The sequence below is a fragment of the Fringilla coelebs genome (genome assembly GCF_963513975.1).
Source record: "Fringilla coelebs genome assembly, chromosome: 5".
In the NCBI taxonomy this organism is placed as follows: domain Eukaryota; kingdom Metazoa; phylum Chordata; class Aves; order Passeriformes; family Fringillidae; genus Fringilla; species Fringilla coelebs.
The window spans coordinates 15,525,721-15,669,899 of NC_140033.1; the positions used below are offsets into that span (position 1 = coordinate 15,525,721).

Sequence of the window (144,179 nt, forward strand, 5' to 3'; positions counted from 1 at the left end):
GCGGCGCGGGATCCTGCTGCTGGGCTGGAAAGGCTCCTTTGTTCTGAGCTCTCCGAGCCAAAGGAGCTCGGGCTCACCCCTGCTAAGTGCCCAGTGACTGCTGGCACACCCCACTGAGACAGCCTTTGTTAGCCACCATCAGCTGCAGCGTGGTGTCTCGGGCCTTCCACGGGGGGATGAATTCTGATTTTATGCTTTTGCTCTACTGTGGATTTTCCACTTCAAGCTGCAGTTGTTTGGCTCTGACCCAGGGCCAGAGTGCAAGTCAGCATGGGAGCAGCGTGGGCTTAGTGTGAGTACAGTGGATGGAGCATTTGCAGGGTGTTTGTGGAAGAGATGGGAGGATCCTGCCTCTCTGAAGTCAATACTCAGATGTGACTTTTTGTTACCTTGATGACAGGAGAAATTAGTTGTGAGATACATGTTCATCCCAAAAAAAGCAACCTCCCAACAAAGCAACCATCTTCATCTCAACATGCTCAGGCAGCCCTTACTGTTGTAGGCCTCCCACTTTGCTGTAACTTAGTCATGCCTCAGAAAGCTTTGTGCAAGGGCAGGTTTTATTGGGAGGGAGCAGCTCAATAGCCTGTTTCCATCTGTGCCTGCAAGACCAGGCTTCCTTGAACCCCTTGAATACTATGGCAATCCAAACAAACCAGAAGCCTACCAAAAAAAAAAAAAAGTTTCAATACCCTCACATTTCCTTCGCTTTAGTGAAATTCAGTGTGGTGCACTTATGTTCCTTCCTTTTTTGTTTTTTACTTCCAGGCAAAGATTGGACACTGGGTGCTTGTATCAGCTGCACTCGTAGCTCTCCCATCCAGAGTGAGATTTTCAGAGGCAGGCATTGTATTCACCAGAATGTGTTGAGTCCATGGGGCAGACTAGGTCAGGAACATCTCCTGTTTATTTGAAAAGTTGTGCTGGACATTTTGCTGAGTCTTGGCAAATAGGGCTGTACTTTGTGTAAAGAATGCTTTCCACACCTGATTAGGAGGAGGTTCAATGGCCCATGAATGTGAGCGGTGCCCAGAAGATGAGAAAGTTTTCTGCCCTGAGGCTGGATGTACCCTAAAGATTGATGAGCAGCCCCAGTGCAGCAAACTGATCACAAATCCCTATAGGAGGGTGACTTTGTCTCCTCATTGGCAGACAGTTATTTTACAGCAGCAGCACCCTCATGAGATGGCTGTATCCAAGCTGTCTGACCAGCACACAGGCTATGTGTGCCCAACTTTGCAGTTGCTTTGAGCATGAGGGATGATGCCCTCATGTCTGCATCACATTTCCTGTGTTGCTCATGAATTGGTGACATGTGCTGGCTCTGGATGTGCCTTTTGTACCTTTTCTGGTACCAGCTACACTGCCCATCCTGCTCCAACCCTGGGAGTTACCAGGATTCTCTCCCTGTCCTTCATTTCCTGTCTCCAGACAGCAGCACACTGTGTGTGCTGGCATCGTGGTAAGCTCCTCAGAGAGTTCTCACCAGCATCTGTCAATCTTGCAGCAGTCACTCACAGCCTCCTGCCTTTGGTCCCTTCTCGTGCCTCACACCCATTGCCATTCCCTTCTCATTCCTACCAACCTTCCCATTGCTATTACTACTGCAATATTCTTCTTTTTCTAGAAGACAGTTAAATCTGTAAGAATTTTTTTTCTGAATGAATTTCTGTAAGAGACTTTTTGTTACCGGGGATGGAATTAGCATTATGGACATTTAAAGGCAGGAAATGGTGTGTTGTTTTTTTTTTTTAATCAACTGCTTCAAGGGAGAAAATAAGAAATGTTTTTGAGAACAGCTTTCCATTATATGAGAAAGCAGAAGCTCCATTCCTCATTCTCACAACATCTGTGTTTATTAACCCTAACTATTTTAGAAACAAAACATCTCTTACATCTTTCATGCAAGCCAGGTAACAGAATCCACATAACCATCAAAGCAAGTGCAGGAGCCACACAGAAAATCGAGGTAAAAAACTTTCTTTCATGCTTAGATCTAAGCTCCATAACCCTAAGAAAACTGCCTGAAACTCTTCACAGTTCATGTGTGTACAGACCAGCCCTCTGGTGCATCCAACCCAAAATCCTGTTTCCAGCTGTGGCTGTGACAGAACAGGCAAGAAAGACTGTGGGACTAGGACAGACACATACACCCTCTTCCTTTCTTTATTCTCTCAGCCTATAATATTTTTCAGCACAGTTAATGTGTTTAGCAAGACTTAAAGATTTTTTTCTCCCAGTAGTTTGTCCTTGAGCCAATCCTATCATCTTCAGCAGCCATTGGCAAAGGCTCTACAGGTGGACTACTCATTGCATGAAGGGCTGCTCCTCTTAATTCAAACCTCATCCTCTCACCATTGCTTTTCATGTTCCTGAGTTCTTCTACTTGGTTCTGCCAACATTCATCTGGCACCTGAGTCCTCTTAATGATCTTTGAATAACCAGTCAGTAATTATTAGATAATAACTGGATAATTAAAAAAAAAGTTATCTCCCAACATCCTGGAGAAGCATGACCATAGAGTTACGCTCTACCTTTTATAACCTGGTTTGGGTCTTTGTGATACCTTGTTCTGTTTTGAAAGTGCACTGTGGATGTGTCTCTGGAAAGGAGTATGAAAATGGAAATCAGTACAAGTAGCAAAATTTATTTCCTTGGAAATAAATACTCAGATCAGCTAGTTATAGGTTGGAATTTTTTTCTCTAAATACTGATTTTTTCCCAATTATGTTAAGCTTGTATTTCTTTAGAGACACTAGAAACATTTTTAGCTCTGATTTCTGTTAAATGCCATATCTGTTTTCCAGCAGACAGTGTCCAGCATGGCACATACATTTCCCACTCCAGTGAATGCATTATGATGCTGATGTCCAGCAGGTAAGTGCTTCACTGGAGCATATTTACCAATCATTCTTTAAAGGGAAGATCCTTTTTCTTTCTGGTGTTTTCAGATGCTACATCTCATCCTGTGGCTGTTGCCTATAAACTTCTCAGAGGCCAAGAAAAGATGTTTCTAGTGTTAGCAGTTGTTAATTCAGATAACAGAAATTCTAAATGTGCATAAAACACTTCTTCAGCCACAGAATCTGACACTGTTCAGTCCAAACTGTTCCTGCTTGGGGGTGAATGATGGGTGCTAGGCAGAGCACACCCCAAGCAGGAGTGTGGCGAGGACAGATGGCAGCCTCAGCTCTGCCTGGGACAAGATCATTGGAAGGGCTTGAGAAAAACAGATGTTTATGTTGCACTCATGTTCGGGTTGAGTGACACCCCATGAGGACTCCAGTGGCAGCCTGTGATATCCCTTCAGTGAGGGGCTCCTCTGGTTTTTGATTGACCCTCTGTCAGGATCAGCTGTGCTCCATCTCTGCTGGAAGAGTGGTTGCTGTCACCCCAGGTGTGGAAGAAATATGGACAAAGAGAATTGCAGGGCTTGGGGAACACTAGTGATAAGGCAGAAGCAAAGACACCTCAACAGCTGGCTACCATTGACTTCCAACAGGTTGGAAGTTACATTTTATTTAGACACTTAACAGAAAGCAGGTAATTAGCACTAAGGTCATAACCCAGCAGCAGTTTAACATGGATCATACTTGATGTAACACTTATTGCCAGAAAAACTCTGTGTACACAAGCCCAAGAGATACCATGCATGGAGTAAGCATGAAAGATTGCTCCCCAGGTGGTGGTCCCAGGAAACTCTCCTAATTCTGTCACTAAGTGATTTTTATTATTCAGTTCCCATTCTTCCTTTGCCTGTAAACAATCTGGTCTGGATGTGAACCAACAGGAAATGCTGTGGTGGAACAGACGCTCAGGGCTATGCAGAGGCCATGCCAAACTCTACTCCGGGGGTGGCAGGACTTGGGGCTACCCACAGGGCTGCCTCTCACCAGAGTGAAGGGTGCACAGGCCACACAACTCCACTGGGCAGGACTCTTCAGTGTCCCTTTGTGGGGCACACAGCTGTGTCCAGGACAGGCACTCACCCTCCATGCTGGTTCTTGCTCGTTTTCCCCACGCTTGACTAAAAACCTGTGTGTCCTGAGCAGGAGCAAGCCTCCATGCAGGGGACACAGCTCCCCTGTAGGTTGAACTCTGCTGTGAAAGGCAGATGGACTTTAGGCCCTTCTGGGGAAGCAGGGTGGAAAATCAGAAAATCTACAGCAGCTTGTTTTCTCTTTGAAATTGTACATAAAAACAAATAACAAATAACAAATACAGTGATACCCTTGGGGTTAATATGAGGTTAGTATCAAGGCTGTATTACCTTTTTCATCTTCCTTTCCAACTTTCAATCTGTAGTTGAGTTACTTTAATTGGCAAAACACAGGCATGGCACAGAGATGCTTTTGGGACTGCAGAGGGGATTGGGTAGGGACAGTGGGGCTTGGTATATTATCTTCAGTTTTAAAACATTTTCTCAATTCCAGAGCTGGAAATATGTATTCATTAAAAGCACTGATCCTGAAGTGCAGAGTCCATCTTCTGCAGCAAACCTCCTTACCAGAAAACTGTGAAGTATGTCACACCTCAGATTACTTAGAGGACAATCAATCCTTGAACTTTTAGACCACCTTCTCTTGCCTCTAATATTAAGGCTCAGCCCAAGCTTATCACATTCAAACTAATTCCCATTTAACTGCTGTGGATGGTGTCCTGTACATTAACTTCCCAAATGCTTTCTGGGTCAGTCCTAGCTTATACCAGCCTTTCCGGGATCATCCCTTCCCTCTGCTGGCACAAATGTCTGTACAACAGAGCAGCCACCAGAATAGGGTTAAAACAAAACTTGAAAGAAAGGAAAAAAATAAAAAAGGTTTAACACAGATCAGTTCCTCAATCCTGTGCTTCACATTGCCAGGAGTGAGTGAAAAAATCATACAAATGGACAGTGAAGAGCAAATGATGCATAGAAAGACAACCTAAACTATAAATGCATGGACATGATCAGTCTCAGTCACTTGGCTTTAGACAGTATAAAAATCTTTTTTAAGCCTTCAAATATTTTTGTAGCTTTAAATCACTGGTTCTCCTTTCTCTGAAACAATCTCCAAAAATGGAGAATGACAACAGTGACAGAAGAAAATGGGACCAGTACTCTGAATATGAGTATGGAGTAAGCAGCTCCCATCTGAGTGCCCAGCTCATTCCTGGCTCCCTGAGCTGCCCAGGAGACCCTCAATGAGGCCAATACCTCACTTTATTTTCCTGGTTTCTTGCAGCCTGTGGAGACTCAAGTGGACTCTGCTCAAAAGAGTGAGAGTTTAGAGGCTGTGCCAGGTGATCCTGGGAGATGTGTGTCCTGGCTCAAACACGCTGCTTGGACTGGAGAGGCTTCATTCCACTCTGAATTCCTGCCTTCAAGAGAGCTCCCCACAGGGATGGATCTGACCTGCAGCTCACAGGGACAGAAGAGGAAAGCTCCAGCAAGGCCATCCAGCCCTTCACTCCCAGCAGCCCCCCGATGCACCATCCACTGCCTGGGCTTCTTGTGGCACAGGTGTCAAGGATGGTGGCTCTAGGCTCACCACAGGTACATGTTCATCTTTGGTATCTGATTTGGACTATTTGATTGGAAACAAAAGGAAGTACTCAGCTGTCACCTGCAAAGTGTCCTGGCCAAGAGGCCCAGGTTACCAATGCCACTGACACTGAATACAGGTGCTGCTGCAGGGAGCTGCTCCTTGTGGGTGCTGGCACCCAGGGAGCTGGGTTTTGCTCTTTCTGAGAGCTGTCAGCAGGGATTCCTGCTGGCACCAGGCTGTGAGACACAGCTGTGTGTTAACAGAGAGCAGAGTGTGGGAGGAAAGCCCCCTCTCAAGTGTGGGGTGCTCACACCCAAAGCAGGGGTGTGTGAGCAGCCCAGAAACAAACTGACCTTCATTCTTGCACAGAGACCACATGAGACCCCAGCTGTTCTCAGGCTTCTGAGCAGGGCTATGCCTCAGACCAACTGGAAAAATGACTGCAATGCAAATCTTCTGGAGCTGCAGAGTCCTACAGCTCCAAAAGCAACATAAATTTGCCAAAGGTCCCAATCACTCTCGAAGTGTAAAGAAAGAGGATAAAGGCAGGAGAAAGCCATGTACTGCATGGCTATTATTTTGGGATATGAATTTACCTTTTAGTTAAAAATAAGGTCCTGAAGATTAGGGAGAATCTGCACTTAGTTCTGGATCCTATCTCTTTGCTGCTCCTTTTATTTACAGAGTAAGTTGCAGAAAGCTGTTGTTATTTTAGACATGAATATTTTTTATCTGAGTGTTACTGCCTACCAGAGGCTTTGATTTTTTTTAATGTTGGCTAATTTTGTGGTTTGAGTAGGAAGCTTCAACTTCACACCAGTTCTACACAGGCCCTTCTGCTACCCAGCAGTCTGGGCAAGATAAACCTGTAACCAAGACATTCCTCCCTTAACCTCTATGGCTTTATCATGATTTTATTATTGCTCACCTTGCTGTGGACTTTGAAAAGATATGGGGAGTATCTGAAGTAGTTTAAAACTATTTAACCTTTTAAATATCTGGGATTCAGGCAAGTGTCCCTATATATCCACCCAGCCCCAAATTCTGCTTTTGCTTTCTAACTGCTGAATGAATTAGGGAGGGCAGGGCCAGGCGAGCTGCCTGCAGTGATCTCTGTGGGGAGCAAGCTTCCTCCCACCCCTCAAAATGCACTAACCACCCATGCTCCCACACCAGATGCCTTCCCACATCCTCAGTCCCTGCCCAAAACATCTGTGCTGTTCGTCCTGCACCACCCTATTGCTCACAGGAGAGGGGACCCCCACGGGCACCACCCCATCTTGCCCACACTTATGGTGGAGGGAACACCCAGGCAGCATCAAGGCAGGAAAAGTCTCTGAAAAGCAGCAGAATTAGCAATGTCTTGCATGCCAAAGCAAGTCCTAAGGCAGGCAAAGCAGCAGCCAGGAAAGACAGAGACCCACTCCCAACATCCCACCTTGTCCATCCCTCCACCTCAGCACAAGGTGGGAGGCAGTGGGCAGCTCAGCACCCTCATCTTGCTCCATGGCTCACCCATCAGGAGCAAGGAGGAGGATTAGCGCTTGGTACCAACGTGGGCATCTGCCTGCCTGCCAGGCTTGCTCTTTAAAACAGGCTGTCAAGCACAGATAGCTGTTGAATCAATATGTGCCTGGTAGCTGTTGATGCCACTTCTGCCAGCACGGGGTGGGCTGAGGCACTGCACACCAGGAGGGATTCAGGCTCTGAGAGAGAGGATGCAGCGCTGACTCTTCAGTACCCACATCAGATGACTGTGAGAAAGCAGTCAAACAGGAAGACTTCAGTGATGGTGTCTCTGCGTTACCGCTGCCAGTCCCCCCTCCCAGTGCCAAGCACGAATGTTTGCCAAGCACAGAGGAGGCTGGATATACCATGGCTGGTCAGTTCTTTGAATGAGATGTAAAAGCAGGGGCCTCCACTACCAGCCTCGGCAAATCCTTCCCACACCCTGAACAGATGATGAAAATCAGCTGACGTCCAGATCGCTGTCTCCTCTTCCTCTGGGCAGCTTCTCGTGCCCATCCCCAGGCTGCAGATTGCTGTGGATAATAGCTGTGACCGTTCACCCAGACCATGGCTGCCTACCTGCGCTGGCGTGGAGGGCCCTGTGCTCCATGGTCCCGCTGCAGAGGGGACACCCAGCTATTTGGAGCTGGTGTACTTGGTGACAGCCTTGGTGCCCTCGGACACGGCGTGCTTGGCCAGCTCTCCGGGCAGCAGCAGGCGCACGGCCGTCTGGATCTCCCGCGAGGTGATGGTGGAGCGCTTGTTGTAGTGGGCCAGGCGGGAGGCTTCCCCCGCAATGCGCTCAAAGATGTCATTGACGAAGGAGTTCATGATGCCCATGGCCTTGGAGGAGATGCCCGTGTCGGGATGGACCTGCTTCAGCACCTTGTAGACGTAGATGGAGTAGCTCTCTTTCCTGCTTTTGTGACGCTTCTTATCACCCTTCTTCTGGGTCTTTGTCACGGCTTTCTTGGAGCCCTTTTTGGGGGCTGAGGTTGACTTTGCTGGCTCTGGCATCCTGACAGCTCTTTTCCTGCGTCTTGGAGCTGCTTGGAGAGAACATAAAAAAAATCTAATTCTTTTTTGACCTTCTACAGAATAATTGTACTGCAAGATGAGAGAGTCTGAGTTGGAGGCAAGTAACAGCTCAGAATCTGGGACAAACACCCCATGCATGACCCTGCAAGAGCATTTCTGAACTGCCAGCAAGAATTTGTGGTTTGTGTACGGCTTTTTGTTGTTTTCTGTTTAAATACCTACAACACTGGCCTTGTCAACATCTCTGAACACAAGCCTAATTGGCATCTACTCAGTAAATATGAGATGGAGCCTGAACATCTTTCTGAGAAGAACACTGCAGTTCCAAAGAAAACACTAACTGCAGCATGGATTAAATCAAATCTTGCTGGAATGGGCCCAAGACTGTTGCAAGGTATCACTGCAGGCACATGAGACTGGTCAAAATTATTTTACGTGGTTTAGAATCTCCAATAAACCCTTTTTATTTGCATGTAGACAGAAGTTTACTTTGAGAGTGCTTGCATTTCTGTGGCTATTGTTTGACACCATGTTTTCCAGTGAAATATAAAAAATAATACAGTTTTAAGCTAGCTGGCTGAGCTACAGGAATATATCAGTGTTCACATTGGCTATCAAAAATACCATAGAGTAGAAAAGCTTAGAGGAGGTGGCAGGAATGACCTGGCCAAGAAACAGAAATGTGGACAGGAATCAAAAAGCAAAGTGCTTTCAGGCTACATGTTGATGGAAAAAATGCTTTCCTGTTATTTGATACTTTTTGCTTTCAAGAGAGCAAGCCTTTGCTGGACAGTTTACACCAAAGATGCCAGATCCTCCCTCTGAGTTTTTCTTCATTAGGTCACAACGTGCAGAGCCATGACCTGCAGCTGACTGTTCTCATCCAGAAGCACAGTAACAAAAACCCAGTATGTAAACCTGTGAAAAAACTGTGTGCCTCCCCCGCACTACAAATTTACATGTGCTTTATTTCATGGGCCAGGGGAATAACTTGCTGCAACCTGGTAAATGGTTTTGTGTTTCAGAGAACACTTCAAATGCCCCCTTGAAAGACAAGGCTCCTCCAGGTTTTGCTAGAGGATGAGCTTACAGCATCACCCCAGGGCTTGGGATTTACTGCTCTGCATCTCCTTTGAAGATGGCCTAGGAGTTACAGACTGCTGGCCAAGAGAGACAAGTAGAGAAAAAAGAGCTTCAGGGCTGATGGCACATGGGAAAAAGGATAGAAGTAAACAGAAGAGAGAAAGCTGGGATGTAACATATGGTCTGCACACTCTTGAGTATCAGAGAAGGACCTAAACAGTGCCTGTGCCAAGGCAATGGCTGCATGCTCAGCCCTGCCTCTCCTCCTTGGGAGAGAGTGAGTGAGATGTCTGATTTCTCCATCTGCAGTCACAGCCAGATGCAGCAGCACTGCTGCAAACAAGCCCATGCGAAGTTCCCAGCTGCTCCCTGTGGGAGGAGACACCTTTGATCCTGAGGCTGGATTTATGTGCCCACCCACACCTCAGTGGGAAGCTCCTGCTTCCAAATCTCCTCCATGGCTCCAGATCAGCCCGTGTGATGCTGCCTCCCACCTGCAGCGAGCACCAGGGCTGGGCAAGGGCCAACCTGGGCACTTCAGGTAGAGCTGTGCCCACCTGCAAGGGCAGGCTGGCATGGCTTGGGATGCTGTGCAGTGGGGAGGTCTCCACCACAGCCCTCCCAAACACCCTCCTGTGTGGAAGCTGAAGTCAGCACTAGCGTCCTTAGAGCTGGGTTTCTGCTCCAGAAAAGCAGGTTCTTCTCCAAAGACATGATTTTCATGTGATAAGTTTTTGACTCTGCCACCTCATGTCCTTTCTTAATTTTTTCTGGCATTCTTCCTGGTGGTGGCATTTGGAATGGCAAGTGCTGGACTGCCCCAAAAGTTCTGGACATCTTTCAAATCTGACACCTGCCCACTTAAACACAACATTTTCTTCCTCTGGTGAAATCACATGTTTTCTTCATTTTTTTCTCTATTTAGGAAGTAGTCCTGGGAAAAGAAATCCCCTACTGCTCTGTTTGCAGACTTGAAAACATGCCTTTTCAATGGAAAATTATTTTTCTACAGGAAGAAATAACTGTGCACTTGCTCCTTTTTCTTTTGAGCTAATTTCCTCACTGAAAACACCACAACTGAAAAATGCAAATGGATAATTCTTAAGCATTTTGAAAAGTATGTCCTTCTAAAAAAAGTATTAATTCTTAAGTGCACTTCTACTGCAGCTCTAAAAAAATGAATAGAGAGCCCAAAAGGCACCAGAGCGATTTCACAGGGCTCCAGAAGAGATCACATCTACAGGACATCTCCATTTGATCAGCCAACGCCCTTGGGTAGCACAGCCCAGATCTCACTCCCCTCCCAGGTATGGCTGCAGTGGGGGAAGCAATGATACTGAAGTTCAGAGATCAGCACAAAAGCTTGTGCTTCCCTCCACCCATTTCTTTGCAGCTGACTGTTTAACAGGTAAATAACACCTCTGAAAACAGGCTGTGTTCTTTGTGGTTTATTTGGGCAGTGCCTAGCAGGCAGAGCCTGAGTGCATTTGCCAGGTGCTAAATAAATAATGATAATAATGGTCAACAGTATCACCAATCCTTCTGTCAACAGTGCAATGCAACCCACAGCAGGTGCTGCTCTGGTACAAAGACAGAACTAGTGGGATTATTCCCAAAGTGTCCTTGTGGAGAGTTTGCTGAGGAAAACAAAAAAGTGACCTTTAAAAGAATGGCTTCTTTTTATAAAAATAGTAGCATATCTTTGTTTCCTTAAGGAAAAGAAAAAAAAAATGAAGAGAGAGAGTTGGAGAGAGAACCTGAAGAGGTTAAAAATGATTGCTTTTTATTTTGGAAGTGTTGCCAGCATGACTGACTTCTCTACTGTGAGGTAGACCAAGCATTGGGTACAGGTTGCTCAGAGAGGTTGTAGGACCTCCATCCTTGGAGATACTCAAAATCTACCTGGACCCAGCTCTGGGAAACCCACAGTGGCTGACCCTGCTCTGAGCATGCACTAGATACCTGCCAGAGGCACCTCCAACCTGATCCATTCTGTGACTTTTGGAGACTGAGACTGGGTAGAACCTTATGAACACTTTATGAGCTGTGTTCCCTTGACTGACATCTCCCATGGGATACTGCAGCCCCAGATTCCCACACAGACTCCTCAGAAGAGATGGTGTTCATCTCCAGGTCCAGGCCACTCAGGTCCCTGGGATGCAGGGTATGGTCATGCAAGAGAAGGCTCTTTCAAGAAGCACATTTGGAAAGTTTCAGGTTTTTGAGAAAAATCTCTGGGAACATTATTTTCCTGATGTCTTTGTATGCTCTGAGATAAATCAGTTATCAGTGCTGGCAGTTTTTTCCTTCCTCAGAAAACCAACAACAAAACCAACCACAGCAGTTTTTCCAGCCAGCTCCAAGCAGCAGCCTGACTGCTGCCAGAAAACAGAGCAGTGCCGAGTGACAGATACATCTTCCTTTGTGCTGACACTCCTTTCTTCAGCATCATTAAAGGGAAAGTGAACGGAAAAACATATTCAAAGATACAAATCACCACAGTTTCTCAGATCTGAAATGGGAGAGGAGCCCTGCTGAGAAATCCCACATGGCACCTGATGCTGTCTCTTATCCCCAGGCTTGATATACCAATGGAGAGACACAAGCAGGGAAGCTCCTGCAAGATTTTTGTTCATTTTTGGCCTTGCTGCTGAGTCTTTAGTGCCAGTGCCAAGCTGCTGCCAGCAGTGTGCATGGGTAACCGTGGGTGGACTGTCAGCTGGCCTTTTGGACCTCTCCTCATGCAGGGCTAGAAACAGCACTTAGATTTTTTAAATTTTTTTTTTTTTTGAAAGCTGTCCTTGCTATGATGAGCTCTGGGGCATCCACTGTATACACCCATGCCCTTCCTGTAATTTCCTATTCAACCATAAAAGTTACATTTCTAGAATCAGCATTTTGTTCTTAGGAGGTTTTGGTGACAAATTAAGTATTTCTAGGAAAAAACTCAAGCTCTCATCTTTTGGAAATTTGAAATTCTGTTATTTATAAATCTTCTGATGTTCCACTTTAATCCTTCCTAGAGCAAATGTGAACCAACAGACACCTGCTGATAATTCTGCCCCTTAAATAAGACTGTTCTGTCCATTCTGTCCAATTATTGCCCCTTTCCTCATTTTCTACTACTCCTATTAAAAGAGAAGATACTTGGCTTTATTCCTGCATGCCAAGAAACACTAAATGAAAATTGCTGCCGCTTTTTGTTTAATTTTCTTTGAAACACAAAGAATAAAAAATTAGGGAATGTTTCCACCAAAAGGAAAAGGCTTTCTAACGGATTCACCTGCTCTGAAATGCTTGTGAGATCTGGTAAATATAGTTTACAAATTACAATGTGTCAACAAATGACTGTTATTGGAAAAGAGAATTCCTGCAAACTGCAAATCCTCTTCCTTTTGTTATGCACGGCCATCTACTATTATACAAGAACTTGTTCATCTGTCAGGTGTCATTATATAGTCATAGTTGAGAAAACAAACAATATTTGTGATTATTTGGTAGCAAGCTCTGCCTCAGGTATAAAGCAGATCAGAAGCATGATGAGTCATTGTGAGACATTGGTGATGTTGCCTCGTGCAAAAACTGATAGTTGTATTTTGGTCTGAAAAGAATTTTTCCCTTGGTATGTTGTCTAGCATGTGATGATGAGGTAATATTTGCTTTGAAGTAAGGAGGCGGAGAATTTCCTAGAATAAGGTAAACTAATCTGAAATGCCTGATTTCTTCCAATGGTGGAGGGGTGCAGAAAACAGTTTTGAGATCCTAGGTTTCCTCCCAAGTAATCCAGAAACAGCACTAAGACCCCATCCTCAGTTCCACATGCTCTGCTGCACTTTTTATCTCTGTTCCTGTAAGGGTTTCATTTAAATGGCTCCCTTTCAAAGTTGGATATACACATGCAGTTTTCTAGTGAACAGAGGACTGTGACTCCAGGTTAAAATTGAATATGACCTCTATTCACTGACAAAGAAATGCTATAAACTCAGTCCCTGACACGACGCTCACGTAGATTTTCATATTTCTTTAGAACAAATACAAGCAGAACAGAGCACTGTGTCCAAGCTCTTTGACTGATACTTATCTTGCTTGTGTTAACCCATTGCTTGGGAGTTCTCTACAGAATACTACAGGAATCTTTTCTGTTCTTTTCTATAATTTCAATTTAAGATTTTTAGAAAGCACATCTTTAATCACCAGTAACAGGTGTAATTTCTTGTGCTACTTCTGCCCAAGTTGTAAGTACTTCTCAGGGCTGCAGGGGTATCAATCAGAGATTTTGAATTATTACCTACAAAGTAAGGAGCAGGGCCCTACATCAGAGTTCTCTGCAGAGAAGATACCTTGAAATTTTACAGAAAATAAAATCTTACCCGTGAGTCAAGAAGAGCAATAGAGAGACAATGTTGCAAGAAGAATGACTGTCAGGAGACTAAATACTGCAGTCCTTATGCTGATTTAAAGAGTGTCTGAAGTCAATGGGGATTTAACACAGGTCTGAAAACACATGTGAAATGTTTAGAGATGCTTAGCACCAACAGCTGACATTGATTTCCACTGGAATCCAAAAGGTTCATTACTTCACAAAAATCAGACCTCATATTTTATCAAGGTTTTGTTACTGTTAATAAAGGAGTAGTTAAAAAAGCTTTATTACCTGCTCTTTGTAAGAGTACTCATTGTATACCTGTTTTGGGATAGCTCTGATCCACATGCTTGAGCAAGAATCCAATAAATACAAAAAGGAGAATGATGTTTTCTGTATATCCATACCTGTTAAATGTATGTGAGGTACACCCAGTGCCAGCACCTGCTACAATTACACTCCAGTCAGAGAAACCTGTAGGAGTTAGAGTTGGTGATCCTTGTGGGTCCCTTCCAACTTGGACCATTCAGTGATTCTGTATTATCACATCCATCCTCAGGAAGCCCAACAGAGGACACAAGCAGGCTCTTTTCCTTCCTGATATTTTATCAATAACTCAAAACCTCACACATAAAATACAGCATGAGCTTCCTCTCCAAGTTTTAGAATCATCAGGATTTTCTGCTTCTGCCATGAATCCTTTCTTCAAGCAACAGCCCTTCCTTTCCCTTCATATCCCACTTCAACTCAACTGGACCCTCTGGGAGCAGCAACCCCATGTCCAATTGCAGCGTTTAGCTCCCATCCTCAGACTAACTCAGCAAAATTGCTCTGGAGGTAGGGAGAGGTCAGAGCCTGCTAACCGAGTAAGGGCAGCTGATGTCCAGCTGACCTGGGACAATCCTGCTGGGCAGAAGGAGCAAGACATCACAGCAACTCCACTGCTCACAAGCACCACAAGCTCCACATGTCTTTTTGGTGGTTTGCAAAGTACAGACTAGTGGAGATTGGTGTGAGAACCAAATTCATAGATGACTGGGGTCTGTAATACCAATGGAAGAAAGGTGCTTTACTTATCCCATGACACCCTATGCTATTGAAAATAAAAACTCCAGATTTGAAACAAATGGCTCTGTGCTGTATCAAAAATGAAAATCACTTGCTCTTTTTCCACATAATTTCAATTTCTCTGGAAAAGGAGGAGAGCAAAACCTCACTAAGGCTGCAATATCTAAATAACTCCTTCAGTGGAACCATGGTCTCTAAACTAGTAATAACACAAGCTAAAGAACTGCTATCACATTTAAGCAAACTATTTTTATGCATTTTATGGAGTAATGGAGAATTATCAAAATTCTAGACTATTTCCATAAATGCTGAAAAAGGCATCCATTAAAAATGTGCTAATTCAGCCATTCAGCCAAAAATAGGAGAGAAGCTACAGCCCAACACCTGCAGGCCGTAGGGAGAGAGTGGGTGGAAGAGGGAGAAGAAGCTTCACCAAGAAATGAGAGCTGCTCTGAGTTAAGGTAGGAGTTAGGTGGGAAGCAATGCAGACACATGCAGCACCTCTTCCTCCCACACACCCCACACCCAGGCTTTAGCAGGCTCCTGTAACCCTCTTCCAGCACCATGGATAATTGGTGTAGCAAAAAGAAACAAAAGCTGGGATTGTACCCCAAAATGTGTACTTTGGCCAAACCATACTGACTGAGACTGAGAATTTGGACATAAACCCATGCTGAAATGGAAAGCTATGTGCCCATATTAGGCTGAATACCAGACCAAGGTCATTAGGGGTTTTATGAGTGATGTGATAGGTACATCACAATGTAATGATGGACCTATGTAGTTACCACTTATTCTCAATGCCATGGATAAAATAAACCCAGCAAAACCTTTTAACAACCTTCAAGGTGTCTATATGGGTCTAAGGCATGTATGCCCAACAGACCTGGACCTCACCACCACCAAGTCTCCCCCTGCATGGGGAGAAATGTCAGGCAAGGGCATGATGTGTGCAGCTGTAATCAATCATGACCAACATTCCTTCTAAATGAGTCTCTCTCTTCAATCAGCCCTTCCCAGCTACATTATTTCAGCAAGTCCTGAAAATGGTTTCAGAAAAAATAGCAGAAAGCATGCAATCAAAAAAGCCAGGGATATGTGAAAGCTGCTTTATAGTGGTGGTAAAGCCTGGGAACACAGACTATAAACACAGAAGGTGGGGTGCCAGACAGGTATATCCACAAGAATTGCATGCCATGCCACAAGCTAAAGGACAGCAAGTGGCACAGCATCTGATTTCATTTCTACAGGATACTGAAAATACTGTAATGTGTGTATTAATAATTAATTTGGCATGGTAAAAGCAATTTTACTGTAAAACAGAGATGTGTGACTATTACTGGAGCCTGTAGGGAAACAAAGATAAATGTCCTTCCCCAGCTCTCGCATCATTCAATAACCGGATTGGGAACACGAGCCAAGACTACTGACACTTTTTTCTGCTGTTGCCACCAGATCACATTACCACAGGCAGAGAGTCCTCTGAGCATTAGAGGTCATCTTCTGTAGGAAACAGGAAAATGGAGAGTCTGTTAGATGGAAGGAGAGAAGCAGGCCTGGGACAGCCAGGTGTGGCAAAGCTCCCCTGAAGAGGCAAGCTGGCTTTTCTCCAGAAACAGATAGGGGCAAGCACTAAAGACACAAGAGTTACTGAAGGCAAAAGTAAACTCTGAAACAAGAACTGACAATAAACAGTTTTATAATGTTCATGAATAAATTTACACTGGAGATGGATGGGAACCTCACTTACATCCTTATTTGGAACTGGGAGGATAAAGGCAAGGGAGGAGGGGAGAAAGACAAAGAAATCAATTCCTGCCATATTTCAAAGACAAAACTTGATATTGTAAAAATTCTAGGAAATGGCTCCAGCATAGCAAGTAACTGCTCTACATTAATCAGGCAACATTTTTCTATGGTGCTGTGCTACTGAAAATTGTTATCAGAATGCACAGATGTCCTTCACTTTGTACTTCTCTTTCCTTTATTCTTTTATTTATTGTTCCTTCCTTCTTTTTCTCACATCCATTACAAGTGCCAGAAGGTTCAAAGCTCCAGCAGGTCTGCTGCCACTTGGTCCTGTCTCCCATGTGGTATTTGTACAGGGACTAACACAGTACTTTGAACAGCCACAGGGTTGAAAAACTGGCAGCTCTCCAGAAACTTTAAAAGAAATGGTTGTCAAGTTAGCCCATGCCCAAATTCCACACTGTACAAATTGCTTGTGAATAGTGTTTTGATATACCTCTAATTTGTGATAGCATCATTATTGCATGAATTTAGTGTGCTAGTCATTATGCTGATGCAAGCTAAAAAACACCATCCCCCTTCCAGAGAAGTCAAGGTATAACTGGAGATACATCAATATTTCCATCAGGCAAGGACACAAAGAGCAATATGCTGAAGACTTGGTTGCAACCACTAGACCAGCAGTGAAGAAAATGGGGCCTGCTGGACAAAATGACAGTGGTCCTGGATGGTCAGTAGCAATTGGAACAATTAAATGTAAAGCATACTTTTCAAAACTCAGAAAGGCAGCAGGTTTAAAATGCCAGTGGAGTGCCATATCAGCTGTACAAGACTGTTATTTTTAACCATCCTTGGCTCCATCCTCCCACATTCACTTTCCTCCTGAGCTTTCCATGCCCTTAGTTTCCCCAGTGCTTTAGTCCAACAGTCTCCCAAGCTGTTTCTTCCTCACCCTTTGCTCTTCTCCCTCCCTGCTGGTGCCTGTCCCAGCACACTCCCTCCACAGAGCTCAGTGGTGCCTCTTCTTCCAGAAGCACATCTTTGCAGGTGACTGCTAAGTCCTTTTCTTGAGTTGTGTCCCAGCTATCAGGCAGCTGCAGTGGATAAGGAGGATGACTGGAGCTGGGCTGAGGACCCACAGTGCAGGAGAGGAGATAATATGGGGTTAATTCTCTGGCATGCAAGAAAGAGGAGGGTGGTACTGGAAGGTCCAGACAGCTCCAGCCTCCATATCTTCAGGGCAGAGCTGCTGCACTTGCAGTGCATTTTAAGACAAACACATCAAGAATAAAAACAGTCTATATTTATATTAGTTACGTCAGACAGCTCCTTCCTAACAGGATGTTCTCTGTCTCCCATCCTGTAGAACCCCACTTGTCACTCAGTCAATTTCCAGGTCCCCCAGAGGACCCAAAGAGGACTTCTGCCTTTCTGTCAACATGGAAGCAGCTTCCCTTCCCTACGCTTCCTTCTTTGATATTTACCAATGGTTCACTTCAGTCCTTTCAATTTTCCCCTTTCCTTCCTGTTCCTTGATTCTACCTGCCTTTGTGACAGAGAAATGAGGAGACTCTTACCAAATGCTTTCCCTGGCCTCTCTTCACACTAGATTTTATCTTTAAGTGCTGAGTTCCAGAATACCTTCCCTTCTGCCCTTCCCCTATGTCATTTCAAGAATTACTTCAGAAAAAAATGTCACATGCTTTCTGCCTCAGCTTTCTAATGTAATTTCATGTCCTCTTGGTAACTCCCAACAACCTGGGGTGGTTCTGTCCTCCTACCCCTTCTTCCATTGCCTCCTGTACACACTACCTATTGCACTGCCATCCCTGTTCTGTTTTCATTTCTACCTTGCAGTCTTCTCTCATGCAGTATTTTCTGCTTGACAAATATCAGTCTATGTCATTTGATCTCTCTCCCCACTAGACACAGTTGCAGAGGTTATACAAACAGGTTATAAGGAACAGGTTGTAAGGAGAGATATGATGTGCCCAAAGACATGTCTGTCTTTCCTGACTCTAATACAGGCACTGTCTCTGACAAACTTTGCCCAGTCACATCCTTGACCATTGTGGCTAAGAGCCCACAGCTCCCCCTCAGCACACACCACCTGCAGTGATTACCTGGGGGATGGTCCTCTACCTTCAGTTGATGGGTTTCAACTCTCCAGGTGACACATCTTGTGTCACAGATATGTCCTCAGGAAATGGAAACTCTCTCTTCCATGGTCCTCAGGTAAAGGTTATCTTTTAAAAAATAACACAGAAAACCTTGCTGCATTGGACCACCTATGTACTTACACCAAATTCAGGAAAAAACCCTCACCCTATCTTTATAGGAAGTTTTAAGGCTGGTTTGAAAGGTAAAGAATTCCTACTCCAAGAAGGTCGATAAAATAATATGACAAGGGTGGTGATTAAGTCTCACCACAAAGGAAAATGTTGAGCTGATGTAGGCGGCATATAAAACCCCCCACTCTCTTTATGAGTCAGGTAAGCTGCCAGAAAGCGGAGGTGGAATCTGTGGGATGGAGCTGTTTTCATTCCAGCCAGTTAGTAGTAAGCTCTTTGAACAACAAAAAAAAGTAGTTTAAATAATAAATTATATTTTTAAAAACTCTTATCTAAATAGCAAAATCTAACAATTGCCCTTAATCCTCAATGATGGGGTTTGTAGTCAGTGACAGTCAAGGGAAAAAATTATTAAACAACTCTTCCCCCCACCCTCTGAGGTTAATGTAGCATTTTTGGATTATGCATCTATTCTTCCATCTCCCACCCAATGCATATGATCCTGCAGTCACAGCTTTCTTTCCTCTCCCTCTGGCTCCAGAAAAAAGGGAAGCTCACAAGCTGAAATCCCAGTCTCACCCCACACAGAACCCTTTTCAGAGGAAGAGCTTAGCTCTGCTGAGGAGAAAGCATTTCTCCACCTTTTGCATTTGTTAAGCCACTTTTGTGCAGCTATTTCTTCCAATAGCTGCACCAAATTGGCTTAACAAATGCATAAAACAAAACAATTGGAGGGAAGAAAGAAAAACATTTTGTGAGGTCTTATTTTGGGTCAGTCCAACATCCAAGGGATATTTCAAAGATATGACAGTGTCCCTCACTTAAAATTTAAGTCTTTTTCTTTACAAAAAAAAAAAAACCCCAAACAATCAAACCCTGACATTGAGAAACGTAAAAGAATGTCATTAGGTTCTTGAGTTCAAGGGGCTTAAAGTCCTCCTCTGGTACTGTCAGTGGGAGCACAACATCTGCTCTGTTCACAGTGCAGCCTGGAGCAAGATGCTTTCTCAAGTACCTATCTGAATTTAGGAACATTTCCCACATACTTAATTCTTTAGTCTACCCAATACATGTGCTTGAGGATGGGCAGGAGCAGTGCATTAAGAGGTGCTAAGAAAGGGATGAAATAGGATCAGACTGTTAGCATGAGTAATTTCTTGTTTTCAGATGAAAAGTGAAAGGAAATATATGTACACATATATATATACATAATAATAAAGTAAAATATATGTAAATGTAAGGGAGGAAAAGGACAATGACCAAAGGAACAGCTTGGAGAAGAAATGTCAAGAGGAAGGTAGAGTTAGGCAGTGGACAAAAGTGAGATGTCAGAAAGGAGAAAGAGAATGAGAGGGTTTAAAAAGAATGACACAGAGAGGAAAAAAAGAGATCTAAGAAGAAGATATATGAAAGGGAACAAAAATGAGAGAAAAGACATGAGTAGACAAAAAAACAGAGGATAAAGTAATGAGCACAATGTTTGGTAAGGCAGAAATACTTAAGTATAAATAAGACACAGAAAAGAGAGACTCATAAGATGGGCCACAAGAAGAAAAAAAGGCCTTGCACAGCAGAGATGGAGAATGAGCAGCAGGGAAAAAAAAATTCACCTGCTAGCACAGCACTTTTCAGAGTCAGAGGTGAGAGGTGCTGCTGTCCCAACAAGGGACAGAGGCAAACCCTAGGAAGTGACTGGCCAAACTCAAGGAGAACAAAGGAGGACACTGGGACAAGATAATGATACCCTTGTACTAGGTTGCTGCCTTTGTCTGAAACAGAAATCACAAAGGTCATTGAAATTGCTGCTTAAATCTAACATCTGAGAGTTGAAAAAAACCTCTTTCCCAATACAATCATTCTTCCTTCTCTCTCAACGCTGGATTAATTACAGTTTTACCTCCTTGCTGGGGAGGTAAACCTCAGACACCATTCTGCTCAAAGTAGACCTTTGTCTCTGGCTCCTTTTGCCTATAGAGGCTTCTGGAGCAATCTTTCAGTAGACAAAGGTAAATTTCCTGCAGCTCCAAAATCACCATGCTGGATTTGGCTATCTTTAGTAAAATGAGGAAAGAAAGAGGAAGGAAAGAGGGCCAAGCACTCAGGAAAAAAAGCTTCTTTTTTTTTTTTTTTTGTTATTATAATTAGGAAATTTACACAGTAGAGAGGGAAAGAATTTGCTGCCTGTAAATAAACTGTCACTCCTTTGAACATCAAATAATAGGAACAAGAAGGAGTGCGTGGGAAGTACATTCATATTATCCAATTCTTTCTGTTATTAACCTGTTCAGTATAATGAAAACATAATCAGGAAAATAACATATTGTAACACAAATACTATGGAGGCTATAGAGAAAAAACGCCAGGAAGATCAGTGTTCCCAGGGCAGCTCCAGTCTGAGAAACCAGAGCTTTATTAGTAGTAACAGGAGCAACATATGGAGATGAATGAAACCATGTTTGTAAATGTGATATGCAATTGCACACTCTCATTTGGTTTTCCTTTTTCACGATCTGACTCAGCCTCCACACTCCCCCACCTTTTGATTCATAAATTCTTGATATCAAAAAATGAAAGAGTTACAAAGGCAGCATGCAAAGGGCATGAGATGACGCGAAATACGAGGATGCTGGTGAGCACAGAACGTGCCATCAATCACCACCCTGCAAAGGGACAAATGTGCTGGAGATAAGCAGTGGAGACAGGGCCACCCTCTCCAGGGGCTCGCTGGAGAACGCCGCGCAGCAAACCCCAGCTCATCTCCACTGCGCTAGAGGCGCATGCTGAGGTAGACAAATCTATAACAAAATTGTATAATATTGCTTATGCTGCACAGCAGCCACTCGGTTAGGCAGCCCCTGCATCACCAAACCCGTGAGACTGGAGGTGAGAGGAATGAGAAATAAAAGGGTTTCCAATGGCATATACTCCCTGCATTTTTTAAGCTATGGAAGAAAGATCAGGGTTAACCACAAGCAACACAAAACACAACAAACAGTGCATGAGCAACGGTTTACAGCCCTACACGCTCACTAAATAATTAACAACCTCACAGAGTGTTGACACAGTGGGGGTCTGTACACAGGATAATCCCTTCCTTCCCCGGTGGCCCGGGCTCCTCAGCATGTGTGCGGTCAGGCTGCCCGTGGGCACCGCCGGCCCACCGCAGGCAGCGCCCGCCTGCGGCCCTCAGCCCGGGCCGTGCCCCGGCCCAGGCTTCGCCATGAGCCCCCGGTTAACCGGAGCGCACTGAGCTCCGGCGATACGATTCCCACCATCGCAGCAAAGCACTGGCAAGGCTGACACCGTTTCGGTGCACTCGCCAAGCCCGGAGAACGACGAAGCCCCGACTCTGCGGGGCTCAGGGTCGAGCACAAGGCAGGGCAGGGCAGGGCAGGGCTGGCCGCGGTACGGCGGTGCGGCAGCCCGCACGCCCGGGCAGCGCAGCCCCGCTGCGGACACTGCGGCGTGCGGTGCCCACCGCTGCCGCACCGCAGGCAGCCAGCGCAGGGGAGGGTCTTGCCTGCTGGGCGTCTGGACTCCTCCGCAGGCGAGCTCCAGGCGCCGGCGTGGCGCGGGGCAGGTGCGGGCGGCGGGGCTGGGGGGCTGCTCGCTGCCGCTCCGCGCAGATCCGCCGGCCGGGTGGGCCGCGGGACCGGGACCCGCCTCCGGTCCCGACCAGGCTGCGACCGGCGGGGCGCCTCGCTGTGCGCCGCTGCCGCTGCGGCCCGGGCCGTGCCGCACCGCCCATAGCCCGCCCGCCGGCTCCGCCCGCCCCCGCCTCTGCGGGCTCCCGCCGCGGGGCCGCCGGGGGCGGAGCGGGCGCGCAGCGCGGCCCCGGCGAGCGGCTCGGGCGCTGCGGTGGCGGCGGCGGCGGCTGCGCGGGGCGCTCGGCACGGCCGCGGCGGCGGACGGGCACCTGCTGCCGCCTCGCCCGCAGCAGCGCCGCGCTTTGTCCGGGCTGAGCGGGCGCGCTCGGCCCCGGCCGCGCCCGGCCCCGCTCAGCACAGCGGGCGGCGGCTCCCGGGGCGTCGCCTGGCTCCGGCGGCCTGGGCACGGCGGGGAGCGTGAATGAGAGTTTGCTCCGATTTCCGAGCAGGGTGAGTGCCTCGCTGGCCGTCTCGGAGGAATAATAATAATAATAATAATAATAATAATAATAATAATAATAATAATAATAATAATAATAATAATAATAATAATTTTTTTTTGGGGGGTGTCCATACCTTTACCTACTAGCCCGGCGCCACCTCCCTGGGGCAGGGTCGCGCGCGGGGCGCGGTGTCTCTCGCCACCCCCGGACGGGGACCCTTGGGAGGGCGTTGGTGTCCTTTGGTCCCTCCGTTCTCTTTTGTTCCGCTCTCCCGGGGCTGGAGGGAAGGGGCGGACCGGGAGGTTGCGGGGGAGCCAACGGAGGTCTCGGCCGGTGGCCCGGCTGTCCGGGCGGTTGCGGCACGGCTGTCCCCGTGCGCGCAGGGGGTGTCCGCCTGCTCCTTCCCCGCTTCCCGGGCGGAGCAGTGGCCCTCGTCTCCTCCCCGCGCCCCTCCGGCACGGAGGAGCCGCCCTGGGCTGCGGGGACAGGCGGTGGCATCGCCGCCACCCGCCAGAAGGTACCGGCTGTAGTAAACACAGCGCATGGGGCGGCGGTGAACCCGGTAAAGGTCACATCCTTGTGTGCACACGCAGCCCGAGCTATCTGGGCTCCCCAGCTGCTGTCTTGGGGCCGGTGTGGTGGCTGCCGGTGGCTGTCGCTGGCAGAGCCGCGCTCCCGGCCCTTGGCTGGGCTCGGCGGTGTTCCCCCGCTGCGTGCAGGGATCTCCCTTGGCGAGGGAGCAGCAGCGAGAGCTGCGTCACACCCTGCTTTGCCTCCTCCCGCCCCCGGCCGGGGTGGCAGCTGGGTGCCATCCGATTTAGCAATAAGAGCTGGGAATGCAGGTTCTGCTGTGAGGTTTGATTGCCGAGCGGTAGCTGTCCCTAGCCGAGTTCAGGGCTAGGCACGCGTTCCTGTTAAACAGCAGCCAGCAATGTGCTGATTCCTCAGAGCATGCAGTGTCTGGATGCATCTTGGTGTGGAGCAGTGAGGCACGGGAGTGTTGGAGCAGTAGAAGCGGAGGAATGCTGCTGGAGAGCTTACTCGGGAGGAGATGGAGAGGATGGCATGGTAAATGGCTGTTTTGCAATTCAGGCTGTCAGCCTGGACTCCTGCAGACAGGTCAATAGGTATGCGTGGATTTTGTGGCCTTCTGTGTGCTCCTGTGGGTCATCGCTGGGCTTGTGTGCGCAATTGCGGCAATGGGAAATGACGGCTTTTTGTCATGTTTTTGTGTCTTGCCTTGTTGCTGCAGCTCAGGAGTTTTAGATTAGTAGATGGGGTACTGTTAAGCTTGTGTGATTATGGAATGAATGATGGACAAGTTCTCGGTATCACATTTCCAGTGGTGGTTGAGATGTGGGTGGGGAGAGGAAATATTTAATAAAGTAGGGCTCTCAGGTCCCTGTGCTTTGCCTTATCTGGCAGTATCCTGCCTTTACTTTTAACTTGTGATAGTTTCATTCCACACAATTAGAAGTGTGAGCTTAACTGCTTCTTTTAATGCCATGTTTAGTTATCGAATACCACATCTAGTTGTTCAGAAAGGGAAGGCTTTTTTAGTCCTAGTCTGTGTTCTTCAGAAGCTGACAGTTAAGCTGCTAGCTCTGAAACTGATAAAGTACAAAATTGATGTTGTTATGGCACTGAATTGTGCAAAATTCCATGAAAGCCTGAGTTATGTTTCACTATTTTTCATATGGTTGCCACAAGAATGTTTGGCTCATCTCTCTGCCCTAATAAAGGTGGTTTTGGGCTGAGATGCCAGACTGAACTGAAATGAGCCATGTCGTGCATCCTGCTCTGCAGGTAAGCTCTCGGAGCTGGTTTCAGATGGGGGTAGGTGGGACTAACCTGAGTTCAAGGATCAGACTGATAGGTTTGGTTTTGTTTTCTTTTCTCATTTAACTGTGGCACTGTTGAGATGTGATCTGCTCAGCATGTCCTTGTTCAGGGGGTGGCTCTCAAGCAGCCTGGGTTGGCTGCTGCTGTTTGGATGTGTGTGTGCCACTCCTTGGCACGGCACAGCTTCTGCTCTGGGCGAAGGCACCACCCAGGCTTCAACCTCCTGCCTGATGCCTTGCCAGCATCTCTGTGTCCTGCTGACCTGACATCAGTACCTGGAGGAGGGGGGTGTGGAAAAGCCTGTCCTGGCCCTGCTTTTCATGGGACCCGGTTTCAAAGAGACTGGTGGAAGGGAGATCCCAAATGAGGAGGTACAATCAGGGGCCTGACTGGCAGCCCTGCTGTCTTTCCAGCTGGAAATGAATTCCCAGTGATTTACAGCAGAAACTGTTCCCTACCCTTTCTCTTGCTGCGAGTGATATTGAAAGGTTATAGGAGTAGAAGTTCATTATACAAATTAATGGCTGGAGGAGTATTATGTGGCAAAGAGATTCAGTGTTGTTTGAGACCTGGGGGGAAAAACTCCAGATGGAAGACTTTGTTTTGGCAAAGGAACCCTTTCAGTGTCTGAAAAGTGATTAGTGCTGCTGTTAAAGATCAGGTATAGATACTGGGTGTGAAACATTGTCTGTGGGTACATACGAAGTACATACATGTGGTACTACGTATATGTGGTATGTCTTCAGCATCATTTTGGTACTTGAGTATTCAATCCTTAATACAGAGACTTCAGAACCAGGGAGAGGCATTAGCTGTTTAACCCCCAAAGTGATGATGATCTGTTGGAAGAATAACAAAGATCCCATTTCTCCTTATTGTGTCTGCTGAAAATTCACATTTTATTTTTTGACTGTATCACCACCAAATGTAGAGGGGCTCTTGAACACCAGTCTGTGTTTTGTGTAACATATGGTCCCACTAACATTTTATAGTGAATAATTTTTTATTTAAAGAGTAATAGATCACATTTCCTGATGTTTTGTTTCCTGATGTTATAGGTCTGGGTAATAAATGTTGTTCAGGAACGTTTGAGTCAAGGGCAACATATACCTCGCTGATTTTTTTGGGGTAAAGTTAGGTAGCTATTCAATGGTTTCTTGTGGTCTCTTCCTCCCTCTCTTACCCCCAGTATTTATCAGGCTTAATGATGATCTCTGACTTCAAAGTCTTGAAAGCCCTGGTTGTAACTAAATACTCCATTATTACGTTCAGAGAATTCTGTCATCTTGAATTGGAGGCTCTCTTGTCCAATCCTCTGTCAGGCCCAAATAAAGTACACAATTTTCTTGCTTTATCCTGTAACACTGGTTCTGTTTCTTTCCTACACAGACTTTGGCAGCTAAAGAATATCTGCATGGCAGCATCCATGCTAGGAGGAGAGATCACTTTCTCTAATGTGTTATTTTTATGACACACAGTTTGATCAGAGGGAAAGCTTTCGACAGTAAGTGCTTAATCAGAGTTTTCAAAACAGATTTTCTCTCTGCCCACTGCCCTTAACCTGGCAGGTTAATCCATGTAATAATCTGTGCACAGAAATACAGACAACAAATGCAGTTCTTCAGTTGTAATGTTGGGTGCTTTGAGGTTTTTGTCTGTTTTGGTCTTTGAAGTTTCTAAACATGCAAGTTTCCTCTTTGCACCTTGTGTTCCTTGCTGTTGCTATAGGACACACACTCCCAAACCAAAGAAATTAGACCTTTTCCTAGAGGTTAGAATTTACTAAGAGAGTTATAGTTTAGTTGTGAACTCCCCTTAAAATTTAATGACTTAGTGCTGCTTTTTGTTATGACATAAGAAAAATGAAGTAAAGAGTCTTTGAAGCTACTTCAGACTTCATAAATATTAACAGGCTCTGCAGTCTTCAGAGAGAGTAGGTTCTGGATGTTTTTCTTCACCTTAATAGTATGGTTTCATTTGCACTGTAAATCTTCTTGTCTTGACTAAACTGAAAGAGCAGTTATCAGATGCAAATCAGAAATACTGTATTTGTGGGTGGGAGCACTCTTGCTGTGTTTCCCCTTCTCTCTTGAACACCCAATTGTTTCTCCTGGTGTATGCTCTGGGAGCAGAAAATTGAATTCCACGGCCCACAAGACCAGACTGTTAGAGGTGCTGAAATGATTGAAAAAGCAGGTTTTTTTGCTTCTGAGGATGATGGAAAGTAAAGATTCACAACTTGCATTGAAAAAACCCTTTCTGTTTGCATGCTGGGCCACTATATATGTTTAATATTTGCCTGTGTTAATGAGGAAAAAAAGCCCACAGGACGTGTTCTCTAAACATGCTTTGAGTATACTCAAAATTGTCTCTAAGTTTAAAAACTAACTTGCATTTTAATAAAAACTGAAATTCTGTTTGATTGTAGCTTCCTATAAACCCCTGGTTAATGCAGAAAGCTTTCTGTGGTTCCATAAAGAACACTTCACCTTCAGATACACTTTAGAGGAAGTTTGATGTATTCCTTTAAAACATGCTCTAGGTGTCTCATCAGTGATTGAAGAGAATTGGTCTTTTTATTTTGCAGCATCATGGAATGACTGAGGTTAGAGGGGACCTCTGGGGATACCTGATCCAACCCTTGGCTCAAGCAGAGCCAGCTAAAGCAGGTTGCTCAGGGAAAAGTCCAGATGGCTTTTGAGTATGTCCAAGGATGGAGACCCCACAACCTTCCTGGGCAGCCTGTGCAAATTCTGTCACCCCCACAGTAAAAAAAGTGTTCCCTGATGTTCAGAGAGAACTTCCTTTCTTTCAGTTTGTGGCCCTTAGATGTGCTTCTGTCACAGCACCACTGAGCAGAGCCCAGCTCTGTCACCTCTACACCCTCCCTTCAGCTTTTTATCTGCATTTATAAAATCCTCCCCATGAGCCTTTTCTTCTTCAAGCTGAACAGTCCCAGCTCTCCCAGCCTCTCCTCACAGGAGAGATGCTCCAGTCCCCTTTGCTGGACTATCTCCAGAACTGGGCACAGTACTACAGCTGTGGCCTCATGTTTCCCAGTATGCTTTAAAAATAAGAAACTTCTAAAGTAAATTGTGCATTTTTTTTTTTGGATGCAGGTCTAAGAGGTCACTTTGGTGCTGTAAATCACTGATGATTTACACTCTGAGTACACTCTAAGTACTTCTGCCCTTCCATAGGAGCTAATGTTCCTTGTTTAAAACACTTCAGCATTTTCCTGATCCCATCAGTGCAGGCTTTGACAACTCTTTTGACCTGTGATTAAGGGATTTATGACCGGGTTTGCTGGCTGCACATGCCTAATAAGCGTAACCATTGGATGCTGAGTCACATGGGGACATGTGTTTTTGGGGTGTGTTGATGCAGACTCCTGTCTGAAACAGAGCTCATTGCAGCTTATAATGAAAGTGTGCTTACATTTGTGAGGGCACATTCCTGCTGTGGGCTGGTTTGGCTCTCCAGCAGTTGTACTCTGTTGGGGCTGACCTGCCCAGCCCTGGGCACCCCTGCCTAGCTGCATCTGCCCGGAGATGAGCCTGGAGGGGAGCAGCTGTCTGTAGTCTGAACCCAGGCGAGTTTGGATGCTGTGTGCGGATATGGGTGATTCTGTAGTTGATGTTAAGTCCAGAATTTGTAAACAGGGCCTTTATTTTTAGGTCAACAGGGCTTCTATTTTTAGGTGAATATTTCTAGGTGGTGAATAAAGATGTTGGTGTAATGCTGCTAACGCTGGTCATGGACAGGAGGGAGAAAAAAGAACAAGAAAAAGGCATAAAGCACAAAATATCACTTTATCCTTGGGTTTGGCATCAAACTCCTCATGAGGGGATGCTAATTTCTTTACCGTTAAGTAAATTTAATGGTTTACATTATACTTGCATCTTATTAATGTTAGTATGTGTGGTTGGTTAGAATTTTTTGAAGGTTCTTAAAGAATATAGCAAAGTCATGTGGAAAAAGCAGTTGGCAGTTGCTTGCCCTCTCTGTGTCCAAATACAATGGTTAATAGGCACCTTTCAAATTTTCTTAGTATCCCCCCAAAAGTAACTTCACAACATGAGAAGTCTGTACTTACCTTAATTGGAAAGAACAAAACCATGCACTTCATGCTGGCCTGGTGCATGCAATTAATGACTGAGTGCTGTTAGTTTCCAGCTGCTAAAACTGTCTTACCCGATCTCTTGACAGGGCTATCAGCAGTTTGTATTGGTATCTAGCATTACTAATGCTTGGCATTTTGCCATGTTGTAAAAGCCACTTGTTCCTTCAATATTCATGTCAGGTATCAGGGTTACTGACATAGGGAATGTATCAAATTCACTGGTTTGGAAACTGACCAATATTCAGAGATCAAAAATTAGTATGAGGTTTTTCAGTGAGGGATACACAAGCATCGTTAGATGCTCTCAAGGCAGGGTTTAATTCATAAACTAAAATTTATCATTAACCTAAATTTTGAAACTGTCTTCTTAAGTTAGAAATGTGTATGAAAAAGCTGACTTCCTAAGAGAATTTTAGCTTTAGAGGTACCTTCAGAAAAAACTCCTCAGGCCTCTCACTATGTATTTTACTACCTGAGGCTCCACATTCCTTCTGCATTTGGAAAATGGTTTACATGTTTTTCTTTCTTTCTCTCTGTATCTCTTCTCTGCATTCCCAGGTGTGCACAGTAACTGCTTTAAAATACCTTGCTGCACTTCTCAAGGTCAGAAGTGTGTTGTAATTCCTGGGGAAGTGTCACAGGGCTACAGAGAGGTGGGCAGATTTCTAGCTGTCAGCAGTTTTTCAGGAGTGTCGCAGCCATAGGGGTGGGGAGACATGAGGTGTCTGGAGAAGGATCTCTTAAAATGTTGGCATTTTTTGGACTTCACCTTGAGTAGTCCCTGCTGCTGTGTTAAAACCCTGATGAGGATATCTTTTTTTTCCCCTGTTGTTTTTTAGTGCCAGGTGATGTCTGTAGCTGTACAGCTTCAGGGACCCACCTTACATTAGGACTGATGAAGGTGTCTAAACCCTGTAATTTACTGTAATTTGCTCCAGATCAGAATCCAGGGATCGTATGATTGTGTGCTTTGGGTAAAGGTGCTTCCCATGACACTTCTGTAGTAGTGGGACCACTACCAGTGTCAGATTTTGTTCCAGGGATAACCCAGAAAATGGGTGAGTTTATGCTTTCTGTGTTGTCTGGAGGGAATGGGATGTCCAATTTGAGTCTTAGAGATCTCAGTAGTAGAGCCCAGTCTGAAAATACCTATAACCCCATTCTGGGAGGGCAGGGAAAAATGGCCTGGGCTCTTGAGTGTTTTTTGAAATGCACAGGTATTGCAACAAGATACCAGGTTGGAACAGGAAAAAGCAATAGCTTTTTAAGCACCCCAAAGATGAAATGCTGTGTACCTTCAATGTGATATTCCTTGCAGTTACAAGGCCCCTGATGAACATGACCTTTACCTGATGGAAATTAAGTGCAAGATGATATGTAATCCACAATCCTATCTCTGAACTCATTTTTGTGTTAAGTGCTTTCTTCACCTTCTCTCTTGCTCACCTTTTCCCTTGTGAGACAGGGAGTAAAGCCAAAGCAGTGCCTTCGTGTGCCTTGCTGTCTTCAGCTGAGATGTTTGATTCCCAGCAGCTGGCATCCTGTTTGTGTGGAGCAAAGATAGCTGTGAAGTGTGGAACTTGGGAACAGCAAAACATCCAAAGCATCCTCATGGGACTTACACTAGGGTTTCTTGGGACTGCTGGTATCATCAGACAATAGTAAAAACCATCTCTGAAGATTACTAAGTCTTGCATCTCCCTGCAAGGATTATGTCATTGGAAGGAGTAGGAAAAAGAGCAATCTGTCAGAATGTATTCTTTATGTAGTCTGACTTTTCAAAGCATTAAACCACTTGCAGGTGTTATTACAGTTAGATTAAGTTTATAGTTCTTTGCACTTCTGCAGTGCTTTTATCCAATATCTCACACTCCTTTAAAAGCTAATCTACAAAGTAACCCACAGGACACCTCCAAGTGTCTGAGATCCCTGTTTGTACCAGAATGTGGTGTGACTTGGGTTTGTGTAAAACCCTGCGTGGTCTCAGCAGCTCTGTGGGATCGCAGTGGTTGTGCAGGGGGGAATGAATGCCCTTCCCAGCAGGCTGTGAGCAGTGTGGTTGAGCACGGTGATCCTTTAAGAGAACTGCCAGCTGCTGCAAGGTGCTGGGCTTGCAAGATTTTCCTCAGATGTAAGAGCTTCCTGGAAACTTGCAGTAAATAAAACTAATGTCAAGAGTATTCCAAACACTGCAGAAATGAGAACTCTGTTCTCTTCCAGATTATCTGGAATAATAAGCAAGCCCTTTTCTATTTAGAAGAAATGTTCTGAAGACAGAACATTTCTGTTCTGACCCTTTTGATACTTAAGAAGGGTCTCGGCCTATTTTGAGAAACTTTGTCTTCCCTCCCTGGCAGAGTTGCTTATGGGACTGATGATTGTACATGCATTCAACAGCCCTTTTTACTTTCAGCCATGGGAATAACCAGCCAAAGTGGGATAGTTCCGATTTCCCCAGAAAACGATATTAGGCAATATTTTTACAGCAAGTACACATTTTGTAAAGCTACTTCTGTTTCTTCCAGTAGCAAATCTTCCCCAGTTTGAGGGCTCTGCCAACAAGGATTCCCTCTAACACTGGATCACTTATCCGTCTTGAAAATAAATGAAGCACAAATACCATTTCTTGGAATATTTTACAGGAAGAACATGGAGCTTACTTTGTTAGCAGTTTGAATTTGCTTGGTGAAGCTCTCTGGCCCTTGCAGCCCTTTGTTAAAGGAGAGCAAGGACAGTATATGCTTTTTGAGTACGAAACAATGGCTGGCATTTTCAGTCTGGTTTTCCTGGTGCAGTGCAAGCCTGGCTGTGTCCAGTGTCCACTCTGAGTTTCACTTGGGTGGTTACAGCTAACCTGGTTTGAGACACTACAGGGATCTATTCAAAACTCATGTGTTTTGTTGTGTTTTATTGTTCATACTTTGAAAATGCATAAATTTTTTTTTCTTTAGCAATAAGCTCTAAGTATTAAGCTCAGTATTAAGCTGTTGTCTGTGACTCATTAGTCTGTTGTTGGTGACTGTTAAATCATGGAAAATCCTTCCATGCAGTTTGTATTCCTTATTGTCTGAAGCAAACTACAGCTGTTTGTTTTACCCTGAAGGAGGCTTTCTTTTCATCTGGCTAAAAGTTCATAATAACATCTGAGAGCTAATATGAAAGTACAGCAGACCTCATTCATTGAACAAAATATTTCTTGTGCATATTTAACTGTTGAACATTTGTGTTAGATGAGTTTTGAAAACACTGCATAGACTGACACAAAACCTAATGTCTGTTACCTTGGGTTTTTTTACTTCTTCTCATTTCAAAAGCTCCAGCAGAACTAAGCATATGGAAACATCACAGAGTGATGTTTTCTAGAACATTTTTAATCAGTAGTTTAGTTGCTAGGGGTTAATACTGCTTTCTTAGAAAAGTCAGTTGAAGACCCGTACACTTACTGGAAATGCTATGAAGGGGTTTGACCTTGAAGATGACTGAAGGACCACAGATTGCTCATTGTGTGAAATGAGACATGGGAAACTGTGTTTAGGAAACAGATGCATTGCTGATGGTTCTGAACCACAGAGGAAGCACCAGACACGAGCTCTTGAGGTAGATCAGCTACAAGCGTGCAAGTTTTCCTTCTTACGAGTTGATAATTGGAATAGCTTAATTTTATTTTTAAATAAGGACTTAGTAGTAGATTCAACTTTTGCTTTAAAAGTTGTTTTGAAAAATGTAGTCATAACTAGCAATGTGATTGTAGTCCATTATGTACCCTTGTGTAAGAATGCCAGTGTGAAGGGGTTTTACCTCTTTGTATGTTTGTTAACTATATACCAAATCCAAAGACTTTTTTTTCTGTACATATGTGAGCTCTTGGTCAAAGTTCTTAATGCTGGCTGTGTACAAATCAGACCCAGCTTTCTGATCCCAGTGTCAGTTGAGATTCCTGGGCACTCAGAAACCTTCACACTTACTAAGAAAGCCTAGTTTGGAAAAACTTGCTTTCATGTCTCTGGGTTGTGTGTCTCCCTCTTCTGAAGGAAGGGTTTTAGTAAGGAGAGGTTTTTATTTTGCTTTTTGCAATACATTTTTCGAAAAGCCTGATGCCCCTGGTATGCTGTGCAGCAGTTAAAAGCTAGAACAGTCCCTGATTACTGCTGTTTGGTTTCTGAAGCTTTTGTACTATCCAACAAATAGAATGGTTTGGCAGAGGTATCCATAGGAGATGAACTATCCCTTAATTGTGTATTTACAGCTTTTCTTTTCACCCTAAAGACAGCCAGTCCTTGTTACTCATCAACACTTCTTCCAAGACTAAGGTGTTGTTTAGAGCAGACTCCCATTTCCAGCCATCCAAGTCCCTGCTCAAGTTTGGTCTGTCTGCCTAGATCCTGCAGCTGGATGGAAGCAAAGAAATCCAAAGATATGATCTTTCTTTTCCTTTTTCTTCCCCTTCACCAAATTTGATGTTTCGTAATTTGCTTTTGGGCATATTTTGCTCTGGAGAACCCCAGTGTATTCAAGAATAATATGGTGTAGCTTTCACTTTTTTTTTTTTTTTTTTTTTTTAAACTTTCATGCCAATCATGTAAGCAAGTCAGAGGCTAGAGGGAGTTCAGTACTAGCTGGTGGTTCCATCATATTCTGCATCTTGAGTATACTTCTGACATGAATGCAAAAAGTCTCAGAATTCCAAGTTTCCATGACTTTGAGAGACTGTATCTGTTAAAACATTTGTGTAGTATAAACAAAAGGCTTGATATTCCTATACTGGAATTTGAGCCTGACTTGTAATTGAACTTTTGGGATCCTTCTTGAAAAGTGAAATCTATGGCTTAGGTTTTAAAATTCCAAGATTTAAATACGTGAATATTATTTAAGTAATTGGGAATAAGTTAGAGCTGTAACAAATCCCAGTTAAGAAACTGACAGAAAAGTACCAAAAATGTTTCTCTCTGCCTTCATTTGTATCCTTCCCCACATTCTTTAGAGAATTTTCATGAGCTCTTTGGAGGTCTGTGGGTGGTCTCTGGGCTTCAGCTGGTGAGGTGGCCTCTCAGTTTTAAAATGAGGCACCACTGGCTTCTCTCTGGCTTTGACTTGGAAAAACACGCTATTTTGTAGGAGTGGTTGGACGAAGAAAGGTGGGATCTCTCCAGAAATCTCCTTTGTGGACTGAGCAAGCTCTGAAATGGGCGCAGCTGGAGTGGTTTTGTGGTGGCAGGTGGGTGGCTGTGAGGGCTGTGGCTCCCTGCTCCTTGCTCCCCCACTCCGGACAGACTGCTTGGAAGGACGCACGGTGCGTACGTGGCTCTCTGCCTCGGGGGACTTTGACCTTTGGACCTCTGTGGTTGCCAACTGAAGTGTCAGCATGGCATAAATAAGTCAGATCAAGGAGTGTAATTCTGGCCCTCGTCCCAGCCTTAGAGGCAGACGTAAATGCCATCCTCTAGCTGGCTTTTAACTTGTTTGGGCTGATTGAAATGATGACTGATATAATCTTATTTCTTTTCCCTTGGTTTCTTCGCTTTGTTACTAAACTCTCTCCTGCTATCTTTGTGTTAATTTAAATCTATTTTGAGTCTGGAGGCTCAACATGTGCCAGGTTGCTATTTGCTGTCGTTGGCTTTGAATTATTTTAGCAGCCTGACAGGCTTTGTGTTGTAGCTGTGACATTTTGAGACAAGAAAGTACTGGGGGTTTTTTTAATAATAGAGCATGCAAAAAGTATGGTAATTTAGAGTGCCTTTACAGACTTGGTTAATAAACCAAAAAGCTGATCCATGAAGTGCAGACACCATTGGATTCATCTGTTACCCCATGCTTGGGATCAAACGGACCCATCTGGCAGAGATTTTTTTTTCCTTTTCCATGTGTTCAGTACGTATCATATGGAAACCTTGTGGAAAACTTTCTAGTACTGCTGTTTCAAGAGAGGAGCTGGTTCTCTTGGGAGAAATGCCACTTAGCCTGTGTGTATACTTTGGTGGTGATGCTAACAGCAGGTTCCCCCTTTGCAGGGAAGTGGAGCTGGTTTGTTGACATGCCCTGCTTTATTTAAAGACTTGCTCTAAGATAATCTTGTTCCAGTTGTTTCAAGCAGCTTCAGAAATGTAGTTGTTAACTCCTGTGCATAACTTTTTGTCATCTGCAGTTATGAGGCGGTAGAATATAAGAGGCACCATTAAAACGTTAATTTTTTACAAATATGACCAAATTAGTATGAACTGGGCAAGCTTATGGTAATTACCTCGGCTGTTTGGTTTATTGTTAGGAAATGGTTTTGTATCTTCCTTACAGACTTACATAAAGCATAATTTCTGTGTTTCCTTGAAATTATGGAATTTTTTCTTTAGTCTTCCTTGGCTCTTTTCTTGCTTTAAGGGGGCCTCAAAATTGCTCATAGAATGTGGCCGCATATCTCCATGTTCTGTTGCTGTTCCTGTGGCAGCCTGTGTGTGCTCCAGGCTGCTGGAGGTGGGGAGCTGAGCTCCCCTGTGTGTGTGTGTGAGAAGATGAGTGCATTAGGATTGCTGGCTGGAGCTCGTTTCCAGCAGTGTTGAGTGTCTTGAGTGACGAGTTATTTTGGTTTTGTTTGCAAAATGAAATAGGTTTTGTCAACTAACAAAATTTGTGAGAAAACACAAGATTGTATGGGAAACTTGGGTAATGTCTTTTTTTTTTTTTCCTTCCCTCCCTGACTTCTCCATCATTCTTTCCAAGGTTATTCTACTTCCTCATAGGCTGCGGTCCCCATCTGTGACTGTTGGTGGGGTGAGGGGATGTACTTTGCTCAGCCTCACCTTCATCCTTCTCCATCAGTTGCATGTTTAACTCTCCCTACTGCTGAGCGTGTATGGCAGCCTTTGCCTGGGCTGGACTGGTGTCTGTCTTCAATCCTCTTCTTAGAGCAGTTAGTGGTATCACCCAAATTGGCTTTTTTGACAGCAGTTGATATTACAGGCAGAGGTTGTTGGGAAAGAGTGTGGAGGAGATGCCCTGACAGCCGCTGCTTCTTGGAAGAATCTGATTTAATAGCAAAGATTTCTACTGAGTTTTGCTGTGCAGAGCATGTTAAAATCAGCATGTGAAATGAAAGATCTGCAGTCATGGCAGAAGACCCGAGCAGTTTACTGAACAAAAGGGTTAACTTGCAAGATTGTGGTTCTATTCCGTAGTGATCTGGTTTCTCCCAGGACTGTACCCTCTGCTCCCTGGTATGGCTACACTAGCTGGGGGTTTGGTTTCTTTAAAAATTTAGCATTTCTACTGTAAGCATGGGGACAAAGAGCAGATATTCTGGCTGCTGGGGGAATGATGTAGTTTGAAATGTGAGAGAATAGAGGTTTGCTCCTGTAAGGGAAGATTACCTTGAGCAGCAGGGCTTTTCAATCTGGAGCCTGCCATTTCACTAGGTTAATTATTTAAACAAGTAATTGCAGTTCAGATGTCAAGCCCGTATTTCGGGTACAGTGATTTCTTTCTTTTCCCAGCAAATGTAACAGCAGTGCAGTTGGACTTACATAAAGGGTTGCAGTCAGGAGAAATGCAGGAGGGGTCTGAGATAACTAGAGACCAGATTCGGTGCTTTCCTTTGTCGCACAACTTCCTCTGCTATTTCCTAACTCTTCTACATGAGTAAAATATCTCTCTCATCTTTTGACAAGCTGTGTGGGTGGAATGAAGGAGGCCCTTTTCCAGAGTGCTGCTTTCCAGCATAGCTGCTGTCAGTCTGGTGGGAACTTGACCTTGACTTTTTTACTCTGTGGTAAGATTTCAAGGAATAGTTTACATGGCTGATACAAGTGGCTCTGTAGTACAGACAGTGCCAGAAATTAAGCTGATACCTGAAGCCAGAGTTACTGTATAAAACTTGGTCTTTCTGAGTTACTTCTTTGTGTGTTGTGCCTGTCCTTTTAGACATTATTTATGCAAGTTTTTCCACAATATATTATGCCCCTTCATTTAGAGGTTGACATGATGAGTAATTATAGTACTGCAAACCTGTGTAATCCATGGTGTATTTTAACTTTTTTCCCCCCTTCCCTCTCTTGTGTACTGGTAGCACCAACTTCAGAAGCATTTTCAGATTTTTATTGGGAGAAAGTGACAAATAATAGAATGAGCAGCAGCTCTGCTTCTTGCATGGAAATGTCTGTGATTTGGAGATTATACACATTCTTTGTAAGCTCAGAGCCAGTAGGAAAGAAAAGATGCTGAATTATAGTCGTGGTTGTAATTGGCATGTTCTACCTATATCTTTATAGTTCTTAATGGAATTGCAATGTTATATTTAGCCACAAGGGGAGAAGTTAAAAGTGTTTAATGCATTAACATTATTTTTATAACCACATGGCAGTTATAAATATATATATGTATACATATACACTACTGATGTTTGGTAAAATGCTCAGTTCTTTTCCTCAGCCATGTCTGTCTTTTGCTTTTTGTACTTGGCATAACTGAAATGCTTGATTTTTTTGCAACATTGACATTTCAGAAGGTTAATGAATTCTCAGATAGTTAAAACTTGGAGAAACAAACAAGTTACAAAGTGTTGTACATAAAATTACTGCGTCTTGGGAATCTTTCACTGAATATTTTCATCTGGATGGTTTCATGTTAACTGGATACTCTAAAAGTTCTTGTGTTGGCTTGTACTGAATTGGGGGAACACCCCCCAAACAGACCATCTTGCTGTACTCTAGCCCTTATTCTTGTTCTCAGTGAGGTGCCCTGATAGGTATGTGATTTGGGAAATATGAATCTGGGCCTGTGGTTTCTTAGTGTCAGAAGGGTTGGGGGTTTTATCCCTGCATGTGTAACACAGCAGTTGCAGCCTGTGGTCTTTTGCCTATTAACTTGAGTACTTCCTTCTGTATGGCCTTGCCATAAGTGAAATAGCAGTGTGCAGGAGGCTTGGCAGTGTGGCTCAGGGAAGTGTTTCTCACATGTGAGAGGTGCAGAGTTTGGTGAGGGCTGGGGCAGGCTTGCTGTACGTGCACAGCAGAGGTTGGTCAGGCTGTGCTCGTTAGATGTATAAACATCTTTGTTTATACACACAGCAAACAAAAGGAATGCACGGACATTCTTCAAAACCAGACAGTGCTGTGTACCTCTGCTCTGTTTTCATAGGTTGCTGAGTGGGCTATGATCAGACACCCTGAGCTGATGAGATACTTGCTTCTGAGAGTCCTCTCAAAGAAACACCTGCTAGGACTAAGCCAGTCTGTGTAGGACACCGTTCTCAAAGAATCTTTTTTTAAGCTTGGATTGCAGCTCATTTCTACAGTGTCTTTTTTGCTTAGCGGTACCTTCATTCCCTGATTTATCTGTAGTTACCCTCTGAAGATGAACATGTAGTTGAGATGATGAAAAACTTGGCATCAAAGAGGTGTCAATAACTTGCTCTTTTTTACCTTGAAGAGATGTAATCAAAATTCTTCAAGGCTGGCAGGGCTCACAGTTTTTATAAACAGTCAGTGATTACCTTCTTAATAAACTTATTAGTTTGCATAAGATGCTCCTGCCAGGATATATACTTCCAACTTTAAATATTTATTTTAAAGTAGGTTGCAAAAGACCAACATTATTCTGAGTGTTGTGTCAAGTTAGACTTCTTACAGTTTCCATTTGAAGAGTGGCAGAGGAGATAAACGCAGTGACGACTTAATCTTACCCTGTGTAGGTTGTGTCCTGTCCTTCTGCCCTGTTTGTCACCCCCGTGGCTCTGTTTTTATAGGCAGAAGCTGTGCTTGCTGAGGGCAGTGCTGGTCATGTGCCCCAGCTCTTACCTGCTGCAAGCCCATCCAGTTCTCTATGCAGAGGCTCTTGCTAACTGGTGATGCACATCTTCCTGTCTTCACCCTCAGCTCTGCCCTGACTAGTAGACAAAATTCAGAGCAAGGAAGCAGAAGAAAGCCTTTTGTCAATGCCAAGCTATGACAAGTTCTTCCCTGTCCTTCAGAGTAGGGAATGAAGCTCTTTGGTCCCATTTCTGAGATGTGCCTTGTGGCAGCTTCATAAACACTGTCTTTAGGGTGAAGCTTTGCAGCTGTTTGACCTCATTTAAGTGCAGGTGGCTCCTGTAAAAGGATGCTTTCTCCCTCTGCCCACCACCACCACCAAATTTTTCTGTGTGGGAGTAGCAGAATCTCCAATAGTCTGTGCTATAGAGTGAGACTGTATCCCTGTCTGCTCTGATTAAACTGACCTTGCCAGAAAACAAACACAAAAATTAGTTGCTCAGCAATGGGCTGATGAACTGCATGAGTGATCAAATGACATAAAGGCTGTGGCAGAAATTACTGGGGTTGCTCCCTTTGGTGTCAGCCTATGATCTAGTGGGCTTCAGGCTTGGCTGGGCTCCTCTGGGATTGGGATGGGAGCACAGCAGGGGAGAAAGGAGGACCCAGTGTGTAACCTGAAGGGAGAATTTCATGTCAGCAGTAGCCTTTATCATGCCATGCTGCCCCTTTCACAGGCTATCTGCCATGGCTGGGACTGGCGGCTCCTCCGGTCCATGCATGCTGCTGGAGATCCTCTCTGCAGGCAAAGTCTTCCTGCGAGGTGTTTTTGTGCAGCTCTTCTGGTGGCATAACCAGTGTCTCACTTTTATTGTCTCCCACACAGGTGTCCTGAGGAAGAACGAGTTTCATCTTCCTGTTCAGGAGTTAAAATTCTCAATTTACAGACAAATTAATTTAACAAAGCATGTTAATTTTGGGTTTCACAATGAGAGACAGAGGTTTCACTATGACAGACAGAAGAAGCTGTATGGTGGCTCTCTGTTAGCAGAAATGTGTCAGGGTAAGTTGGGAGTTAAAGTACAGCTCCCACAGATGCTTAGTGGAAACAGTTACTGCCTTTTGTTCCTTGGCACACTGGGGTTTGTGGATTGCTACATGTGTGTGGTTTGGGATTTTTTTTTTTTTTGTGAACTGGTCCACCCACAAATTTCCAGTGGTGGTCAAGTCAAGGGCCCCATTTTCAGCTGTCTTGGACATGGAGCAGCAGCTCCCCCTCCATCCTTCTGTGGAGGGTCCCTGGTGCTGCTGACTGAAGGGCTGGTCCCCAGGTGCTTGAGGGTCTGCAACTCTGCAGGAACCGGGCAGCTCATTTTGGGAATGTCTGCCTTAACATTTTTGCCAAATATGTGTGAAGTACTGTCTGAGGAAGGTACAGAAGAGCCCTACAGCCCCAAGCCACCATGTTCTGTGTCTCCCCTCTCCCCCCAGCCCTTTCGTTTGCAGCAGTCAAGCTGAAGGTTTTGAAGACAAGTCACTTTTACTGTGCAGTCCTGATTTGTCTCCCAGGGAGCTTCATGTTGTGAGCTGAATGACATGTTACTCCCTTTTGGGGAAAAAATGATAGATTTTGCCATAATGCATATTCATGAAGCTGCGTTATGGTTGCTGTGACAACCTCACCACTGGTAGTCGAGATCTGTACGTTGAACTTCATCTCCAGTCCCTGTATTGAACCGTAGAACATGTTACACAGCTTTCCACTCTTTTCTTCCTCCCCTCCTCCTCCTGGTGGACAATATAAATTGAGTTGATGCTTAATTAATAGCTGCATCTGTTTAAGTCTGCAACACCAAAGCCCAACTTCCTGTTGGTGTCCAAAGTGTGTTAACTGAGTGTTGCTTCTGCTGGGAGTGTGTAATACAGAGGACGTGATTCTGGTGGGATTTTTTTTGTTTGGCTCCCTTCAAACTTTCAGGCATAAAAATCCTGAGTTACTAAGCATAATGTTTCTTCAAAGGTAGCCTGATAACTTCATCTATTATGAAGAGAAACTGCCCACCAGAGTCTATCCCCCTAGTCTAGTCTGTTCCTAGAATTTTAAGGCCTCCTGCTCCTGAAAGGAGCTTTTAATGGATGTTACTCAAAACCAGAAAGGAGTTTGTTCTGGGTATGTTATAGCCCTGAAGCCAAGGGTGATGTAATTCAAGGAAGACTTGACCAGACTGTGACGCTGAGGCAGTGAGTATTATTTCAGGATGAACCTGTTGTGATGAGCGTGGGGAGGGCTCAGTTGGAGGATTTGTTTGCGTGTTTGTTGATGTCAGAAATTGAGGGCACTTGCACAATGCTTGTAATTTTCAGAGAGCGTAAGCTGCTCTTGGCCAATCCAACTGGATGTTTGGCCCATAGTATTGCAGTCTTGGTTTCCAATGACGAGTGATGACATCCTGTACTGAGAACCTAAAATATTGTATTGTCCTGGATGAGCTCAATCTCATGTTGGGGCTGTTCATGAAAGGCTGGGTTGAGTGTGAGTTAAATGTCTGTGTGCTGAATGTCTTTGGTGAGTCGAGCTTAATGCAAAGTTTTCTTGAAAGGTGCCAACTTCACCTTTACAAAATCACTCCCTGTTGTTCAAGAAGAACTGTGGGTAAAGTTTGGCTTTCTTCACAGTTGTGAGCCTTCTGGAGAGTAGTTTGGGAGAAGTCTGTGCACAGGGGGAAGAAAAGTGTCCTTTTCTTTCATCCTGTGCTCCGGGATGACTCTGCTTGAGTAGGGAGGTTGGACCAGATGACCCACTGTGGTTCCTTCCAGTCTGACCCATTCTAATTCTGTGAAAGGCTGAGCAGACAAGGAGCTCTCTAGTACAATTGATCTTTCTCTGGTTAGTTTCTTAAATATTAATAAGTACAAAATGTTCGGAAAGTGACTTGAAATGAGATTCCATTCATTAAAATGAAAAAATGGGGGGGAAAATCATGTAGCAGGAGGGAACTTTTTGCACAGGACATTATACAGAGGACTCTGAATCTGTATTAGGCTTAGATATACTTGCTGTTCCTTCCAGTTTTAGTTAAACACATCTAGAAAAGAATACACCAAGCTTAATTTTCAGTGAATGTGGATGGATTGAGTTTGTCTTGTGTTACTGCTCTCCTATCAACTCTAAGGATATTATTAAGGAGCATTTCAATGCAGAAGTAATGAATACCAAACACAGTCTTGATACTTTCTACTCCCTCACTTCGCACATCTCTTCCTTATTATAAGACCAGAATGTCCTGGTGCTGACAGCAATGTCTGTATTTGTTCATCCACACACACCCTGGCTTTTCTTGAATGCCAGGGCTCTGACAGTGGACCTCTGCAGAAATATATTTTGAGAATGAAAGGACAATATGAATGAGATGGAATTTAAAGATAAGAACGTGGGGTATGCTAGATTTGCAGGTCATCTTCAGCTTTCTGAAAAGCTTTTTTTCTAGCAAAAGGAACATGGGTGCTTTGAAGGTTACTGTACTGCATCGTAGTCTTGTGGGGCCTTTTTGACCTGGAATGAAATCCATCCATGATGTTTTAAGTGCTTGGTTTGTTTTCCCTCAGGCTCCAGACTAACACTTGCGGATGCAATGCTGTTTGACTTTGTGTAGCAGGTTTGTGTGCTGTTAACAGCTAAGGAAAACTGACTGAACCCTCTGCTGTGCAGCAGAGCCCTTTCTCTGAGAAGTGCACGTGAAGATTTAGCTGTTCAATCCCTGCTGGGTCTACCAGGCCACAGATTGTACTTGTGTAAAAACTAAATGCAGCAACAGAAAACCAAAACCTGTGAGCTGCTTGTGGGAGACTCTGGGGTGAGTTAAGGCAGGTGTCAGACTTTTGGGTACTTCACTTCCCTGAGTTCCCTCTGCATCCCAACCTCTTCGACCCTCATGCAGGAGTAGAATATTCCTGCAATATTCAGATATTGCAATATTCCTGCACATATTCAATATTCCCTGGAACTGGTTGTCTGCTTACAGAAGCGTCTCTATAAACATAGGCTGAAAAATTTCTTGTAGATCTTACGATTTTCATGTGTAAGTTTGGGAAAACTTGATTTTTCTGTTCTCAATATAAATTTGGAATGTGAGTGTATGTTGGTTTTGGTGTTTGGGTCTTGATATATTCATTTGAAATAATGGTCTGACAGTTGTTTGAGGGTTTTATATATTAGGTCAAAATAAAGGCACCTCTTCCCTGGCCCTCTCTAAAAGGAATAAAGCTTCCGGCTTGAAGGATTTGTGTTAGCTGGTAGATATTAATGGCAATTAAAAGAAAATCTTTAAAGATTATTTTAGCTAGGAGGTTTTTTTAGGCATGGAAAAATAGACCCTTTTCGCTTGATTATTGTGTATGACAGTGTTGGGAAGTGCCTGTTTGGCAGCGTTTAAAATGCATGGAGTTAAAATACTTGTATTTTTATTAGAGTGTTATGATATTTGTTAATAGTTAGTTTGAAAGCAGACTGAAATGTGGGTCTGCCTTTGCACTCTGAGCTCCTCATGTGCAGAGTTGCATTGTGGTTTTGATGTAGTGAATATGGGGAGTTAGTAGAAAGAGCCAGAAACTCTGAGCTGAACCAGCTGGGCTCAGGATGGGTGTTTGGGTAGGGGTGGGTCCAGGATAGGTAGTTGGGAGAAGGTGAGGGATGAAGTGAAGCAATTATTTTGATATTTAGTTGCTGTATTTTACAGTAAATCTAATTCTAGACCAGATTCTGGTCTTTCATTTTACAAAAGCTTCCCCAAGCTTGTCTAAATTTGACTCAAGTCAGTTGGAATACAGAATCTCCAAGAATCTTTTTTCCTAGTGAAACTGCTGAAATGTCAGCACAAAAAAAATAGTTGCTGGTTGCAGGAACAGGCTGCTGACATAAAAAGCCTGTCTTAGATCCAGCATTTGGCTAGAGGCCAGATAATGAGTTTTCATAGGAGCTTGTTGGCAAGCTTACATTTCTGCTTAGGTTAATGTAATGTAACTGTAAGTAATTTGGGAACCTGGTACATGCAAAACAATTTTTAGACAAAATGATCTTATTATTTTTAAATTTTAACTGAGAAGATATTTTTATAAACCAGCTTCTTGTACTTCAAGCACTTCAGAAATGCCTTGGAGTGTGGTTCTTTACTATGTCCTCTTTTAATGATTAACCTACTGAATAATCCTTTAAAAATATTCACCCTCATGACATACCTGTCAAATCAGAATTTATGCTGACTTCATTCATTGGAGTGATTTAAAGAAAGGTTTGCATTTTTAAAAGGCTAGGTGGTAACATACATAGGGGTAAGTCATGAGTTTTGTGACTAAAAAAATACCACAAACGTGTTCATGGGTAACCTGTTGGCCAGGTTATTCTGTGACCTTGGGCTGAAATGCGTGAACCATCCTAGGATGAGAAAGGAGCTCGATTTCCCAAACTGATGCCCATCCCTGGCAGTTATGCCAATGGGCCTTTCCATTGTCCTTGTGGCTTTTTTCAGTCTTCATTCGAAGGGTTGGAGATTTCGTTGTCTCAAGATGTTTTTGATGCTTCTCATTTCTTACATGTGCAAATGAATGTGAATTTATGCTAAGGGGAAAGAAAGCTGAATTCTGAATTTGAGCCATCTGCGAAAGTACTGGATATCCCAGGCTTTAAAAGCTGTCCAGATCCAGCCCTGTCCTTTGAGGAACAGTGGATAAATGTGGTTTTAACAGGGGAATGCTGAGGACTCCTGTTTCTGTCCAGGGCAGCAATGCTCATCTGCAGTAACTGCTCCATCTCTAAGAGGGATAGAGAAGGCATGGGATGCATGCTTGTCCTCCATCGTTATGGGCTGCCAGCCACTCCAGGAAAGGAACATCTCTCCCATGCTTTATTATTTTCTTGCACTGCCGTAGCAGCAGCAGTGACAGCGGGGATGATGGGCAGACAGGATTTGGTTTACAGCTGCTTTGCTGTAGGTCTTGTGCATGGTGTGTAAATCTGGTTGAACATAGATGGAGATCGTCGTGATGGGAGGGAGAACAATACAATTGTGCTGGTGCTTATCAGAAGTTTAAACTTCCCTCATACCATTTGTTCCCTAGTTGCTATTAATAGTAGGGCCTAGAGATATTTCTGGATGTGATAGCTGACAAGTTTCTTCATCAAATAGTCAATGAATGAGCAAGAAGTGTTTCTATTTTAAACATAGCTCAGACAAGTAAAAGAACTTCAAAGAAAAGCTGCTCTTAGAAAATAACCTTGGTGTGAGTTACCACAAGTGTTTCTCTATAAGTGATAGATTAAACACAGGGTTGAAACTTTAAGCATCTCTGATAAAGGAGGAATTTTGTGGGGTTTTTTTGCCAGCTGTACTGTAAGGGGTTTATATTGGTTTAAAACTTCTGTGTTTAATTGAAAGATGCTGACAAACTTTGGCAGAGGTGCAAACTAAGACATACTTGAAGGGAATGATCTAGTTTGAGCTTGGTGTGAATAGTCAATGCCCAAGTGTTAGGGTAAGTGGAGAATCCATAGGGAAAGTTGAAGAGCTCTGTTGAAAAGAGGTTTGTCCTAGGAGGTGAGAATTGCCTTAAGTACAAAGACTATGGTAGTAAAAGGTTTTTCTATTTTGCTCTTTATTTTTACTCCTTAAGAAACACGTCTGAATTTACCTTTGTACTTCCATCTCACACCAGTGTCTGGGATGATGTGCCATCAAGCTAACCATGACTTCTAATGAAGAGGATGGTAGTGCTGACCATAGAGGACAAAAGGGTAGTACCAGGAACAAGTGCCTCAAACAGATTTTTAAAAATCCATTTGCTAGAGCATGGCATCGTCCTCCAGATGAATATCTGTGTGCTGAGATAACTGTGGCTGTTTTGTTATAAACTGACAGAGCAGGAGCTTGCTGGAGTGACAGGATCAAGGAACTAACTGTTGGGTTTGGCTTTTTTTTTTTAAAGATGGAGCTTGGCACCTTTGGTACAGAGTGTGATTCCTTGAATGGGACCAGTTTGGCAAGTCTGGATTAAATCGGAAATGATACACTGCAGTGTCTTGAAAAGCTGCCATTACAATGAGTTTACACACAAAAATTAAGCTTTCTTCTGTTGTCTTTTAAAAAGCAAAAAGCTTCTTCTAGTATAATTTCAGGGGTATACAGGATTGTCAGTTGTGGTAATTTTAAGGATTTTGGCAGTGTGTTTGAATGTGAGTTTTGGTCTGTTTCAACTGTCTTAATTTTTCATGAAATCTTCTGCATGGATCTGTCTGTGGCTTTTTTCAGTAAACCCTTGGTACTTTCTGTTTTGTTAACCTGAGGTCATAGTGAGATATGATAGCATCCTTACTCTTTTGCTCTAGTTTGTCTGGGAATTTAAAACTTGGTTGTGAAGCTTGGTGTATTTTCCTGTCTTTGATTAGAAGTATCACAAATTGAAGAATATTGACTTACAAGCTAAACCTTTTTTTTTTTCTTTCAAATAACCTGTTAGGGGCTGACTTCCTAATCTTTCTTTGGAGTGCAGATTGTTGCTTTCTGCCTATTCTGACTTGCTTTAAAAACTGCCAGGAGAGAGGGGCCATGATAGTCTGGGAAGAAGGTAAATGATCAAATACTGCTAAGTGAACTATGCATCTGTTACACTGTGGAAAAAACTTCTGTTAAGAAGCTAAGCATGTTTTTCCTCAAGTGGCAGGAAGGCACTTGAAAGATGGGAGTAGTGAGTGATAAGAACGTGTGTATTTAGATTTATTACAAGCTTTCTAAAATACTCTTGATTTCTTGATCTTGCAGAGACTCCAACCGTCATGTTAAGGTAAAGCAGAAAAGTGCAGTGCTGAACATGCTAAAGAAGTTGGACAAAATAAGGTTCAGAGGTCACAAGAGAGATGAGTTCCTTGATTTAGCAGAGTCTCCAAATGCTTCAGACACTGAATGTGGAGATGAAATCCCGGTGAAGATACCTCGAACGTCAGCTCGAGACAATGAAGAGTTGAGAGACCCTGTAAGTACACAAATTAGGTATCATTATGTCATTTAGTTTTCAGGCAGAAAAATAACAGAAATTACTAATTCTTTATCCTTATATTATGGTTGTAAAACTTGAAGATTGTGGGCTAGGAAGTAACTTTTCAGTAATAAGCCTTCATTTTGTGGAAAGATCGAATAATTTCTCAATATTAGAGTTCCCTGTCCCTACTTCTAATTGTAGATATTGTGAGTTGGATATGCTTGTGAATGCTCTCTGGTTTTTATTTGTTTTGTTGTATTACTAATGAACATGTGAAAGAGAAAAGGCAACTTTTCAGCCTGAGGAGCTCAGATCTGCTCAAATGACACTGTCCAGGGATCTAATCCAGTCTAATCCAAGGATTAGATTTCTGGTTGCTTCATTAGTGTTAGAGGGTCACAGCAGCTCCCTCTCTGCTGCAGTGCTGTAACCAGTGGTGCTTCCGTGCAATTGGAGCTGGTTTAAACCTGTGAAGGCAGTGCTAAAACGTTTTGGTGCTTATGAGCAGGAATGCCAAAGCACACCTACCTTTTTCAAAGACATTGCTTCAGGAAAAGTTAAATAGTTGTTAAAAAAGTAAAATAAAATCCTTCTTTAAGTGTTAAAAAATGGTTGTGGATCCATGAGCTTGGAGTGCTACTGTATTCGTTTAGATTTGTCTATATAATTGTATTGTGGAAGTGACTTGGAATTCAGAACTTCTATCACCCTATGAAAACTTGCTGTGCAGTTTTTATCCCCAAAATGTAATCAGACTGTTGTCTGAAGGCTCATTTCTAGGAGCTCGGGGCTTGCTCACAGGAAGCTGCAAACTAAAAGCTTTTAAACTGTATATGCCTATGCATCTCCTTTGGGGTTGGCAGCTTGTATCTAGTTCTGTAGCTAGTAGCTTTATTAAATTTAACTGGCTTTCATGGTCCTACATACTGCTTACAGAGAGCTTTTTTGCCAGAATGTTTTTCCTATGATCATGGAACAAACAGGTGGTAATGACAGAGCATGTTTTGGTCACAAAAAGTCTGTTATATGTAAATCCTCAAGCTTCTCAGACAAGGAAGTCTGTTAAATGCTATTCTTTTGCTCTTGTTCTACTGAAGACATTTGTCGTTTGTTAAGATGTAAGTATTGTGCATACTGGGACTAATCTCTGATGCTGTCCTTCCAGCATGGTATTTTGTGAATTTTTTATAGGTAAATACTGTCTTATTTTCATTAAACTTCAGGCTTTATGTTTGGTGTTGGTGTGTATATGCCTTTTGTACTTAATCAGAAGTATCTGGATGGCAGAGCTAGAGGCTACAGAAAGATCTGTCTTAAACTTTAGGTACCATTTTCTGTATTTCTTCAGTGGAATAGTAGCTCCTGGGTGGTATGGAGGGTAGCTGAGGGCACAGCAAGGTAAACTTGTTGTTTTGAGTAGTAATAAAGTCTTAACAGCTGCACATCTGCAGTGAGGGTCTGTTTTCTCAAAATACTGACCTCTGTGTGCTGAGAAGGGAACTTGGAGAAGCATTTTCTTTCTGGCTGATTGCATCCTGCACTAGGCTGTTGTGATTTAAGTCCTTGGATACAGTTGAGGGCAGCTGTTTAAAACCAGGGAGAAAGAAAGAGAGGAAATCAGAAATGGCATCAAACTTGTTTTGCTCCGCTCCTGATGTTTGGGAGCTCCAAAGCCAGGGTGATGCTGGAGCAGCCTAAGAGCAGTGGCTGTGTTACAGATATGAGCAAAATAAGCAAATTGGTATGAGGAGAAAGGTCTGATGTGTAAGGGATAAATTTCAGATGGGAATTTTGAGAGATTAACAGTTGGCCCTCACAGGCATCTGTGCACTCAGCTCTGCTGCCCATCCCTCAATTCAAGGGAGAAGAAATAATCCCCTGTGCTGTAGAGGTGCCAAGAGTAAAGAAAGCAATGCTTACATATTTAAATCAATATTTAACTAGTGGTGTCTGAGGTTGTGTGAACAGTGCAATTCTGAATTATTTGTCTGTTTCTTATTGAGATTATATAGTTGAGTTGTGCCTGTGTCTAAAACTCATAACTTAAATTGCTTTTACAGGGTGTTTTTCTTTTATAGACTCTGTAAGCAACTTAGTATTATACTATACACTGATCACGGGAAAATCAAGTCTTATTGGTTTCTTCCTGTTTAATACCTTTGGGAAACGGTTGAAAGCACACAAAAACCAATGCAAGTCTTCTGTGTAAATGGAAGTTAGGCTACATGTCTTCGTGTCTTTTCAGATAGATGTGAGCTGTACTGTGCTTCCACTTCTGTTCCTTCATTTTTTCTATTGAAATCTGGGTATAGAACTCAGGGTCTTGAAAGAGCAAGGTTGATGGCTTGGAACTGAACATAGGCACCCAAAATTAGGGTCCTAGTCCCCTTATCTGCATCTGCACTGTCAGCCATTCCCTAGACAAAGACTTCATCTCTGCCCCTCTCTGCTTCCCTCTCCCTGCCCCTGTCTGGTGTATTAATCATTATGGAGGCATTAAGGAAAGATCTCTGTCTATGAATGAAGAACCCTTCTGTGCTTCATGGGCTTACAGTGCTCTGAAAAATGTGCCTCTTCTTTAGGTATGTGGCTGAACTTGACAAACAAGTGCAAAAGTTTGATACAAATGGAGGTTGCAGAGTAAAAAGCCTTGTCATAAAAGCTTGATTGCAGAGCCCTGACCATCTGCCAGGAGGAGCATCATCCTCTGTTGCGCTTCTTGCAAATGAAGTGAATGCTCAGTCCCAGGCCACAGATTGCTCAGTGGCACTTAGTCCCAACGCTTCACATGCCTTACTGAAGTCACACATGTAAAATTCATACCCTGTGAAAAGGCTGGCCCAGAAAGGATGGCCAGATAAGGCCATTTCCTATTCTTTATCTTTAAACTGAGCTTTACCTATTTAGGTCAATAACAAACATCCTAACCTGTGTTTGGGTAAAGCACCCAGCTAGCTCCTGGTTCGAGGACTCTGGAGCTGGAAGGATTTATATTTTCCTTTGAATTCTCAGTGGTTTCTGAGAGTTTTTGTTCAAAAGGTGTCTTTATTTCAACTAGCTTGGATTCAGCTTACAGGCTGGCTGCTTGCTTGTGTGGGTTTCCCCCTCCCATGTAGGTGCCCTAGCTACCAGCTATGCCTTGAATAGGAGGTACTTTCTTAGGTCCCTGTGGGTGTTTGGACGCTGTGATCAGATCATTGCCAAGACAGAAGTACTGCTTAACAAATTTAACTCTGCTAAGCATCTCTTTCAATTCCTGAATGGCTTCCTAGATGTCTTCCTTCATTCTCTCTTTTCCATAGCTGGTTGTTTGGTTTTTTTTGAGGCAGGGGTATTAGACACTCCACGCAGCACTGCTCTTTCTACATTGTTTTGTAAAATCACCACAACTGCAGAATAGGTAGAGGGAGGAACCTGGTCCATTCCAAATCAATTAGCGTGTGATTTATTGTGACATTAGAAACTGAGGCAATGTTGCTTGCTCAGTAATTAAAGTCCCCTTTATTCAGTACTACCCTTCCTGTTTGTACAGAAGGGGAGACAAGATCCAGTTCTGCATGCAGGTGTGTGAATGAACGTGTTGCAGACAGATCACATCCCCCTCACAGAGCAGAGAAAGAACAAACTGTGTTTAAACCTGTAGAGGCTGGCACTAACCTGGCAGTGAGAATTACTAGTAAAGCTCTCTTGTATCTGGCATATTGTACTGAAAGCAGCCTAATCTACTTATGCAAGTTCCCTGCCAGTGTGCTAGGATTAAATCTGAGTTATTGTGGTACAGAAAACATTACTTTAATTGCTCTTGCAGTATAGCTTGGTTTTCCCTGACACATGTCAATTAAAACCTCAAATGCTGCTCTGTTGGTCATCTCATTTACAGTGATTGGAATGTATAAAGCATGATGCAAACATTGCAGTTAAGAAGGTAAAGTCTCTAAACCTGGCTAGCACTAGATTTTAAAAAATTTATGTAGAATATAGCTGTGGTTTAGGAGCATGCCAGTATGGGGATGCTTCCATGAATAGCTACTAAGGATTAACTATTCATGCAGATGCTTTCATTCTTAAGCAATGTTGTTGAGTTTTTCCTTTTCTTACAGCAGGTAATTGCAGCATTCATACACCTTTCATAATTTGAAGTAAGAAAATGCACATGAAATGTCAGATGAAAAGCTCAGGAGGCTAGAACTTCACGAGACAAGCTGTGTAGTTTGTTGTATTGCTGAAGACTTCCCCCCTCCTCTTTTTTCCTCAAATGAATGCAAATTAAAAATTTCTATTTTAAACTACCTCTTCCCTGTGTTGTGTCCCAGCCACTTTCTGGGCTCTGAGGAGTGACTTGAGTGGATGATTCCTCCCCTGGCACTGGTGTGTTGTGTCCTCACTGCTCCCCATCCTTTGTGTTTGAGAACTGCTCCTCTCCAAGTTAGTGACAAACTTGGAAATTAGACCTTTTGTGAGATATTCCTAGGCAAAAATTGTCCACATGCATATGATGTTGTGGAAGGAAATTAGAAGCATAGAGTTGGGCAGTTGTGTTTCTGTGTGGTACTGAAGAGGTGCTGTGCTGCAGGTGGAGAGGACAGATCCACATCTGCTTAGCTGGGAAGTGACTGGGACCCTCTCTGTGGCTGTTCAGCAGCAGTGGCAGCGCACAAACAAAACCCCAGGGCTCGCAGGATGGAGGGATTTTGGAGAGGGAGGGCAGAGAAGTCTTGGGTTGGGAAGTGCTGCTATGAAAAGCCTGAACTGCAGATAGCTTGAAAAACGCATTTGTGGGGAGACGGGGGTTTTGGGTCTGGAGCTGGATGTGGCTTGGACCCTGAGCTCTGGCAGTGGGTTACAGGGTTCCTTTAACTCCTCTGTCTCTGTGTTCACCTCGGGCATTTCTCTGTCTTCCTAGGCACTGCCAGGTGCCTCTTGCCCGTGGTCTTGGCTAAGTAATCATGATTGCCAGCCTTTTAAGAGGGCTCCTGTGTCAAATGCTGTCAAAGCTAGAGAGGCTCTAGAAGGAAAAGCAGAAATCTGTGGAAGCCTTCAAGGCTTTTACTGTGAGTCAGAAACTAGAAAGGACATCTGTACAGTGCAGTGTAGGTAATCCAGCCTGAGTCCTAGTGCTGTCCTACAGAGGCAGCAGAGAGGAGAAACCTTTACTCAGATAAAACTGGAATTAATGCAAGGCTTTTGTTAACTTGTGAGTTGAAGCAGATATGCTAGCTTCACACAAAGGGAATTTTTTGAATTCAGAGGCAGGCAGTTGACATTCAGCAAATGTAGAGACCTTACTTCTTGTTTTCTTAGTTGTGTTGGTGTGGAGAAAAGCTTCGGTGACAGAGACATTTGCTTAAATGTTTCCCATATCACTGTCCAGGGCGTCCTCAGTTTCTCTGAGTGTCTTTAAATGGTACTCATAAAGCATGGTGATGTTAATTTTGGAAATTGAGTGCACCACCAAACTTGTGTCACTGTGTATCTTAATAAACCATTTTACTATTACATGTTAATTACATTATCTTGCTCCTAGCATTCTAGTGAGGAGCCTTATGTTTTAACTCAGTGGATTTTCCTTCTCCTCTCTTAAGTTAGAAGGTAACTTTAACCTTTTGTAGCTAGTTTAAAGATGTGTACCTTCTTATTTTTAACCCATCTGTGGATGTCAGGCTGCTTGGATCCAATGCTTTAGGAGATAAACATATTTGGAAACTCTAAGAATGCCTCATGTTAACTGGGGTCACTCTCCCCAGTGCTCCACACCTCTTGCTCTTTCCTTTTTCCTTAGAGGCACAGTTAAGGCATCCTGGGCTTTAATTATTGGTTCAGCAGCTCTGAAGAAGCAAAAGCAGAGCTGGTTCTCTAGGCAGATTTCTGAAATGTAGCACATCTTTGGGTAAAATATATTGAGTACCTTCAATGAGAATGAAAACTTGAATATGCTTAGGTACTTGCCAGCCCTTTACTTTTTCCTGTCCTCATTCACCTGGGGTGGGGGCCAGCTGCTGTCTAAGCATGGGGCTGATGCCCAGAGTTCAGGCACATTTCTTTGGAGTACAGCAGCTTGCTCTTTGTCCTGTATGTGATTTTATTTATTTATCAATAAAATATTTAAGCAGTGGCACTGTTTCTTTAGACAGCTCCATGTGAAATCCTGTGTGCTGGGAGCAGAGATTGTCCCTATGTGCTAGTTGTGGGTGCACAGAAAGCCATGCATTAACACCTGGGCAGCAGTCTGAATTTTAATAACACTTCCCTTGTGCCTGCACATGGAGTGTGTTGTAAGGGTGCTGCTTTTCAGCTTCAGCCACACCATCCTCCTTGGGGCTCTCCAAATGTCTGGCAAGTGATAGCACTAAATCTTGCAGCGTAAATAAATACAGCCCAGCTCTGTAGATAAGAGATCAACACAGAGGTTAATTTGCATCCTGTGCTCATCTGAAAAGAGTCTCTGATAATCTTCTGCAGAGGCTGGAGCAGTTGCAAATGGCATCTCTCAGTGCACCTCCGTGGCTGAATGCAGGAGTGATGGGAGATGTGGGCATGGCGAGGAGGGTGCTGTGCTGCAGCTCCCGGGGTGAGGACTGCCCCGGGCTCTGTCCCTCTCTGCTCTGGTGTGATTCCTGCCAGCTCCAAAATGGGAAGTGGCCCAAGGCTGCTGCTGAGCTAACAGCCTCTGCTCCTGCTCAGGGCCAGCAGCGCTGACAGAGGGCTGTGTGGGTGGGTGCTGCTTAGGGACTGGAAATAGCATCTCTGCTAGGCACTGTGTCGTGCCAGCCCAGGTGGGGAGTTGGTGCTAGGTAAATGCTGGGCTGTAACTGCCTACAGATTGCTGATATGCCTGTACAGACTAATTCTGAGGCTTAAACTCAGGATCTGTTCTTAAACTCAGTTTCTGTGCAAACAAGAAAACAGATGTTTAATATGTTTAATATGTTTAATTTCCACACTGTTTTATCTTGAAAGTGCAAATCAATCCCAACTGTGAAAGTATTTTGCTATCAGTAAGCTTTCTGTACATCTTTCCTAAAATACAGAAAATAATTTAATATCTTCTGTAGATTACTTGGATTTATATATGTATGTAATTTAAGCTGTGATGGTTAAATGCATGGAAGCTGGTGTTTGAAAGGAATACAGTTCCTGTATGTTTTCAGGGTTCAAACAAGGAAGGGGGAATAGTCAGAATACGTAAATAAATTCCTTTTTGTCTCGAGATCATTTTTGAGATGTAGGCTCCTGTAATCTTTCCCTTTGGTTTTGAGTATAAGCTGCTAGAGAAACTCCTGCAATTCTCATTGACAGATTTTTCATACCTGGTGTGGACTGTACACAAGCACTGAGCAGCCATTACCCAGGAGATGCCCTCAGCCACCCTTTTCCCTGCTGTCTGAAAATGCCCACTTTATGAGAGAAAGAAGGCATCTCCTGCCTTCTGCTCTGTGGGCTTGGGGTTTTTCTGTGTTTAATTCATGGAGGTGGTGGTTGTCAGTGGTCTCACTAACTAATCAAATTGCTTTTTAATTCCTGCTTTCTGCAGGAATTTCAGTATTCTGCTGAGTTCATTCAAGGGGTGCTGGTAAATCTGTTGAGGCACGCAATATTCTGATTTCCCACTCTCCTAGCCTGCCAGGGTGAGCTCCTGGGCACCAACAGCATCCTTCTGCAGTAACTGAGAGAATTACTGTTGTGGGGGAGTTGGGAACCCCTTCCTTGCTGAGAGACTGTGATCTTGAAAATTACACATTCCATAGATGGATATTAAATATACAATATGTGTTTCCCAGTAGCTCAGTAATTATCTAGAAAAGTATTACTTTTGCTGGCTTCACAATTTTATGTTAAGTTTATGTTTAAGTTAAGTGTGTAGCATTGACCATTCATTCTATGGGAAGAGGAGAGGGGTAGTATAAATAATGGCTTTTCAGCCAGCAGAGAAGGGATTAAATGATGATGCAGTAAAACTGGTGAGGATGGTGGTGGGAAATACTTGTTTTCTGTGCCTTCCCAAGGTTTGCAGAAATGTGTTCTGTAAACTCACATTTGATTAGCTTTCATCCCCTTATTTTGGTAATCTGATGCTGAAAGAGGCATGTAGAGTTGTTGATCTTGCATGTTTCTCACATGCTTCTTTCTTTACTGCCTGGAAGTCAGTTGATGTATTTAAATGACACGGCAAAACAAAAAAATCCTTCTGAACTTTCAGTATGTTCTGGCTTTCTTATAGGCTGGTCCAGGGACCGTCATCATGGCTTCAGGAGTCCAGGATTTTAACAGAACAGAGTCTGACAGACTGAATGAGATCAAAGGTCACCTGGAAATAGCCTTACTGGAAAAACACTTTTTACGTAAGTATAAAACACTCTGTGGAGAGGAACAGTTTAGGCCTTCTGAAGTAAGGTTTCTCTAGCTGTAGGAGCTGGCATCAGAATTTTGAGGTGTGCAGATAGTACATGGGTTTATGGTTCCCTAAGAAGAACTTAAAAGCATTCCCAGGGTTTCTGGGTCACTTGGGTATTTTTTTCCTCATTGCATTCCTCACAACATACTCACTGTGTGACAGAAGCTGTGTAGTTGAAGTCTTGATGTTGACATTTGCAGGTTGTCTTAGAACTAAGTCAACCTTAATGTGCCTGCAATCGGTGTTTTCCTTTCTAGTAGCAATTACTAAGAAGACATTTATGAAGGGGAGACCAGTTCATTTTTGTGGCAAAATAATGCACCTTAAAGCACATGTCTTTTAACATTATGTGTATTATTGGTAAGTGGTGTAAGAAATACAGAGAAGAGTGTCTAGAGATTTAAAGTGCTGTTTTTTTTGGGTTTATGCTTGTATATGTGTACATATGTGTGTATAATGAGAAAAAGTTGTCGTTCATGGCTAGAGGCAGCTGCAAGATTTTGGGGGTTTTATCTCAGCAAGTCTGAACTGTTGATTTTTAAGACAGGATAGTTAACAACAGAAAAACAGAAAACAAAAAACTTTATACAAGTAGAGATCTCTGTAATAAACTAATGAGAATTCTTGCTCAGTTGCTTCCTAAAATGGCCATTTTAATATTTGGTTTTGAACTTCAGAGTATGGGGGTTGTTTTTATGTGTTCAAAGCTTGTCAGATATTTTTTAAGGAGTAGAAAAAACAAGACTATAGATTCTTTTCAATTTCTAGGCTATAATCCAATGGCAAGACTTTGGTTTTTATCTTCGGCATGTTCTCAAGGATTTGTCATTAATTTTCTGTGACTTGTTTTTTACTTGGTGATATTTCTTTGATATGTTTTCCCCCCAGGCTGATAAAGGAGACTGGGCAGGAATTCATAACGAGCTGCTGTCAACTTCCACCGATACCTGGAAAGAGGTATCATGGTTGGAATGTCAGGCAAAAACTGAAAGATCTCTTTGACTTGCCTTGTTAGTTTCAGTGATTTACTTGAATTTTATTGAACTATTTGGTACAGAGTTCCCATGTACTCCTTCCATCCCCAAAGATACATTCCTTAAGCTCCTGTCACACAGCTGTTTTTTAGGCTAGGTTGGACATATGTGATTTCTCCATGCAATCTAATGTGCATCAGAAAGAGCAGGACTTAGCAGAACTGATTTCTGATTTGAAGTGGGATGTGCTTTTTGATGTAAAAACATGGTAGAGCTCCCAGGCACTTCATGGCCGGTGAATTCATTCTCCTTTGTAGTATGTTCTTACAGTAACTAAATGGGTCACTCGGGTTTGTGAATATTGGTAGTCTTCAGGTTCCTGCTGTAATTTGAAAACCTTCTGATCAACTGTTACTTGTAGCTGAATCATTTTTCCTTTGTGCAGACCTTTGTAGTGAACTCCAAGGTGAAGGATAAGGAGGATAAAGTTTATCCCTTTGTGTAAACTTTGAGCAGAGGTTTGGGGGTTCAGGCCAGTGGGGTGGTTCAGCTGGGTGCCTTGAGTCAGCCAGGGGTTCTCCAGCCCTCACCTCTTCACCAGAGCCTGATGTTAGCTGTAGCTGAAAGAACAGTGTTGTACTGACAAATTGGTTGTAACTCTGTACATAAAAACAAGAGTAAAAGTCATAAACTGGTTGAGAAATAAGTAAAATAAAGCTTATCCCTTATTTGGCCACTTTCCATTCAAAATTTTGGGATGAAATAGGTCACCATGTTTATCAGTTGGAGTGAAGTAGGAGTTCAGCTTTTGTGTATGGCTCCTGAGTTCTTACTTTTCCTTTTTCCTTCTCTTTTGAGTTTGGAATTTTTGATACTAGAAATGCTTTGTTATTGTTTTCTTCCCAAAAGTGAAACTAATGATCTGCAGAAAAACATTCTTGAAATGTGCAGTTGGTTCACTTCAGTTTGCCCTTGGAAGAAAGCCTGGCCATTACTTTTTTAAAATCCTATTGCTGCAGTAGGTATTTTTAGGAAGGCTAGCTGCTCTGCAGTATCTCCATCCTATTTTTAATTATGGAATCCCTTAAGGACACTTTGCTATGATTGTGGTTTTGCATAAACTGTTTGCCATGTCCACACACTCCACTTCCTCCAGCTGGGCATGCAAAAATCAAAGCAATTGCTAGTTAGTGAGGGAAATATCTAAAGTTTAATGCATTTGCTTTTTAAGGTGCTGTGATTCTACTTATTATCAGCTTGATTCTGACTTTTTTTTGGTCTCTTCTATACTTTTATTTGTATTGGTGTCATCAGCCAGGAGGTTTAAGGAGGAGAGATTTCCTCTCAGCTCTACACATACATTACACAGCTGCAGGTCAGTGTGGGTCTGTAATTTGAGGTGCCTGGCTGAAGTTTTTCTCTAAACTCCATTCAGCTGTTAGTAGGCACAAGCAATGGGTGCAGTTTGGCTGAGTAGTACATTCTGAGTGAAACACATCCCAAACCTAACTGCAGCCTCTACAAGCTGCAGGGGAAATCCAGAGCGAGTAGGTATGGAGACAAGCTGTTGTCTCTGAGGGGGAAATATCTGCATCTGAGATGCCAGATGAATGGCTTCTTTAGCAAAGAGGTGATCTAAACACCCAGAGATGTGAAGATGGAGAGGAATTGCTTAGCATGTGCAGAGCTGTAAATGCAAATCAAATGTGTCTGGAAATGCAAGGGATTTAAGCTGTGGATTGACAGGAGGGTGAGTTGACAGGAGGTGGAGAATGGGATCTTGGATAATGTCTTAAGGAAGGGGGAGGGATCATCTGATTCTCCCAGCTAAAGGGGCTAAAGTTGCTTTTCCTGTCTGTGTGGAATGGTCTTAATCTCTTTGATCTAAAGGCTCATTCTGAGCCTTATTATAGGAATGCTGAAAATGTGCCTGTTGGGTTTGTGGTATTGGTGTGGGTTCCTTCAGAAAAAGTCTTGGAACACCAGCTGAATGAAGAGTGCAAAGGGCTTAGTCTGCTGGAGTTTCCAGTGCATGTGGTTGGAAAAAGCTTTGTCTTGGAGCTGGGACAATCAGAATAATTTATTTCTAAAGGACTTCCTGTCATTATAACCTAGTTTTTAATACAAGTGATCACTGCCTTGGGCTAGTTGACGGCTCAGTTTCGGAAGGCAACTACTGACCCAGGGCAGTTTGATATGCTAAGCTTAGTAGTGATTTTAGTGTTTCCATTTCAAAACCTGGTTGTATCTTAATAAAAAATGAAATTGTACTTGCTGCTGTTGCATTTGAAAGACAAAACATCCAACAAAACAATCTTTCTGCTTTTGCACCTTTTTCTGTTTGAGGTAAACGCCTTGCTTCCTGTTACTTCCTGTACCTGCTTGTAGAGGGCAGTTTTGGAGATATCAGTGCTCTTGTCCTGGTGCCACAAGGTGCTTTGTGAGCACACATGCATCCTGTGGCTTACATGAAGTATTAGCTAATCCTAATTCGAGGGTGTTGAAGCCTTTTGCAATGCGGAATTCAGCAGCTCAGGAAAGAGGAGTTGGTAGCACCAGCTGAGAGTGAATAAACCAGGTGACTCTTAGAGAAGAGGGTTAGTCATGAACTGGTGAATCAAAGGAACCTCACATGAGAATGAGGAGTACTAGAAGGAAATATAATCCTCTCCCTCAAGGGTTTTTGCATTCCACACCATACAGCAGTCTGTGGCAGGAGACTTTAAGGTCTCACCAAATCAGTGGTCTCAGTCATGATGTTTATACCACAAGACAGAAGAAGTTGGGATTATGTTGCTTTCCCATTGAAATTTCTGCTCTGGCACGCTGTTCATCCTCCTGCCCTTCTGAACCATTTCTGTGACTAACTCCACAGTATTTTCTCTGGCTCACACTTTCTGTTATAAATGACCTGATGATTCTTTCTAAGTACAACCTAGAAAAATACAGACCTCATGGAAGCAGAGTTCTAGAAAACCATACATGATTCTCAGGCAGAACTGATGTGTTAGAAGGTGTCAAACCTCAGAGGCCAAGCGTGTGCTGACCAGCAAAAGACCTATGCTGCAAAGTCCAGTTCTGTGCAGAAATGCTTATACCTCCTCAAACAGTCCCAGTCATTCTATGCAACAAATAGACAATGAAGCTGCCCAATTTCCAACTGTGTCAGAATACCTTTTGTTTAATTTCTCCAGATATGAGGGTCACTCCATCTGCAGTAGCAGAGCTAGAGAAGAGCAGAAGAATAGATTCACTGCATTGGTTTTGCTGTTTTCTTACTGACTTAGCAGCCTGTAATCTGAACCTTAGGTTCAGAAGTTTTGAAGCAGAATCTTGAGCTGATTTGAGCTGATTTACATAGCAGGTGGAGACCCTGGCAAGAGAATAAGGAGCTGCTGTGTTTATCTGAGAGACCCAAATACCAGCTGTGGGCCATAATAGCCATTCCTTGCTGCATGGCCAGCCCTTGGCCAAGTGATCCTGATGCTGCACCATGGGCAGCATCTCTGAAATAGAGTGTGCTGATGCTGGTGAGTGCTGAGGGTGCTATGGCACTGGAGCTTACCTTGGGTTTCTCACATCATTTACTCCTTCCTCTAAACTTCTTTCTTTCAGTTTAAAATCTTGGACTCCTTAGCACTAAATATGTGTCCCTGGGAGATATACATGTCTCTCTTGAGATTGTCGAGTTCCTCTGATGAAGACTGGTTTGCCTGTGGTGACTTTTTGGAAATCTTTAATGTTTATCCTGGGCATCCAGAAGATGGCTCAGTAAAAAGATGTGAGTCCAGGCTTTGCTATAGTGCTGTCTCTTTACTAGAGCTGCTCCCATTTGCTTCCTAACAAATTTTAAAGTTTTTCAAGGTCTGACTTCTGACTGGGAGACTTCTCAAAAACTGCAGAAAGTTTCTTAAGACGTTTAGGAAAGATTTTGCTTATACCCAAAGATACTCAATGTGTATATTGAGTTCTCATACTCAGTGTGTATGTTGAGTTCATTTCTAACCTTCCTGGGGGGGGAAGAAAAACCTCCAAAACTCCGACTTAATTTTCCTGGAAACGCTGTTGGAGGATGCAGTTGTGAGCAGTGTAGAGCTTGTTTGGGGGTCAGGAGGCCTCAATACAGGCTAGTGAGCATTCACATCTCCATTTCTCATCTTCAATGACTCTGCTCTGACTGGTGGAAGAGGCAGATTGGGCTTTTGCTCGCTCTCAACTTGGCTTCCAAGAGCATGAGGTTCCTGAGACCAGGGGAGAGGGAAAGGATGTGGCTGCATCCCAGTACAGCAGCAGGCTGGAGTCTGGGCTGATCCTTGGTCTGAGCCTGGCTTGTGCAGCCTGCCCTTGTCATTGTACAAAGCATGCACTGGGTGATGTAGGTGATGGTGCTGTACGTGAAGATGCCCACATGCTGCAGGGTCTTGTATTGTCACACTGCCTTTTCATGAGACTGATGGACCACAAAAAATGCAGCACAGTGCTCAGAGGGATGTATTGTTCGAGCTGCTGTGGAGCCTTGAGCAGATCCCACCTACACACAGTGTTATGTGCGTGGGCTGTGCCTGCTTCTGCCTTTTTTTGTGTGTGTGCTCAGCTTGGCTTGGTTAATTGCAGAGATGGTGTGAAAACCCAGGCAGGGCAATGGTCAGCACTGTTGTGCCTCTCCCTTTTGTGTAACTGGGACAGAGATTTTGGGAGCTCCATGTGGAACCTGCATTTCCCTGCTCAGCTTAGTAACACAAAAGCCTTGGAAGAGCCTGCTGCTATTCCTAAGCCAGACGTTATTTCAACATTTATAGACTGTTTCACTTCTGCCAAAACCACAGAGTGAAAACCATCCCTGCAATAATGACAACATTTTTGCAGCTCTGTTTATTTTAGGTGGGTTTTGCAACGCTTCTGGCACTTTTATTCTCTGAAATTTCTGAAAATTCATAGAGGAGCAGTATTTTTCATTGCTTTTAAGCTGAACTTTTAAGTGTATCTAGCAATACAAAACTTTCCACTTAATGTTTTGAGAAGGGGGTCTGTTTCAGTAAGCTATATTTTCAGGAAGTGTAGTTGAAAATCCTTCTGTAATGAAGGGGAAATGATCCAGGTCTGTGTCTATTGCAACATTAAATGCATTAAAAAATGCACTGAAAGCATTAAATGTAAATGTAACGTTACTAATTGGTAGTTAGCATAATGATTTTGTACAAACCTTAGCAATGGCATCTCAGTTCTTTCTAACCTCACCCACTCCAACTAGGACATAACAGGAATGGTGAGAGAGGAGGCTGGAACAGCTTGCACAGAGGAAGAAGACTTTATCAAATATGATGTGTTTTGTAAATCAGTCTTCCTCATCACATGAAAGATCACTTTATATGAAACTCTTGCTGTTCAGGTGAGGAGAAGAGTACCAGGGAATATTAACTGGCTGAGAGAGGATGATGGTTCAGACTCTGCCTTCCCTCCACTGTCTCTGGATTGGAGTTGGCTTATTTCATATCAGCAGAGCAGGAGCCCTGTCAGCACACTGCTCCCTGTGCTGTAGGCATATGCAAAGAGGCTCAAAAACTGGTCCTCTGCAGCTCTGCTCAGTGTAAATACTGGGGCAGGAGCTCTGTCTTTGGAAGAGCAAAGGGAAGCACAAAGGAATGATGAAAACAAAACAAAGCAAAAAGCGATTGTTGAGCTGCCAAACTGTCTTAAAGTTTTTAAAGGGAAATTGGCATGACGGGTTCTGAAAATGACAGGTCACTTCTTTGTTGTGATGTGTGCAGACTTAGCTGGAGAAAGGTGATATTGAAAATGTGGGGTTTCTATTTATCTGTTTCACTTCTCCACTCTACCAAAATGCCTATATAAAATGGACAGAGAGGAGGGAAGGATATGCACTCAGTAAAGATACTTAATCTTTAATGATTCTGTCTGCCTTTTGGCTTTTTATGACACCAATATTCCTATTCGAAAATCTTATTTTGCTGTATGAAAGATTCATGCAAACAAGCAAGAGGCCTGACCACAAGGGAGAGCCATTAAATTGACAAATCAAGGTATTCAGAAATGCAAAAAAAAAAAAAAAAAAAAAAAAAAGAGTTCTTCCAGACCAGTTGTTGTTCATCTCTGGAAGAGCTATGGAGAACAAGAATACTGGTATCCATTTTGACAAAGGACATTTTTAGGCTCTTCCTTCATAAAATCCTTGGAGTAATCCTCCTAAGCAGTGAGCTTTGAGATTCCGAAGTGGGTGTAGAAGTCCAAGCATGAAAGATGGCAGGACCTTAAGAGGTGACTTAAAGAAAAAAGGACAGTTATTGAAGTGGAGCTGCCAGAGTGATGGCTTTAATAAGCACTTTGCCAAGTGCCTGGCATGCAAAGTAGAATATCTCACAGTGTCTGGGATCAAAAAGGTAATGTTTTATCTGAAATCTTTTGGGTAGATTTATGATAAGTTCTTTGGCAATCTGCATGGTTCTCAAGTCGCTGATGGAAAAAACATGCCCTAGAGAAGGAGAATCATGGATCAGAGGAACAGGTAACAAATAATGCACAGTTAAGCTCTTTCTAGTTACGGCTGTGAATTGTGACCATGTCTTCAGAGGAGTATGTAAATTCCAGAGTAAGTGTAAGCAGGAAAAAAACAGGTTAGGGAATTCCATTGCAGGTTCTTCCTCCAGCACTGCTTGTTGGTCAGACAATATTCCTTCTGTGTCCGTGCTTTATCAAAGTTGATGGAGCTGTTCCACATCTTTCACAGCACATTTGCTGCTGGTTTTAATGGTGAAGACTAAAAGCTCTTCAGTGTCTATGATGATAAAAATATCTGATGTTTTCAGACTCCTGACATTTTGTTAGCAGTGTCATATAGTGGGTTTACTTGGGACAAAGTTAACATATTAGCTTTCTGAAGGAATTGGGAGTCTGGCAAGGGTGGAAGCAGGCTGCCCTGGAGCCAGCTCCCAGTGCCTAGCTCCATCAGCACAACTGGTGAGATCCAGATTGAAAGTGTGTGGTTGGGGTTTAATGTGTTTAGTAACAATTAAATAACATACTTGAACTCTAGTAATGCTCAAAGGGTTGTAAGGAGATTTACCATGATTAACATAGATGTAGAAGGGTTATTTTTGTCCTGTTAAGTACTGGTGTTTCCCCATGTAAATATGAAAGGGTTGCACACATGCTTTTTGCTGTTTCTAGTTTTTAACTCAGATTGAATTTCTCAGATTTAACACTAGACTGAATTCAGGTAGCTAGAAACAGTCACTGGCAGTCTCTAGCTCTGCTCTGAAATAAATTTTTGGTCACTTTGTCCCAGAAGGGGATTTTGCAACATACCTGTAGGTCTGGGAAGAAATGGTATTATATAAAACAGCTACGAGGAGGCTCCCTAATCTACCTCCAATCCTGGGATTAAGGGAAACATCCGCTTTACTGCACAAGCAGTTTTGAATTAGAAATCCAACATTCTGCCACGCCTTTCTAGCCTGATGTATCATCCTTCTTTTCTAAACACTACTCACATTCTGTTCAGTCTCACCAGAACTAAATACTGAATACTAAATACTTGGGTGTTAAAGTGCTTTTTATCAGAATGTTTCTTACAGGCGAGTATTCTGAGGAGCAAACTGGAATTTTTCATTTGCTGTAGTGGCTGATGCTGTAAGATGATGCAACAAAACACTGGGTGCTACTCTTTCAGCAGTTACATGGCATCAGCTAAGCTTTTTGAAATGCTAGGTCTTTCAATTTCAGTTGTCATATCCTAAGCGTTCAGGTGCGACAGTTCCATTACACTTCATAGAGGGTAAAATGCTGTAGAAAAACTGAAATGGATAAGTTTTTTTGGTAAACTGGGAGATACATCACTGATGATGGTCTTTACTATGGGATCCATTCACAGTGCAATAAGAAATGTAATGATTACTGTCATTGAAACACCACTGTTGCCTTGTCTGAAAGACTTTTATGGCTCATTTTAAAAGAGCGGTAGCATCCAGATATTGGGCTGCTTTACTACATGAGTTGACTTTGCTAGAGAGCTTCTAAAGCATTGTTTTCAGAGTCACACGTGCTGTCAAAACCTAGAGTTACCCAGTGTGTAGGTATTTAGAGGTTGTGACTGAGTTCATAGGCTTGTCTAAGACTCAAGGGCATGGAGGTTTTTACTCTAAATTCTTTACTTCATTACATATTGTGATAAAAATCATGGCTAGCAACTATATGTATGATTTATAACTCAAATATATATGTGTGTGTGTGTGTGTGTTTGTGTGTGTATGTATGTATAAAAGTATATATTAAGCTATTACAAATTCCTGGGAACAATCAGTAGTATGGCAGCAACCAAGTATGTATATACTGTTACAGGCTACTGCAGTCTTTTCACTAATGAAGCAAACTTTCCAGTAAAACCACAGAAAATGTAATTATGATGGATTATTTATATGGACATATACAAATGTTTACATTAATACCAGTGTCCAGCTTATTGGACAGATGGACAGATGTCAGAATGGGCCAAACCATCCCTGATGTTGGAGGAAACTGTCCTGGCTGAGGGTCCAAGATCTCTTAGAAAGTTTGTGTGAAGGGTTCATCCTGTTTAGGAAAGGAAAAGTATGTGCAGCATGCAAAGTTCTTGGAGAGAGAAGTTTTGTTTCAGATAAAAATTAAGTCATATCAGACAAATAAGGAAGTGTAGGACATTACCACTTCAGCAGCCAATAGATGCTGTTAATTTCTATATTTCACCCAGAATAGCCAGCAGATGTTATGTTCTTGCATGCCAATTATTATTTTTCTAGACTGTTTTCTTTTTCCTGAAGATAAAACAGCCAATGGCAATTACCAAGTCTTACTTCCTCAGGATGTTTTCCCTGTTTTCGGACTACTTTTCACCTTTTCAGATGATAAGTTGCTGTTGTGGGTCCTTGTTTTTTTGCTTAGCAGTGGTATCTCAGGGTGTCTCAGGTTTCTAGGTACCAGGCTGTGCATTTCAGAGAGGCCAGCTACACTTCTCAACACTGCTTCTGGTTCCCAGGTCTAGTTCCCAGGCATACCAGCATTTTCCCTGTCAGTATTTCATCAGACACTTCTTTTAGTAATTTCCCCCCTGTAACCAGGTCCCCTTTATGGCTGCTCATTCACCTGAGTGTAAGCCTCCAGCAATATTTTAATGTTTCTTGCCTTGGAGGAGATAGTGAGCCATGATGGATGTGCCTGGGAAGAAAATTATGGAAACTGAATAATCTGGAACCTTGAAGCTTGATGTTTTATCATTTTGTGTGTGTGCAGAGGGGAGAGGATGTTTGAATTTTGACTGACTGAAGATGAAATCCAAGGAGCCCTCCATTTTCATCATCATGGAGGGTGCTCATCTGTAAAACTCAGTAGATAGATACCATGGTGAAATATTCTATGTATTCTTCTCAGGGGTCCGTGACCTCTGCTCTTTGTAGCCAGCTTCAGTCATTCTGCAGGAGGGCTCTTCAGGGACTGAGAAATTTGCTTTAAAAGTGTAGATCAGCTTGGCCAAATGGTAGATTATTTCAGGGGAGAGAGCAAGGAAGAACTTCCCCCCCTTCCCTTCTCTGTGGCTTCTGTTGCTTAGCAGACTTAGGAGTATTTAACTAACCGAACACGAAGGTTTTGCAGTGCCAGACCACACTGCTGCCAAAGTAGCAACAAATACTGCCTTAAGGACTTGATGAGGTGGATTTGAATTGCAGTCATGTATGGGAAGGTCAGGAAATGCTCTGAAATGTGACTCTATGACAGTCCTTAAGGATTGGATGCTGTATTTTTTTGTTTGTTTGTTTTATAGGAGTTCTGCCTCTTTCGCTGTGCCTCTTTCTGCCTCTTTCCATAAAGCATGTTTGGCACTGCTTGTCCTCTTTGGAGGACAGGAGGTACAATTTCTGCAGGTTTTGTTTTGGTTTTAGAAGTACAAGATGTAGTGCAGTCAGAACAGCTGGAATTAAGGAAGCTGGAAAATCTGACTTTCAAGGACATTGAGGTTAATTTATAATGTGTGGGTTTTTTATGTACACAAAATGCATAGTCATTTCCTCTTTAATAAAACAAAAACTGCGTAATGAAGAATTTTTTCCCTTTAATGGTCTTGAGAAGATAGCTTCTCTATCAAGCTTTGGAACTTTCTGTGATGTCTTCATGATATTGCACAAGCTCCAGTGCATGTGAAGTGCAACAGATGTTTCCCCTCAGCTGTGTGCAGGCTCTTGTTCTGGAACAAGGCAAGCCCTTGAAAGTAGGGTAAATTAATTATAAATTTAGTTTTCCTGTTGGATTTAAAATTCCTTGTGGATACGTAATTAGGAGCAGCCCCGTGTAGAAGTCTGCCCTTATATCCATATCTTTCCATTTATTTACAGGAGAGACAATACCTTCTGCACCAGTGACATTTCCCTAGCCCACCCTTGGGGATTCTTAGTTTCAGTTGCTGGAGGATACTGTGGTGGTTTCTGTGCTCCAGCTCGTCTTCCCAGGGTCACTGTCTCTCAGTGGGAGATGGCTAACAGCGCTCCTTTCTTTCGGTGGAGTTCAGTCTGTAGCCTCACAGTGGAAGCCATAGTGCTGTCCCCTTGGTTCATGTATCTCCTTCCCATCTCTCCTAATTGTGGTGCTCTGAGGCTGTGACTCTGCTGCAGGAGTGCAGGCAGTCAGCAGATGCAGTGACTGGACACCCTGCACACGCCTTCCTGCCGGGCACGGAGGATGCGCCGGCTCCTCCGGACGTCTGCACCACGGCTGCTGACCCGCTCCACAGGCAGGGTGGCTGGAGTCAGTGAGGCTCACACACCAAAATTCTCTGATTATCCAAGATTTAGAAGGCAGTACATGAGAAGAAACAAAAGACATTGTGTAACAACCCTCTGGAGGGTACAAAATGGTATTCCAGTCTTGTAAAACAATGTAAAAAGCCTGAACCTGTCGTGCTTGTAATGGTAGTGGTTTGCTATAAACTTGAAATACACCTGCTGTTCTGCTGTTGATTGTTGTGATTGAGCTTAAAAAACATACCAGAGAAAAAATGAAAAAGTAAATTTTAGTTTAAAATTCCCAATCTTATTTTTGCCATGTCTCATGTATGCCTGTCTGGGAAAAGTTGTCAGTAATAGTGACCCCATTTTAGCTCTAGAGTAAAATAAGGTCATGAACAAGGACACTGCCAGTGACAAAAAGCAAGGCTAATTAGCCACAAAAAAGCCTCATACATACTTGATACTAAGTTCTTGTGAAAAATGTTGTGAGAGTGTGTATGTGTTTATATAAGTAAATATGTGAGTATATTTATATATATAATTATTACATGGAATTTAGTAGGGCACACAATAACCTTGGAAAAGTGTAAAAATTTTAACTTAGTTTCTTGTTTCATAACTCTTTCTTAAAATTATAAGGTGCTGAGGCTCACAGAGGGACCATCTGACTTAGAGCCAGAAATTGATGGGCATGGGTTTATATGGCATCGTATAACTTCTTTTGAATTTATGGTTTTGTGTTTTCCTACCCACAGACATGAGGGAAGAATACAGATACTTTTTTTGGTTTTGTTTGTTTTTTTTTGTTGTGACCTCTGGATTTAGCAATAGACAGCCTTTCCTGCTGATTATTTCTTTGGAGAATGAAGAGTATGTCATGTTTAAGTAAAGATAACTTGTACCAAGGGCTTATTTTGCATCTTGAAAAGAAAACTTTGGAGTTGTTTTTCTCCTTGCTTAACAATTGTAATGAAACATTCTGTACTTGATACAGCTGTGTGCTTTTTATGAAGTCTATCTAGCCCTTGAATACTTGTTTTTTTTTTCTGGTGAACACATTTGGTATAACGCAGCTAAAAAAAAATCCCCCACTCCGAATCTGTCATAATTAGATTTTAAAATTTCTTATAGAAATACTTCAGGGTAACTTAATCTTTATCTTCTTCTTTAATTAACAGAGGAGGAGCTCAGGAAGCTGAGAGAAGAAACAAATGCTGAAACATTAAGGCAGGAGCTAGAAAAGGAACGGCAGAGGAGATTAGAACTAGAACAAAGAGTCAATGAAGTACTTAAAGCAAGGTAAGAGAAACATCTTCACTATTGAGCTGAAAACCACTTGAGATCTCTGACTGGCTGTGGGAAGTGCTGGTAAAAGCAAATGTTTCCAGCCTAGATGCTCTTAAAAGAAATTACTGATCACAAAGAGAGCAGCTGTCTATGTTGTCCTGTAAAAAGACATAATTAACATCCATGCACATATAAGTTACTTGGCCACACATACTGCTGTAGCTGTAGAAGTACCATGACACTTTCTAGTTGAGATATTTTTCATTTCACCTCTTCTGATGCTCTCCCTCTGGGATCTTGCCTGCCTGGAGCTACTGAATGCCAGAGCCTTTGTCACGCCATTGCATATGCTTCTCAAGACCTGTGTACTCTCCAGACTGCCCAGTCTTTGTTACTCTTACTCTAGCAGCAGCAAGGATGTCCCAGTGCCACAACAAAGCCCTAAATGCATGTGAGTAACTGGAATTCCAGCCTTTCTTGCCGCTGCAGTGACGGATGGAAACACCTCCCCATGCTCCTTTCAGCCTCAGGGGCATCCACCTTGATGCTGCAAAGCATCACATTTGATGTTGTCTCTCCTTACTCTGCTTAGCTATGTAAATCTTGAGACCACAGCAGTTGCCTGGGGGCCTGGTTGTTCCAGACCCCTTCTAGCTGCTGTTGTATCTTCCCCAGCAGCAGCTGAGATTCCTGGGCTGAGCAGCAGGATCTGTGGCTCACCACCAAGTGCTGTCATCAGGAGACAGTGCAGGCTGGGTTGGTGTTCACGTGCTGAGCACTGCCACGTACCTAGAGGTGACAAGCAAGAGCAGACAGGCAAAATGTTTTGCTTGGATATGTCGTTTCCCAGTGCCATGCAAATTCTTCCCAGCCTCCCACTTTGTTCTGTACTCAGGTGTAAAAATACCTTCCCTCTCAGGCCAGTCCACATCTGCTGGTAGCAATGGAAGGAGGAGCTATTTATAGGAAACATGTGGGCCTACTTTCTGTCTGCTCTCTGTCTGCCTGCTGCTTCCATGGAATCATAGAATGATTTAGTTTGGAAAAGACCTTTAAGACCATCAAGTCCAACCATTAACCCAGCACTGCCGAGGACACCACTAAACCATGCAGTCCAGAGCCACATCTACATGTCTCTTAAATACCTCCAGGGATGGTGACTCAACCACATCCCTTGGTAGCCTGTTCCAGTGCTTGAGAGCCCTTTTGGTGAAGGAATTTTTCCTAATGCCAAGTCTAAAACTCCCTGGTGCAACTTGAGGCCATTTCTTCTTGTCCTATAGCTTGTTACCTGGGAGAAGAGGCTGACCCCCCACCTGGCTACAGCCTCCTTTCAGGCAGTTGTGGTCAGCAGTGAGATCTCCCCTGAGCCTCTTTTCTCCAGGCTAAACAGCCCCTGTTCCCTCAACCACTCAATGTAAGCATCTACATACAGTTTATGTACAGGTGTCAGAAGGTACATTGCTGTCTTTCACTTCAGTTTCTGTTGGCAGACCTGTTATCCATGAATTTATTTAACACTGTTAATTGCTAGAGCTATCTTCTGGAAACTATGTAGACAACACCTTACAGAGGTCCCCTCTTAAATCTTAAAGAAGCATTTTATTTCCTTTCCTTTTTAACCGATTTTATAGTGATTTCAAGATGTGCCCCGTAGTTATAAATTGTAAGATTTGGTGAATTACTGTTCAGCATTTAGTTTATTTACCATCCTTAATGAGTCCTTTCTTCTCTTATGTTCTCCCCAGACAAAAGAGTTCCAGCTTTTCCCCTTTCTTTAAGAGTACTCCATCCCCTTGATCAATACAGTTGCCATTCTTTAATTGTTTTAAGAGTTTGAACAGTATTCAGAGTGTTGGTGCACCAAGGCTTTAGATAAAAGGTAGATTAGGCCTTCCCTCTTATTCTCAGTACCCACTACAGTGGGATTTTTTCAGGTGATATTTCACAGTGATGGTTTTCCAAAATCACTGGTTCTGTGCAGGGCTGGTCTGTATGAAGTCTGACCTGTGCTGCCAAGTCAGCTTAGGAGGGGCTCTCGAAGGTCCTTGTGGAAGGGTCTGGTTCCCACACCAGCACCGCAGCTGTGCAGTGGGGAGGCGGCTCAGACTGCTCTGATCTGGACTTTTTTTGAGTGACATTTTAAAGTTTGGGATGTGAGAGAGCATTTTTATTGGCTGTGCTGGTCTGGCTGTGTGTCTGGGCTGGTATTGCCTGTTGGAGTGGACAGCTGAAGAGCAGAAGCGTGGGCCTGTTGCGTGCTGCGGGTGTCTGTCGCACAGTGACAGCTGTGCAAAGCGCTGGGCGCTGCTCCCTGCTCCTGGTGGATGAAGCTGGTGCTTCAGGAAAGGATAACTTCTCACAGGTGACTTGCTGCCTCAAGAAGGTGCTTGAGATGCAAATTCCACGTGCTTGTCTCTAGGGCTGGCGCTGCCTTCAGCTTTGTGCCGAGGGCGGCCGTGCCGGGGCCGGGCACAGGGAAGGGGGACAGGGATCTCCTGTGGCTGCGAGTCCTGGAGGAGCATGAGGAGCTCTCTGCTTCTGCACAATGGCACTCCTCATCATCCCGCTCTGCTCCACAGTCATCAGGCTGACTCAGAGTCTCATCTGGCCCACTGCAGCTTATCAGCACAGGTTTTACAGGGAAAAGAGATGGAAAGTCTTTGTTTATCAATATTTGTGTCGACATCTGTACCTTGTTGGGTGGTGAGCAACAGCAAACCTCTAGCAGGAGTGACATTGCTAAATTAAGGTAGGATGACATGGCTCCCTGAGTGCTATTTAGCTATCTTAAGGATTACATTAGTCCTGTCAGCTTGTGTATTGCACTTGGGGATTACATTCAGCCAATTATCCTCCCTACCAAAGTGTTTCTCTAACTGGTCTCAATACTATTTCAGCCTCTTTGTGACAGGCAGGATGCATAAGGTTATAACAAAATAAGACTGTGAAAATTTTTTGGGTTCTACCCAGGAGGAGAACAATTTGTTTGTCCATGATTTTTGCTTAACTTGTGCTTCATTGTGTGAAATTCTTCACTGCTTACTATATTTTGCACGTCATTGTGGACATTTAAAAATACTTTTATTAGTACTATAGGGGAAATGTTGGTTTACACAGTCAAATATGTAATAGCCCATACTAACGCCTGATGGAAATTTAATTTTATTAAGCAAAGTAACTGCAGCAAGTTCTGTCTGGTTATGACAAATTCACCCTGCTTCTAAGGTTATTGTTAGCAGTTTGAAAATAGATATTCATATGTCCCCTGGTAGAGGAGGGAGCAGCTTTGTGGTACTTACTTGAAGGCTGGGGTTTGTACTGTTTGTACTGTTTGTACTGTTCTTTTTGCTTGCAAAAGTAAACTAATGCTAATGAAAATCAAACTGTGCTGTGGTATAAGAAAGAAATTATTTTAAAAGTTTCAGTATTCAAAAGTATTTGTGAGGCAGATAATACATGTATCAATATAAAACATGATTAAAAATGTTTGGCAAGGAGAAAACAAATACAAAATCTAATTTTTTTTTTCTAGTGAAGAACATGGGCTTCCTTTGTTGAGGTCACAGTTGTGCACAGGGAAGAGCGTAGAGTGGAAGAGGATTTTTGGTGCTTTTGTTTGTCATGGTGTTTATTGTTTGTATATCTGATTATTCAGAAAGAGTGGCCTCAGCTGAAGTTTTCCACAGATACAGTTCAGAACATCCCAGCATTTGGTGTGGCAGCTGAAGCTTATGACACACTGCGAGCAGAATGATGCATAAATAATCTGGAATAGTTTGTGTGAGCTGTAACTGCCATTTTTCCAAATTGTGAGCTACAGTCATGCAGAAAAGGAAAATGACAAAAAGTTTTGCAACACCACTTACCAGCAGCTTGTGACTTATGCAGCACACCTTGTTATTAGTACCATTGTGAACTGTTTTTACAAGGACCAAATAGACAATGCTTCTGCATAAATCACTATTCCTTCATTGCAGTTGAGAATAGTAAGGGCTTCTGAAATGTTTGGTGTATTTTAATGGAAGGAGATGGAAAACATGAAAATTATTTAACTTGTTTTTTTAACAGCTCTTCAGGATAGGAAGCCATGCATACATGAAAGATATGTTTTTAAACTGGGCTAAGAAAATGCCTGCTTATTTTTGCACGTACGAGGTTGGAATGTGCTTTTGATGGCAGTACACACATATTCAGGTTGCTTTGAGCAGTAGGAAAAGTGTTAACAGCCTCCAATGTCTTCTGCAACAGTGGTTGAAAAACTGGTGGTGGGTTTCTTGTGAACTTGGAGTTAGCCTGTAGGAAAATTGCTTTGAATATGTCTGAGAACATCGTGGCAGTGACTGCACCTTTCGTGTCCAGCAGTTCTGCTCTGCATCCAGTTTTTTGAGGGAGTCTGTTGATTCACAGACATCTCAACTTGCAGCTGTATTCAGGGCCTAATATGCATAAACAAAAATGTTCATTTCAGGGAAATGGTCTTCAGTGTCAAGGTTCCCTTAACTTTTGTGTTATACCTGCAACTAAATAATTAAATAACACTTGGGTGCAGTTCTGTGGGGCAGCACTGAATGGACACTGCATCAGAGTGTGCTAGTTGCTTTTGAGAGGTACGTGTGTCTTGGTCATGAACAGCTCTAATATTCATTAATATTGATGCTTCCCTGACCTCAGCATATGAAAATAAAAGAGAGATAAACAAAAAAGACAGTTTGTGTTTGTCTCCTCCAGTGTCTGAGGTTGCTCTTATCTGTTTCAAACAGCCTGTGCTTTAAATGGCTGCAATCTCTAGTTGCATAAAGATGACCTAGCTTCATGTTGGGGATATGTTGGTGTTACCAGTTACACCCTTTTTCTGGGTGGAAAGTGTGCCCAAGAGGAATTAATGCAGCTTGTTTTCTGAGCTTCAGGCTGCTGTTAGGAAGCCCACATAGGAACACAGTGTTGTTCAGAGGACTGTTTATGTTTTTCAGCCTTTTAAATTATCTCTGGCATGAAGAGTGGTTCAGAAACCTGGAAAGATAATTTCTTCCCTCTGTCAGTGGTCTTGATGAACTGGATGGTTCAACATGACCTGGTTTTGCAATTGAGCTTCCCAGTAGGTGTGCAAGCCCAAACAATGAATTCTGAGCTTCCTGTCACAGATCTGTCTGAAGTGGCTAATTATAACCTGACTCACAGGTGCAGTAATGAGCTGTCATTAACCTGATGATTCGTAAAGGTCAGGTTCTTCATGGGGAAGAAGTAACAGGCAGATGGCAAGTAAGACATTGCCAGAAAAATGAAACAAAAGCACCAAGAAGGGCCAAAGCCAACTGTCATGATGGAGCCCAGTAAGGCTGCTGTGCAGAGCCACTTCTTGGTGAGATTTTCTTGATTTTTTGCCTAAGAAACGTGGGGAGTAATGATGCTGTGCTGGTTTTGAAAATACATCCCAGCATGTCAAAGGAAGACCCAGCCTGGAGACTGACAGCTGACAGTGGTGGGATCTCATCTTGGCTGTGTCCCAGGAGTTCTGGTGTCAGTGCCTCCACACAGCTGGAATGGGTTGTTAATGACCCCCTCCTTTCCACCTAAATGTGGCTTCAGCTTCAGTGAAACAGTCTGAATGACAGATTTCAGCTGAAATGCTCAATATGTGGTGTAACCATCTGATGTGTGGCTGGTAGAGGAAAACAAGATACCACAGTATAGGAGTTGGTGCAAATTTCATGTTTGTTGCTGTCTGTCTTTTGAGGGCTGGAGATGGAGGAGATGGAAGGGTGTGGGAGAAGAAGCAAGGATAGGAGGAGTTTGTAGGTGAGGAACCTGTGACTTACAGAAACTGGGGTAAAATGGCACAGGAACCAAAGTTAAAGTTTAGCTAAAGAAACTGATGACATTTCAGGTGACTTTCGAAAGGAAGAGTTGCTACAAATACAGAAGCCATGGGGAAAAGTCCTGACGAATCATGAAAGCAAGTGTCTTTCAAAGCCAAAAACATGGAATTCAGCTCATAAACACCAATAAATACCGAGCTGTAATTCATAAATCAGTGAATTACTAATAAATGTTCTTTTTAGAAATGAACAAGGATGTGGAAAGCTCATTAGGGATCAGGAATGCTTAGGAAGGAAGGGAGGTAGCGAGTTCTGTGGTTTGTCCATGATGTTCATTGATGTATGGTAATGTTGAGCAGCACACAGTAGTAATGACCTTTTCCATGTGCAGGCAGTACAGTGGCATGTTTTCCTAATGTCCTTTCTAGAGGAACAGCAGGAGAGGGAGCTGTGTGTCCATCTGTATTGGTGCAAGTGCAGTGGTATCCCTCTTCTTGCTCTTCATTTGCTGACCATGTTTCACTTGGTTCCCTTTCTGAGGAGCAAAAGATGAAAGGAACATTTGAAAATGCTTACATTGCCTGATAAATGAGTGATCATGAAATTGCACAACTGACCCTTTTATTTCAAGAAGTAATCTTTTCAATCATACAACTCCCTGTCAAGGAAAGCTTGCTGTGGCTGCTTGTTATGTTGTCAAAGCTCCTGCTTCATTAGAAAACTCTTTCTGTATGATATCTGCATGGATGACTGAAGACTTTGGGACTGAAGCCTGAAGTAGTCTCAACACAGGTTGGAGGCTGTGTACAAATGTAATTTGAAGCCTTGCACATGTACAGAATGCCAAAAGCACTTTGTGTTTTAAAAAATCTGTTCACTTTTAATGGATGAGAATATTCTTGAGTCATTTTGAAAGGTGAGACGAATGATGCCAGTTTCTTGACATATATTTTTAGAACATTTTTGTTGCAGTTTTTCAGGCTATTTCAATTTCTCAAGTTATTTTTCAAATTGGTTGTGATCTGTCTATTTTGAGAGTTTACAACATAACATTTTAAATCATTCTTAACACCTGTTCCTCTTGTGAAGTTGTTTGACCCTAGTAGCAATGGCAGGATTCAAGATTTGTGTGTTAAATTGTGGTTTTGTTCTACTGCTGTGGTTATCAACTTGTGATATGGAATCCCTTTTAATTTATTGCTGTGGGAAAAGTCACGGCTCTGAAGAATTTTCCTGGCAGGCATTGCAATGAATATACCACACGAAGGCATAAATAATGCAAGAAATTTAATACTATATTGTTCAGCAGTTGTAAGATGAAATGGAGCTGTTGGTGACAGGAATGGCCAAACCCCAGCTCGCAGTGGGGGCTGTTTCCCAGGATCCTGAGTGCAATGAGTATTTTGAGTCTTGTGAAAGGGCGTCAGCTGGGTTTTCTTTTGTCATGGTTGTATAATCTCAGCTATGGAAACCATGGAGGTTCTGGTGCTTCCTTTACCTAAAAGGGAATAAATTCTTCCCCTGTAGCATTTCACATTGTTTCTGTTTTCTTTGTAGGGCAGAAGAGGTGCCTGCAGCTCAGCAACCTGCAAAGCCACAGGCACAAGCCAATGGAACAGGTGAGCTTGGTCAGATTTCTAACAATGCTTTAGTTCAGGTGGATTTTTTTTTTTTTTTAAGATCCTTAGAAGATCAAATCTTGCTTCTAAAGAAGCTGATTATAAATGACAATTCAAGCAACTTCTCTCTCTCTGTACATGACTCTGCATTTACTTTTTGTAGTTGATTTAGCATATCAGAGCAAGGAATTTATTGTGTATTGTAAGGCCTTTAGGTATGTAATGAAACCTATTGGCTCACTTCATTATTTTGGCATGCCTTGTTGGTCCTGGACTTACCAGAAAAACAGGTGTAATACATAGAAAAAATGTTCTGTTTTGTTCTCAATTGCAAAAGGTCTCTTATGCCACTAATCATATTACTACTTCCTTTGTCTAAAAGAAGATACATTCTGGAGAAGGAGTAAGACTAAGAGTTATTAATTTGTTGGACACCTACACTGCCATATACATTTCTCAAGCTGATACTACTTATGAATTCAATAATGTACTACTAATATCTGAAAGAACTGAGGCAACAGTCAAATTCTCAGTCTTGTAGTACACTTTTACTTCCCTTCCTACAGCTTGTGATTGAGACTTAGGCTTTTGTGATTGAGACTTAGGCTTTTAAATCTGTGGACTAAATCTCAAATTTCCCCCTCTTGTACTTCCATAGTGTCAGTGCTTTCTGTTATGTGAGCTACAACCTGACATTTTTTTCCTCTTGTCAAAATTTCTTTCTCAGTATTTTCTGAAGTATTAGCGTGTGGGAGGCTACTTCATATTTTTATTCTCAAATGGAAGTGTTGTCCCAGCTGTAAACAGTCACTAGATTCCTTGTTTTTCTACATTCCATTGTAAATCATTAATAAATGGTTTGATTCTATTTTCTGAGCTCCAGTGGCTTTTTCTCATGAGCTTAAATGCATCTTTTTGGCTGTTATAATTGGCTGATGCATCTTCCATGCCTCTGTTTAATCTTACATTAATTTAATGGAATTCTGTACTAAATCTGGTCATGGAGTAATTATGACCAGTATCCTCTTTGTGAAATTGCTGTATTGAGCTATGTTTCCAAGTAGTCTGTCTGTTCCTTCTAGACCACAATTTTTTTACAGGTGATTGTTTTGTTCTCACTTGCAGTGCCTTCAGGCTTTTAGCCTGAATTTATTTCCATGTACCCCCATGTTATGTTATTTTTCCACTGAAACTGATGTACAGAAAATGTGCATCACTTCATTATTTTGCTGTATAAGACTTCCCAGGTAGTATTGTGACTGTATATTCCATATATAGAAAGTGGTACATGCAGCATAATTTCTGAAGGCTGACTTTAGAAAAAAAGAAACTCAGTTGTTTTTTTTTTTAATAGCTCTATAAAGACACACACACAATCTTTATGAACTATCAGTGGTTGGAAAGTGGAAGTAAAAATGCCTCTAGCAGAATCTTGCTTATGTTTCCACCTCCCTTTCCTGTCAAATCTCTGTGGCTGCAAGGTGGTTGTCCAGCTCTCTGCTCAGGAGTGTTTTGCTTTGCACTTGCTTTTCTCAAGGTGACCCTTCATCCCAACAGGGAGCACTGAGATTTACGTCAGTCTTCTGTTTACAGAAATCTTTTAACCAGAAAATGTTTTTACTGTGTTTGCTAAAAATTACTGTTTGTTAGGATGTGTTACTCTTTGCACTTTGGGTAATAAGATGCTTCCATGTACTGTCCTAAGAGCAATGCAGGAGTCACCTTTAGTCTTATTTTACCAATTTTATGCAGTTGGGTTCCTGTGCAATGGCAGAAGTAAGTTGCAAGTTTCCGCAAGGAGTGTTGGTGAAGGATGGGGAAGCTGTACAAAGTGTGAATGTGTGTGGGGAATGGGCTGGCATTGGAGAAAGATGTCCTCTGGCATTATCCTGGTACTTAGTGCTTCTTTTTTATAGATAAGAGCTGTCACACAGTCTCAAGACTCCAAAAGTGGTTTTTTGATAAATTTGGGGAGTATGTTGAGGACTTCAGATTTCAGCCAGAGGAGAATACAGTGGAAACAGAAGAGCCACTCAGTGCTAGAAGGTAAATCCCTAATGTAATTTTGAGAAATTCTTGGTGCCTTTACAAGTTATTTTTCTTCTCATTTTTTTTTTCTTTTTAACCAACCTTTTGTATAGTTTGAGCAAGTATTTCAATAACAAATAATAACACCAAAAGTACAGAACTACCTCAAAAATTTTGTGACTGCTTTGGACAAAACACAAGATTTTAAGTTTATCTGCTATTTGAAATAAAGTAAGATTTGTATTATTTACCAGGATTTGTCATAGACCTCCTAGAAACAGTGAACAAAGTCTTAGTTAGGCTGGAGAGCTTTTAAACTTCAGTTTTCAGCCTGATGGAAGATAGACTGTATTAGTTAGTAGAAACACATTTTGTAACAGGCAAGAATAAAGCTTATAGTTTATAAGTGTGAAGAGTATTTCAAGGATCAAATGTACACAAGTGTGCACTAGTTGTCTATTTAACAAGTTGCTTTTATCTATTATTTTTTAGGTTGACTGAAAATATGAGAAGATTAAGTAAGTACTTAGCAGTATTTTATTAGTTGTGTTCTGGTTTCATTTGGGAGAATAATGTGATTTGTTGTCGGTGGTGTACATGCATTGCCTTCAGAATACCTCTTAAAAAGTAGTATTAAAGTTAAATTTTTGATTGTTCCTATCTTCCACCAGGTTAGCCACAAAATCTAGATCCTTGTTGTCCAAGGAGCCTGACTCAGAGCTCTCCAGAATGTTGTTAGCAGTGATTTCCAGTCTTTCAGGTCTTAATCCTCTCTGTGGGCTTGGTGTAGGCTGCTGCAGCAGAGCAGATGGAAGCAGCACTTGAGTCCATGAGCTCTTCCAGTGCCTTGGCTGTGCCCTTCCACTTCCTTCATCTGCTGCTTTGGTTGTGCTGCTGGTGCTTAAGGAAATCCAGTGCTAGTTACTTAATTACTTCACCTAGCCAGTGTGTTTAGGATAGCTCAGTCTCAAGCCAAGCAAATTTGGACAGCAAGTCAGAGGCTCTCTTGAAGAAAGACTTGAAAATTTGTGAGTTCTGCTGCAAAAGAGCGTGAGAGCTTCTGAGACTCTCTGAGCAGGAGGTATCATCATTCTTCCCATCAGGAAACACGAAACTGGTGTGGTCCACCAGGCGCCTTGGTGGTCTTGCAGCAGCCCTCTCCTGTTTCCTTGTGTACCCTAGCTAGTTTGCCGTAGTGGTGAAAGAGGGTAAAGGATGAGAGGCTTTTAGGGAGCTGAGGAAGAGCTCCTCTTGCTCTGGCTGGCTGGTGTGCCTGTGTGTGGGCCTCTCCCGTGCAGTGACAGCAAGACCAGAGGTCTGCAGAGGTGGCACACACAGACTTCTTCAGGGAGTCACCTGCTGGGTTGCTTGGTGTAGGAAGAGTGAGCAGCAAAGTGCTAGCCGTGGGTAGAGTCCTGCAGAGACACAGCCAAGAGATCTAGCCTGGCTTTAATCCAGCTGGTGAAGCAGCAGCAAGGGAGGGAAGGGTTGTCTGCCTAGACTGTAGTAAAGCCTTTGATGCTGTTTCCTACAGTGTTCTCCTGAAGAAAGTGGCTGATCATGGCTTGAACAGGTGTACCTTTGCTGGGACTGGCTGATGGCCAGGCCCCGAGAGTGGTGGGGAACGGAGCCACATCCACCGGGTCACAAGTGCTTCCCCAGGGCTCAGTACTGGGCTGTCCTGTTCAGTATCTTCATCAGTGATCTGGACAGCAGGATGGAGTGCTCCCTGTCAGTTTGCAGATGACACACCAGCTTGGGTAGCAGTGTTGATGTGGTAGTGGGTAGGAAGGCTCAGCAGAGGAAATGATTCAGGTTTAGTGGTGGATTTGGCAATGCTGGGTTAATGGTCAAACACAATGATGATCATAAAGGTCTTTTCCCACCTAAATGATTCTGTGATTCTAAGTTGTTCCTTGGTGGTTTGTAATTCAGTCATGTTGATGTACATTGCTTTACAGTGAGACAAACTGACCTGTGCAGTGGTCTTTGGGGTAATGTGAACATGGCTGAGAAGAAGCTGCTTTTAGATCCAGGGTACCTTTATAAATGATGCTGGTTTTTTTCCTTTGTCTATACTTAAGAGTTGAGACGTAATCTTTGTCTTGGGTTAACACTTCATTTTTTGGAAATGCATTCTTTAATTGTTCAGTTACATTGGTGGATTTAATTTTTTTTTCATTTGGATAAGCCTTTTTATCATTACATGTTGTGAATATTCCTGTAGTTTTCTAATTTGATTATTTGTAATTTACAAGTGATTTAACCACTGCCAGCTAATTCTGTTTTTTCTCAACTTCCATTTAGAGAGAGGTGCCAAACCTGTTACAAATTTTATGAAGAATCTTTCTGCCTTATTAGACTGGTATTCTATCTACACTTCTGCTATTGCCTTTATTGTAAGTTATCCTACTCTTCTAGGAGTAAAAACTTGAAAAAATACATTATTTGCTGAAATTCTTTGAAGCTGCCATACCTGAGTAGGGGCTGTGCTACAGTTCAAGTCAAATCAAATAGTGTAATTTCATTTGACACAAAATACCAGTAGTAGTCACTTCTTTTATATATAAAACCAGTTAAATTGTGTTTCCTGGGTCTATTGTAGCATAGCTTTGTTAAAAAAAAAAAACTTAGAACTATCTGGGTATTGTTCACTCCTTTCTTGTTTCTCATCTCCCAGACCTGGTAATTCAATGGTTACTTCAGCCTCTGCAAAATTTCTTCTTGTCTAGGGCTGAAATGCTGATAGTGGTTACATTTGATGAGAAGCTATTGTCCCCATCAGGGCTCTTTGCCATTTGATAGGATCACACTGATGAGAGGAAAAATGCTTTGATTTCAGTAGGATTCACTGTGCAAACATCACGTCTGTGTGCTGTGTTCAAGCATTTCTATGCCGTCTTAATGAGGTTTGGAGGCCAAGAGACATAAGTGTCTAGTGGAGTTTTGGTTTGTTTTCCTTCCTGCTATTGTTAATTAAATTATCTAAATTCTTTTGGTCATAGTGTATATGAAATTAATTTCTGTCAAGGGAATTGGCAATAGCTGTGTGCTGAAAATGTCACACACCTTTTTGTTAAATAATAACTCCCTGGAAGTTACAGACCTTCTGCTATTTTGCATGGCACAGCTGAATGAATATTGAGGAGGAGACTTCCCTCCCACTGTCTGTCCCTTCTCCATATCTCCTGATTTTTCTCTTGCCTCACCTGGTAAGCCCATATTTCAGATAAAAACTGAAAGAAGAAACTTGAGCTGGTTTTTTTTTGAAAGCTCTGGGACCGGGGAGCCAGAGCAATGTTTCACTTTGTGGTTATCAGTAAAAACCCTAGTGTCTCTCACAGAGAGACTGTAGTGTCTGTTTTCAGAAGCTGGGTACAGAATACCTTTTGAAGCTTTTTGTGTTTGTACATTTTACATAAAATAAAACCTGTTCTCCTGCAATCTTTTTAGTCTTGGTAAAAATTTGGGATTTAATTGACCTGAAATAGTAGAGTGAGAGTTTATCCTGTTGCCCAGTATGGGGCTAGTTGCTGTAACTCCACTTCTATACCATGGCTTCTGTGCCATTGCTGGCTGTGTCATGGTCATGTAGCAGATTCACAGACTTGAGGGTTTGCCTCTTTTTTTTCCTCCTACCCCTTCAAGTAATTGTAGTGTTGAAAATATTCAATCCTCACTCTGAGGCAGCTGAGAGCTAGTGAAGTGTCATCTCTGGAGATCTGGTTCATTCTTAGTTTTGCTTTTGCATTCCTGAGTGTGGGGCCATTGTCTATTACAGAGTGGCTAAAATTTATTAATTTTTTAAATATGAATTGCATGGTTCTGAGCCCAAGAGCACAGTGGAAAGTGGTATTTCATGTAACTCACTGTACCCCAGTTTGTAATCCGCATCTCTCTTTCTTTGTTTTTTCTTCTTAATCTGCAGATTTACATCAATGCTGTATGGCATGGCTGGGCCATTCCTATGTTCTTATTTTTAGCAATTTTGAGGTTATCCCTAAATTACCTCATAGCCAGGTATTTGCATAAATACTAGCTTACTCTTTTAAGTAATGCTTTGTTTAAAAGATGTTTTGTTATAAACTGAGTTATAAACTGCTGCCTTTTCTAATATTGGGAGTTACATTTAACACAGGGAAATTCAAACTCAAATATCCTAAGTGTCATTGCTCAGTTTCTATAATCTTTTACTATTATTGGGAATTATCTTTGTATCCTGTGGCTTGGGTTATCATAAACGATGTTGCATGCTCTTAGACAGACCCCTCAGCACACTGAAATTCTAATATTTCTAATTCTGCAATGTTTAGAGTACTTGAAGAACATCACCTTTGATATTGAAGCTTGCTGTTTTTCCCAGCAGAGAATGTTCACCTAGGCCTGCCTAAATGGCAGTTTTGCCTTTTTCCATAGCTCTTGAAATTCTTTATCCAAAGTGTCTTCCAGTTGTAAAATCAATCTCTGCTAAAAATTAAGTCTGGGTGTTTTTGTGGTTTTTTTTTTTAATGCACCTTAAAATGGGGTAGAGGACCTTAATGTGCATATTGTAAACTACTTTTCTGACTTCTTAATTGATACTTTCTGTCTGACACTGTTCCCTGGAAATTGCTGGTAGCAAATAGGCTTTTGAACAAGTTGATGTAATTTTCTTCACATGAAAAAATAAGAAAAAAATATTCCTAATCCTTTACTCCATGCACACCATTAAGTTTTGTTGTAAAACCCACAAATAATGATTCTGTTTAGTATCTACTTAACTAGCTGGCTGTTGTTGGCCACTTGTGCTTCTGTTATGTTGTGGGTTCTTTGTTAATTTGGGGATTATATTATTTGCTTTTAAGCCATAAGTGCTTATTGCAGAGAACTGCTTTTTAACCTTTTACAAATAAGCCATGTTGATGGATGGAGTTCTTGCTCTCTTTAACTATTTCCATCATTCCTAGGGGTTGGAGAATACAGTGGAGCATTGTGCCTGAAGTTTCTGAACCGATGGTAGGTCTTTGCTCAGCGTCACCTGTATGCCTGCAGAAAAAATTGCACCTTTAAACCTTCCTCTGTGTTTGTGTGGTAGCTGGAAAGGAAGGTGGAGCAAGCTGCAAGTGAAGACACTACATTTTTTTTCTTTCTCTTGTAATTTAAAAATCTTTAGTAATAGTACTCTTGAGTTCAGATGCTTCACCCTAAAATATTCCAAACTTAAAACACATTTCTGAAATGAATTTTAATTTATCAGCTTGGGACAAATTAGGTCCTGTGGGATCTTCAAGAAGTCTTGCATTCTGTTTTCTTTAGGAGCATCAAGTCCATCTGTTAATTCAGCATTGCTGGCCCATCACTGGGTCTGGGTACGTGTCCTTAAGTGACAGATCTAAGTGTCATTTAAATACTTCTAGGAACAGTGACTCCACTTCCCTGGACAGCCTGTTTCAAGGCTTGAAAGCCCTTTTTAAGAACAAATCTTTCTGAACAGCCAATCTGCATTTCCCCTGGCAAAGTTTGAGGCCATTTTTTCTTGGTCTGCCACTTGTTACCTGGGAGAGAAGACTGACCCCCCCCACCTCATTACAACCTCCTTTCAGATAGTTATAGATAAAGTCTCCCCTGAGCCCCCCAAAGCATTGAAAACTAAAAATAACCAGCACTGAAAGACATAAAAAAATAGCTCTGAAACAAGGGAGGAAAATGGTAAATGTAGAGACTGTAAAAAGTGAGATGAGTATTGCTAAGAATGTTGAGGGGTCACCTTGTTCTGACAAGTTTTGTAAAATACATTTTATCTGAGCTGCAAATCAATGGATTGTCTCTTTCTTGCCTAAGGAGCAGCCAAAAGAGGACCTGACCGTGTCTGAAAAGTTCCAGCTTGTTCTGGATGTGGCTCAGAAGGCTCAGGTACTGTGCTGCTCTCTGGCTGCCTCCTTGGGAACAAGGGGGTTCATGCTCCAGGTGGTCAAAGGAGGTTGTTATGCAGCATGTGAAAACAAGTGCTTAAAGAGGAAATACTTCTCTTGCAAAGGGAACTTTACCTGTGAGCAGTGGAGACCTCAGTAAGATCCCTGGAGTTTCTGAAATGGCATGATGCTTCAGAGAATGGGTTGAGGTTCTCTGACTGCAGCTCTGAGCAAGCTCTGGAGGGGAACAGAAGCAACTTCTCACAGTTTTCTACCTTATATATCATATAAGCTTCTGATAATGTGGGTTGGGTGGTGAATCTTCAAGATGTTCTGGAGTGTGGATCCAAATCACAAATCTGCTAGTCCTAAAACTGATGTAGGAGACGCTGTTCCTTTAAGATTTAGCTGAAGGCTGTGGTCTGTTTAGCTGTGTTAATTCAGCAGTTTGCACTTCATCTCTAAAACAGCATGTTTTAAAATACTCCACCCCCTCCAAGCCTTGAAATCTGCTGGTGTTGGAGAGACTGAGGGAAGGTTTTCTCCCAGCTCCCTGAGTTGGATGAGGTAGGAGCTGAGTGACTGCAGTTGAACTGCAGCCTTGTGCCATGCTCGAAGGTGTGCTGCTGTCAGAAGGGGTTTGTTTAACCTTCCCTGCTCACTGTGCCTGCTCAGCTCCTTCCTTCTGCTGGGGCTGGTGCATGTTTATATGAACACCTCTGGAAATTTATTGGGAAGGTGAAATTTTCAGGTGCTCTGACAGTAAGGATTGGTCAGAGAATATGGCCTGAGTCCTGAGCAGGGGTCAGTTGCCTCCCCATTTGTTGGAATTAGTTGAAATCTGCTGTCTCCAATGGTTTATTATGAAACCTGATAATGGTCTGTTTCCAAGAAGCTAATAGTCCTTTTGATGAACTCAGATACCACTTCCTGAAATTTCAGTACTCAAAATGTCTGAAGAGACCTTCAGTTCTGTTACCTACTAACAGAAGCTCTTCACTCTTAGATTGACAGCTTAATTTAAAGTATTTGCAATAATGTAAATGCTTTCCAGTCATGAGAGTGGGATCAAATAGTTTCTTCACTTGTAAGGTTCAATCACAAGTTACAGAACAAGGTTAAATGATATGGAAGTCATCATGTATTGCTATTCTGTTCTGTATTTACTCAGTTGTGAAGTACATAAATGTTTAAAAATTAGTTTTAAAAAAGTCACTTCTGGGAATTGCTTACCAACAAAGTCAGAAAGCTATTTGTTTTCATTATGGACAAAAACCACCAAAACAATGTAGGACTTGGTTTTAATTCTCTTGCTTCTTTTGCAGAACCTTTTTGGCAAGATGGCAGACATACTGGAGAAATTTAAAAAGTAAGTTACCTGATGTGAGAATTTCTTCCCTTTTAAAACAAGACTTGACCAATATCTGTAACACTGGTAATAAAATTTTGCTTCTTTTTTGTTTTCAGCTTGTTCATGTGGGTCCAGCCAGAAATAACACAGAAGCTCTACATTGCTCTATGGGCAGCTTTTATTGCATCCTGCTTTTTGCCCTACAGGATTATTGGGCTTGCATTGGGTAAACACGATAAATAATTCACTTGTTACGGTCTAGACTTAATGGTTAAAACTTGCATGATCTTTAGAGGGAGAATTTTAGAGTTTAAGAGAGAAAACCTGCATTAATAAATCATGCAGTGTTCTAAAGTATTTTCATTGTGCTTGGCATCATTTGTCATGACCATTTTGAAAACCATCTCAGTGTATAATAGGAAAAGACTGGATAATGCTTTTGCTTCTTGAAGAGGAGAAGTCTACGATGAGCTGTTAGCAGAACTTCTCAGACTGTCAGCTCCAAGGCTTCTGGAAAATCCTGTATGTTGAGGGTTTTTTGCTCATACATCCTTGTAGATGAAATTTGTGGCATGGCACAGGAGGCATGAAAATGACAATGTAGGAAAAAAAATAAAAGTGTTAGTGGGATTACTGGTAAAACTTGGAGGATGGGCTAGACAGCATGAACAGACTAGGTGGGTCTGTTACCCTCAGTCTCAGCTGGGAATTGAGAAGAGGGTTCTCACTACATCATGAGACTCTTTGCTAAGGTATGAAGCCCTGTACTGGGAACCAAGAACTATAATTTTTTTTCATTAAAGTCATGATGTAATCAAATGAGCATTACTTTTAGTGGCACTGAACTTCAAATTTTGTTTGCTTGAACTTAAATGTAGGTTTGCTTGACACAGCAATTGAATTTAGGTGTGTGAGGAATAATTGTTTGACTCTCAGGAGATCTGAATTGCGCTTGGTAAAGTTTTGTGAGAGTATTTTAAGCCCATTTTGAATGGCAGAATGCAAGGAAATAACTTTTATGAGATAAGAGTTGGGACTGGAAGATAGTTTTATGTAGTACATGAGAGCCCTCTGTTGCCATTAAAATTCTTGCAGGAGCTGCATAGTTGAATGCTCTGGTGTGCTTTTTGTTTTGGTAGTATATAATGTTTTCAGAATGCTTCTGCTAATAAGGAGCATATGTTTGAATTATTCAAATGTTCTTCTGCATAATAATGGCTATGTAAATGTTTAAAAGAACTGGGGATGGGAAGGAAAGAAAAATAATTTTCTGGTGTTGGAAGAAGAATAACAAAATAGTAAACCTAGGAGAATGGTTTTAACACTGTGATTAAATATACAGAATTCTGTTTCATTTGTGAACTTCTGAAAATATGATCAAAACAGTGATGTTCTTAATGCCTCTTCAGCATTCAAACTGAAGTGACCTTTTTTTCAGGGCTCTATGCTGGAGTCAAGTTTTTCCTTATTGATTTTATCTTCAAACGATGCCCTAGACTAAGAGCTAAGTATGATACTCCTTATATCATCTGGATAAGTCTCCTGACAGATCCTCAGCTCAAAGAAAGGTCCAATGCCACAGTGTCGAGACGGGTAAGGGTAATGAATCTTTTTGTCCCTATGTTCTCAGCCTCTGAAAATCAGATCCCTTTCTCCCTTTTCCTTTCCTCCAGTGACTAGAGCACATTAGAGAGAACGTTAATTAAATCCTTACAATCAATGTTAGTTGATTGTAATATCCCTTTTTTTATTATTTTCAAGATTTACAGTTCTTCTGTGAATTCTGTTTCTTGTGTGAAAGGAATCAGTTATCAAAAATTGTATGTATCTATAGATATGCTGTGAATCTTGAAGCTACACACACAAATATAATATCATCCATATTCATACCAATTTCTTTAATCTACATTCTGTGTAATTCTGTTGTCAGATACAGTCTTTTTGTATCCACTTCCTCTATTCTTAGACATCCTTTTTCAGTGGAAATTTACATACTTACTTAAATTGAAGTGCAGTTAAAAAAATAGATAAAGGCTTGAGTATAATGTGCAGCTTCTAATGGGATAATCACTAACAAAGGTAGTAAGGTAGTTTACATATTTAGACATGATGTCTCATGGTTATTTTTATTAGGTGACCTTTTAGCATAGCGGTGATAAATGACTTCATGTCATACTCCAGCAGTACATTTTCTTTTTTTTTAAATGTCATAGTTAAATCACTAAGTATTGTGTTTTGTGCATCTCAGTAAATTCTTTTTGGGGCCTGACATGGTAACTGAGTCAGGGTTTTCCATATCCCTGGATTTGTCAATGTTTGTTCATTTAAAAATTAAAATAATTGTAGTAAACCTTGAGTCAAATGCCGTTTTAGCATTTGCTTAATGCTCCTTAGCACAATATCTGATTGCATTCATGGAGTTTCTGAGTACTGTCTGAAATGCTCAGTACTGAGCAGTAATTCAGCCTGGGATGCAACGGGAGAGTGAAAGGGATAAGATGTGAACCCTCAGTTGTTAAGAGGAAATCTGGGACTTGGGGGATGGTGGAGCAGAGGGTGGTAAAATAACTGTAGCACAATTGAATATTTCAGAAGGAAGTGAACAAAGATAGTTTCTTACAGAAAGTGAGTCTTCTGTTCCTGTTTTCCAAGGGATGAGATGGGTAAATAAGCACTTGGATGAAGCCATCCATGGCCTGTATTTCTCTTGCTTGCAGAAGATGATCTTAAAAGCTTCTGTGCTTCTCCCACTTACAGGTTATCTTTCACATACTGTGGTAGTTGTGACATCATATTGCTGAGTCTCTCTAATCTGCCTTAGAGGTGGAAAGATTCTGAATTGTTAAACTTGAGTCCATTAACTTAGAGAGTAATGATTCCTTTTGTCTTTATCTCAGTAATTTTAGAGAAATTTCCTTACCCCTTGAGAGATTTCTGCAAACCTCATAGTATGAAAAATAGATTTTTGTACTAAAAGGTAAAAACCAAAGAGGGTTTTAATTTTTTTTTTCCTAGGAAAGGCAGAGCCCAAAACATGTAGTGCCAGCATGTGCATTTGCTTTGGCTTCTTATTACTAAGTAGTGTACAAGGCAGAGTAAACTTAGACACAATGCAATATTAATTGCCTGTGCCACACTCTGACCTTATGTCCTTAGAGAGCAGTCCTGACAGCAGTATCAATGGGTGAAGGTTGTATGTCAAAAGCTGATGGCAGATCAGGTGAAAGGGAGGGAATACCTCCAGGTTGCTGGTGACATTTTTAGACAATCAGGACTCTTCCAGCATTACAAATCCAATCGTTTCCAGGCCGATTTAAGGCTTCTGGAAATGCTTTTCTCTTAGTAATTGGCTGTGGGTTGTCTCAAGGCTGAGTGGTAAGAGGAAACATTTGCATGTGTTAGGCAGGACTAGAAGTAAGGGCAGAACTACTCATATTTTCAGCCACCAGATGGGTAATGATACTGAAGTTTAAACTCCATTTTCTTAATCTCTTTATATAGCAGGTAGGTAGGAAGCAGTGTAGCAGAGAGCAGAAATAGTCCTTATTCCAGCACAAAGAGCCTTAGACCTCTTGCTTTGATCATTTTTATATTTTGGACCATGGTGCTTGACCTGCTTGTGTGCATGTGCAGCCAAATAGCTTGTCTAAGGCCTTCAGAAAGTTCTTTTCATCTTTAGTGGAACAGAGATGGTTGAAGAAGCTGTTATTTTCCTTGGTTCCAGGGACTCAGCCCCGCAGAAGTGATATTAGTTACCACCAGCCATTTGCTTTCCACTTAACTTACTTTGTTTTTTTCCCCTGAGGCATCATTGTCTTACAGGTACCCTAAAAGGGTGGATGGCAAATGCCTTCTGCTGTGCCTGTTTTGTCAGTCTGGTTTCTAGTTAGCAATTGCAGTTCACAAGTTTGCATTTGCTTTGGATTTCTTTTCTTAGTGTGTAAATCCTGTGACGTGTTGAGTGCTGCCAATTTAGTGCAGAGTAACAAAAAAGCAGCTGAAGGCTGCTTGGCCTTCAGCAGCACTGAGCCTTTACAGGAGAAGAGCTTAGTCCTGAGCTTGCATGTTGTCAGTTTGCCAGGTGTTTAACTGCATGTCCATGGGAGGGCTAAGAGCAGAGCTGCTAGTGCCAGCTCTTGGAATCCTGTGGTGCCCACCAAGATGAAAATGGAAGTGCAGGCAGGCTGTCCAAAGGAACCTGCCTGCTGTCCTTCCAGAAGCGAGGCTTGTTGCCAGAGCAGTCTCCAGTGACTTTTAGTCTCTGTTTAAAAGTAGGTTTTACTCAAGTACTATGGTTTTAGGAACTCCATACTACTTTTTTCCTTCCCAAGGATGCCAACAACCATTCGGATTTTATGTGTCAACACTCTCAAAATTCAGTGCAACTTCAAAGCACAGAAAAGATCACTGATTCTAATGCAACCTGAATTAATTTGAACTGGTGTGCTCTAACCACTCCTACCTTTTTTTTAATTGCATTCATTGTGTGTAGTCTTTTGGTTTGTGAGCAAAATCTTGCAGTGCCACTCAGTTAATGTTTTATTCTGTGTATTATACTGTTAAATAGGTTTCACTTTTTTTCTTTTGTCACTGTCACATTTGTGTTGTTTGTTTCTTTTCCTGCTAGCTGTCAGGGCATGAAAAGGTATGGATCATAGTGTGGAAAACTTCCTTTCATTTCCAGCATTTGTATTCGTAATGAGCTTATGCAGTTCTGTGTGGCTTTTTTTTTTTCCTCTTTTTTCTTTCTAACTTCTTTTGTGCAGTAATACTTTGTTATCTCTTGAAAACAAACCAAGTACTGATAATATATTGTCTCTTAGTAATCCCACTAGTTACAATCATTGGAGCTGTTTGCAGTGACTAAACTGTATCTAATGAGACATAGCCTTTACTGTAGAAAAATGATATTTTAAGATAGATACATTTAGCACCGTGTGCTTCATCCCAGCAAAGTGTGTCCATCAAAGGGCAGCACTTTGAAAGGTTATGTTCAGGTACCATATCAGAGCTTGTGCTCTAGCAGCAGCATAGTGCACTAGTCTGACGTTAATCTGTGGAAGTAGTTAATGAAAATTGTTGCATTATAGATTCTAATTTTTTTTTTAGAAAGAGTATTTAGCTAAATTATTTTTGAGAGTGTAGCTCAAATGTTGCTGCTCAGATTTTAGAATCTTCTTTCTTTTTCTGCAGCTTCAAACAGCAACCTCCAGGAGTTACGTGGGCTCAAGTGCCCCCACTGGAATAAGCAAAGATGAAGACACAAGTCGTTTTCATACCACCAAGAGAGGAAATTTCCATGAAGTTTTTAACCTGCCAGAGAACGAACGTCCTTTGCCAGGTATGATGCCATAGGAAGGCTACATTAGAATATTTTGTAAAAAGCCAAGGATAATTTAAAGTTGAATTCCTTTTCTGTGCATTGTGTAGGTGTAAGCTTTTGATTTAAAGGTCTTGCTTTAAATTAGGATGAATGGAGGTGGTCTCTTTCATTCCATACCCTTGCAGCTCTTGGAAAGAGTGCACAGCCTGGTGTTCCTTTTATGGTTATGCAAATCCAGTAGTCAAGTTAAAGGGAATAATTGTGTGGGTGGTTTTATTTTCTTTATTTTTTCATAATGAGTGTTAAAACAGATATTATGGCGTCTAGAACACAAGATTTAGGCTTTTCTTTCTAAGCACTTTTAGGTATCTAAAGTTTAATATTCAGTGTTTTCTATTGTATAAGGAGACTGTTGGGGATAGTGCCAGTCTCTTTCTTTTTCTTAAAGTCAGATTTCTCGTTATGCCTTTTCCAGTGTGTGAAAATGGCTGGCGCTGTTGCTTGATCAACAGAGATCGGAAGATGCCAACAGACTACATCAGGAACGGAGTTCTTTATGTCACAGAAAAGTGAGTCATGCACTCCACGCTTCCTTAGGAGGGAAATTCAAGACATTGAAGTGTTTGAATCTAAAATGGGTCTTTTAATAATGTTTTGAAACAAAAATGCCATTTCAAGGTGCTTTGCAACCTCACTGAGGCATCACAGGAGAGGGAGAGCTGAACCTGGTGTGTGGCTACGCTTAACAGATGAGATTTTGCCTTGGAAAGGCTTTTATAGGAATGCAAAGTAGCTCTGTGCAGAGAGCTGTTAGAAGCTCCAGCTCCTGATGTGGATAACATACTAACTGTATAGATACTAGAATAGAAACCTAAAACCTAAGTGAACTTTGAAAATTGTGATCAACAGCTATTTGACAAATATTCTTAGTTTGGGCTTTTTTTCAAGCAAGCTGAATGTGTAGCTTCCTTGAAATAACAGCAACAAAAAAAGAAAACTGGAAAATAAGCCTTGGATTCAAATTTTTATGGGTGAGTGGTTGTTTTTTAAAATTTCCTTACTTACCTCCCAGCCTCCCAGGACTGAATAGCTGTGGTCATTACTGTCTGGGTCGTGCACTGAAATTCCTTTGGAGTGTAATGAAAGGAAGTAAAGCTCATCTGTATGCAGTGTCACCTAGTGATAGAGGCTGCTCTCCAGTGTTTAGAAATCTGAGCTTTTGTCTGCAGCACAATAACGTGAAACTAACACAGTGTTTCTCATTAATCTTCTTTTAGGATGGTGAAAGATGTATAAGCCTTTTGACATTTGGTATTTCAACTGTTTAAGGATATATGTCCCTTGTGTGTCTTTAAAATGCTTGTCAGGTTTAACCATTCAGTGCAGTGATATAAATACAAGAATTGTTGTGTGTATGCATACTGTATGTTCTGGGCTTTCAGACACACCAGCCAGCTGCTAGAATTTATAAATGTTTGCACTAAGTTAGAAGGCATAACTGAACTGAATGTCTTTTTTTATTTTAAAAGTTATTTTAACTTGTGAGATTTCAAACTTCAGAAGATACAAGAGGATATTTTAGAAATTTATTTTAAAACACTCTATCAAAATGTTGTTTTCTTGTTTTCAGTTACTTGTGCTTTGAAAGCTCAAAATCCGGTTCATCAAAAAGAAATAAAGTTATAAAGCTGTTGGACATAACAGATATCCAGAAGGTATGTCTGGTTGGTGTTGCAGATAGGGGAGAAAACTGGTTTTCTGTTCAGCTAGTCATGTTTTGCATTTGTGCTTTTGTTATTTTGGAAAAGCATGCCACTAATAATTTATATAAGTGAAATGTCATTCTTTGATTATGAATGTTTCACAGAACTGTGTTTTCTGACTCAGCACAAGCAAACTTGCTCTAAGCATAAAGACAAACTAGTTTACTAAACTCTTACACTCCTGCATTTTTTTTAAACTTTAAGTTATGTTGTTTACTAACTCCAGTGTTGACCAGAGCAGTGTAGGCCTTAAGAAGATCTATTGGTAGCAGGAATTGTGTTTCACTAACTTCAGTTTGGGTGTGACTATTGATAGATGCATCATCTAAAAAGTAGGTGCCTTAGAGGGAGGCAGGATTGTTGTCAGTGGAGAAAGGCAGATCATTAGAATAGCCAGACTGGGATGGACTGGAGTTTCATCTAGTTGGGACCCATCAGTAACAGAGGCAAGAAGTGGAAGGCTGGAAGCATAGCAAGGTCAATGTTGTCCTTCCTCTGTTTGAGGTTTATCAGCCTGTCGTTACTAATGGCTTCACTGGTGCCTTGCACCACTCTCTATATCCTTTAACATCACTTTTTGTTACCCTTTCTGAACTTGTCCCTATCTTGAGCACAGACACCCTTGCTTTCTGCTGCATCCTTACCACAGATTAAATCATGTTGAGCAAAGAAACACCTCAGCCTGGTGTCTATTACTGCATAAGTACATCCAAATTTTCAAATTAATTCCTTCTCTTTCTGTGACATGTCTGTAAAGCAGACAGCTTATGCTCAAACTGAACATTCCTGCTGGAATTAATAATTTATATTAATGGCTTTCAAACATCATGCTTCAACTTACTTTGTTGTTCAGTAGGCCTTTACTGCCATAAAGTTTCTTTTGCATCTGTGTAGTGTTTTTAATGAAGATGAGACAGGGATCATGCAGTCAGGCATAAAAAAGTACTGTGGTTTTATTTGGAGGTGGGAAACCCAGGTCTGACTTGAATGTCACTTTCTCCCTCTAAATACTCCCAAATTCAGCCAACTGTATTCCTTCTTATTTTTATGGACTTTGTAAAAAAACAAGCAAGCAATCCATGTGTGCCACTGGGTGCTATGGTTTAGATGACATGGTGGTTCAGTCAAAGTTGGGAGCTCTTTTTCAACCTTAATGAAGCTGTGGCTGTGTGATACCCTGTTTTCTATCTAATTTTGAAAAAGAAGCCTTTTCTGATCTGCTTGCTGTTCCTCCCAAGAGTGGGTGGATGTCCCTGCAGGGGAAGCTGTGGGTGGTGCTCTCAGACCCAGCCCAGGTGTGCCCCGTCCGGCTGCCTGCGTTCCCCGCGCCACGGCTGGGGCAGGACTGATGTCACAGTGGGGCTGGGGCTGCACCCAGCAGCTCCTGGCAGGAAGGGGAGAGAAGGCTCCTGGCTGGCCAGGTGAGGCTGCACCCAGCAAGTCCAGGAGAATGAGGCTCCAGAGAATGGCAGCTGGCTTCATCCTGCTTTACTAGAGGTCTCTTAGTCATGGCTGGGAGGACAGGCCAGTGATGGATCGTGTCACCTCTGCAGCATCTTTTGCAGTTGTTGGGTACAGAAGGTATCTTATGTCTTTGTGTGTGCTTTTTTTTGGCTTTTTTTTTAGTATAAAGTGCTCTCTGTTCTCCCGGGATCAGGGATGGGTATTGCTGTATCAACACCATCTACACAGAAAGTAAGTAGCTGGCTGTATCTGTATTGCTGTATTTCTTACCTTCTTTTCCTCCTCTGGTTAGTACCAGCATCAAGGCTTTTTTATCCCCTTATGCCAGTGGCTGGCTTTTTTTCTTTAAAAAAAAATTCCCTTCTCTATTATTTAGTATGTTTGTCTTCAGAATTTTAATGGTATAAATATTCAGCTTGGTCTAGTGCATCTGGAGTGTTTTACTCTGATGCTTCAGAAAGCTTTTCCCCAGCACCCTCCATCAGGCATGCAGTCTCCTATGCAGTCTGAAACAAAAAGCTGTTGGCTTGAGAGTATCCATGGGGGAGGAGGCTTTGAGGTGGGAGGGCCTGACCCTCCGATGAAGTTTTTAAGGAAATGAAAAAATATTAGAAAATATGCCACGTGGTCAAGGATATAATAGATAAAAGCATTATTTTGACTTTATCAATGCATTTCTACCACTATTAATCTCTTCCTAGTGACTTGACAAAAATGTACCTAGAGGAAATTCTTTTTCTTTGTGGACTGACATGATGTGTTTTTTTCTGTCTTTTAGCCTTTGGTGTTTGGTGCCATGGTACACAGAGATGAAGCTTTTGAGGCAATTTTCAGCCAATACATGAAAATAACATCTGCATCATCCAGCACAGAAAGCTAGTGTCTTATCTTGGAAGAGCTAAAGGAAACTTCCTTCTTGTATGACTTGGTAGTGAAAAAAATGAACATCCTCATCTATTTTGCAATAATTTTTCTTGTCTGGTGGTTTATATTCTATCTGTTACATAAACCAAGTGTATTTTATATATGCCTTCATGTTTGTTTTTAAGGTTTTTGTAAAAAAAGACAAAAAAAACCAAATGAAAACAGTGAAAGTGCTATCATCACTATTAGCCTTGCACATTAAGCACTTTTAATGTTTATTTACTGACATTAAAAGCTGGGAAGATGCTCGGAGACCTGACTATATAACAGATTGATCCCTTTATCTCCACTGATGTCACTAGAGATTCATTTGTCCCTTTATCTTAGTTGTTTTTCCCTGAGATGTGAGAATGATGACTGCAGCAGCCTGAAGTCACCTTCTTCAGCTTGGAGTTTTTAATTGGGTCCTTGATTAAAGCTGATGGCAACACCAAGGAAGTATTAGCTTCTTAGTATTTCCATATGTACAACTGCATTTAAAATAACTCCTCCTTGCTAATTTTTGCATTGCAGAAGGATGTTTTACTCATTTGGTTAACTTCAATTTTTCCTGCATAGAGATGTTTAAAATACTTGTACAGTGAATTGGAGTAGAAAGTTTGTAAGTATATCTTCCTTTCCTCATTAACCAAAGCAAGAGGATGGAAGGCAGGCAGATACTTTTTATAAAAGAGGGCACCAAAATGTTGTTCCTAAAATGTTAGGCATCTTATAATTATATTTCTATAGGTACTTGTCCTAGAAGGGCTCAGCTGTTGTACATGTTGCATGTACAAGGCGTTTGTATGTTAATGCATTAAAGACTTGAAGGCTTTTTGTGTTGGGGAGGTGGGAACAATGAAACTAAACTCAGATGTGATCTTTTTTAATTTGGCTCTTTTCTTGAGTTACCCTGTGATAAAATTATGCTATAATATAGCAGCTGAAAGCACTAGTTCCTCTCAAAGCATAATTTGAGGAGCGTTGGTGTGCTTCTGTCTTCCCCCATGCAGAACTAAATTTTAATAACAATTAAACCCAACTGCCAGGTAAAACAGGAAGGCTGCACTCTAAACTCTCTCAGGCCTGTCTAGCAGCAAAGCACATATTGACCTTTGTCTTTAATATTAGAGAGCTTTTATACTCTATATAATAGCACCCATCTGAGAGGTTTAGAGTTCTATTTGCATTTTCATGAAAGCACAGTAGGAGTTATGCCAAGCCTTCCAGAGTGTCTTTTCCTTTGCTATGTCTTTTGAGTAGCATACATGTCTCCAGACGTTATATGAATGGCTCAAAAAAAAGCAATGGAGATGCAAATTCTTATGTAAAATGAGACTTAATTTCATGGATTTTTTTCTCTGTTTTTTTTTTTTTAATGGGAATTTCCTTTCTTTGTAAGGAAAAGGGTAAAATGAATGAGGGAGAGGGGTAGCAAACACCAAAGGGTGTTTAACTCTTAGCACAGTTTTAACTTGAAGTGTGTCAATAAGTACAGGAGTAATGAAGAAGGTGGAGGTCAAACTGTACAAACCTTATTTTAGTCTGGCCATGAAAAGGTAGGATATGAGAACTTAATACAAATGTTATATGAAGCAGTAGTGTTGAATATCATAATTTGTTTGAGTATTGTAAACACTGATGGGGTATGCCCTGGATGGAAATGTAAGCAAGAACGGGGAGGAAACCACTGTAATGGTTAAAATGCAATTTTCAAGTTCTCACTTTAGAGTAGCACTGGAACACGTCTGTACATGACCTGAAAAATGGGTGCATTTCTAAGACCAACTTTGGTATGCTGTAACTCAGGGCCTGGAAACTTCAAATACAAGTGAACTGGTGGGAAATCCATTTTGCCACCGTTCAAGTGGATGTAGCTTGACAATTTATGGTTTCATAACTTCACACATTCAGGTTATATGTTTAAGAAAAAATTATTGATCTTAAATCTTACTCATCAAAACTACTTTAAAATGGGTTAATACCTTTTTTGTAATTGCTACATATTATAATTTGGCTTTTCTTTCTAGAATCTTCCTTGAATAGCAAGTGCAGCTAAAAAATAGGCATTAAAATAGCTTAATGTTATATAAATCTTAATCAGATTCATTCATTTTGTCTTAAGAAGAAAATCGCTTGGATGTGTTTTAAGGTTATCCTTTTTTTTTTTTTTTAAGAAACAGAAAACTATATTTTTTACAGAGAGCATGCTCTTTTTCTTATTTTTGTATCATTTTTCAAGTGTAATTTATACCTTCACTCTGATCATAACAGCAGTTTCAGTAGGAAATCAGTTGACTTGCACTTATTACCTCCTCCCCTCCCACCCTTCTCTGGTGACCCTCGTGTCCAGGGTTGTCCTAGATTCTGGTTCCTGCAGGAGCTATAGGATCTATACTGCTGGTGCCAGGACAATTAACCACACCTAGGCTTCCGAGAGGGAGAAGAGATGTCATTATCCTTTTCCCAGACTGAAACGCCTCATGTGTACAATATACTCTTAAAATTTATTTTCTGATTGAAGAAATTAGCAATGTCTTGTAAAATCTAACGTGCTGATGTTTGAAATGAATCCACGCTTTACCAGCGTGAACTTAAAAGTTAGCGATCCTTGAAGCAGCAAACCTAGTGCAAACTGCAATGCAACCTTGGTTCTAGTACAGAGAAAACAGACTGGACTTCTTTGTTTTGGCTTTTTTTAATAGAGTTGTAATATAATTGACAGACATCTGTGTACATAGTTTGCAAATTTCACTTTACATTGGGTTATCCGGTTTCCCTGGTGCACAGCTGCTCCCGTGGTGTCCCTGACCTCAGAGACTGAAGGTGACCTCTGGGTGTTTACCCGGGCTTTTCTCCCCGCTGCACCCTCTGGAGGGCAGGAGGGGATGGGCAGTGAGTGAATGTATCCTGGACTTGTGTGATCACACTGAAGCTCCCACCTGAAATTCCAATCTTCCTACTTAGTTTTGCAGTACAGCCTGGTGCACTTCAGAAACAGGCTGGGTCGGAACACTTAATTTAAAGTGCTTTAAATAGCTGAAAGTGATGTTCTTGTCATTCTGTCTGTCTGATTGCTGTTTATATTTGCAGTTCTGTTCATGTCTGTGGATGTCTGGATCATTCACGTGTAATTGGATTTAACTTCTTTAGAAGTTCATTGGTTAGTTTGAGTCCCTTTTAAAGACAGTTTAAAAAGGGAGATGAAAACTGACTAATTCTTTATCACTGACCATTTAAATTCAAAAGTGAAACAAGCTGAAATATGAAATCATGCCTTTCTGTGCACTGTAGATTTTTGAGGCAAGATTGAATGAAACAAGCTATTTATTAGTAGCAACATCACACAGGATGCCAGCAGCAAAACTCTACCCTCGTTCTGCAAAGAGAAAAGGAATTTTACCCGACTGTGAAGAGATGAAAGGATGTACCTGTTTTTTGGCTACTTAAACCTGTTTGAAAACATTGGTAGTTTTTATTGAACTCTGTACATTTTGGCAGATGTTTAATTTCTACTAATCATTGAAATATAATGGATGTGAAAATTTTTATGTCTGAAGTTTGAGTCTATATTTTGAAATTGTAAATAATTCATTATCAGTGTAACTTTTGTTCGACAGAAGACTTATACTGTATGAATAATTGAAATAATGAAATTATTTGCCCTGTACATTTTTTAAGAAAATCTTGTTTGTTTAAAAAGTCTTGTATAAATTATAATTTTTATTTAAATAAACCTAAAAATGCTTTGTGCTAATGCTTCTTGCAAACTTCTGTTATTTACCTATCAAAACCACACCTGATTTCTTGGAACAAAGTGAGTTAGTGCTTTTTGGCAGATGCACAGCCATCTCTGGGGGGAAGCCGGTGGGTGTCATTGCTTTTGAAGCCCAAGGAACTTGACTTTTATTTAAAATATTTCTATTTATTGGAGAGTGCACGTATGGTTTTGGTTAGATCTTTTCTGTGAGTACATCAGTCCCTTTGTAGTTACAGGGTTAATTTAATGACTGAAAAAGCCAGCAGTGATTTCTAAGGTGCCCCTGCAGGAGGGTATGAATGTCACAAGAGTGCTGGGAGCAGTACAAGCTCCTGTCAGCCAGAGCCCCATTCCAGTGGGCCCTGGAGGTGGGACAGACCCTTTCCATCCCGAGGCTGTGCGGGAGGTGTGCTCAGCAGCAGCATTCCCTAAGCAGGAGCAGCTGCTCTGCTGCCTCAGTGTCACCTCAGCTCCCTGCTCACACCCTGCACTGCTGTGCCTGTGTGTCCCCTCTGCCCCTCTGGGGGTGACTGGGCAGGCTCCCCCATCCCTGCATCCCTGCATCCAGCCCATCCCTCACTTCTGCAGCATTCTCAGACCTTTGTGTGCCCTCAGGAACGTAACCCTGGCACTGAGCTGCCAGGTCATCTAATCCAGACCCTTTGTTTGCCTCCACAGTGCTCCAAGCGTTTGGCTCAGCTGAAATAGCACACGTGAATGTGTGCTGCTCTCCTCATTTCAATATTTCATTTTCTCCTGGTGGCAGCAATGCAGCTGGCAATATAATGGTGTTTTGGGCTGGCATTTTAAGTGTTCTGACAACACTTAACTTGTTCAGAGAATCCTTCCCTCTTGTACTGGTTTGATGTGTTCTTTGTTAAATGTTTGCACAAGATGAGTTGCACCTGCAGCAGCACTCACGGAGGTTGGATTCAGTCCCACCTGCCTGAGGCCTTGTGGAGCCCCAAAGTCTGGTTTTGGCTGTGGAAACCATGGTATGTGTGAGGGGACTTGGTCTTCCTGAAAGCAGGGCTTGCTGTGTCAAGGTCACTTCAACAGCCCATGGAAAACATGGAATTGAGCTGAGTGAGCTCCAGTTCCCACTGCAGAAATCTTTCCAGCCCCAGTCTGCAGTGCCAGCCACACACGGTGGCTTCCTGCACCTGAGCAAGGCATGGCAGGGCAGCCCTGGATTAGTGATACAGGGCAGTTACAGCATACAGCTTGGAGAAGCTGAGGGGTTTTTTGCTGTTACTTTTAAGTAATTTTCAATTTAAGTCTGAGTTCTTCTACTGAATCCTTGGATTCACTAAATTGCTCTTCTTAATTTTTAGATTAGGCTAAATGTTTAGTACATTAATTATTGGTTCATCCTAGACTTTTGAATATTTTTATTTCAAAAGTAGGAAATACAGAAGATGTAAAAAGTTAATTTTTTGTCTTAGAGAGGATGGGATATTGCAAAGGGATCAGGTCCCTTGCAGCAACAGTGTCCTCGCTGGGCTGTGGATGCTCCAGAAGTTAGGTGGGTGTAATGCAGTGCCTGAAGGATGTAGTTATGAGCATGTCTTTAATACTAGATTTAGCTTGAACTGATGCTGTATTTAGTCAAGTTGGCTTTGACTGGGAAGCAGAGAGATGAGGGGTAGATAAATACCTTTTTCTGTTATTAAATAGCTGGAACTTTTCTGTACCTTGAAAGCTGCAAAGCCTAGTTGAGATGTGCATTAGGCAAAATTTCTGCTTTCATATTCTCTACTGAAGTTCCTTCCATCTTTTCCAATTTCTGTTACATATAGTTGTATATGGATAATGATCTCCTTCAGCTTTCCTTTTTCACTATCCTTCCCTATTCAATACCAAATATTGATAAAAGTTCCTCTTTTTTTTCATTCCTAAATTTCCTGAATTTCTCCTTTGCTGTCTATGACAGTTTTGAATTCAGAACTTTTCTAGTGGTTCCTCTGACCTTTGTTTTTCTCCTTCAGCGTTGTTCCAGTTTTCTTCCTCTCACAAAAATAACTCTGGAATTTCAGTTCTGATTATTTAGAGATACTGGCAGACCATGTCCAGATGAACATGTCACAAGTTCACTAAAGTTGCCTTCACCTCTTCCATTTTGTATAAATTGGAGCTAAATTGCTGTATCTGCTGGTTTGTTTTACTCAGTGGCTTCCATTTTCTCAAGCTAATTTGTCATGTCTTTGCTCCTCATCATCTACATGACTGGGAAAGAAGATGATTCTTTAAATTGTGGAGTGAGCTCTTTAAAGCAAACAATCTCTTCTTGGAAAAATCAGTTTTACTGGTACAAGCATTGGTTGAGCAAAATATGTATCTGCAGAGGAGCAAATGTAGATATAGATGATTTTGCCTGCTGCAAAATGGTGTTTGGGAAGGAATATGTGAGCCTGAGCTATTTGCTGAGGCATCTCCATGCCAGTCTCTTGAGTACCAGGGCATAAGGTTTTTAACCCATTGTGGCTAAGTCAGTGAAAAATTCTGCAAATCCTCTCTGTAGGTTGTTTATGTCAGAGTTGATGAGTATTTGGGAAGGATTTGGGAAGGATTCCTAGTATAAAGTCTGTAAACAAAGCGACTGTATTCACAAAGCGTTGGTTTTGCTTTGTGAAGAAATGTTTCCCCTGACCAGAAATGTCTTTGGCCAGTCACAGATCAACCAGCCACATAGCAGGAATAAGAGTCATGAGTTGATTCTGAACCTATCAGTCCTTAAAAATATCATGCAAGTTATATATTTGTAGAAATGGGTTTTTGGGGTGAAAAGAAGCTCTTTGCCAAAAAGTAAAAAAAGGAAAAAGGATTAAATCTTCTAGATGTTATTTGGGAGAAAACTGTTGATGGGTGCTGGAGTGTGAACTGACAGCAGCCTCCACTGGACATTTCTCATGAAGTGGGAATACATGCATACACCTTTCTTTACTCTCATAATGCAGGGCTTTCCTGTGTTTCAGATGTGCTTTTCTTGCCATACCCTGCATTTTGGATGCCTGCAGCAAGTGTGTTGGCCTTGGTTAGTGGACATGCTCTAGAAGTTTCCAAAGCTACACAGGATGTCATCATTACTCCCAGCACTGGCCTGGCAGGGGAGATGCCTTAGAAAGCTCTTTTCCTGCTCACAGAGGGAGCTGCACATTGCTCTCATGGCGTGTGGACCCCTGTGACTTACCAAAATTAGCAGCCCTGATGCCCAGCTCATGGAGGGGTGCCAGCTGTGTCTGTGCTCAAATCCTTCTGCAAGTTGAGTGGCTCTGGGCACTTTCCAAGGAAAGCAAAGCACAGCTAAGCCCTGAACTTTACCTGGGTGATGCAGGGCTGAAATGGTGAAGGGAAGACAGATGGAATATGAGGGGAGGCAGCTTTGAGTCCAAAATTGGGCTTGTGATGACTGTGGGTGCTCCTCACACCATCTGCGGCTGAGCAGGGTTCAGGAGGGCTTTTGGAAAAAGGGAGATACTGTCTTCAAAGCTGTATAAATATGTTGAGACTCTTCATTTAAATATGCCCAGAAGTGTATAAAGAATGTCTGTATGAAAAATCTAGCTTTACTGTATTGCTCTCATGCAAACATTTTCAAGTGTGACAACTGTGGTCATCATGCAAGGTCACTGTGTGGCGAATCCCAGTTGTGTTTGGTGACTTCTTGGGAAAATAGACACAAAATCCTCTAAACCTCAGCAAACATCTTAAACTTGCTGCTTTACTAACTCCTGCTTAAGATTTATTTCTACTGTAAGAGAAGTTTTATTGTTTTATACTCCTGGCAATGTGGACAGCTCAGTGAAGACTTACTGTGCATCTCCTGACTCGGAGATGACAGGAGCCTGTCAGCACTTGCTTCTACAGGTGTGCCAGGCTCCGTGTCCAACTGGGTAAACACCTTGAAAAACCTGAGCTCTGCTCAAGCAAACATTTTAAGGTGACTGTGGTTTCATGCCAAGCTAAGAGCTCCCTGCCTCCTGCTTCCTATCTTGTGCCCATGCTGGGGCTCACCAAACCTTCCTGAAACGGCAGGAGCCCAGCCCAGGATGAGAGCAGTGAGGAGGGCAGTGCATTATCCCCCTTTCCAGAAAGCACAGGAGGCTGTTACAGCCTGGCTTGGCTGCCCTGATCTGTAGCCCAGGCATGGTCTTGGTGGCCATAAGGGATCTGACATACAATTTCCTCTGTTCCCCTTGTCAGGTTTGCAGTGGCCGTCAGATTTCAGAGGTAACTTTTGAATATAACTTGGATAAATGTTAAGGGCTAATCCTGAGCGTATAGTAATAAAGAATAATGCAAAGAAACTGAGCTAAAATGTCTGTGTGTGCAATCTGCATTTGATTGTGCAAATATTTAAAGAGTTGAAATGCTGTTGTTAGAGGTATGTTTAGTCTGCTAAATCCACTTCCTTCAAGCACTGACTTGTAGCCAAGTCCTTCCCACAAAACTTCAGCTAGAGCTGGCAAAAAAAAAAAAAAAAAAAAAAGGTGAGTGGCTGTTGCTCATCAAACTTTTGGGGCCATTGCAATAAGAGCAGGGATGGTCAGAGAGGAGGCAGGGAATACAGCCAGGAGAGGTCGTGGGCTTTTTTGTTTGAGCATGCTGTCTCAGAGACCATGCTGAGTGAGATTTATCCCTCTTGGAAGCAGGAGCAAAGAGGGGATGGCTGTTCACAGCCTCCCTGCAGAAGAAGAAGGCCTGTTTTCTGTATGTCGCGTGTTTTCATCCTAAAAACCACGAATAAGGACCTCGGACGATGTTAAATTTAAATTTAAAGAGGTTTTGATTTAATTTGCATTTTTAGCCCACGTTACTCTTCAGTTTTACCTGCTTTACCTCCATGTGTGCCTGTGGATATGTAGCTGTGTGCACTGAAAAAAATGGGCCAAAAATTTAACCTCTCTGTGCACAGCAGATGCATTCACATGAAGGCTGGCAAAGCTTACCCCTCTTTTTTCCAGACCCTTAGCCCACCCAGCCTGCTCCTGCTGCCCATCGTGCCCCTGTAGCTTTCCCACTTCAGCTCCCAAAGCTGCCCCAGCCACATCGTGCTCCCGCCAAGGGTGCCTTGGTGGGTGGTGGCACTGCTGAGGGGGTATAAAAGGGGGTATAAAAGGCAGATAGATACAGGATTGGGTTGTTAAGCCATGTAAAAAAAACCTGCTGCTGTCCTGTATATTTGCAAAAAATCTCATCTTTAAGTTGTAAGATGTGCTGCGGGTGGTAGCAGCAGCGGCGGCTGGGAGGAAGCTCAGGCATCCCAGATCCCAGTCAACAACTGCCTGAGTATAAACGTTTTGCAGGTATACACAGTATCTAACACTTGCTATTTTTAAAACCAGGATAGGACTAACTCACCTTAGATGGGGGATGTCCTGCTCCTGTTACACCCCATATCCTCAGCCTGCAAAGAACGCTATCTTGTACTTACACGCCCCCAGATCTGCCTCCTTGCACTGGTGCCAGAGATTCCAGCATCTGCTGTATTCGTCCTGGTCTTTATGATGTTGTCCCCTTGCTTTTGGAGAGCATGAGCTGCCCGAGCTGTGGAGCCCAGCAGCACCAGAGCAGGGTGGGGAATGTTGGGCTGACTTTGTCTCTCAGTGCTGCTGAGGCTGAGGGGTTCCTGTGACAGCTCTGGGAACCTGATCTGTAAGCCCCACGTGGAAACACATCACACTTTATAAGCTGTTTATGTTATTCTATGGCTGAAATACTTTATAACGCTGTATTTGAATCCTCTGTGCTGCTAACATTTTTGGTGGGGAATATATTATCAAAATATAGATGCCAGGCTTCAGTTACTTCTAAATTTTTGTTCTTGTTTTTAGGAATTACGGTGTTGGGTTTCTTTGTTACTGCCAAGAAAGCCCTAAGGAGAGACACTTTTCTCCTGCTTTCAGGAGAAATTTTGGTAATTGCATTGGGTTGCTCAGGGATGGATGAGTTGATGAACAAAGACTTGAGCACCTGACAGGAGAAGACTCTCCTTGTGTCAAGATCATGAGAGCAGCCATGGTGAAGGGAGGGGGACACCATTAAAAAGTGTCTCCCCTGTCCCATGTCCCTTATCCTCTTCTCTTAGGTCAAATTTCTGTCTGGTTTCATGCTGGTTTGTATAGTTCCTGAAGTGCAGGAACCACCTAGGCTCTCCTTTTGGGGCCTAAGCCTGTGGATCTGAAACGTGGCTGTCAGAGCCAGGGAGATTGTGCTATGCCAAGCCAGTCTGGGCTCAGGGGACCCTTGGTCTCCACTTGCTCTTACTCTTGATGTGGTTGAGGCAATTTAAATGTCCTTTCCCTTGTTAGTTTTTCCCTGACATACAGCTGCTGAGTGAGGTTTCTAACCAATTTAAAGGGAAGCCCCTGTGGGAAATGAAGCATATTTATCAGATGTTGGTTTGGATGCTCTCTTTAGGAAAAGCAGCATCGTGGTCTGTCTAATTTTATGTTTTTAATGAGCAGAGGCCCTGTTGTCTGCTGTGGTGGGTAACAGGCAGGAGCCTGCTGAGCTGTTGGGGTGCCGTGTTCTGGGCACAGAATGGGGAAGAGCTGCTCATCCCCATGGCATACTAGGATTGCACTGTGCTCCAGCTGGAGGTCTTCAGCACCCACAATACTGCTGACCTGGACACCTCTGGGGCCTCTGGGGTGGGTTTTCTAACAATGTGTTTTCTTGTGAGCTCTCCTGGTAGAGAGCATTCAGCTCATAGTTGAAGACAGCCTGCATCCTCCCTGAGCCCTGGGCTGGTTTCCACTGCTAGCATTTAAAAATGAAGGGAAGGAACTTGGAGTTAAGTGTGCTGCTTTAGATCTCTCTGGCAGTTTGCATCAGCAGTGAGGTGAAAATAGCACCTGGCTACAGATCCCTGTGCCTGGTGATTGCAGTGGCATTGAGATGCAAGGTTTTGGCAGGCACCTAAGTCCTTTATAAGAAGAAAACTCTGCCCATGCCAAGAAGAGAAGCAATGTTGTTAATCCAAGTGCTCTGTTATACTGGAAGGCTTTTGTACCAAGGTGGAGCCTAAAGGCTGAAGTGAACTGTTATTCCACACCCCCCCAGCGCAGCAGTCTGGCGGATGGAGGCAGGAGAGGGATGGAAAGGCTTCAGCTCCAGCTGGATGTGTGCTGGTTCCTTAGGCTCCAACAAGGAGAACAGGTGGAAAATAGCTTGGAATATGTCTTTGCCCTCAAGAGTGCAATTTCTGTTGTCTTTAATAGGTTACTTATCAGCCCAGGGGCTGGCCAGTGTGGATGGCTGCCCACTGTTCCCCAGCCTCCCTCCTGGGCTCTCAGCCCCACAGCCCTTGTGCTCCGGCTGGCAGGACACGGCTCCTGAGCTGCGTGGCACTGTGCACACCGAGGGCAGCCCCTCCTGAGCAGAACACCCTGGGTTTATAGGGCTGGAAGGAGCTGTGCATGGCAAGCCCTGTCCCCTAGGGCTGCTCAATGAGGCCAGCATGCAGGCAGGTATATTGCCTGTACCTGCTGTCTCCAGTGCCTGCTTACTGATGTCAGGCACTCTGGGGAGGAAGGGCAAAACAAGGTAAGTAAGGGTAAATATCTGCCCAGGCAGAAACTGGCCTCTGGCTTCCCTCCTGCTTCACAGGTGGGTTGATTTTTACAGAAGGGGTTTTTATTGAAAGGGTTTGTCAGATGTATATGCAGATCTGATTCAATATTTAAAAAAAATACGTAACAATTTTGTTATATCTGTGACTCAATTTTCTTTTTCCTGAGACACATCACGTCTTCCAGAAAATGGGCAAGGATAGGAAAAAGACAACAGATAATGTCATTATCGATCTAAACATTTTTAGCCAGGCAGTAGCAAACATTTAAAAAAAAATTATATCTCATCTCTAATATAATTAGCTGTTGCTGTCAGTATCTAAGGAACAACTGAAATAACCACGTTAGACTGTGCTGTATACTGTGACAAGTAATTTTAAGAGTCTTTGAATGTTTAGCAATGGAAGGAGGAGGTAGAAGCAGGAAAGGTTATTATAAAAAAGTCTCTGAAGGCTGAGGCACAGCAAGACACTGTAATCTTCTTGCAGACCTCAGTTATTTGCTTTCCCAGGTACAACACCGTCTTTTTGCAACTGGAATGCAGTTTTTATCCCAACACATGCTTAAATCCTTCCTGGTGGACTAATTCCTACTTGCTTCCCTATTCATGCCCCCTAAACTTTACATCAATAAATAAGAAGTGTAGGTTTGGGGATATTCAGTGCTATTATGAGAATGTGCATATTTTCTTCCTGGTTGTTTCAGGTCTGTTATCTGGTTCAAAGTCAGAAAAAACCTCCAGATTTCATTGAAAAGATGTAAAAAATCCACATACCCTTTTAAGACATCAAATTCTCTTGATAGTAGTCCCCCTGAGTGCTGCTTTGTTGCTATGGTGATTACTAGTCCATTTAAGCCACTTTAAAATTGTAATGATGAGCAAGAAGACCAAATTCATAACAATGTCATTAGCATAGCTATTTTCGTGTGTTCCATGAGATTAGGAAATGACCAAAGTCTGGGGAATAGTAGCCTGATTTATTTTCAGTTCTTATGGGCTGCTAATGGTTTAATGGCAAACAGATCTGATACAAGCTGATATCAAAGACATCAGCTCAGAGCTCTGAGATGATGAAGCTGTGGGGCCTTTGTGAACCACCATGGCAGAATAAGCCAGCCTGAACTAATTAAAATACCTCAGGGGCATCCTGCACCACTGGTGTGACATCAGACTTGTGCTCTGTGAGGAATCTGGTCCTGCTGAGGCGGTACCAGGGAAGGGAAATCCAAAGTTAACTTGGTTCCCAAACTTTGTGGGCTCTCAGGTCCTCAGAGGCAGCCAGCTGGATGGTGGATGCCATGGGGCAGCACCCCTGGCACTTCAGCTGAAGGACCACAGCGGTGATGCCGTGCCTGTGCCAGCGACTCCGAGCTGGATCTTGTCGAACGGTGCAGATTACTGCCACCCCAGATGTGTGAAAAGTCTCTGCTTTGGCCTGCACAATGAAAGGATGAGTCAGAGTTCTTCAGTCTTCAGTCTCCAAATTGTTTATTGTTTCTTATCTATAAAAATTTTCCTCCTGCCCTGCCAAGGTCCATCCAGCAGGACAGTTCCAGGCGCTCTGACTGCCCTAGGGTGGGTTATCTCTTTATAGTAAAAACTACTTATAACATGTTTACAATAACTTTCCAATACCTATCACCCGTACTAGACAGTGAGTTTCTACTCTAAACCAATCTAAAAGTGCAAGAAGAAGAAGGAGGAGCAGGAGAAGGAGAAGAAGAAGAAGAAGAAGAAGAAGTAGAAGAGGAGGAGAAGGAGAAGGAGAAGGAGAAGGAGAAGGAGAAGGAGAAGGAGAAGGAGAAGGAGAAGGAGAAGGAGAAGGAGAAGGAGAAGGAGAAGGAGGAGAAGGAGGAGAAGGAGAAGGAGAAGGAGAAGGAGAAGGAGAAGAAGAAGAAGAAGAAGAAGAAGAAGAAGAAGAAGAAGAAGAAGAAGAAGAAGAAAGGCTGGACACGCCCAAATTCCTCCATCTTGCCCCCGAAACCCCCATTCTAAAACCCCAAAAATCTACTTTTTCACCCAGTGATAATTTTATTATTACACTACTTAAACTGCTGTGGCTTGCAGGTTTTCACACAAAGCTGGTAATTTGCTCCACGGGCCATGATTGAACCCACAGGTGTTCTGGGCTCCATGCCAGAGTCCCTGAGCCCCTGGCAGATGGATGCCAAGGGATGTCCTGAGTTCTGACAGGAATTTAACTGGCAGATCTGCAGAGGGAGACCTCAGCTGTGTGTGCCCTGAAGGGACAGACAGGGAGGAAAGCCCAGCACTCTCCACAGGACTCCTGTCAGGACACAGGCTTTATCTGGAGGGATTGGATGAGTGAAAGGCATCACACATGAGGTGCCAGGTGAGCTCTGCTGGCCGGTGGCTCTGGAGGGCTCAGGAGGGTGGCCTCTGTGCCGGGGCTGGGGCAGCAGCAGGAGAGGGACCTTCAGGAACACTGGTGAGGCTGCCCAGGCACACCTGCACTTCCTTCAGTCTTTTGGAGACTGTTCCAAGTTATGGATTGCTGCAGTGTATTTGACCCTTCAGTGAATAAAGCAAATGTGTCTCTTATCCGTGAGCGTCATTGAGCAAGGCGGTTTTGGTTTTTGGTGCCAGCAGGAGTTGTGATGCCCTCCAGCAGCAGCAAGGATGCTCCCACCCAGCTGTGTGAAGACAAAGGACTCTGGATGCCACACCAGAGAGGCACAGCTGACACAGGCAGGTGAGAGACATCACCCCTTGGCCAGTGGCAAGGTCTGATCCAGGGATGGGAGCACCCTGCAGTGCCACCCCCTTGCAAACTGGGTCATTAAATATTTGTTCTTGATAAGGTTATACATCAAGGCTATGACTCCAAAATCTCCTGTTTAATGAAATATGCTCTAAAAGATATTTTGGCGTCTGAAAATCTTAAAAATATTGGCCAGCTGGCAGATGAGGGGAAGAGCTCAGATAAAATAATTAAATAGGTGAAATGGCAGACTCTGTGCTGCTGGTGTCGCTGATGCTCCTTTGGTTTAACACTTGTATGAGGCAAGAGGAGTCTGAAGACCCAGATATGACAGACAGGAGTTATCAAAGTAAAGTTACTGTGACTATTTTTATAAGGTTCCCAGAAAATTAAAAGCCTCTCCTTTCCCTGTTAAGAAAAAAAGTTTGAGCCGAAATACAAAAATATCACCTGCTGTTCAAGGCCGAATTCTTCTTCACTTCTGAAAATGTGGAACTTGTTATATCCTGAATCACCCAACAAGTGATGAAACTCTAATTTCAGAGGCAAGAGGCTGGTGCTTCAGCAGCCTTTCCATGGCAGAAGGCACAACAGGCACAATAGGAAATACTCTCGCCTCAGCACCAGGCTTTAGAGTCTGTCTGCCACTGGCTCCAGCTACAATGAGTTATAAAATAAAATAAAATAAAATTTAGAAAAAGTGAGGTATTGATTTTATCATAGTTTTGCTTGATCTTCTCCCCTTTACCTAGGGGTAAATATGTTACTTGTTGATTCACATTCAGTGCTGACAGCCTGTGTCAGCATGTGATGTGTAGTGAGAAGTCCCTCCCCAGAAAACAGGCTCTGAGGAGCTGGGAGCTGGGCAGCATGTTCCTGAAAAACTCCCTGGTGTCATCAAGTGCAACACTTGCTCCTTGGTCCCCCTTCTGTAGGAGAGATGTTTGAAGTAAGTCCAAAATTTTAATAAATCCAAAATTGGGACTGCCACCCTTTCCTTATTTTATACACACACACACACACACACACACACACACACACACACACACACACACACATATAGATATATAAAATATGTATTATTTTTATGTAATACCTGGTTTGACTGGTTTGAAGAAGGTAAGCAAAGGTACACAAAAAATGCTGAACCTACTCTACCCTTATAATTTGATATCAGTATCTGCCTGCTGCAGCAGGCTGCTGATGACCCTGATGATCTCAGGGTTCTGGCTCCCACTTGGTGTCATGGAGAAGCCCATTGCTGTGGCTCAGCCACCACAGAGGGTCTGGGTGTCTGCCATAACCAGGGTCATGGTGGCAGGCTCATGTGGAGGGAGTATATTTAGATAAGAAGTTTACTTTGTAGACAACAAGAGATGCTAAAATTATTGAACTTGTTCCACTCCAAAATTGTTGCTGTTTTCACTTGACAAAGATGAACTCACTGAGTAATCCCTCTTAGAAAAGTGGAAGAAATGCAGGATCTTTCAAGTGTTTTGCTCCATGAAAAAGATTGTGATGCAAGAACTTTATTTTAATTCAAAGCCTGCACAATGTGACATTTTCCTTTATCTCCTCCATCCATATGTGGCTTCCATGTGAATAGCGACGCAAGAAAAACAACATCAAAATTAAAAAGAAAACCGTAATATTTTTGGCCCGCAGAAATTGTTTCATCAAACAATTCATCACAGAAGGGACTGAGTGAAGGCAGACTCAGCTTGTCATTTTGGATGCAGGGAAATGGAAAGGTAAATGAAAAGCGAAAAATGAAGGTGTTGGGTCACTATCTCTAATAACACATCTAATTCTGTTGTTATTCCATCTCCAGGTTGATCTGGGGAATTTGTTGAACTATGAATTTCTGTACACATATAGGGCTCATGCTTCAGTGCACAGGGCTGATTGCTCATCAGAGGCCTGTGAGCAAAGGCAGCTACTGCAGAAATTCAGTTCTCCTTCTGTAATGAGCTTGTCCAAAAGAAAGGAGAAAAAAGATTAAAGTCAGCTATAAATTGTGCATGTTTTATTTTCCATTACGACCTTTCTTTGCAAATATCTTCAGTTTCCCCCCTATGACTTCTGTATTAATGAATACATATATATATATATATGTTTTTCTTCATTTAAACGTAACACCAGATGCATTATCGTTTGTCAGAGTCACAGAGCAATGAAGAGAACAAACAAAAACCCACTGAGTGGTTATTTATTGCCTGTGATGTTTCAGTGAGGAAAGACTTCCTGTCACCAAATTAACCAGCTTCCCTCTCTGTTTATTTAACTAGCAGATGAACAAGGCTGAAAGGATTTGCTGTTGCATCTTCTCCCTCGTAATGCATCGGTGTGGAGCCAGAGTGCAGCAGGAAGGAGCCCTGTGCTTGCAGAGGGGTCTCTGGCTGTGGCACTGCTATAAATGTCACTCTGGCTCTCTTTCTAGGAGGGAGATTTAGCCCAGCAAAAATGGAGTTGTAAGTAAGTGGGCTTTTAGAAACCATTCACACAAATGGAATGAGCCTTAGAGTGTGTTTTAGAGCAGCAGCAAGGAGGAGAGTTTCACAGAAACTGCTTCCTGTTCATCTGCTGTCCTGTTGGAGCCTATTAATGGCTTCTCATTGGAAAGTGCCTTGAGGACAGCTGAATGGCACTGAGCTCTGCAAGGACAGCTCTCATTTCACTTGTGAGCCAGGCTCAGAGCAAGTGAGGGTCTTTCTTGGAAGGTTCACAGTAAATGTTCCTTTAAAAGAAGCCTAAACTCTGCACGTTTTAGTGTGATTTCTTTAAAATCCTGCCACTGTGATCTCCGCTGAGCTTCCCTGCATTTCCCATGAGGTGTTCACTGCCTCCCTGCACAGCAGCTCCAAGCCTGCCCAGCAAGAGCTGAGGGGCTGCCTCAGATCCCCTGGCTGTTCTACCAGGCAATACATTTTGTTTCCACCATTTCAGAAGCACTTCTCTTTTCCATGCGTTCTTGGTTGCAAGCTGGTAGTAAAAACACACAGCTCTATAAAATACATCTTGTTAGGGTAACTTTTTCTATCCTGTGCATCACTTAAGTGCTTGTCCAAGTTGTGTTTATCTCCAAGGGTTCCATCAGTAAAGGCTGTGCTCCCAAAGCCTGGCTCCTCTTCAGAATTTCTTTTCTCTTTACACTGCCAAATCGAGTAGGTTTGAATTTTGGTTGGCTTTTTTCTTTGAATTGCTCACAGAAGCCATTGAAAAGTCAATGTTTGCCAGTTTTTACCACAGGTATAACTGGCTTTTAATTAAGCCTCTAAGCTACTGGAGATTGTTTGTTTTCTACTGCCAAGTACATATTAGGTTTTATATCCCAGGAGGGACATGAGTTCTTCAACATTTGTTGTGTGGCCTGATGCAAATTGGAATATTCACATGAGCATGCATAAAAATCTGAACAAATTGTTCAAAAAACGCCATCTAATTTGAAAGCATCTTGATGTTTTTGTTTCAAGCTGCAATCTACATCTCATACCTGTTCTGAAGCTGCAGTCCATGAGTTTAGATTCCCTTTGTGCCCATTTTCCCCTGCAGCATTAATCTTCAGGCTTAGCTAACTCACAGACAAAAAATCCTGGGGAAGAAATGCCAATTAGACAGCAACCTACTTTGCTTTCTCTCAACCCAGCTTCTTATGGATTCTCATCAGCCTCCTGGGAGCACATGAAGGTCTGAGAGTCTGAGGATCCTCTCTTTGGTGTAACTACATCCATCATTTACCCACAGTAATGCTGAATCAAAACCTTCTTTTGACAGGAAGCTCCCACTGGAGCATTGCAAACTTTTTTGGTAATGGCACCGAATTCCCATCTTGCAAGAAGAGACTCAAACAACCCAGCACATTTCTGTGTGGTGAATTCTGTGTTGCCCTTAGAACTGTGTTGACTCCCAGATTGCTCTCACATTAGACAGGACCTAATTGATGTCTTGGGTTTGGTGGGATTTCTGCCAAATCAGGCATTGTGAAAAGACTAAAGAGATTTCTAGGTGCAGTCACACAGAAAGAAGGCAAATGTTCTCTATGGCTGAACTCAAAGCAAGTTTTCCTTCCCTTTCCTTCACTTGTTTTAGTGGCCAGGTCTGCCAAGGCTCTGGAGCATCCATCACATATTCATGCTCATTTCAGATCCAGAAACAAAATTAAAAATGCAGGGAGAGCCATTAGCATGATTCACAGAGTTTCTAAAAGTATGAAGAAAGCATAAACCAAAGAGAATGTTTAAAATTTAGGTGACATGAGCAGCTCCTGAAGAAACCAAGTCTGATGCAGTGCAGGAGGGATGTTGATGGGATGGCCTTGAAATATTTTCATGTCAGCAGATTTAGAAGGTCAAGTGTTCTTCAGAGGTGGTACAGCATAAAAACTGAAAGGTAGGTTAAAAAGGCAGGTTACACACTGTGACAAACCTCAGAGTTTGAGTAACAGACTAAAGCATGGTGAAATAGGGAGTTAAGGCACTGGAAATGCAGGCACCTAGTTAGATGAAACTTTGAAGAAATGATCTTGTAAAATTATCACTGACAACAAGGGCAAAATAATGTCTTTCACCAATTTTAAGACACTTGTTGGAGAAAAGAAACCCATTCCTTAGACACTTCAAAAGCAAACCAGTTTTTTTGTGTTTTGTTACAATTTCAGCATTCAGTGTGTTACAGATTTTAAAATAAATATTCAAAAATAAATAAAGAATTTAAAAGAAATTTTAAAATTATCAATTTTTCATTTAGGGCCATGGGTAAAGTAATATCATAGCTCATTTGGATCTCAGTGCTCCCCTTTTGGATGAGCTGTGGCCAGGCTAAAATTAAGAGCATCATTTTGATATACATGGGCTCATGTGACTGGTAAAGCTGCTGGTGGGTCCAGCCATAGGATCAGACTCTAACTTTCCTTTAAAAAAAGTGAGACCAACACACAGGCTTCCTCCTGCACTTGTGAATCAGAAAACTCAAACAATTTCTGAGATTTTTTTTAAGACACAAAGAGGTAATTAAAAAAAATTCAACAATAAGTTGTTTTGTTTCCCACTAAAGTTTAAAAAAACCAGTTGGTTCCCCCAGGGATCAGGTCTCCTATACAGATTTTCCAGCAAAATCCCAGCAAAAATCCCAGCTGGATTTTTTGTTATTTTTGTTGTTTGGCTTTAGATGAGGATGGAAATCTTTGGGACAGGTTTAGTTTTAATCCATTAGAATGGACCAGCATTTGTGTGAGGTATCTGAAGGGTGTAAAACTATTTGGATTTGGAATTTATTATAAAGCCAAGTGAGTCCAATTAAACCCCTTTAAATCACAGCTATGTAAGAAATGCAGAATTAAAAACAATGATAAAGAGGAAAATAATTTTTGTAAAGTTCAGTTGAAATTAAATCATGGAGATAAATTGAGGCAAAGCTTTTTAGTTACTATTATCTTAAAATAAAGTGTAACACAGCAGCACAAAATCTAATACTGAAACATTGCACTGAGCAGTTCCTTGTAGCCTCCTGCTGCAGTGGGGCAGCAGCCAAGGAAGGAGCATTCAGTGCAGGCTGGCACCTCTGCTGCGGTGTGCGTGGGGATCTGAGTGCTCCCATCAGGAACCACAGCTTCATGGAATGGCCTGGGCTGGAAGGGACCTCTGGAGGCCATCTGGTCCAACCTTCCTGCAGTGACACCTGCAAGGAGATCATGCTGCTCAGAGCCCATTCAGTGTGCCCTAGAGTATCTCCAGGGATGACATCTTCCCACCACCCCTCTGGGAAACCTGCACCAGTGCTTCACCACTCCATCATAAAACATTTCTTCATTAGACACAGTTTAAATCTATCCTCCTCTAGTTTAAAACCACCCCCTCTTTTCCTATTGTGCAGTTGAGCTTTGTGGGGGCTGTTTGACTCAAGGAGAAAGGGAAGCTGGGGGATGTGTACATGTAGGGGGGTTCATGGTAAGGGGGGATGAAGGCTTTGGTGCTCAGGGAGAGCTGTGCCTCCTAGGGATGGGGTGACCACCGGGCTGCTGTGCCAGGCAAGGAAAGATGATCAGGAAAACTGGATCAGGATAGCTGAGAGGCTTCCCACATGCCAACCTTCCTGGTTAAACACGGCAGCAGAAGAAAAAAATCCCCGATGTTTCCATTCTGAGGTCAAACTCGGCTGGGACATGTGGAGCAGCTCAGCTGCACGGGCTAGAAGGTTTACATGGAGAATTTATGGTTGAATCAGAAAGTGTTTTCTGGGTCAGCTTTTCCTTTTTTTGGGCTCTCATTTTCCTAGTTCACTTCTATCTCACCTGGACACACACCAACTTCTAGGATATATAACTTTCCTTTTGCCCTTTAGTGCCCAGCTCTGTGGTCTGGAATACAGATACCAGAGCAATGAATGTGTTAAAAGAGATAAAGTTTATGTGTTCATCTAACATATGCTTAACCTAAATCTGAGTATTGATCACAGTAGGCTTATTCTGATACTTAAGCACATGTTTGAACATTTTTATATGTAAGAAATATAATTATGTGATATTTATGAATGCTATTATGAGTTTCTGTGTCATTAGAGATTCATTATCTTACTGGAAAGTGAAAGGTGGTTAGCTGCTGACCATAATTAAAGTGTTTGGCTCTAATTTTATTGTTGTGTACAACTTTTCCCTGCGTCTATCTAACATTTTGTTTCAGGACAAAGCTATGTATCATACCACACAAAACCAACTTGCTGAAGCTGGAAGCATCTCAGAAGACCATCCAGTCCATCCCCTGCTCAGGCTAGGGTCAGTCACAGCAGGGTGCTCTGGACCACGTCCAGTCAGCCAAGGGTGGAGACCCTACAGCCTCTCAGGGCAGCCTCTCCAGGGTTTGATCTCTCACATAAAAATAGTGGGTAAGTGCTGCATACTACAAATTCTGGCTTCCTCCATACAAAGCAAAGTAGAAATCAGTTTAAATAAACAAACACACATTTCATCCTGAGTATGTTTTTACCACAATGTATTATTGCAGCAAGGAAAGTGCCACTAGCTGGTACAAATACAATGGCTGGATGCATAAAACTATTAAGGTATCTCAAACCCAACCAAAACATGGAGTGTGTAGAGAGCTTCCAAAACATGATCTGAGTAACTTGGCCAGGATCAAGGCTGAGTCTGACTCCCTGGCTCACTACCCTAAACTTCTTGTTGCACTTGGTCTGTCTTCTCTCTCTCTCTCTCCCCCCATGAGATCTGAGAACAGTTTTGGCCTTTCCAAAGCCTGACACAGTTTATTCCTTGAGGAATTAAGGCATTCTGTCTTATTAAAAGCAGTATAATATTGGAGTAGCATTGGGTGTTTTGCTTCATGGATAGTTCATTATGAATGTCACTCAACATTTCATGAAAATATGAAAAAAATGGATATTGTATAATTAAAATCTTTACTATTTTAACCTTCTTACACATTTCATAAACATGAGCAGCTCTTATGAAATGTGGGTTTGGTCCAAAAAACAAACAAACAAAAAAAACCCACCAAAAAAACAAACAAAAAAACCCACCCCAGTAAGATGAATACTTTTCAAGTATGGATTTTATCTTTCAGGCAAGCAGGAGCAGTGAACACTGAGTACTTGCAGGCTACGAAATGCAAAAGCAAATCGTGTGCAGTGAATTTAAAAAAACAAAAAGGAAAATGAATATCTTGAAAACAAAGCAAACCTTCATTTAAATTTCTTATCATGAAACATTTTCTCTTTGACAGCTGTGAAACAGCAGCTGAGATCAGCCCCCTCAGATGTTGGGCAGGCAGGGTCTGAGTGCATGGTCTGACAGCCCAGTCCCAGCAGGATGAAGCTACCAGCGTGGTCAGGTACCACATTTCAGGCACTGCTGCAGCACAGCCAGGGCTTATTGCTCTAAAATACCTGTAGCACTTCTCCAAATGAGGTCAGGGAGTGCCTTAAGAGCCAAATATTCTTGCTTTGTGTTAGCTCTTAACAGTGGATGGTGGAGTCATATCTCAGAGAAGCACTGGATGGCAGTAAATGCCCAACAAAACCCAGGCAGACAAAGGCAATTAAATAAAGCAAGGCAGGGAAAAGCTGAAAACTTCAGCTGCTTCAATGATCAGTTCTTTACAAATGGCTATTATATAATATAATAAGTAACTGTAGTTTTACTTATTCATTAGAGAGTTTTGTGCATGGCTACAATCCATCTGCTTTAAATGGCTTGAGAGTGAAATTGGCTGTCTCAGACTTTATAGGAGTTGCTGAATATCAGGAAGGAGAAAAAACCTTTCTGTTTTCAGGTACATTGCAAACTGGATGAACAAAAGATTTTTCTTTGAAAATTTAAATAACTGAATATATTTTCTTATTTGCCAAGGTTTTGCAGATTGATTGCTTTTTTGTATGTATAGGCAAATGAGCAGAGAGCAGTATTTCTGTTGAACTTGATATTGCTTTTTCTTTGAGATGCATTTGACTGATAAAAGCAACAGCATTGCCAGGCTTGACACTGTGAGGCATTTCATTTGATAATGGATAACATTCTGCTGAAAAAACCCAGCATTTCTGCACATAAAGCATTACAAATCCCTACCAAAAGGCTCAGAACTCAGCTGATGGACAGATCTCAGAAGGTAATTATATCCAAGAGAGCAGTGTCCCAGTGGAGGAGCTCACTGGGATTTCACCAGGTGCCTGCTCCTGATCCTGCTCTCAGCACATTCTCTGCAGCCAGGGTGCAAGTGCACCCCATGGCCTTGGGGACAGGACAAAGGGCAGCCCTTCAGAGCTGGCACAGCAGCTCGGGCTCCCTTGGGTAACACACGTTTTAACAGTGGGCTGAGTGGCTGGACATGGATCTGCACAGCTGGAATATTGCTATGCAGGTGCCAGTCACAGGACTCAGGACTGTATTTCAGCAAGCAGCAGCCAGGAAATGTTTTCACTATGGATAGCTGGCTGCTGATAGGCTCCCAGACTAGCCAAGTGGTTAAAGAGCTGAAGTAATCCACGGCTGCACGGGGAGGAAATACTCATGAGAAGTGGGAAGGGAAATTATCACTCTGTGAGGCATTAGCAAGAGCTTTACTGGAACAAACTGACCATTTCTTGGATCCCCAGTTCAAAAAATATGCTGATAAATTGGAGAGGATACACCGAAATACTGCAAGAATGATTTGAAGTCTGGAAAAGCTTTGAGCATGCCAAGAGCTCGGCATAATTCATCCAGAAGAGCTTAAGTGCCTTGGTCATGGCCTGTAAGCCCCCGTCCAGGGAAAAGGTTTCTGAAGTTTCTGAGTCTCTAACACAGCAGAGAAAGGCTGGAGTCAGGGTCAGAGGAAGGCTGAAGATCTAGGATGGAGAAAAATGACTTTTTCAAAATCTTTGTACATCATCCATCAGGACCCTGGGCTCAGCCATGCAGGGACAGCCATTATTGAAAAAAATGAGCATTCAGCGGAGGAGTTTCTCCTCTGGTACAGCAGTGGGTATCTAGATTAGCAGCTTAAGTCAACACTTGTTTTAGATTTGCTCAAGTGTAAATAAGAGCAGATTTTTGTCTGCCCTTCACCAGATAAACAGCAATGTTCCTGATTTTTCACAGCAATATTAAAACAGAGAGCTATATTGCCATGAAATAAATTGTACAGGGCTCAGAAACAACATCCTGTAGACAACAAGGTCCTTAGTATAAACAGATATTTTTTTTTGCAAATGCAACAGAGTTCTTTTTATATAAAGAATACCATAGATATGTCAGATAAAAGCCTTGATACATAGCTAGATAACAGACCGTATTCAATAAGTTTTCCAAACATCTTGTTCTGTCTGTCAGATCTAATGATGACTGGTGACTAGACACTTCAGCAAAATGCTGCTTTGCTATTTATTTCTCATTTGTTCTCTTGAGAAATCGCAAAACATTTCCAATTTGATTTAAGGAAGTTTCCCAAAGTCAATTGGACATGCTGCAGAAAGCAGTTCACTTTCATGGTCAATATGTGGTCTATAAAGAACAATAAGGAGAAGGTAATTTCATTTTGATCACGCTAACCTTGTATGTTTATGCCCTGCTTAGATTTCAGTACTCCTGTCACTTGCTCTGAAACTTGCATTGTGGTGAATCCTTTTGTCACATCCCAGTTTCACTCGGATGGAGTGTAAGGATGCACCCACACAAGGCCAAGCTCGTCAGCAGCCTGGGAGGCACGAGATGGGAGAGCCCACGGCCATGAGTGGTGGCAGAGAGCTGTGCTTTCAGCCCATCCTGCCACAGCCACAAAGGCGCAGGTCCTTCTTAAGCTTTCCCTTGGCTGTGTTGGAGAATATCATCAGGGAAATTAATTATTTTTGCCAATATAGTTGGCTGGCAAATCATTGTCTTCCTCAAGCATCAAAGACCCTCAAGCCATAAGGCCACTTTTGCATTGATCAGATTGACCACAGAGAGCACCTTCAAATCCATACCCATCCTCTGGACAGCAAACATGCAGGTCTGATCACCAGAGTCCAGCAGGGACCCCTGCAAACCCCAGCCATTGTTATGGTGTCTGTGGAAAGGTAAAGCTGCATTCCAAAGGGTCTGTGTTCAGACTAGGAAAACATGGAAGGAGACAGAATATATTCAATATGCAGGGAAAGTCCTCAGGGATATTTGATCTGAAAGGCATCTTAGATGTGGGCTATAAACTGGTCTTCAGTAAACATAAGCTGGAAATTACCAGAAGTGTCCCAGTCTGTTAGAACAATAAGAACCATAGTGTCCTAGTGGAGGAAATGTATTTACCTCAATAACTTTAAGGTGGATCTAGGTCAGTTTATGAAGGTTATATTAAATGCCTGCTTACATGGACAAGGCTGACTGCTTGACCAGGGAGGTCCCCCCAGCCTTATCCCTGTTCTCCCCAAAAGTCTCATGCCACATGGCACCCTGGTGTTTTCTGCTTTCTCCCTGCCATGCAGTGTTTTTATTTGCAACAATGATGAGGAACTTTCAGGCTGTGGTTTCCAGACATTGTGGGTCGAGTGAGAAAAATCCCACAAAAAAACCCTAACCCAGCAAATGAGCTATAGTTTTACCATGAATTTCTGGCCTGCAGGAGTTTTTTTGGTGGTTTGTTGCCATATTAACTTTTTTTTTAACATCATTAAGTGTTAAAATTCCATGATTTAACACTAGAAAATTTGTGTGTGTGGACAAGCCAGCTCTGTGTTTTAATGATTCTTATGTATATGGAATTTTAATGAATATTGCCTTCAGTGGGCCATTTGTCTAACCAAGAATATGTAAAATGCTTCTTTTCCTGCAGCATCTGAAGAGCAGTGAAAGACAAGAATTTGACCTGCCCCCATACAATTAATGGAGTGACATTTTCCATCTACAACCAGACAGGGGAAATGGGGACAGACCCATGCAGCTGGGCATCCTGAGGAGCAGGAGGGAGTGGCTTGGGGAAGCTGCTGTGGCCTGAGGGCCAGGAAAGGCTGTTAGTGCTTCAGGCATGCCTCTCTGAGAAGATGAAAGGATGCTGAGCCCTGAAGGTTGCTGGGGTAGAGTTTCTCTACTTAGCACAGACAGAAATGCAGCATGTGGGGTTATGTTCCTAACTCCCCATCCCACTCCCTCCATCTCTGGTCCTAAATAAATGAAAGTAATTTCATAGTGACATTCATGAGGCAGTCAGCTCTTTGCAGATAAGAGAAAGACTTGGTAGTCTTTCCTGCTCATGGCAGTGCCTGTTCCTTGGGGACCCCTGTGTCTGTGTGACAGTCGAGCTGTGGGTCTGGAGGACACTGGCAGCAGAGGGTCCTTTCCCCAGCCAGACCTCTGGGGATGCAGAGAGCCTGCTTTTCCTGGGCAGGGAACAGGGTTAGCAAACACATCTGCTCCCATCTGGTTTCTCTCAGGTGCCTTCTGCCTTATTTCTGTAGAGCTGGCCACCCTCATTGTGTCTCCCAAGCATCCCTCCCCTGTGCTTTCCTGGCTGACTGCCCCACTCCCATTCAGGGGAGGGCTTTGGCAAGGCTGCCTGCACCTCCACAGTGGTGGACCAAGATTTTTTCTGCAGGTGCACAATGCACCTTGTGTTTCATATTTCTGAGGTTGCCCCTTCCTAAGAAAGCTTAAAGGACCTTTATGTGAGGAGAGAGCTTCTTCAGCTAGAAGTGAATGAAAACTTTCCAAGCCACCTTCCTGGGTCTTTCTCTGCTTTCTCCTGGTTTCAAGCACAGTTTAAGTGACAAGTCACAAGAAGATGTAAAATGAAAAAATATGGTCCCCTAATACTTGTTTGGCTTGAATAATATATTTCCCTTGTGTTTTCTGGAAGTTAATGGAAAGCTGACATAGAAATATTTTGAATGTATGTTTTTTTGTTGTTGTTTTTTTGGTTTGGTTGTTTTAATTTATTTTTTGTTGTTGTTGTTAACTCCTCATATTAAATTCTTCTGCAAATCCAAAATCTGGTGGTTTTATCCTTCAGGATGCTGTGCCTACATTCTCATTTCCTTGGAGTACTGAAGTTTCCTAATTTGTTGCTGGGGGAGAACTTTCTGCCGCTCTGGCATGGAAATGGTGTGGCATGGAGAAAGGCTGAGTGGTCAGGCAGACAAGCACCTCGCTATCTCTGAACAGATTTTAAGCTGTGACAAACTGTTCACAGTGCTGGTGCCTATTGGGTTTGGAACTGAAGGAGTTAACCGTGTCAGCCCTCCATGCTCATGGCAGGGGGCTGGAAAACACACTTTTTAGCATAACAGTGCCTTGCCTCCTGAGCAGCATTTGGAGATCTATCATATTTCTGTTTAAAATTCACATCCTTTCTCCAACAGAATGCAATGCCTCCATCTCCATGGAAATGCTGGTGTTGTTCAGCGTTCACAGCTCACGAGGACACAACACAGAAGATGCATTTTTGTCCTATAAAGAGCAGGCCCAGATTCTGCTGCAGCTGCCAGGGGCTCCCCACTGCTCTTTGCTTATTCAGTACCACAGCTCACCTTAAAATGTTTTCAAGCATCAGCTCTCCAGCCTTTCACTGCCTCGAAATGCCTTTAAGGAATCTGTCAGTGTGGAAGACCTGCAGGCAGTACAAAACTCACTGCAGCACGACTGCCCCTCTCCTGGCAGTGCTTCCACACCCCACAAGTTCATGTAGTTGCTGAAGGGATAAATGCAAGAGGGCTCTGAGAGTACTTCTTGCTCCTCATATAGAAAAAAGCAACTGGATTTATTTCCCCTATGATTTACTTTTGTGTATGCATACTATGCATTTATAAAAAAAGACAAACAAACCTGGAGGTGTGTTTATCAACACTGCGCTAATTGACTGTTTCCTTTTAAACCAGAAGGAGAGAGAAACAGCTTTTCAGGCAGCCCACCTTGAGAAGCTGGGATGGTGCCTTTGCCTGCAGAAAGCCCTTTACCTGGAAGCAGCCCCACACAAAGTTTGCTCCCATCCACTTAGGGCTGATCCCTTTCTGGTACACACCTGGGGGAGGAGGGTGATGAGAAGGAACCCAGTAGAAGTCAAGGACACCAGGACAAGTGGAGAGGACAGCACGAGAGCTGGCAGCTGTGGAAGGCTGGTGGGACATGCTGGTGGACTTGGTCACGTCCCTTCTCCTCTCAGGAGAACACAGAGGGTGACAGTAATGTCCTTTTGGGGAGGATTTTGGAACCTGCAGGTGAAAAGCCTGTACATAAAGGCTAAGTGCTATTACAGCCACTTCTATTCCCACAGTATATGCTTATGCTTGGAGCACTCCACTGCTTCTGCTCTCAGGAACAAAAAAAAGATACACCTAAGAGGATTTCCAGCCTGTGGGGAGCTATCTTATATGAAATTATGGTGGTTGGAAATTCTCATTGTTTTCCTGGCATCAGCCACAGTTTGTCCCCATCTGATGACTCCTCACTTGCAGTTGCTGTGTGGCCATGTGTGATGGGCATCTGCAGCCTTGTACCTGGACAGGCTGTAGAGGAGAGAGCACTTTTCCCTTCCATTAAGCTGTTGGTTTGAGAAGAGATTTCTATGAAAATATAGTTTGTAATAAGTAAGACTGGATAAGACATTGGACCAACCAGTAATATTAGTTATGTCAAATTAAAACTAAAGCAAACCACTTGGAGCTTAGAGGGGGTTTAGTATGAGACCAAGAATAAAACAGGCAAGAAGCCCCCCACACTGGGTTTTGTTGCAGTGGTTGTCACCACCCTTAGCAACACAGATTTTGGTGTAAATTTGCATGCTTTTAGGTACAGACCCTTTCTACACTTTTGAGGCCAACCCCAGAGGTGCCTCTGGAGTATCACATACTGTGAGCAACACTGCACAGCATCCTTTCCCCCCACAAAAGAAAACATTTTTAAGCAACTTCCTTTTGCTGTGCTGCTGTGCAGAATGATGGCAGTTCCCAGAAAAGGCCAAGCCTGCAGAACAAGCTGAGAAAAAAGCCAAGCCAGAGCAGGGTAATCAGCAGTAATGAGCTAGAAGGATGCTTGCCTTGCATTTACCTGACTGTCCAGCAAATACTGCAGTGGAAAAGGCTTTAAAGGCTGATAGACAGAAAGAAGCCAGGCTTTCTAAAATTGCTACACAAATGCAGGCTAATGCTTAGTGAGAAAAGCTGCTTATGTGAGGATGAATATGGTATCACGTATAACAAGGAATTATTTGGTTTATTTTAAGCTGATTTATTTTAAAATTATTTCTGAGCTCCTGAGGAACTACATAAACATTTCTCATAGTATTTTACAGCAAAAGCAAAAGATCCGGATTTTAATAGAACTTCAAAGTTGTCTCCAGACCCCACTGGGCAGCTAACACACCAACTTTTTCACAATCTCAGCCCAAAGGGGAGCCACTAATAAAGTTACCCTTTAATGGCTGTGGGATATTTTAACTGTGTTTAATTGGGCTCACCTCATAACACTGGCAGCCTTGGTTCTCCCCACTGGGAGGAGAGAGAGACAAGAACAGCTTCCTTCTACCCTACTGAGGCTGTCAGCAACGCCAAGCAGCTGTATCTGAGCCAGCCCCAGTGGTTCCCCAGCCACAGGGGGTATAAACTGGGTCAGCCCAGCTGTCAGAAGACATTAGGGTTGGTTCAGATGCCTTCTGTGGCCCGAAGGAGCTCCCATCAATGGCACTGCAGTGTCAGTGAAAACAGAGGGGTTGTCCTCGTGACTCTGCACTGACCATCCCCAGGTGCTGAACGTGGCCTGTCCAGCTGGGACACTCCTGCTGGGAGAAGGTCATGTACTGGACATCATGGTGAGCCCCAGGAGGGGGCCAAGAATGCCTCCTGTTCTCTCAGGCTGCTTCCTTGGCTTTCTGTCAAGTAGAAAGTTCTGCAGTGACACTGCGCTGCAAAGCCAGTGGGTGGAAAGTTTAAGGCAGCCAATTCACAAGGTGTGGCTACTCCAGTGACTGCTACAAGTGACAGTCCCAAAGTTATTTCAAATGCAGAAATTAGCACCTTTGTCTCCTCAGTCTCTGAAAACCTGATGGAGTTATTTTTATAGAGGAGTTGCATATTTTTATGGGCTTAACCTTTTATCCTGAAATTTCTCATAACTGTTTTATTAATGCTCAGGAGATCTGATGTACAGATTGCTCAGCTTAAATAGATAGGAAATTTAAATTACAGTTAAGACTTGTCTGGAAAATTAACCTGAGCCACAGCTTCAGCTTGGAATGAGTGGCTGGTGAGTTAGGTACCTGCCACTGACCATCCACCAGGACAACCTGGATTTTGTGCATTCAGACATAAATGAGGGATGATGTTGCAGAGGGCGAAAGACCTGGGACCAAGATGCTTTTAGGACCCCCATGTCCCACTTGCTGCTTTTCAGTGGACTGTGCCCAGGGACACACTGGAGTGTGAGAACCGTGAATCCTTCCTGGGATTTCCCACATGTCACATCCCTGGATCCTCAACAAGGACACTGTGTAAGCCCCCATCCCTCTGGAGCTGAGAAGGACACAGTGACCCAGCTCTGCATCAGGCTGAATTTTAACAGAGGCAAGACATTCCGACAGCATTTGATTACTAAATTAGAGTTGACTTCTAACTTGGAAGTTTTTCACAGAGTTATTCAAATGCCATGTTAATACTGTAATTGTTATTTGCTTTAAGAGAGCCATAAAGGTTCTCCTTACACTCTTTCCTGAGAAAAAGAGATGACTTTGGGAAAAAATTAAACCTTGAGCCTTCTCAAAAAAGATAGGCACAAGGATAAAGCCAGTAGTATACACTCCTGTATCTTGGGTGAGGGACTAGAAGTAGAGAGCAGCAGTGTGGCTCAGAGTCACATGGTACATGCAATGGCAAGGGACAGGGGACCACCAGACAGCAGGCTGGACAGAGGAGAGTGATCAGTGCCTTCTCCTCTGTGAGCAGTGGAAAAGAAATGAGATGGACTGAACCCAGCCAGCCAAAAGACCCATACCAAGCCAGAAACATACTGAAGGCTTCTGAAAACTCTAGAAAAGTGTAAATGGAAGGTTATAACATGAAAGCAGAAAAGGACCCATCTTTCTTTCCTCATGTGGATATAGAAATGAACAACTTTCAGAACCCACAGGATTCAAATGCCAGCCTGGGAAATTTGTATGGGTTCTACTAAAAGCTTGGACCAAACAGGACTCACCAAGGGTTGCATTTGCGTTGTGGTCAGGTATCGCAGAACCACAGAATGGTTTGGGTTTGAAGGGACCTTAAAGATCATCCAGTTCTAACCACCCTGCCATGGACAGGGACACCTTCCAGGTACTCAAAGTCCCATCCAGGCTGGCCCTGAAAACTGCCAGTTATGGGTCAGGTAGATAAAAAGGTACATAATTTGATTCCTTGGCTGCTGTTACACACCCAGGTGAGAGGCTTGTGCCAAGTGAGATTATGTGCACAGCCCTGAGGGCTGGGGCTGACACCTGGAGACCTTGACAGGTCAAAGGGAGGGCTGGCTCTCTGGGGATGCATCTTCTCACGGGTTGTGTGTCAGGCTTAAAGCTGAGCTCATCTTTAAAGCCAGGAATTAAGGGCCTGAGGGAGATGCACTGGCGTCTCTCTGAGGTGCCTGTGAGCTGGCACAGGTGTTATTGGACATTACAAGATAAATGTAAATAAAAGCAAAAATAGATAGATAAGCAAACTGAGTTGTGTAGGACTGTGTGCTTCAAAAAAGAAAGTGAGGAGTGAGGCACGGTCTGCAAAGCTTGGAGTGGAGGGGAGCATGTCTGGGTGCTCTGTGTCCAGGTTTGACTTTTTCCTTAGGTGTCTCTGCTGCCAGAATATCAAATACATCTAGGAAAGTGATGCCCTTTCCTAGCTGAAATTTCCAGTTCCAAGAGAAATGGTATGTTTTTGAAAAGGAGCCAGACATAAAGTGACTGACCTTTTGCTCTGAACATCGGCATTGTATTTTTGTTAAGGGAAGTGTCCACATAGAGCCTCGATAAAAGGGTGAAGTGGAAGCCTTCTTACCTCACCCACTGTAAGTTTCCTGACCACAGAGGGCAAGTTCAGTATTCGTGCTTTGGATGTATTAGAAGCTAAAATATGAATCAAATAGCATGACTTGAAGCTGATTTGTTTCAGAAGAAAGTAGAAGTTAAAACTTTTATACATCTGCACATCAAAGTGTTATTACTAGCTAAGGTTTCTTTTTATGATTTAACCCCATATCTGAATTGAATTTCAATGGGCTGGTTGTGTGGTGCACTCCAATCAGCCGAGTTTGATGAACACCCCAAAGCTCAGTGGCTGAGCAAGAAAGAGGAAAAGCTTGCTCAGGAACATCAAATGGGACTGCAGGACTGATATCTTTTGCCAGTAGAAAGATTGTTTTAATACCCTGTCGGTCACAGTAATAACCTTAAACAAATAGATCACTTGTATTTACTTTGTAATATCAGTGCTTTTACAAGATTGACTGCCTAGTGGGATTGTCTGTACAAATTCCACAGTTGTCCCCAGGCAGCTCTGTGAAGAGGACACTTTAACTCCATATGCCATAGAAAGATGCCTTCAGTGATGCTCCATGAATTAATCATATCCCCGAGGGCTGTGGGAGGATAATGGTAGAAAAGCCCTGCTGGAATGACTTGGAGAGCTCCAGCGAGCTGTCACAGCACCTGGCCACTTTGTGCAGTGAGGAGCAGTTATATCAAACAGGCTGTACCTGTGTCAGCAGATAGTGCTGAACCTCACCGGGCTGCCAGCAGGAGACAGGGAAGCACCACTTACTTTACCTATTGGAATGGGCTCCCCACTGCCTGGGGCCACAGGGGTTACTGGAGAGAAAAGGAAGCAAACATTTATCTAGTGGATTATTCCTTTTTTTCCTAATCCCCGCTCTTGAGTTGCAGAGGCGCTGTAAGGATGAGCCGTGTGTATTCTTTTTGATGATAAAATTGCCTAGCAGTCAGCTGAAAGTTTTATGCACAAGTGTTTGGATTTTTTTCTTTATTGGTTACCTATTTCTTCTTCCCAGCTTCTAGGTTCCTACTCTCAAGCCAATGGCCATGCACAGCCATTCCATGTATGCAGCATGTGCACCTCAGGAGGTAGGGATAATGGTTTGTGACAATAAAGTAAAATTATCACCAAGAGCACCTTGTGTTCTCTATTCTTGCTATTTACAGCAGTCTGTGTCAAATCTGGTTCAATATTTTTTCGTCTTTTCTGGGCAACAAGTTTCCCTTTGTATGAATATAAATAAACCCTTTCAGAGTAATGATGTTTTCATGGAGGGTGTGTTAACCTACAGGAGTGTGAAGTAGGTTTACATTCAGAGAACAACATGTGCATCAGGATTATTCCTTCTCCACTCCCCGTGAGCGAGACCTTTTGTTTCCATTTGAGCCAGGTGCCAGTTCATTACTCTCAGACATTTAAAATACATCAAATGCAAGTAATGTACCACATTTTTTCCTAAATGTTTTGCAGTTGATCTGTTTCTACTATATTTTAGACCTTTTTTTCCCTGTCAAGACAAATCTTGCCTGGATAAATATGAGCAAAGCTTTTGCTTTGTATTTCCTTGCACCTTGCTCTGTAGCCAGATCCTAGCTACAGGGTCTTATTAACCTCTCTGACCATGCCAGGTGACTCCCAGGAGACTGCTGGAGAAAACACTAATTTACAGTCACGGGAGAAAGCAGGAAATCAAATCACTGCTTAAAACTTTGTACATGCCAGGCACGTATGGTCTGACCACACAGACATTTGAACGGCCAGACAGGAGGGACAGATCTAGAAAGATCCAAATGCCACTCTACCCTAAATCTGTCTGTTTCTCCTGGTTGTTAGGAAGGGAGTCTTGGTGAGATCAGTTTGGATGCAGCCCTCAATCCTTCAGTCATTTCCATGGCGATGAACGAGCTTCCCATGCTCCCTTTTCCCAGGCTGTCACACTTACCATTTACCTTCATGCAGGGAATTACCTTCAGAGACCTCAGAGCTGAGAACCAAACTACATCATGTCCAAAGTGTAGCACCACAGGCACAAATTCCTCAGATGCTGTTGGCTGCTTATCTGATTGATAGCGCCAGACAAAACATTCTGGCTTGAAGAGACAAGGAAGAAATTCTTATTTCCCCAGGTCAAGCTCTCTGGGTCAGGGGATGAGGCCAAGGAAGCAGCTAGACCTCCAGAGACTAAGAGACTTAAGAGAAGATTACAGAAACAATTACTGCCAGCTGATCTCATCTAATTTTTCTCATTTTATGCCTTTTAGAGAGAGCCAGATCCATCCTATGAGGCGCTGAAGGGGTCTACATCCTAGCTGAAGTTATTCTGCACTATTCACCTGCCCTGACAGAAGAACTGGGGACATATTTTCTCCAGGTTGCACTGCAGGGATCTGTGTTGTACAGATTTTCACAGCAGTTTTGATGAGTCTCCATTTTTTCCTTTAAAGTTTTAATGGATCTGACCTTTTATCTCTAATGCCCTCTGTGAGATTTCTCCCTCCTGTGCTTTTTGGATAGGGTAATAGCTTTTTATATATGTTGAACTGGAGAGGGGTTTGGACTGATCAGGTACACAACCCATTTCACTTCTACTGTGAGTAAAACTCTTAAACTGTTTAGTCAAAACCTGTCTTCTCCAGAGAAACGCCTCATTGCCCGGCTGTTTCATTTTGAAGCCTTGTAGCCATGAAATCTGTTGGGAGAACACAAACAGCTGTGATTACCTGACAACTCCAGGAAAGGCATAGAGACAAGATATGTCTTTGAGATAAAAGTGCTGATTGCAGGTGGAGGCTGCAGGCAGATCTTTAAAACTTCTCTGTAACATGTGGGCTCTGGTGAGCCCCAAAGGGGGAGATGCCCTGCCAATCTGTATCAGTGAGCAACTGCAGTTTGATGCTGCTCCTCTGCCCAGCTGAGAGTCATTAGTTTTGTTGGAATTGGATTGAGGGTGTCTGTAAATGTGATGCCATTATTCTTTCTTAATGTAACTACAGTTTACCCAGAGGATCCTAATAATAACAGAGCCCTTGGCTTGTACCTGCTCTACGTGTCCCACCCGAGAGGCCGGTCCTGACCTACAGGTCCTGACTCTACAGGGGGAGCATGGAGAGGTGCACATGGGGAGAGCTGCAACATTGCAAACAGAAAATCCATCCAAAGGAGTCAGATTTTGGAGTGCTGAGCCACAAATTCTTCCTCAAAGCCATGGCTGGGTCTAGCTGCCTTTGTGCCTGGTTGTTCTGCAGCGCAGCTCACTGGGACTACAGGAGGCAAGTTTTAGCCAAAGGAGATGCAGGCAAGTGTTGCTTCTTGGGGGTCTGCTCACTGTCTCACCAAGTTCTCCTTAGAGTAGGTTTGGATGACAAAATTTATAACATCCAGCATTTCCCTCTTTTCCTCTCATTCCCGTCTCTTGCCTGTGGATGTATTAGTCCTTATCACAAGGACTTTCACTGACACCAAGGCAGGACTGGTGGGGTTTCTCAGCCACAGATAACATCTTCAGATCTGTTCATTTCCTTTTCTCCTGCAGCCTGTCTCCTTCCCTTCCTTGTGTTTTTCTGCTCCCTGATCTTCCCTTTCCAATTATTTTTTGCAAAGATGTTTTACCAATCAATCTCCAAGCCATTTGTTACTGTACTGCAAAGGACCTTATGCACTCTCCCTTTTCCTTTTTTTCCCTCTCTCTCCTATTTTTTTCTTATTTTCTCCCCAGAACAACATTTCCCCTTAAAGCTGATGTGCACTACAAATCCTGCCTGCACACCTGTACCACGTGTGATGGTGCCCCAGCTCCCTTTGTGTCACAGCTGGGTGGGAGAGTCCTGCAAGGTACTCCCACATGGAAAACCCTGGCAATATAAGCAATCCCCACTGCCTTACTCCTGCCACGTAGGAGTGGTGGAACTGGTGATGGGGTAACTTAAAATGCTAAAATGCTTTTGTTGGTTTTGCCTTTGAAGAATGCCATAGTGGAGCTGCAGGGAGACCCACACAGGAGGGCCAGAGGTGTGTGACTGCCAGGTGGCCTGGTCAAAGCAGTCACAGATTCCAGGCCCTCTGTGCTCTCCTGCTGCTGCAGAGCAATGCCAGGCCAGCTTTTCACCAATTGCATAGAATCACAGCCAGGCTGTGGAGCTGTGAAAAATCAGGACTGAATAAAGCCAACTTCTGAACTGCCCTCGTCCCACCATGTGTGTGGCTCAGGAAGCAGCCCTGTGCTGTGCTTACCCTGAATTCACCTGTGCCTAAATCTCCTGATAGCACAACACCAAGCAGAGACACTGGAGCAGGGAGCACTGCTCTCTTTCAGTAACCCAAGTCGTTATTAAGAAGGAAGGGAGAAAAAAATTATGTGGACTCATGAGGATTTGGCAACTAGCCTAGGTTAGCTTTAAATTCAACTGTTCTGGAAAATATTCTCATGAGATTTTTGAACAGGGGAGTCAGAGATATTACAAAATGGAATTGTTTTCTTAAGATTTCTACCAATTCTGGGCGAAATCCCATGAGAATAGTTGTTCTTGTGAGGCTTTCTCTGCATCTGAACAAGAAAGAAAATATGTTCTTCAAGCGTTACATCTCTCACCATGATGCAGTGGGGTGTCTGGAAATTCAATTCTGACGTTCATGAGGACTGCAAAATGAAGTTGGTTGAATTGTGTGAGACTCTTTTTACCCTTTGTCACATCCACAATGTCTTCTCTGTGTGGGACAGCTCTGCTGCCCCAGGAGCCCCCCAGCCCAGCGGTGCAGGGTGGGATATGACTGGTGTGTGAGATGCATGGCTCTTTGCGGCCCCTCATCCCTCCCATTGCCTCTCTGTGTGCTGCAGAGCTCCAAAACCAAGAAAGAGACAAGACCAAGCCGCTGGTTACTGGCAGGGAGGGGGCAGAGGTGGCCACAGACATCAGCTGGAGAGGAATAAACAGTATTTTTATCTGATTTTGTAGAAAGAAGAGGGCTAAAAAGGGCAGCCTTGTAGCTGCTGTGTGTGAAGTGTTCAGGTATGTTGGGTTCTGGTGATGATGGGCTTTTGGGCACCACCACTAGGTCCAGACTTTGGGGAAAGAGAGTTTCTCTGTGAGGGTGGAGCTGGGAGAGACCCTGGTGGGGGACACGCTGCCACTGCTGGGGACTGGCCCTGAACAGGCAAGCAGAACTGGGGGTGGCAGCAGCAGGCTCCATCCGTGAGCCAGGGACAGGGCTGGAGACAGACAGCTCTACAGGAGGAGCTGAGTGGGCTTGAGGGGTGCCAGAGTCCTCCTGAGAGATGTAGCAACCTGAGTCAGTAAGGCAATGTGCAAGATCTCCCTTGTGACTGCAGGAGAGGGAATTCTGATGGCTGAAGATCCTGCCTGAATTTCTTTGATGGTAAGACTGGAAAGAGCACTAGTGCTGCCTTGGGCTGCAAGTGCAGGCCAAGAGTTCCACTGTGCCATCCTAGCAGCGTTCTCTTCTCCTACCCCATGCCTCTAAACCCTCTGCCTGCGTCTCCTGGCTGTGGATGTGGCCTGGCAGATTGTTTGTGCACATTTGTGCTCGCTGGGCAGCTCACTGAGGCTGCACCTTTCTCCAAATCCATTCCCAAGGTATGGTAGGATCAAATTAAGAACTTCTAGTAACACTGGCTGCCTGTGAAGCTTAAACACGTGACTTTGGGATAGCATAAGGTGCAGGCAGCTTTAACGTGGCCAGGGATGGGGTCCACACTCCAATCCAAAGTGGGTGGGGATTTATGCACGGCTCCACTCCTCCACCAAAGACTTGGAGCAGCTGGTCTCCAGCTCAGCTCAGTCCTCCCACTATCAGCATGGTGCACAAAGCAGCAGCCACCACCCTGGGACATGGGTGCTGGTGATGGAGGGCTGTCTTTGGTCATGATGCTGTGCCACAGGGATTCCAGCTTGGAGCCCAGCACCTGGAGCTATGGTGACACCAGGGTGGCAGGGGCTGCATACCTGCATGGCTGAGCTGCTCTGACATCTGAACACTGGCGTTTGCTGGGCACTTTCCCCCAAGGGCAAGTGCCCAGATTTCTCACTGAATTTACCCAGCAGCAATGGGGAGGGTGGTGCTTCTGGCAGAGCTGCCCTCCAAGGCACTCCCACAGGCTCTGTGGCTGAGAGGATTGTTTGTGAGCAGCTCAGATAACAGAAGTTTCAGGCTGTTGATACATCACAAACAAACAGGCATAGTTTGCTTTTGGTTTTCATAGGGAGGCTAGATATGGCCTGAGGTATGCAAATACCTTGTGATGAAGAGAAAAAGATTCCAGGGCTGTGGAGGTGTAAGAGCTGACAAATTAGGTGGCATTATGGAATAATACTAGATCTTTTTGCAAATTGAGGAACAACAGCTGTTAAGCATGTCAGTATTTTGCAAGCAGAGGAATAGAAAGAATTGCTGTCACATATGCAGAGAGGAAAGAAAGTGAGTGCAGCAATGAACAGGTGAGAGAGCCTCACGTTGTTATCCATAGGAGGATAAAAGCACCAAATCCTTATATAATCCTTGCAGAGTTATTTAAAATATTAAAAGTGGTGAGCCTCAAAGGGGATTAGGAATGGTTGCAGAGGGTGAGTTAAATTACAAAGTTAACATTTGAGGGTTTTGTACTTATTTGCGGGAGTAAAGCAAGTACTTCTTTTTCACAATTCTTCCTCTTTTATTTTTTGATTAATGAAAACAGGCACACCACGTACTTACCTTACCAGTATTTGTGTCCTTTAAATCCAGAGTGTGAACCTGGAACCTCATCCCTGCTCCCAGTGCTCACCCTACAGAAGTCCCCAGCCCTACTGACCTGGCCTCTGTTTCTGCCACTGCTGAGAACCCACACACCTCACAGATTCTCAGTCAGGGTTAACTTCCTGCCTTCCCTGCCTTTTTCCTCCTGGAGTGTCAGTGGTGTTCTGATTTTCCTTCCTCATAAAGGTGACACTGGTCTCCCCTGCTTTCTGACCCCACTTTTTTTATACCCCTTTCTCTAGAATCAAGGGAGGAGTGGAGTCTTGTCTCTAACTTCACCCCTATTCCTCCAGTCCTTCCTTTGTCTCCTGGGACTAGTAGTGCTCAAGTTGCTAATGATCCCTTGTGAGAAACTGAAAAATTAATGGTTAATGACTCAAACAATTGGCCATTTGCTAAAGCAGTGGGTGCTTTGCTGATGTCGTGCAAAGTCACAGCCCAGCTCCAGAGGGGTGCACACCCACAGCTAGAGGCTACAAGCTGGATTTTCACCCAGGTAAGGGAAGAGACCAAGAAGAAGCAGACCCTGCAGAGGTGGGATAGTGCTTTTTGTCATGCCAATGTCCTCTCTTACACAACTGGCTCAGGGGTAAATCTCTCCCCCACCCCAGTGGTGGTATCAGAACATTCACACACAGTCCTGAAGGTGTTCATCCCTTCAGGATGGATTGAACTGACAGTCCATAACTGACAGTGGCATCACTGACCCAGCTATGCTCACCCAAGAGCAGCTGTCATGTCTTAGAAGGTGCCACAAACCATCAAACACCCTGAAGCACCCCCAGACTCTGAGACCTTCTGCATGGGATCCACAGTGTTACATCAGATAGTGTACAACTGCCTGCCTCAGGAGGAGTGTCTGGGCATTCCCACCTGCACCTCAACCTGCTGAACACTGTGTTTCACAGGCTTCCCCCTCCCCTGATGGATCCAGACTGCAACCACCGCTTTGATCAATGGACTACAAAATTGCAACACTTGAGTCTCACACTGGATACATGGGTAGCAATATCCTTCTACTCTAAACCTTCCTTTTCTTCCTTTCCCCTGTACATTTTCTTAATTGCTATTTTTGTGCTTTCATATTGCTATATTTCCACAGATAATAACCAAAACAGCTACATACCTACTTTCCATTGCAAGCAGATTGTTCTGAAATAGACCTGCCATATGCATATTTATAAACACTTGTCATTTGGTGGCGTTTCACCCTAATCTGCCCCAAGGGATCCACTAAGAAGAATCTCAGTTACTCTGCCTTCAGGGATGGCTCACAACATCCCTGAAAATCTCTACTATTCCAGTTTCATTTACTTGCCCTCATGCTGGCCAATCTCAGAGCTGTCTATCACACTCTTACAGTAACCTCATGTTAAGGTGGACTTTAAGAAACTGGATCTGGATGGACTGCTTGAGCAGGAGGTATGGACACTAAAGCACTTGAGCTCACTTCAGCAGCTCAAATACTTGTCTTCAGCACCGGGATGGAGTCAGTTTTCCCATGTAAGCTGGGATGACAGGGGCTTCTGCAGGTGCTGGAGGATGTATATTCTGGAGCATCTGGCTCCAGTACTCAAAGGTTAATGAGCTCTCTGAGACACCCATCCACAGATAGGGCTTGGGGAGTGTCACCCCCAGGACAGGCAGTGGAAAGTGCAATTTAAGTGCCTGTGTTATAAAAGGACAGTTTGAAATGTTCTGTGTGTACAACTTCATCAGCCTGGCAGATAGAGCACAGAGTGACCATGTGCTGCTGGTGTGGAATTTGAGGAATGTATTTGAGAAATAAGATTCTTGAGCACCTCAAATATCACTAGAAGCCTCTGAATACAGTTAGTTGACCCCTGAGAGCAAGCTGTCCTCCCAGCTGTGGAGGGTGCCTAAACAGAGCCACTTGCATTATTCTAGATGCCCCAAGTTACTTGAATCACTTGCTTGAGCTGGTGAGCATGGCAGCAAGCCTGGGATGTCACTGCAGGAATGCCAGCAAGGTGCCTACAGCATCTCAACTGGCTCTTGGTGTCTGTCAATCACTGTAGATGTGACTGTGATGGAGAAAGCTGAATCACTCCTTGTGCTCCACTGCCTCTATTGACTAGGCTCCCCTTGAGTGTGATATAAGCTTAAACATGCAGCTTAAATGGTGGCACCTTGATTTAGTCTGGACCTGAATTCTGTCTTTAGAGCTGACAGTCTAAATGTAGCCCTGTATTTTTTTTTTCTGTAGAGCATTTAGCAGGAGCCAGCCTTAGCATTTAACTTCAGGGGTTAAAAGTCTTAATAATAATGGCAAAATAATAATACCAGAGAAATAACATCATTATTCTTATTCCAATTTGCTAAAAAGAAACTCCTATTCATTATTCTATTTCCACAGTTCTGTAGTAAAAAAAGAGATAAAGTTCATTTGGTCTCCCAAGTTTATCTGTAATTATATTATGTATATTTAAGTGGCATTTAGAATACATGACATATTGCTCACATTAAGAAATAAAAAATACCCGCTAGCAGAAGTAGAAACTAGAAGATGCCAGCTCCAGCCCCCTTGGAGCAATGGAAGTTCAGGGACTTCTTTGGAACAAAGCCAGTTTGTTTTCTCCCCTCCTCCTGGTGCCTTCAGACCCACAGAGGACTCCTGCCTAACGCTGTGTTACCCAGCCTTGGCTGTCTCAGCCTCCCTGCTCTTGGCTGCTCAGCACTGTGCTGCCTTTGTTTGTGCTAAGGCTGGGCCAGCAGCTCTCTGGCTGGGGTTTGCAGAGCTGCCTCTGAGAGCCAGGGAGGGTGGAGAACCTGGCTCTGTCCATCCTCATGGTTTGTCTGACGAGTCGCTCCTGTAGGAGGACCAACTGAAATGTTGTTTCTCCAATTTATCCTCTGCCAGCTCTAATTTTTCATGTTCTATCTATGCTACAGCTTAGTTGATGCAGCAGGTGCTTTTTGAATAAAGGGAGAGAAATACTGCTTCCTGTTTATTTATATGTTTGATAACTTCTAGGAGGACCGATTCTGCCTATGCCATCCTTAATAGAAACTGGATTTGAGAGATCTGCTGCAATATGAGAGAACCAGGTGTTAGAGAAGGGCTCATCCTTCGGGCAACCTTAAACTTTCTCCCATCAGGCAGGACTAGACTTCACATACATGGTTCTGCTTTAGAACCAAGGTTCTGCTTTAAACCCAAACAAATTATCAAATGGCAGGAAATGAAATCTTCCTTCCAAATTGGGGGTGGGGTGTGAGTTGATTTAATTTTTAAGGAAACACTGGCACATACCAAAAATGCCAAAAATTTGTACCTGACTGAGTTACGGTCAGTGCAGTTACCTGTTTAGGTTCCTTAGTGTTTTCCTCTTGGTTGTGGATTGGGAAGTGGGTTATTTTTACTCACCTACAAAATGGCAGAGTTTGTTGCTATGCAGTAAACCCTTGCAGCCCAGGACATGAGAGTAAAAGGAGGACAAAGTCATGTTTGCCTCTTTTAAAAACCAAAACTTTTCACAAATAAAGAGCACCCCCAGTGTTCGGAGCTCCGTGTACCCAAGTAACTCTGAGTCTGTTCATTCAGTTTGGCCAGAGACCTCAGCCTCAGGCCACTGATATCCCTCCAGAGCTGTCCATGGCCAGCTTGAGTTTCCTGAAAATTTTGATTTTTAGTGGGAATTCAAGGGTCCTCGTGCAGCAGTCTTCCCTGGTTTCTGAGCTGATGGAGGCAGCAGGACAGGTCAGGTTTGGCAAAGTGGCATTGAGCATGTGATGTGTCACAGAAGGCTTCCAGATAAGTTGAACATGTGTGAGCAGATTTTACTCTCCTTTGCCGTAGTGGGAGAGCAAACATGTCCTGCTCCTCCAGTTCTGCCCTTACCAGGTGAGGGGACAGAGGGAGAGGTGCCTGGATGGCAGAAGGGCAGCAGGAGGTGAGAAGGTGGCGCTGGGATGGTGGAGACATGTTATCTCAGGTGGGAACCAACTGCCAGGGATAAGAAGATGTTGAAGGAGGTGAGGATATAGAGAGCTGGGAAAGTGCAGAAGTGTTCATTTGGTGGGTGTATGAGAGAATTGTTAAACTGTTTGCAGAAAGAGCAGCTGCATTGTCTGGGAGATTGGGTGGGGCAGGGCTGATTCTAAGGATGGCAGTGAACAAATGGTCCAGGCAGAGAAGTCATGGAGAAAAGACAATAGGAGATGTGAAGACAAAGGAAGTGGGGGGAGGGGGAAGGCTGAAGTGGCATGTGTGAAACAGGGAACAATTTGGATATGAGAAGAAAAGCAAGGAATTGACAGGGAAACACATAAAGAAGTAATAAAAAACTGCATTTCACAATGATTTTCAGTGGCTTCAGGAGGACTGTGGTGTGTCTCCTCCTGCATCCAGCACTGGCCACACTTCCAAAGCAGCAGACACACTGGGGACAAATAGCAGCCTGCCAGCAGGGTGTACCTTTTCTTGGTGCAACATCTTCCAGTGTGTTTGTCCAGGCACAAATTATTTGATCTCCACCAACATCCTATACTGCAATCCCATCAGTCTCCCTGTCAGTTTTATGCTTATGCAGTATACAACAGCCCCAAAACATCAACATCTCCATTTTAAGTATGTACTGGCACTAACATGGATCTAGTCAAGGGATTAATGTAATATTTGATTTGCTAAAAAGGCTTTCAAACTCTTAGTGTTTTCATATTGAGCTTCAGGGTCTGTATTTTAAACCAAAGAGGAGCACCAGTAGAGTTTTCATTAATAAAATACCAGCTTATAAGGGTTGCTGCTGGTAGGGAAAGAAATGCAGGAGATATGGTGGGGTTTTTTTTTAATATACTTATTCTAAAATTGACCTGACAGCTTCTAGCTATTCCTTGGTGACAGACTTCAAACTATTCAAACAGATAATTTTCAGCTCTGGCATTTCTCTTTGGAACTTTATGCAAAAAGTTTTCCACAATATTTAGCATGTCAAAGGCTGTCTAACAGCTCCAAGCCTTGCTTGTAAAATACGCACACACAGAAATGTAACAAGGATGTGTTTTGGCAATAAGCTTAAATCTCAAAGAAATGTTCCAGTACCTTGATTAATTAAAGACAACCCGAGTGTTACCTCCAGCTTGCACCAGTACATCATTAAGCAGCCTAATTAATACTAGGATATACTGAAACAAGAGAGGTATTTTGGAATTTCAGTTACTAAGGGAAACCTAAGTGCTGTCTGTTAAATGCTTTGGCCTCCTTTTCTTGTAGAAAATGTGCTTTATAACTTCCCCATATGCTCCTGCTGTTCTCTCCCTGATGGATGTTGCTATGGAAGCAAACTGGGGAAAAAAATCAAACAGCTAATAATGTTTCTGCAAATGATTGCACAGGTGGAGATGAAAAGTACAGATGACACAAGTTAGTTAAGCAGGGGATTTGAGCTGCAGCAACAATTTGAGGACAAAAATCAAAACACACACGCTTTGCTTTCTTTCCTCTTTATATAGATATGGTGAAACTCCAGAACTTTGCAGGCTGTTGAGATTTATTTAAGCCTTTATTGAGTAAACACATTCAGAAATTTTGCCCTAAAACACTGAATAAAATAATAAAATGAGGTTTAGAAGAAGAGCAGGGTTGAGTACAAAGCTAGTGAGTGGGACAGCCTAGGAGGACATAGGTGTCTTGAGGCTATGGGGTAAAGAACTTCTGTCTTTCACTCAAAGAAAAAGTTTTCCTTCAGTTCTTTATCGTATTTGAATATCATTATAGCAACAGGGGAGGATGCACGTACAGGACGTTGGAAAGACAAACCTGTGGCATTACTTTTTGTATTCCTTCAGAGGAATATAAGCTTTCTGATATAGGGCACATACCCAAGAAGTGCATGTGAGTGAGGAAACACACCAGCACGTTGATATAGAGCAGTTAAGGACTGAAAATGAGGACACTGAGAGCCAAGGAGTGAGAGTGATACAGCTCACAGCTGGCATCTCTCAGCCAGGTTGGCTGGTGTCTCCAGGGCACAAACAGGCAGCCACTCCATTTATTGCTTGCTTGCTTTTCAGTCAGGTTGGCTGCTGCTCACCCTGACTCTGTGACACTGAACTTTCCTTTAGCTTCTCTGAGTCTTAGATAAAGTTACACATATGGATCCACTTCAGCCTTATGTGCTTGGTTCTGTGTCCAGGCATCCCTTCCTCTCTGCTAACACCTTACAGCCTGTGCCTTCTTCCCCAGAGCCCCTTAGACATGTTCTGAAGTGCTGCTGCACCCCTGAATGCTCTGGGATGGGGCAGACCTTGTCTGGCCTGGAGCTTGGCCCTTGTGCCTCCTGAGCCCAGGCTGCAACCTGAGGCTGGGCAGAGAGGACACTGCCAGCAGACATGCAGCCAGAGGCCAGAGTCTCCTTCCACCATCATTTCAAGGTTTTTGGGTTCCCTTGCACACCATGATGTAACATCTATTGGTGATGGTGTATGTGAGAGCCTGAGTTCCCCTTCCTGGGAGGGGTCCATGCTGATCACCTTGCCCTGCACAGAGCTTTTCACTGCAGGTGCTGCCAAGCAGAGGCTCATGTCTCATATCTCATGTCTCATGTCTCATGTCTCATGTCTCATGTCTCATGTCTCATGTCTCATGTCTCATGTACTAAATCAGAGCCCCATCCATGTTCCATTTTAAGAAAAGTCCCCTTTCTGCCAAATCTACTTATAAACTTTTAATGAAAGTGTCAAAACTTTATGGTGTAAACTTTTTTACTACTTGTAATCTGCATGGTGGATTTCAAACAAGGGAAAGGTTAACTTATCCACCCAGCTATGTGTGGGCCAAGTGCCTAAGTGCCTGCATGACTCCATCACACCCACATGTGCTATCCCATGGTACAATGATAAAGAAAAACAAAAATCTAAATATTCAATAATGCATTAAAGCCACCATACACAGCTAGAAGGCACTGGAACACAAGCACAGGTGGAGGTGCACAAGTGTGGTCCATAACTCAATCACATAATTCCTGGTTCAAAATTTGACCAGACATTTAGGGGATGGGACATGAATCCCCTAATCCAGGCAGACTTACTTGTGTTAACAGTCCAACAAGTGACAAAGTTCTGGGGAGAGGCTGGATCCAAACTCTTTAAATTCATAGCATTGGTGTTCCATCACCCCTCTCTTGCCTAACGAAGGCACATGCCCTGGTCCATGTACACGCTCTTCTCTTGGTGTGTCTCACTTGCAAGCACTGTATATGTACAAAGACATAAATAGTTTTCTGCTTCTAAAACTGGTTTAAAAACCAGTAACCAGTAACCCCAGCTCCTGGCAGGGGTTACAAACTGTGCTGTCCTGCTCCTGAATATGTGACAGCCCTGACTTGACAGATTTAGGCTATCCCTATCTCTTGCATTGCTCTTGAGGGAGAAGATTCCCCTTTTTCTCCAAATGGAAAAACTTTTCTACCACTTCCTTTGATTATTTTATCTTTTTCTGCTATGTCTGTGTGTTCCTGAAAGGAGGGCCAGTGCACTGCATGCAGCCACAGTCACTTGGTATTCAGGGGAAGCTCAGAGTTAGTGAGGCGCCTCTCGAGCAGCTGCAAAGGGCCCAATATAAATATGAAGAGCTGCCGAGATTCATGATTGCACCTGGCTGTCCTGCTGCTTTACAGCCATTGCAAATTAATTCCTTCTGCATGTGAGCAGCTAAGTCAAGTCACTTAAACTGGTGGCCTCCTGCTGTCCTCTTAGGAAAAGAAATAGATGATTTGCACTGTAGAGACCTAGTCCAGTGCCAAGGGAGCCACCAGCTACTCTGCTGCGCCTTTCCGTGATTGTTGGAGCAGGACAGGGAAGCAATTTCAGTTTGAAGTTCAGCTCCTTGATAAGGTTCAGTTACAGTCCCTGGACCAGCATTCCTTGGGCACACAGAGGGAGCCTGTGGATCTGCTCCCTCGTCCTGGTAGAGCTCCAAGCACAGCAGTGCAGAGGAAGCACCTGTGTATTTTTCCATTGGCTCCACTGGAGCATGCTGGCTGCAGCTGGAATGGCAGGGAAAAGGGAGCAGAACCTGTTTGGGAAGGGATATTGCTCAAAATGGCAAAAGCTGCTGAAGAAGCTGCTGCTGAATGCCTGCACCACATCTCTGAGGTCCCAGTGCTGGAGGTGCAAACCCTGGCTCCCACAGGTATCTCTGAGCTGCAGAGCCATGACACCTTCAGGAGTGAGCTGTGTCTCCCACACTGCGTGGTGCTGAAGGACAGATCCCCCTCTTTGGCTTTCCAGAGTGTCTGATTTATGGACACATAGATCCCAAGCGCTGCAGAGGCCCTGTGCAGCACAGCAGTGTTTGTGGTGCAGTATATCTAATTCCTGTAATGTATGCAAAGCTCTCAAAATGCTAACTTTTTATTTCAGTCTGTGAAAGAGAAATATATTCTCTCTTGGGCTGGTGGCATTATTATCAGTGTTAATACTGTCAGAGAGAAATGTCTTGTATGTTTCTGTCCTGTGCTATGCTCCTGGGCATCCTGCTGTGGGGGAAGATCCTCCAGCTTCCTTGAGACCCAAGGGGGCCCTGATGCCCATGTGAAAATCACCAAAAATCAATCCCTCTTCAAAGCAGGCCAAGAGTGCTGTGTCTTCTAGGTTGGTTTGCAGCAATTCACCATACACCTCTGCCCCTTCAAACACATCTGCAGAGAACATCAGTGACAAGAGACCAAGGGGAATTGGGAAAGAGGGATATAGGGTTAGACGGCTCTGCTGAGGTCTAGGCTGCAGAGTCAGCTCCGTTACTCACTTGACATGATCTGTGATCTGAGTATCACACTTTGAAATTGGGGTAGAGTCCCAATTAGGCATTACCCAGCCTTTCTCCCCTGTCAAGGCAGAATCAGGTCCACCTGAGACATTCCCGGTTGATATTTTGAAGATTTTTTAACGTGTCCTAATGCCTCATTAAATGACTGTCTAACATGTCTGGACAATCCACATCCCTCTACCAGGTATTTGCTATTTAGGACATATCCCTGCCCAGTGCTTCAGTCCTGTCAGTCCTACAGAGCTGAGAGGCCAGCACATCCCACTGCCCAGTGAACCCCAAACAGGGCTGTCACCTGAGCTCCCTGTCCTGCCAAGGAGGGGGCTGGAGGGCTCACTGTCAGTCCTTCAGACCTCACACTGGATCCTCACATCCTTGGTAGAGGCCCAGTGTTAGGTGTCCTGCTTGTCCTCCTGTGGAGTTGCTTTGTTCCCTACAAAAGCCAAGGAGAGACAAACAAATGTGTCAGTTAGTCAATTTGCTCTTAAATGGCCCCAAACATCCTGCAGCCTTCCTCACCCAGGGCTGGGGCTGGCTGCTCAGCCTGGCAGTGCCTTCCCTGCCCCTGAGAATCAGCAGAGCAGACCTCACCTGAGGGAAATGAATGAATGTGAAATTGAATATTAGCAGAAGATTTGATGATATATTAATCCCAGTGTTATAGACCAGATTGAGTACACAGTGCTACACATACACATACGTGCTTGATGATTTTTAATGCCTGTGGCAATCATATTTCTGCTTGACCCAAGTTTCCTTTATTTGCAAAAGTAAAAATGCTAGTATTGCTGACCATAAAATTATTCAGCCCTTTTACACATAGCTATAGGAGTTGAAGTGCTCCACTGATTTTAAAGCATGTAATGGAGGATTTGTGTGCAAACAGTGCATAAATGTGTACTTTCGTTACTCTGATGTAGTTTGCCTGTCAAATATGAATGAATTTGCTGTTTTTGCAAATATGGTCACTGCAGAAACTTTCCCAAAACTCCCCAGCAATACAAAAATCCACCTTCAGTCTCTTGTCTGAATAAGCAATTTTTTCATCTCTTAATCTTTTTTTATGAAAAAAAACAGGCTGTAGTGAATTTTGATGCAACATAAAGAAATTAGAAAATAATTTAAAAATTCCCTATAATTTTCAAAGAAAAATCATTCTTCTTTTTCAACTACTTCATCAAATTAAGATCAGACTCTGCCATTTGCATAACAATAGTTTCTATGTATAGATTTAATAAATATATTATGGTGCAAAACTGAAAAGAATTAGGATAAATACTGGGATATGTATATATTTATAATAAGATCTATATATTGAAAGTAGACCCAAATTCACATATTTACAGTCTTCTTTGATTTTTCTGGCACCAGTATAGCTGTGAGTGAAAATTTAAACTGGAGCTCATGCTCCTTATCAAGGATAGAGCATTGTATACAGCATTGAATGCAGCACAGCAGAAAAATATACATTGTTACAGTCCTGCACTTGTATTGTCACTTGCATTTTGGAAACAGGGCAATAAAGAGCTGAGGAGACGGATCTTGTAGGAATTTTTCAGTTGAGGCATGTTTCCTTTAAGGACAACTTAGTTGGATTCTTTTTTTTCTTTTCTGTGTTAGTTATCAATAGGAAAATTCCTAATATTAACATGGTACAGCTACTTCTATCTCATGGAGGTATGCACTTGGAGGTTCTTCCTTACTTCTGACTTGGATGTAATATTACTGTTCCATTTAAATTTGCTGTTCAATTTGTATGACTGCAGGGGGATTTAAAAAATCCTGTTAAGAAATGATTAATGGTCAAGTCACAGCAATGAAAAAAAAAACCCTAAAACTAATTAATTCATTATCTTACTCTAACTCCCCAAATGACTGTATCAATTGCAGCCTAATTCCTAATGACTGGGACAAAGAGGTGACACGTATCCTTGGAGGAGCTGAGGGACAAAACTTTTTGTATTCCACTAGATTTCCCTGAATATTCTTGCTCGGGAGGCAGAGCTCAGCAGTAAAAAGAACACAGCGCTTTTGAGCTGCAGCAATAAGATTTTTCTGGAATTAGATGATGACCTTACCTATTCAATCCATCCCTCAGCCTTCAGAGCACTAAAATGAGTTCAACAGACATGACATTTGTATAATACTCCTCACTGAATAAATGTGCTGTTAAGCATGTTGCTCAGGCTTCCATGTCTCTTTACAAAGCTATTCACTGCCTGTGAAAAGCAGTCTGCCTTCATCCAGATGTGCAAGCCATGCCTTGAAAGCATCACTCCTTTCCACCAGTGCCACTTATCTGATGCCTTGATCACACAGCAGGCTGGGTGCCCTGCCCCACCACAGCTCATCCCTCCCTCTCCCCTCCAGCTCAGAGGAACACATTCTGGGACCTTGGGCTTACCCAATGCCTCTGAAGGGCAAGAAAGAAAGGTCTGATATTTTCCTGGAAGAAACCCAGCACAGAAAAGCTCCAATCACTGAAATTTGCAGCTCAGCAGCAGAAGTAGGTCAGGCCTGATGCTATTTGCAGACTGCTTTTCCAGGCAGTGGGGAATGGGCCAGTCAGTGCCAGGGGTTAACATGGATGGCTATGATGTCAGCTCACCCTTCCCAAGGAGAGGTTTGTATTTGACCTCCTCCAGTGATGCCTGCATGCTCTTAGAGTGCATTCTAACATGGAGAGCTGCTAATCCATTCTTTCTATGTGCATTTCACCCGGGCTGCTGCTGCAAAACCTTGGTCTTTGCATTATTCCCTTCTGTCCTTCTACATCCAAGGAAGACCTACATAGTCTGTATCTCTCTGTTAGGAATCTGAAGTCATTTTGTATTTTGCATTTGGCAGCCATGTAAAAGTCATGTTTGGGCTCAAGTCTGGTCTGATTTAAGACTCAATTTATTTTCATAAAAGAGAGTTTATGGTTGTGCTTTTATATTTGGCATATTATCACAAGAGAGGTGCCCTGCCTGGCACTCTCAGGGCATTGCTTGTTTTCTGAGAATTTTCTGGAGCTGTGGCAGTGTTGTATCACTGGTATGTGCATTGGGATGTGTCATGGATATAGCAGTGTCTTCCTGGGACATGGC

General features: G+C 42.9%; 1 protein-coding gene and 1 pseudogene across 2 annotated transcripts; one reads left to right on the forward strand and one right to left on the reverse strand.

Moving 5' to 3' along the window:
• Positions 1-3,530: 3,530 nt before the first annotated feature.
• LOC311154445 (histone H2B 5-like) lies at positions 3,531-18,564 on the reverse strand (annotated as a pseudogene). Its single transcript has 2 exons — positions 18,462-18,564; positions 3,531-8,083 (listed from the first exon to the last, which is right to left on the reverse strand). The product of its transcript is annotated as a histone H2B 5-like (transcript).
• A 3,963-nt stretch (positions 18,565-22,527) lies between these two features.
• On the forward strand, positions 22,528-97,731 carry GRAMD4 (GRAM domain containing 4). The gene is made up of 19 exons (XM_084206224.1): positions 22,528-22,726; positions 46,233-46,443; positions 54,668-54,788; positions 67,763-67,883; positions 75,248-75,309; positions 77,226-77,355; positions 77,830-77,855; positions 79,645-79,736; positions 81,266-81,357; positions 82,284-82,332; positions 83,158-83,229; positions 84,554-84,597; positions 84,696-84,805; positions 86,018-86,172; positions 89,773-89,920; positions 90,378-90,471; positions 91,533-91,617; positions 93,292-93,360; positions 93,908-97,731. The coding sequence occupies exons 1-19, from the start codon at positions 22,698-22,700 to the stop codon at positions 94,007-94,009; spliced, it is 1,812 nt and encodes a 603-aa protein (XP_084062350.1). The 5' UTR covers positions 22,528-22,697; the 3' UTR covers positions 94,010-97,731.
• Positions 97,732-144,179: the final 46,448 nt, after the last annotated feature.

Bases quoted from the DNA above. Each gene is read 5' to 3' on its own strand.
- GRAMD4 (XM_084206224.1), top strand. From the start codon at position 22,698: ATGAGAGTTTGCTCCGATTTCCGAGCAGG. The intron at 89,921-90,377 runs GTATGATGCCAT...TGCCTTTTCCAG, and splicing joins GAACGAACGTCCTTTGCCAG to TGTGTGAAAATGGCTGGCGC. The intron at 90,472-91,532 runs GTGAGTCATGCA...TCTTGTTTTCAG, and splicing joins GTTCTTTATGTCACAGAAAA to TTACTTGTGCTTTGAAAGCT.